Raw genomic sequence first — 144,179 nt, 5'->3', positions numbered from 1 at the left:
AATGTCTGAGTGTTGGAGTGTTTTAAAAACACAAGAAAATGTGCTGTCTGGTTTGCATAATATAAGAAATTTGAAATTATTAATACTTTTACTTTTGATAATTAAGTATATTTTAGCAATTCTGGTTTTGCAACAGTATGACATTTTCCACCACTGTTCAACAATGGAAACTTAGATTATTCTAATTGTTCACTCTATCACATATAATCCAAGGAAAGAAGAGAACAAATTGCAAAAGAGCAAAACATTCCCTGACTGTCACCTATCCATCTCTCTCTCTCTCTCTCCAGTCTCTCCTATCACCCAATCCATCTCTCTCTCTCCAGTCTCTCCTGTCACCCTATCACCCAATCCATCTCTCTCTCTCTCTCTCCAGTCTCTCCTATCACCCAATCCATCTCTCTCTCTCTCTCCAGTCTCTCCTATCACCCAATCCATCTCTCTCTCTCCAGTCTCTCCTGTCACCCTATCCATCTCTATCTCTCTCTCCAGTCTCTCCTGTCACCCTATCCATCTCTCTCTCTCCAGTCTCTCCTATCACCCTATCCATCTCTCTCTCTCTCTCTCTCTCTCTCTCCAGTCTCTCATGTCACCCTATCCATCTCTCTCTCTCTCCAGTCTCTCCTATCACCCAATCCATCTCTCTCTCTCCAGTCTCTCCTGTCACCCTATCCATCTCTCTCTCTCTCTCCAGTCTCTCCGGTCACCATATCAATCTCTCTCTCTCCAGTCTCTCTGGTCACCCTATCCATCTCTCTCTCTGCAGTCTCTCCTGTCACCCTATCCATCTATCTCTCTCCAGTCTCTCCTGTCACCCTATCCATCTCTCTCTCTCCAGTCTCTCCTGTCACCATATCCATCTCCCTCTCTCTCTCTCCAGTCTCTCCTGCATCCCTATCCATCTCTCTCTCTCTCCAGTCTCTCCTGTCACCTTATCCATCTCTCTCTCTCCAGTCTCTCCTGTCACCCTATCCATCTCTCTCTCCAGTCTCTCTGCATCCCTATCCATCTCTCTCTCTCTCCAGTCTCTCCGGTCACCTTATCCATCTCTCTCTCTCCAGTCTCTCCTGTCACACTATCATCTCTCTTTCCAGTCGCTCCTGTCATCCTATCCATCTCTCTCTCTCCAGTTTCTCCTGTCACCCTATCCAACTCTCTCTACAGTCTCTCCTGTCACCCTTTCCATCTATCTCTCTCCAGTCTCTCATGTCAACCTGTCACCCTATCCATCTCTCTGTCCAGTCTCTCCTGTCACCCTTTCCATCTCTCTCTCTTTCCAGTCTCTCCTGTCACCATATCCATCTCACTCTCTCTCCAGTCTCTCCTGTCACCCTACCCATCTATCTCTCCCCAGTCTCTCCTGTTACCCTATCCATCTCTATCTCTCTCCAGTCTCTCCTGTCACCCTATCCATCAATCTCTCCCCAGTCTCTCCTGTCAACCTATCCATCTCTCTCTCTCTCCAGGCGCTCCTGACAACCTATCCATCTCTCTCTCTCTCTCTCTCTCTCTCTCCAGTCTCTCCTGTCACCCTATCCATCTCTATCTCTCCAGTCTCTCTTGTCACCCTATCCATGTCTCTCTCTCCAGTCTCTCCTGTCATCCTATCCATCTCTCTCTCTCCAGTCTCTCCTGTCACCCTATCCAACTCTCTCTCCAGTCTCTCCTGTCACCCTTTCCATCTCTCTCTCTCTCCAGTCTCTCCTGTCACCATATCCATCTCTCTCTCTCTCCAGTCTCTCCTGTCATTATATCCATCTCTCTCTCCAGTCTCTCCTGTCACCCTATCCATCTCTCTCTCCAGTCTCTCCTGTCACCCTATCCATCTCTCTCTCTCCAGTCTCTCCTGTCACCCTATCCATCTCTCTCTCTCTCCAGTATCTCCTGTCACCCTATCCATCTCTCTCTCTACAGTCTCTCCTGTCACCCTCTCCATCTCTCTCTCTCCAGTCTCTCCTGTCACCCTATCCATCTCTCTCTCTCCAGTCTCTACTGGCACCCTATCCATCTCACTCTCTATCCAGTCTCTCCTGTCACCATATCCATCTCTCTCCAGTCTCTCCTGTCACCCTATCATCTCTCGTTCCAGTCGCTCCAGTCACCCTATCCATCTCTCTATCTCTCTCTCTCTCTCCAGTCTCTCCTGTCACCCTATCCATCTCTCTCTCTCCAGTCTCTCCTGTCACCCTACCCATCTCACTCTCTATCCAGTCTCTCCTGTCACCATATCCATCTCTCTCTCCAGTCTCTCCTGTCACCCTATCATCTCTCGTTCCAGTCGCTCCTGTCACCCTATCCATCTCTGTCTCAATTCAATTCAATTCAAGGGGCTTTATTGGCATGGGAAACATGTGTTAACATTGCCAAAGCAAGTAAGGTATATAATATATAAAGTGAAATAAACAATAAAAATTAACAGTAGACATCACACATACAGAAGTTTCAAAACAATAAAGACATTACAAATGTCATATTATATATATATATATATACAGTGTTTTTACAATGTGCAAATGGTAAAGGACACAAGATAAAATAAATAAGCATAGATATGTGTTGTATTTACAATGGTGCGTGTTCTTCACTGGTTGCCCTTTTCTCGTGGCAACAGGTCACAAATCTTGCTGCTCTGATGGCACACTGTGGAATTTCACCCAGTAGATATGGGAGTTTTTCAAAATTGGATTTGTTTTCGAATTCTTTGTGGATCTGTGTAATCTGAGGGAAATATGTCTCTCTAATATGGTCATACATTGGGCAGGAGGTTAGGAAGTGCAGCTCAGTTTCCACCTCATTTTGTGGGCAGTGAGCACATAGCCTGTCTTCTCTTGAGAGCCATGTCTGCCTACGTCGGCCTTTCTCAATAGCAAGGCTATGCTCACTGAGTCTGTACATAGTCAAAGCTTTCCTTAATTTTGGGTCAGTCACAGTGGTCAGGTATTCTGCCGCTGTGTACTCTCTGTGTAGGGCCAAATAGCATTCTAGTTTGCTCTGTTTTTTTGTTAATTCTTTCCAGTGTGTCAAGTAATTATCTTTTTGTTTTCTCATGATTTGGTTGGGTCTAATTGTGCTGCTGTCATGGGGCTCTGTAGGGTGTGTTTGTGAACAGAGCCCCAGGACCAGCTTGCTTAGGGGACTCTTCTCCAGGTTCATCTCTCTGTAGGTGATGGCTTTGTTGTGGAAGGTTTGGGAATCGCTTCCTTTTAGGTGGTTATAGAATTTAACTGCTCTTTTCTGGATTTTGATAATTAGTGGGTATCGGCCTAATTCTGCTCTGCATGCATTATTTGGTGTTCTACGTTGTACACTGAGGATATTTTTGCAGAATTCTGCGTGCAGAGTCTCAATTTGGTGTTTGTCCCATTTTGTGAAGTCTTGGTTGGTGAGCGGACCCCAGACCTCACAACCATAAAGGGCAATGGGCTCTATGACTGATTCAAGTATTTTTAGCCAAATCCTAATTGGTATGTTGAAATTTATGTTCCTTTTGATGGCATAGAATGCCCTTCTTGCCTTGTCTCTCAGATCGTTCACAGCTTTGTGGAAGTTACCTGTGGCGCTGATGTTTAGGCCAAGGTATGTATAGTTTTTTGTGTGCTCTAGGGCAACAGTGTCTAGATGGAATTTGTATTTGTGGTCCTGGTGACTGGACCTTTTTTGGAACACCATTATTTTGGTCTTACTGAGATTTACTGTCAGGGCCCAGGTCTGACAGAATCTGTGCATAAGATCTAGGTGCTGCTGTAGGCCCTCCTTGGTTGGTGACAGAAGCACCAGATCATCAGCAAACAGCAGACATTTGACTTCAGATTCTAGTAGGGTGAGGCCGGGTGCTGCAGACTTTTCTAGTGCCCGCGCCAGTTCGTTGATATATATGTTGAAGAGGGTGGGGCTTAAGCTGCATCCCTGTCTAACCCCACGACCCTGTGTGAAGAAATGTGTGTGTTTTTTGCCAATTTTAACCGCACACTTGTTGTTTGTGTACATGGATTTTATGATGTCGTATGTTTTACCCCCAACACCACTTTCCAACAGTTTGTATAGCAGACCCTCATGCCAAATTGAGTCGAAGGCTTTTTTGAAATCAACAAAGCATGAGAAGACTTTGCCTTTGTTTTGGTTTGTTTGGTTGTCAATTAGGGTGTGCAGGGTGAATACATGGTCTGTTGTACGGTAATTTGGTAAAAAGCCAATTTGACATTTGCTCAGTACATTGTTTTCATTGAGGAAGTGTACGAGTCTGCTGTTAATGATAATGCAGAGGATTTTCCCAAGGTTACTGTTGACGCATATTCCACGGTAGTTATTGGGGTCAAATTTGTCTCCATTTTTGTGGATTGGGGTGATCAGTCCTTGGTTCCAAATATTGGGGAAGATGCCAGAGCTAAGGATGATGTTAAAGAGTTTTAGTATAGCCAATTGGAATTTGTTGTCTGTATATTTGATCATTTCATTGAGGATACCATCAACACCACAGGCCTTTTTGGGTTGGAGGGTTTTTATTTTGTCCTGTAATTCATTCAATGTTATTGGAGAATCCAGTGGGTTCTGGTAGTCTTTAATAGTTGATTCTAAGATCTGTATTTGATCATGTATATGTTTTTGCTCTTTATTCTTTGTTATAGAGCCAAAAAGATTGGAGAAGTGGTTTACCCATACATCTCCATTTTGGATAGATAATTCTTCGTGTTGTTGTTTGTTTAGTGTTTTCCAATTTTCCCAGAAGTGGTTAGAGTCTATGGATTCTTCAATTACATTGAGCTGATTTCTGACATGCTGTTCCTTCTTTTTCCGTAGTGTATTTCTGTATTGTTTTAGTGATTCACCATAGTGAAGGCGTAGACTCAGGTTTTCCGGGTCTCTATGTTTTTGGTTGGACAGGTTTCTCAATTTCTTTCTTAGAATTTTGCATTCTTCATCAAACCATTTGTCGTTGTTAATTTTCTTCGGTTTTCTATTTGAGATTTTTAGATTTGATAGGGAAGCTGAGAGGTCAAATATACTGTTAAGATTTTCTACTGCCAAGTTTACACCTTCACTATTACAGTGGAACATTTTACCCAGGAAATTGTCTAAAAGGGATTGAATTTGTTGTTGCCTAATTGTTTTTTGGTAGGTTTCCAAACTGCATTCCTTCCATCTATAGCATTTCTTAATGTTACTCAGTTCCTTTGGCTTTGATGCCTCATGATTGAGTATTGCTCTGTTTAGGTAGACTGTGATTTTGCTGTGGTCTGATAGGGGTGTCAGTGGGCTGACTGTGAACGCTCTGAGAGACTCTGGGTTGAGGTCAGTGATAAAGTAGTCTACAGTACTACTGCCAAGAGATGAGCTATAGGTGTACCTACCATAGGAGTCCCCTCGAAGCCTACCATTGACTATGTACATACCCAGCGTGCGACAGAGCTGCAGGAGTTGTGACCCGTTTTTGTTGGTTATGTTGTCATAGTTGTGCCTAGGGGGCATACGGGGAGGGATGCTGTCACCTCCAGGCAGGTGTTTGTCCCCCTGTGTGCTGAGGGTGTCAGGTTCTTGTCCGGTTCTGGCATTTAGGTCACCACAGACTAGTACATGTCCCTGGGCCTGGAAATGGTTGATTTCCCCTCCAGGATGGAGAAGCTGTCTTCATTAAAATATGGGGATTCTAGTGGGGGGATATAGGTAGCACACAGGAGGACATTTTTCTCTGTTAGGATAATTTCCTTTTGAATTTCTAGCCAAATGTAGAATGTTCCTGTTTTGATTAATTTAATGGAGTGAGTTAGGTCTGCTCTATACCAAATTAGCATACCCCCCTGTCTCTCTCTCTCTCTCTCTCCAGTCTCTCCTGTCACCCTATCCATCTCTCTCTCTCCAGTCTCTCCTGTCACCCTATCATCTCTCGTTCCAGTCGCTCCTGTCACCCTATCCATCTCTCTCTCTCTCTCTCTCTCTCCAGTCTCTCCTGTCACCCTATCCATCTCTCTCTCTCCAGTCTCTCCTGTCACCCTTTCCATCTCTCTCTCTCTCCAGTCTCTCCTGTCACCATATCCATCTCTCTCTCTCTACAGTCTCTCCTGTCACTATATCCATCTCTCTCTCCAGTCTCTCCTGTCACCCTATCCATCTCTCTCTCTCCAGTGTATCCTGTCACCCTATCCCTCTCTCTCTCTATCCAGTCTCTCCTGTCACCCTATCCCTCTCTCTCTCTATCCAGTCTCTCCTGTCACCCTATCAATCTCTCTCTCTCTCTAGTCTCTCCTGTCACCCTATCCCTCTCTCTCTCTATCCAGTCTCTCCTGTCACCCTATCAATCTCTCTCTCTCTCCAGTCTCTCATGTCACCCTATCCATCTCTCTCTCTCCAGTCTCTCATGTCACCCTATCCATCTCTCTCTCTCTCTCTCTCTCTCTCTCTCTCTCTCTCTCTCTCCAGTCTCTCCTGTCACCCTATCCATCTCTCTCTCTCTCCAGTCTCTCCTATCACCCAATCCATCTCTCTCTCTCCAGTCTCTCCTGTCACCCTATCCATCTATCTCTCTCCAGTCTCTCCTGTCACCCTATCCATCTCTTTCTCTCTCTCTCCAGTCTCTCCTGTCACCCTATCAATCTCTCTCTCTCTCCAGTCTCTCTGGTCACCCTATCCATCTCTCTCTCTGCAATCTCTCCTGTCACCCTATCCATCTATCTCTCTCCAGTCTTTCCTGTCACCCTATCCATCTCTCTCTCTCCAGTCTCTCCTGTCACCCTATCCATCTCTCTATCTCTCTCTCTCCAGTCTCTCCTGCATCCCTATCCATCTCTCTCTCTCCAGTCTCTCCTATCACCTTATCCATCTCTCTCTCTCCAGTCTCTCCTGTCACCCTATCCATCTCTCTCTCCAGTCTCTTTGTCACCCTATCCATCTCTCTCTCTCTCCAGTCTCTCCTGTCACCTATCCATCTCTCTATCTCTCCAGTCTCTCCTGTCACACTATCATCTCTCTTTCCAGTCGCTCCTGTCACCCAATCCATCTCTCTCTCTCTCTCTCTCTTTCTCCAGTCTCTCCTGTCACCCTATCCATCTCTCTCTCCAGTCTCTCTTGTCACCATATCCATGTCTCTCTCTCCAGTCTCTCCTGTCATCCTAGCCATCTCTCTCTCCAGTCTCTCCTGTCACCCTATCCAACTCTCTCTCCAGTCTCTCCTGTCACCATTTCCATCTATCTCTCTCCAGTCTCTCATGTCAACCTGTCACACTATCCATCTCTCTCTCTCCAGTCTCTCTTGTCAACCTATCCATCTCTCTTTCCAGTCTCTCCTGTCACCCTTTCCATCTCTCTCTCTTTCCAGTCTCTACTGTCACCATATCCATCTCACTCTCTCTCCAGTCTCTCCTGTCACACTATCCATCTATCTCTCCCCAGTCTCTCCTGTCACCCTATCCATCTCTCTCTCTCTCCAGTCGCTCCTGTCACCCTATCCATCTCTCTCTCTCTCTCTCTCTCTCCAGTCTCTCCTGTCACCATATCCATCTCTCTCTCCAGTCTCTCTTGTCACCCTATCCATCTCTCTCTCCAGTCTCTCCTGTCATCCTATCCATCTCTCTCTCTCCAGTCTCTCCTGTCACCCTATCCATCTCTCTTTCCAGTCTCTTCTGTCACCCTTTCCATCTCTCTCTCTCCAGTCTCTCCTGTCAGCATATCCATCTCACTCTCTCTCCAGTCTCTCCTGTCACCCTATCCATCTCTCTATCTCTTCAGTCTCTCCTGTCACCCTATCCATCTCTCTCTCTCTCCAGTCTCTCCTGTCACCCTATCCATCTCTCTCTCCAGTCTCTCCTGTCACCCTATCCATCTTTCTCTCTCCAGTCTCTCCTGTCACTCTATCCATCTCTCTCTCTCCAGTCTCTCCTGTCACCCTATCCATCTCTCTATCTCCAGTCTCTCCTGTCACCCTATCCATCTCTCTCTCTATCCAGTCTCTCCTGTCACCATATCCATCTCTCTCTCCAGTCTCTCCTGTCACCCTATCATCTCTTTCCAGTCGCTCCTGTCACCCTATCCATCTCTCTCTCTCTCTCTCCAGTCTCTCCTGTCACCCTATCCATCTCTCTCTCTCCAGTCTCTCCTGTCACCCTATCCATCTCTCTCTATCCAGTCTCTCCTGTCAACCTATCCCTCTCTCTCTCTCCAGTCTCTCCTGTCACCCTATCATCTCTCTCTCTGCAGTCTCTCCTGTCACCCTATCCATCTATCTCTCTCCAGTCTCTCCTGTCACCCTATCCATCTCTCTCTCTCCAGTCTCTCCTATCACCCTATCCATCTCTCTCTCTCTCTCTCCAGTCTCTCCTGCATCCCTATCCATCTCTCTCTCTCTCTCCAGTCTCTCCTATCACCTTATCCATCTCTCTCTCTCCAGTCTCTCCTGTCACCCTATCCATCTCTCTCTCCAGTCTCTCTGTCACCCTATCCATCTCTCTCTCTCCAGTCTCTCCTGTCATCTATCCATCTCTCTATCTCTCCAGTCTCTCCTGTCACACTATCATCTCTCTTTCCAGTCGCTCCTGTCACCCTATCCAACTATCTCTCCAGTCTCTCCTGTCACCCTTTCCATCTATCTCTCTCCAGTCTCTCATGTCAACCTGTCACCCTATCCATCTCTCTCTCTCCAGTCTCTCTTGTCACCCTATCCATCTCTCTTTCCAGTCTCTCCTGTCACCCTTTCCATCTCTCTCTCTTTCCAGTCTCTCCTGTCACCATATCCATCTCACTCTCTCCAGTCTCTCCTGTCACCCTATCCATCTCTCTCTCTCCAGTCTCTCCTGTCACCCTATCCATCTCTCTCTCTCCAGTCTCTCCTGTCACCCTATCCATCTCTCTCTCTCTCCAGTCTCTCCTGTCACCCTATCCAGCTCTCTCTCTACAGTCTCTCCTGTCACCCTCTCCATCTCTCTCTCTCCAGTCTCTCCTGTCACCCTATCCATCTCTCTCTCTCCAGTCTCTCCTGGCACCCTATCCATCTCACTCTCTATCCAGTCTCTCCTGTCACCATATCCATCTCTCTCTCCAGTCTCTCCTGTCACCCTATCATCTCTCGTTCCAGTCGCTCCTGTCACCCTATCCATCTCTCTCTCTCTCTCTCTCTCTCTCTCTCTCTCCAGTCTCTCCTGTCACCCTATCCATCTCTCTCTCTCCAGTCTCTCCTGTCACCCTACCCATCTCACTCTCTATCCAGTCTCTCCTGTCACCATATCCATCTCTCTCTCCAGTCTCTCCTGTCACCCTATCATCTCTCGTTCCAGTCGCTCCTGTCACCCTATCCATCTCTCTCTCTCTCTCTCCAGTCTCTCCTGTCACCCTATCCATCTCTCTCTCTCCAGTCTCTCCTGTCACCCTATCATCTCTCGTTCCAGTCGCTCCTGTCACCCCATCCATCTCTCTCTCTCTCTCTCTCTCCAGTCTCTCCTGTCACCCTATCCATCTCTCTCTCTCCAGTCTCTCCTGTCACCCTTTCCATCTCTCTCTCTCTCCAGTCTCTCCTGTCACCATATCCATCTCTCTCTCTACAGTCTCTCCTGTCACTATATCCATCTCTCTCTCCAGTCTCTCCTGTCACCCTATCAATCTCTCTCTCTCCAGTGTATCCTGTCACCCTATCCCTCTCTCTCTCTATCCAGTCTCTCCTGTCACCCTATCCCTCTCTCTCTCTATCCAATCTCTCCTGTCACCCTATCAATCTCTCTCTCTCTCTAGTCTCTCCTGTCACCCTATCCATCTCTCTCTCTCTCCAGTCTCTCATGTCACCCTATCCATCTCTCTCTCTCCAGTCTCTCATGTCACCCTATCCATCTCTCTCTCTCTCCAGTCTCTCCTATCACCCAATCCATCTCTCTCTCTCCAGTCTCTCCTGTCACCCTATCCATCTATCTCTCTCCAGTCTCTCCTGTCACCCTATCCATCTCTTTCTCTCTCTCTCCAGTCTCTCCTGTCACCCTATCCATCTCTCTCTCTCCAGTCTCTCCTGTCACCCTATCCATCTCTCTCTCTCTCCAGTCTCTCCTGTCACCCTATCCATCTCTCTCTCTACAGTCTCTCCTGTCACCCTCTCCATCTCTCTCTCCAGTCTCTCCTGTCACCCTATCCATCTCTCTCTCTCCAGTCTCTCCTGTCACCCTATCCATCTCACTCTCTATCCAGTCTCTCCTGTCACCATATCCATCTCTCTCTCCAGTCTCTCCTGTCACCCTATCATCTCTCGTTCCAGTCGCTCCTGTCACCCTATCCATCTCTCTCTCTCCTGTCTCTCCTGTCACCCTATCCATCTCTCTCTCTCTCTCTCTCCAGTCTCTCCTGTCACCCTATCCATCTCTCTCTCTCTCTCCAGTCTCTCCTATCACCTTATCCATCTCTCTCTCTCCAGTCTCTCCTGTCACCCTATCCATCTCTCTCTCCAGTCTCTCTGTCACCCTATCCATCTCTCTCTCTCTCCAGTCTCTCCTGTCATCTATCCATCTCTCTATCTCTCCAGTCTCTCCTGTCACACTATCATCTCTCTTTCCAGTCGCTCCTGTCACCCTATCCAACTATCTCTCCAGTCTCTCCTGTCACCCTTTCCATCTATCTCTCTCCAGTCTCTCATGTCAACCTGTCACCCTATCCATCTCTCTCTCTCCAGTCTCTCTTGTCACCCTATCCATCTCTCTTTCCAGTCTCTCCTGTCACCCTTTCCATCTCTCTCTCTTTCCAGTCCCTCCTGTCACCATATCCATCTCACTCTCTCCAGTCTCTCCTGTCACCCTATCCAACTATCTCTCCACAGTCTCTCCTGTCACCCTTTCCATCTCTCTCTCTCTCCAGTCTCTCCTGTCACCATATCCATCTCTCTCTCTCTCCAGTCTCTCCTGTCACTATATACATCTCTCTCTCCAGTCTCTCCTGTCACCCTATCCATCTCTCTCTCTCCAGTCTCTCCTGTCACCCTATCCATCTCTCTCCAGTCTCTCCTGTCACCCTATCCATCTCTCTCTCTCCAGTCTCTCCTGTCACCCTATCCATCTCTCTCTACAGTCTCTCCTGTCACCCTCTCCATCTCTCTCTCTCTCCAGTCTCTCCTGTCACCCTATCCATCTCTCTCTCCAGTCTCTCCTGGCACCCTATCCATCTCACTCTCTATCCAGTCTCTCCTGTCACCATATCCATCTCTCTCTCCAGTCTCTCCTGTCACCCTATCATCTCTCGTTCCAGTCGCTCCTGTCACCCTATCCATCTCTCTCTCTCTCTCTCTCTCTCTCTCCAGTCTCTCCTGTCACCCTATCCATCTCTCTCTCCAGTCTCTCCTGTCACCCTACCCATCTCACTCTCTATCCAGTCTCTCCTGTCACCATATCCATCTCTCTCTCCAGTCTCTCCTGTCACCCTATCATCTCTCGTTCCAGTCGCTCCTGTCACCCTATCCATCTCTCTCTCTCTCTCTCTCTCCAGTCTCTCCTGTCACCCTATCCATCTCTCTCTCTCCAGTCTCTCCTGTCACCCTATCATCTCTCATTCCAGTCGCTCCTGTCACCCTATCCATCTCTCTCTCTCTCTCTCTCTCTCCAGTCTCTCCTGTCACCCTATCCATCTCTCTCTCCAGTCTCTCCTGTCACCCTATCATCTCTCGTTCCAGTCGCTCCTGTCACCCTATCCATCTCTCTCTCTCCAGTCTCTCCTGTCACCCTATCCATCTCTCTCTCTCTCTCTCTCCAGTCTCTCCTGCATCCCTATCCATCTCTCTCTCTCTCTCCAGTCTCTCCGATCACCTTATCCATCTCTCTCTCTCCAGTCTCTCCTGTCACCCTATCCATCTCTCTCTCCAGTCTCTCTGTCACCCTATCCATCTCTCTCTCTCTCCAGTCTCTCCTGTCATCTATCCATCTCTCTATCTCTCCAGTCTCTCCTGTCACACTATCATCTCTCTTTCCAGTCGCTCCTGTCACCCTATCCAACTATCTCTCCAGTCTCTCCTGTCACCCTTTCCATCTATCTCTCTCCAGTCTCTCATGTCAACCTGTCACCCTATCCATCTCTCTCTCTCCAGTCTCTCTTGTCACCCTATCCATCTCTCTTTCCAGTCTCTCCTGTCACCCTTTCCATCTCTCTCTCTTTCCAGTCTCTCCTGTCACCATATCCATCTCACTCTCTCCAGTCTCTCCTGTCACCCTATCCAACTATCTCTCCACAGTCTCTCCTGTCACCCTTTCCATCTCTCTCTCTCTCCAGTCTCTCCTGTCACCATATCCATCTCTCTCTCTCTCCAGTCTCTCCTGTCACTATATCCATCTCTCTCTCCAGTCTCTCCTGTCACCCTATCCATCTCTCTCTCTCCAGTCTCTCCTGTCACCCTATCCATCTCTCTCTCTCCAGTCTCTCCTGTCACCCTATCCATCTCTCTCTCTCTCCAGTCTCTCCTGTCACCCTATCCATCTCTCTCTCTACAGTCTCTCCTGTCACCCTCTCCATCTCTCTCTCTCTCCAGTCTCTCCTGTCACCCTATCCATCTCTCTCTCCAGTCTCTCCTGGCACCCTATCCATCTCACTCTCTATCCAGTCTCTCCTGTCACCATATCCATCTCTCTCTCCAGTCTCTCCTGTCACCCTATCATCTCTCGTTCCAGTCGCTCCTGTCACCCTATCCATCTCTCTCTCTCTCTCTCTCTCTCTCTCTCTCTCCAGTCTCTCCTGTCACCCTATCCATCTCTCTCTCCAGTCTCTCCTGTCACCCTACCCATCTCACTCTCTATCCAGTCTCTCCTGTCACCATATCCATCTCTCTCTCCAGTCTCTCCTGTCACCCTATCATCTCTCGTTCCAGTCGCTCCTGTCACCCTATCCATCTCTCTCTCTCTCTCTCTCTCTCTCCAGTCTCTCCTGTCACCCTATCCATCTCTCTCTCTCCAGTCTCTCCTGTCACCCTATCATCTCTCGTTCCAGTCGCTCCTGTCACCCTATCCATCTCTCTCTCTCTCTCTCTCTCTCCAGTCTCTCCTGTCACCCTATCCATCTCTCTCTCCAGTCTCTCCTGTCACCCTTTCCATCTCTCTCTCTCTCCAGTCTCTCCTGTCACCATATCCATCTCTCTCTCTACAGTCTCTACTGTCACTATATCCATCTCTCTCTCCAGTCTCTCCTGTCACCCTATCAATCTCTCTCTCTCCAGTGTATCCTGTCACCCTATCCCTCTCTCTCTCTATCCAGTCTCTCCTGTCACCCTATCCCTCTCTCTCTCTATCGAATCTCTCCTGTCACCCTATCAATCTCTCTCTCTCTCTAGTCTCTCCTGTCACCCTATCCATCTCTCTCTCTCTCCAGTCTCTCATGTCACCCTATCCATCTCTCTCTCTCCAGTCTCTCATGTCACCCTATCCATCTCTCTCTCTCCAGTCTCTCCTATCACCCAATCCATCTCTCTCTCCAGTCTCTCCTGTCACCCTATCCATCTATCTCTCTCCAGTCTCTCCTGTCACCCTATCCATCTCTTTCTCTCTCTCTCCAGTCTCTCCTGTCACCCTATCCATCTCTCTCTCTCCAGTCTCTCCTGTCACCCTATCCATCTCTCTCTCTCTCCAGTCTCTCCTGTCACCCTATCCATCTCTCTCTCTACAGTCTCTCCTGTCACCCTCTCCATCTCTCTCTCTCTCCAGTCTCTCCTGTCACCCTATCCATCTCTCTCTCTCCAGTCTCTCCTGGCACCCTATCCATCTCACTCTCTATCCAGTCTCTCCTGTCACCATATCCATCTCTCTCTCCAGTCTCTCCTGTCACCCTATCATCTCTCGTTCCAGTCGCTCCTGTCACCCTATCCATCTCTCTCTCTCCAGTCTCTCCTGTCACCCTACCCATCTCACTCTCTATCCAGTCTCTCCTGTCACCATATCCATCTCTCTCTCCAGTCTCTCCTGTCACCCTATCATCTCTCGTTCCAGTCGCTCCTGTCACCCTATCCATCTCTCTCTCTCTCTCTCTCTCTCCAGTCTCTCCTGTCACCCTATCCATCTCTCTCTCTCCAGTCTCTCCTGTCACCCTATCATCTCTCGTTCCAGTTGCTCCTGTCACCCTATCCATCTCTCTCTCTCTCTCTCTCTCTCTCCAGTCTCTCCTGTCACCCTATCCATCTCTCTCTCTCCAGTCTCTCCTGTCACCCTTTCCATCTCTCTCTCTCTCCAGTCTCTCCTGTCACCATATCCATCTCTCTCTACAGTCTCTCCTGTCACTATATCCATCTCTCTCCAGTCTCTCCTGTCACCCTATCAATCTCTCTCTCCAGTGTATCCTGTCACCCTATCCCTCTCTCTCTATCCAGTCTCTCCTGTCACCCTATCCCTCTCTCTCTCTATCCAATCTCTCCTGTCACCCTATCAATCTCTCTCTCTCTCTAGTCTCTCCTGTCACCCTATCCATCTCTCTCTCTCCAGTCTCTCATGTCACCCTATCCATCTCTCTCTCTCCAGTCTCTCATGTCACCCTATCCATCTCTCTCTCTCTCCAGTCTCTCATGTCACCCTATCCATCTCTCTCTCTCTCTCTCTCTCCAGTCTCTCCTGTCACCCTATCCATCTCTCTCTCTCCAGTCTCTCCTATCACCCAATCCATCTCTCTCTCCAGTCTCTCCTGTCACCCTATCCATCTATCTCTCTCCAGTCTCTCCTGTCACCCTATCCATCTCTTTCTCTCTCTCTCCAGTCTCTCCTGTCACCCTATCAATCTCTCTCTCTCCAGTCTCTCTGGTCACCCTATCCATCTCTCTCTCTGCAATCTCTCCTGTCACCCTATCCATCTATCTCTCTCCAGTCTTTCCTGTCACCCTATCCATCTCTCTCTCCAGTCTCTCCTGTCACCCTATCCATCTCTCTCTCTCTCTCCAGTCTCTCCTGCATCCCTATCCATCTCTCTCTCCAGTCTCTCCTATCACCTTATCCATCTCTCTCTCCAGTCTCTCCTGTCACCCTATCCATCTCTCTCCAGTCTCTCTGTCACCCTATCCATCTCTCTCTCTCCAGTCTCTCCTGTCACCTATCCATCTCTCTATCTCTCCAGTCTCTCCTGTCACACTATCATCTCTCTTACCAGTCGCTCCTGTCACCCTATCCATCTCTCTCTCTCTCTCTCTCTCTCTTTCTCCAGTCTCTCCTGTCACCCTATCCATCTCTCTCTCCAGTCTCTCTTGTCACCATATCCATGTCTCTCTCTCCAGTCTCTCCTGTCATCCTAGCCATCTCTCTCTCCAGTCTCTCCTGTCACCCTATCCAACTCTCTCTCCAGTCTCTCCTGTCACCATTTCCATCTATCTCTCTCCAGTCTCTCATGTCAACCTGTCACCCTATCCATCTCTCTCTCCCCAGTCTCTCTTGTCAACCTATCCATCTCTCTTTCCAGTCTCTCCTGTCACCCTTTCCATCTCTCTCTCTCTTTCCAGTCTCTCCTGTCACCATATCCATCTCACTCTCTCCCCAGTCTCTCCTGTCACCCTATCCATCATTCTCTCTCTCCAGTCGCTCCTGTCACCCTATCCATCTCTCTCTCTCTCTCTCTCTCTCTCCAGTCTCTCCTGTCACCCTATCCATCTCTCTCTCCAGTCTCTCTTGTCACCCTATCCATCTCTCTCTCCAGTCTCTCCTGTCATCCTATCCATCTCTCTCTCTCCAGTCTCTCCTGTCACCCTATCCATCTCTCTTTCCAGTCTCTTCTGTCACCCTTTCCATCTCTCTCTCTCCAGTCTCTCCTGTCAGCATATCCATCTCACTCTCTCTCCAGTCTCTCCTGTCACCCTATCCATCTCTCTATCTCTTCAGTCTCTCCTGTCACCCTATCCATCTCTCTCTCTCTCCAGTCTCTCCTGTCACCCTATCCATCGCTCTCTCCAGTCTCTCCTGTCACCCTATCCATCTTTCTCTCTCCAGTCTCTCCTGTCACCCTATCCATCTTTCTCTCTCCAGTCTCTCCTGTCACCCTATCCATCTCTCTCTCTCTCCAGTCTCTCCTGTCACCCTATCCATCTCTCTCTCTCCAGTCTCTCCTGTCACCCTATCCATCTCTCTCTCTCCAGTCTCTCCTGTCACCCTATCCATCTCTCTCTCTATCCAGTCTCTCCTGTCACCATATCCATCTCTCTCTCCAGTCTCTCCTGTCACCCTATCATCTCCCTTTCCAGTCGCTCCTGTCACCCTATCCATCTCTCTCTCTCTCTCTCTCTCTCCAGTCTCTCCTGTCACCCTATCCATCTCTCTCTCTCCAGTCTCTCCTGTCACCCTATCCATCTCTCTCTCTATCCAGTCTCTCCTGTCAACCTATCCCTCTCTCTCTCTCCAGTCTCTCCTGTCACCCTATCATCTCTCTCTCTGCAGTCTCTCCTGTCACCCTATCCATCTATCTCTCTCCAGTCTCTCCTGTCACCCTATCCATCTCTCTCTCCAGTCTCTCCTGTCACCCTATCCATCTCTCTCTCTCTCTCTCTCTCTCCAGTCTCTCCTGTCACCCTATCCATCTCTCTCTCCAGTCTCTCTTGTCACCCTATCCATCTCTCTCTCCAGTCTCTCCTGTCATCCTATCAATCTCTCTCTCTCCAGTCTCTCCTGTCACCCTATCCATCTCTCTTTCCAGTCTCTTCTGTCACCCTTTCCATCTCTCTCTCTCTCCAGTCTCTCCTGTCAGCATATCCATCTCACTCTCTCTCCAGTCTCTCCTGTCACCCTATCCATCTCTCTATCTCTTCAGTCTCTCCTGTCACCCTATCCATCTCTCTCTCTCCAGTCTCTCCTGTCACCCTATCCATCTCTCTCTCCAGTCTCTACTGTCACCCTTTCCATCTTTCTCTCTCCAGTCTCTCCTGTCACCCTATCCATCTTTCTCTCTCCAGTCTCTCCTGTCACCCTATCCATCTCTCTATCTCTTCAGTCTCTCCTGTCACCCTATCCATCTCTCTTTCCAGTCTCTTCTGTCACCCTTTCCATCTCTCTCTCTCTCCAGTCTCTCCTGTCAGCATATCCATCTCACTCTCTCTCCAGTCTCTCCTGTCACCCTATCCATCTCTCTATAGCTTCAGTCTCTCCTGTCACCCTATCCATCTCTCTCTCTCCAGTCTCTCCTGTCACCCTATCCATCTCTCTCTCTCCAGTCTCTCCTGTCACCCTATCCATCTCTCTCTCCAGTCTCTCCTGTCACCCTATCCATCTCTCTCTCCAGTCTCTCTTGTCACCCTATCCATCTCTCTCTCCAGTCTCTCCTATCATCCTATCCATCTCTCTCTCTCCAGTCTCTCCTGTCACCCTATCCATCTCTCTCTCCAGTCTCTCCTGTCACCCTATCCATCTTTCTCTCTCCAGTCTCTCCTGCATCCCTATCCATCTCTCTCTCTCCAGTCTCTCCTATCACCTTATCCATCTCTCTCTCTCCAGTCTCTCCTGTCACCCTATCCATCTCTCTCTCCAGTCTCTCTGTCACCCTATCCATCTCTCTCTCTCTCCAGTCTCTCCTGTCACCTATCCATCTCTCTATCTCTCCAGTCTCTCCTGTCACACTATCATCTCTCTTTCCAGTCGCTCCTGTCACCCTATCCATCTCTCTCTCTCTCTCTCTCTTTCTCCAGTCTCTCCTGTCACCCTATCCATCTCTCTCTCCAGTCTCTCTTGTCACCATATCCATGTCTCTCTCTCCAGTCTCTCCTGTCATCCTAGCCATCTCTCTCTCCAGTCTCTCCTGTCACCCTATCCAACTCTCTCTCCAGTCTCTCCTGTCACCATTTCCATCTATCTCTCTCCAGTCTCTCATGTCAACCTGTCACCCTATCCATCTCTCTCTCCCCAGTCTCTCTTGTCAACCTATCCATCTCTCTTTCCAGTCTCTCCTGTCACCCTTTCCATCTCTCTCTCTTTCCAGTCTCTCCTGTCACCATATCCATCTCACTCTCTCTCCAGTCTCTCCTGTCACACTATCCATCTATCTCTCCCCAGTCTCTCCTGTCACCCTATCCATCTCTCTCTCTCTCCAGTCGCTCCTGTCACCCTATCCATCTCTCTCTCTCTCTCTCTCTCTCCAGTCTCTCCTGTCACCCTATCCATCTCTCTCTCCAGTCTCTCTTGTCACCCTATCCATCTCTCTCTCCAGTCTCTCCTGTCATCCTATCCATCTCTCTCTCTCCAGTCTCTCCTGTCACCCTATCCATCTCTCTTTCCAGTCTTTTCTGTCACCCTTTCCATCTCTCTCTCTCCAGTCTCTCCTGTCAGCATATCCATCTCACTCTCTCTCCAGTCTCTCCTGTCACCCTATCCATCTCTCTATCTCTTCAGTCTCTCCTGTCACCCTATCCATCTCTCTCTCTCTCCAGTCTCTCCTGTCACCCTATCCATCGCTCTCTCCAGTCTCTCCTGTCACCCTATCCATCTTTCTCTCTCTCCAGTCTCTCCTGTCACCCTATCCATTTTTCTCTCTCCAGTCTCTCCTGTCACCCTATCCATCTCTCTCTCTCCAGTCTCTCCTGTCACCCTATCCATCTCTCTCTCTCCAGTCTCTCCTGTCACCCTATCCATCTCTCTCTCCAGTCTCTCCTGTCACCCTATCCATCTCTCTCTCTATCCAGTCTCTCCTGTCACCATATCCATCTCTCTCTCCAGTCTCTCCTGTCACCCTATCATCTCTCTTTCCAGTCGCTCCTGTCACCCTATCCATCTCTCTCTCTCTCTCTCTCTCTCCAGTCTCTCCTGTCACCCTATCCATCTCTCTCTCTCCAGTCTCTCCTGTCACCCTATCCATCTCTCTCTCTATCCAGTCTCTCCTGTCAACCTATCCCTCTCTCTCTCTCCAGTCTCTCCTGTCACCCTATCATCTCTCTCTCTGCAGTCTCTCCTGTCACCCTATCCATCTATCTCTCTCCAGTCTCTCCTGTCACCCTATCCATCTCTCTCTCCAGTCTCTCCTGTCACCCTATCCATCTCTCTCTCTCTCTCTCTCCAGTCTCTCCTGTCACCCTATCCATCTCTCTCTCCAGTCTCTCTTGTCACCCTATCCATCTCTCTCTCCAGTCTCTCCTGTCATCCTATCCATCTCTCTCTCCAGTCTCTCCTGTCACCCTATCCATCTCTCTTTCCAGTCTCTTCTGTCACCCTTTCCATCTCTCTCTCTCCAGTCTCTCCTGTCAGCATATCCATCTCACTCTCTCTCCAGTCTCTCCTGTCACCCTATCCATCTCTCTATCTCTTCAGTCTCTCCTGTCACCCTATCCATCTCTCTCTCTCCAGTCTCTCCTGTCACCCTATCCATCTCTCTCTCCAGTCTCTCCTGTCACCCTTTCCATCTTTCTCTCTCCAGTCTCTCCTGTCACCCTATCCATCTTTCTCTCTCCAGTCTCTCCTGTCACCCTATCCATCTCTCTCTCTCCAGTCTCTCCTGTCACCCTATCCATCTCTCTCTCTCCAGTCTCTCCTGTCACCCTATCCATCTCTCTCTCTCCAGTCTCTCCTGTCACCCTATCCATCTCTCTCTCCAGTCTCTCTTGTCACCCTATCCATCTCTCTCTCCAGTCTCTCCTGTCATCCTATCCATCTCTCTCTCTCCAGTCTCTCCTGTCACCCTATCCATCTCTCTTTCCAGTCTCTTCTGTCACCCTTTCCATCTCTCTCTCTCCAGTCTCTCCTGTCAGCATATCCATCTCACTCTCTCTCCAGTCTCTCCTGTCACCATATCCATCTCTCTATCTCTTCAGTCTCTCCTGTCACCCTATCCATCTCTCTCTCTCCAGTCTCTCCTGTCACCCTATCCATCTCTCTCTCCAGTCTCTCCTGTCACCCTATCCATCTTTCTCTCTCCAGTCTCTCCTGTCACCCTATCCATCTTTCTCTCTCCAGTCTCTCCTGTCACCCTATCCATCTCTCTCTCTCCAGTCTCTCCTGTCACCCTATCCAACTCTCTCTCTCCAGTCTCTCCTGTCACCCTATCCATCTCTCTCTCTCCAGTCTCTCCTGTCACCCTATCCATCTCTCTCTCTATCCAGTCTCTCCTGTCACCATATCCATCTCTCTCTCCAGTCTCTCCTGTCACCCTATCATCTCTCTTTCCAGTCGCTCCTGTCACCCTATCCATCTCTCTCTCTCTCTCTCTCTCCAGTCTCTCCTGTCACCCTGTCCATCTCTCTCTCTCCAGTCTCTCCTGTCACCCTATCCATCTATCTCTCTCCAGTCTCTCCTGTCACAAAATCCATCTCTCTCTCTCTCCAGTCGCTCCTGTCACCCTATCCATATCTCTCTCTCTCACTCTCTCTCTCTCTCTCTCTCTCTCTCTCCAGTCTCTCCTGTCACCCTATCCATCTCTCTCTCCAGTCTCTCTTGTCACCATATCCATCTCGCTCTCTCCAGTCTCTCCTGTCATCCTATCCTTCTCTCTCTCTCCAGTCTCTCCTGTCACCCTATCCATCTCTCTTTCCAGTCTCTCCTGTCACCCTTTCCATCACTCTCTCTCTCCAGTCTCTCCTGTCACCATATCCTTCTCTATCTCTCTCCAGTCTCTCCTGTCACCCTATCCATCTCTCTCTCCAGTCTCCCTTGTCACCATATCCATGTCTCTCTCTCCAGTCTCTCCTGTCATCCTATCCATCTCTCTCTCTCCAGTCTCTCCTGTCACCATATCCTTCTCTATCTCTCTCCAGTCTCTCCTGTCACCCTATCCATCTCTCTCTCCAGTCTCCCTTGTCACCATATCCATGTCTCTCTCTCCAGTCTCTCCTGTCATCCTATCCATCTCTCTCTCTCCAGTCTCTGCTGTCACCCTATCCAACTCTCTCGCCAGTCTCTCCTGTCACCCTTTCCATCTATCTCTCTCCAGTCTCTCCTGTCACCCTGTCACCCTATCCATCTCTCTCTCCCCAGTCTCTCTTGTCACCCTACCCATCTCTCTTTCCAGTCTCTCCTGTCACTATATCCATCTCACTCTCTCTCCAGTCTCTCCTGTCACCCTACCCATCTATCTCTCCCCAGTCTCTCCTGTCACCCTATCCATCTCTCTCTATCTCTCTCTCTCTCCAGTCTCTCCTGTCACCCTATCCATCTCTCTCTCCAGTCTCTCCTGTCACCCTATCCATATCTCTCTCTCCAGTCTCTCCTGTCACCCTATCTCTCTCTCTCTCTCTCTCTCTCTTACTCTCCAGTCTCTCCTGTCACCCTATCCATCTCTCTCTCTCCAGTCTCTCCTGTCACCCTATCCATCTCTCTCTCTCCAGTCTCTCCTGTCACCCTATCCATCTCTCTCTCTATCCAGTCTCTCCTGTCACCATATCCATCTCTCTCTCCAGTCTCTCCTGTCACCCTATCATCTCTCTTTCCAGTCGCTCCTGTCACCCTATCCATCTCTCTCTCTCTCTCCAGTCTCTCCTGTCACCCTGTCCATCTCTCTCTCTCCAGTCTCTCCTGTCACCCTATCCATCTATCTCTCTCCAGTCTCTCCTGTCACAAAATCCATCTCTCTCTCTCCAGTCGCTCCTGTCACCCTATCCATCTCTCTCTCCAGTCTCTCTTGTCACCATATCCATCTCGCTCTCTCCAGTCTCTCCTGTCATCCTATCCTTCTCTCTCTCTCCAGTCTCTCCTGTCACCCTATCCATCTCTCTCTCTCCAGTCTCTCCTGTCACCCTTTCCATCTCTCTCTCTCTCCAGTCTCTCCTGTCACCATATCCTTCTCTATCTCTCTCCAGTCTCTCCTGTCACCCTATCCATCTCTCTCTCCAGTCTCCCTTGTCACCATATCCATGTCTCTCTCTCCAGTCTCTCCTGTCATCCTATCCATCTCTCTCTCTCCAGTCTCTGCTGTCACCCTATCCAACTCTCTCGCCAGTCTCTCCTGTCACCCTTTCCATCTATCTCTCTCCAGTCTCTCCTGTCACCCTGTCACCCTATCCATCTCTCTCTCCCCAGTCTCTCTTGTCACCCTACCCATCTCTCTTTCCAGTCTCTCCTGTCACCCTTTCCATCTCTCTCTCTTTCCAGTCTCTCCTGTCACTATATCCATCTCACTCTCTCTCCAGTCTCTCCTGTCACCCTACCCATCTATCTCTCCCCAGTCTCTCCTGTCACCCTATCCATCTCTCTCTATCTCTCTCTCTCTCTCCAGTCTCTCCTGTCACCCTATCCATCTCTCTCTCCAGTCTCTCCTGTCACCCTATCCATCTCTCTCTCTCCAGTCTCTCCTGTCACCCTATCCATCTCTCTCTCTCTCTCTTTCTCTCTCTCTCTCCAGTCTCTCCTGTCACCCTATCCATCTCTCTCTCTCCAGTCTCTCCTGTCACCCTATCTCTCGCTCTCTCTCTCTCTCTCTCTCTTACTCTCCAGTCTCTCCTGTCACCCTATCCATCTCTCTCTCCAGTCTCTCCTGTCACCCTATCCATCTCTCTCTCTCCAGTCTCTCCTGTCACCCTATCCATCTCTCTCTCTCTCTCTCTCTCCAGTCTCTCCTGTCACCCTATCCATCTCTCTCTCTCTCTCCAGTCTCTCCTGTCACCCTGTCCATCTCTCTCTCTCCAGTCTCTCCTGTCACCCTATCCATCTATCTCTCTCCAGTCTCTCCTGTCACAAAATCTATCTCTCTCTCTCTCCAGTCGCTCCTGTCACCCTATCCATATCTCACTCTCTCACTCTCTCTCTCTCTCTCTCTCCAGTCTCTCCTGTCACCCTATCCATCTCTCTCTCCAGTCTCTCTTGTCACCATATCCATCTCTCCCTCTCCAGTCTCTCCTGTCATCCTATCCTTCTCTCTCTCTCCAGTCTCTCCTGTCACCCTATCCATCTCTCTTTCCAGTCTCTCCTGTCACCCTTTCCATCTCTCTCTCTCCAGTCTCTCCTGTCACCATATCCTTCTCCCTCTCTCTCCAGTCTCTCCTGTCACCCTATCCATCTCTCTCTCCAGTCTCCCTTGTCACCATATCCATGTCTCTCTCTCCAGTCTCTCCTGTCATCCTATCCATCTCTCTCTCTCCAGTCTCTGCTGTCACCCTATCCAACTCTCTCACCAGTCTCTCCTGTCACCCTTTCCATCTATCTCTCTCCAGTCTCTCCTGTCACCCTGTCACCCTATCCATCTCTCTCTCCCCAGTCTCTCTTGTCACCCTACCCATCTCTCTTTCCAGTCTCTCCTGTCACCCTTTCCATCTCTCTCTCTTTCCAGTCTCTCCTGTCACTATATCCATCTCACTCTCTCTCCAGTCTCTCCTGTCACCCTACCCATCTATCTCTCCCCAGTCTCTCCTGTCACCCTATCCATCTCTCTCTATCTCTCTCTCTCTCCCCAGTCTCTCCTGTCACCCTATCCATCTCTCTCTCCAGTCTCTCCTGTCACCCTATCCATCTCTCTCTCTCCAGTCTCTCCTGTCACCCTATCCATCTCTCTCTCTCTCTCTCTCTCTCTCTCTTTCTCTCTCTCTCTCCAGTCTCTCCTGTCACCCTATCCATCTCTCTCTCTCCAGTCTCTCCTGTCACCCTATCTCTCTCTCTCTCTCTCTCTCTCTCTCTCTCTCTACTCTCCAGTCTCTCCTGTCACCCTATCCATCTCTCTCTCTCCAGTCTCTCCTGTCACCCTATCCATCTCTCTCTCTCCAGTCTCTCTCTCCTGTCACCCTATCCATCTCTCTCTCTCTCTCTCTCTCTCCAGTCTCTCCTGTCACCCTATCCATCTCTCTCTCTCCAGTCTCTCTCTCCTGTCACCCTATCTCTCTCTCTCTCTCCAGCTTCTCCTGTCACCCTATCCATCTATCTCTCTCTCCAGTCTCTCCTGTCACCCTATCCATCTCTCTCTCTCTCTCTCCAGTCTCTCATGTCACCCTATCCATATCTCTCTCTCTCCAGTCTCTCCGATCACCCTATCCATCTCTCTCTCCCCCTCTCTCCAGTCTCTCCTGTCACCCTATCCATCTCTCTCTCTCCAGTCTCTCCTGTCACCGTATCCATCTCTCTCTCTCTCTCCAGTGTCTCCTGTCACTCTATCCATCTCTCTCTCTCTCCAGTCTCTCTCCCTCCTCCTGATCGCTGAGAGGTAGCTATCCACTGAATGTTATTACACGCGTGTGGGGTGATCTTACAGCAGAAACAGTGGAAGACACACACAACTCCAGAGCATCCTAACGTACAGTAGTCAACCTCCTAGTTTTGACTATGTTGTCCAAAACATTGTTTCAGTCTCTGTGTGCCCCCCACACACAGAATCAGTCATAGGAAAAACACGGAGGTTGAACACAGATCTAGCGGTAGATAACAGTCGGTTTCAACATACACTACTGTATCTCTCCTCCCCACCATCCATCTATCACTGCCTGGAGACCATGTTATATAAGACGGAAAGTTCCTTGGGATCAACTGACCCCCTTATGACAGCCTTCCCCTCCCTCACTTCTCTCCCCACTACTGCACAGACTCTTACCCCTCGCTACCTCCAGGACATCCGGAAAGTGAAACCACAATAAGAAAGAGTCAATATTATTCAAAGTACACAAAGCAGGAAGATCTTTCAGCAGGCTGAACATGGAGCGAGGAGAGGGGGAGACGGTGTCTAGTGTAGCTCAAGACAGTGTGTGGATGAAGGGGCCGGACGGGCTGAAGCACGAGCTCCACAGTCAATCACATTGTCAGCATCTCCTGTGAAGTAAAGAAGCCTGAAGCAGTGTTGGGCCATTCTCTAGATATGTCATCATCATCCATACTCACATTCTCTGTGATGTTCTTTCTTTATCTACCAATCACTACATGTCAAAATCTGTCCCTGACTATTGTCAGACTACGTCTCTCTCACCCCTTGTCCTCTGCAAGTTTCCGTAAAAAGTGTAGGTATCAACACACTTCTGTTTTCCACCACTAGGGGTCCCTCTTCACATGATGAACACCATCATACATTGTGACACCATAAAACAGTTACACTGAACATGAATGTGTCCTCTTTTTTCCAAAATAGATGTGTAGACACAGAGAGAGACTGAGCGCTAATACCTCAGCTTTGGTCTTCTGCAGAGCATCAGGCCGGCTGTCATGAAGCCATGTGAGCTGTGGGCCTGCAGGTATTACCAGAGGACATTACCAGCAGGCATTACCAGAGGGCATTACCAGAGGACATTATCAGAGGACATTACCAGCAGGCATTACCAGAGGACATTACCAGCAGGCATTACCAGAGGACATTACCAGAGGACATTATCAGAGGACATTACCAGCAGGCATTACCAGAGGGCATTACCAGCAGGCATTACCAGAGGACATTACCAGAGGACATTATCAGAGGACATTACCAGCAGGCATTACCAGAGGACATTACCAGCAGGCATTACCAGAGGACATTACCAGAGGACATTATCAGAGGGCATTACCAGCAGGCATTACCAGAAGACATTACCAGCAGGCATTACCAGAGGACATTACCAGCAGGAATTACCAGAGGACATTAACAGGGGACATTACCAACAGGCATTACCAGAGGACATTAACAGGGGACATTACCAGCAGGTATTACCAGAGGACATTACCAGCAGGCATTACCAGAGGCCATTACCTGCAGGCATTACCAGAGGACATTATCAGAGGACATTACCAGCAGGCATTACCAGAGGGCATTATCAAAGGACATTACCAGCAAGGATTTCCAGCAGGCATTACCAGAGGACATTGACAGGGGACATTACCAGAGGACATTACCAGCAGGCATTACCAGAGGACATTACCAGCAGACATTACCAGAGGACATTATCAGAGGACATTAACAGGGGACATTACCATTAGGCATTATCAGAGGACATTACCAGCAGGCATTACCAGCAGGCATTACCAGCAGGCATTACCAGGGGACATTACCAGAGGATATTACCAGGGCATTTGTTAGTGCTCTCTTTCCCTTTGTCCATGTGTATGTGTGCAGTCACGCACATACATTTCTTATAAGCATATTATACCGTAGTGATCAATGTCCGAAAATTGACATTGAAAATGCATGTCAATGACAGGTCCAATCATGGATGTATTGTAAAAGTTTCCCCACTACCAAGATAACTTACGAATGGAATTGAAACAATGTGCACATGCACAGAATAAGAGCTCTGTCTGACTTACTGTCCCCCTCGTGCTATCTCTTTCTCCCCCTCTCTGTGCCTGTGTCTTGCTAACACGTCCCCAGACATTCATTTTCAGGATTGAGGGTTTTCTGTGGTTTGCAAACAGAACATTAACTTTCAAGTATTTTCTTATGCCGTCTGTCTCTGGTATATATATATATATATATATATATATATATATATATATATATATATGCTGTAAATCCTGGCCTTTGTCCAGGAATCTCCTGCATGCAGCAGCTCATAAGCCTCGTCTAACCAGCCAAGAATGTGAACCAGCCTCCTTCAAAGAGAAGCCTTTCACAAGGTGTGGTTAAAGCAGGTAACTGTGTCTGCAGGTGGTCACATTACAACAGAGGAGGCTGCAACTGAAATCACCTGTCTTGCACAAGAACTAACTGCAAGGGGAGTTGCAAGGGCAAATAGGTACATTCGGATTAGATTAGATATGAGTAGGCCAAGTCTAGGAGGTAGGTATTCTTCTCCTGATGCATGAAAAAAGCTCATGTTTTCATAACCAATACTGTGGGGTAGACATAAATCAAACCCTTAGTAGACTGATTTGGGATCAGTTCTTAGATGAAACGATCACAAGTCGGCTCATCAATGTGAATGTAGAGGGAGATAAAAGACACTTAAGCAACAACCCCAGAACAAACAGATAATTTGTTACATGTGTATCCAGAATCCAGTTGGAGAACTGTGAGGACAGTCAGAGTCAAACACAGACCAGGCGTCCAGAGATGATAGGAGAGGAGTGAGGAGAGAGAGTGAAAACAAGACAGAGGACAAAGAATGGCTTGTCCAGGGCCGTTCTGCCATCGCCCCAGAGGGGAGGCCCGGGTGGCACTTGTTTGAGGGGCTCCCATGATAAATGGCCCACGACTTGATTCTGTCACACTGTCTGCCATGTGGACAATAACATGGGTCATGGCATAGTTTTGACACTGTGGACTGAAGAGAGGGAAAACTTTGTCTCTCAACATGGCCATTCATCAGAACCATTCAGAATTACACAAGATGACCATATCTAAGAGGGCTATTATTTTTAGATAAATAAATAAAAAACTCTTCACAGTTGTCTTTACTGAGATGTTTAATTGTAGGTATTAATCACTCAGGACTGGGCCACTGGGCCGAAGGGCCAATATTAAACTCTTGTGCAAAAAGTGTCAAACAAGCAATGACAGTGATACATGTGAACCAAATGAAAATGAAACATATGACATGTTTTTAACATAACTTAAGATTTTTTGCAGGACTCCTGGCTTGAAAGGCACCAGACTGGCATTGCAACATTGTCTCACCTGCCCTTTCAGTGGTTGGCAACATGGCATTGCATTATTTTGATTCGTGCAGGGTTTTAAGCACTGGAATTACAGGTGACAGTTTGAATGACTCCATCTCCCATATCATCTCTCACTCACACGCAATGCTGTGTTCTCCCTTTCCCCTCAAAACCTATATTCCCCTCCTCTTAAAATAAGCATTTGGGGAAAATATTCTATGCGTACCACCTCCTCCACTCAACCAGCCAGGCTTCAAACTTCTAGAGCGCACTGCGAAAACTTTCCTCTGCAACTGCTGAAAAACCGACTGACACAGGACAGCGCCGAGTGAGAAGAGATAGGGAAAGTAGAACGCGTAGCCCGTTAATAGTTGCCTGGGGTTTGGGAATGGCGGATAGTCGGAATGATCTATGTCCTCCTTCCGAATGGCACATGTGAGCCGAACCCTGTCTCCTACGGGTCTATTTTGTTACATGTTAGGAGGCGAAAGCCAGTAAACAGCGAGAAAGAGACAGGGGGAAGGTTGAAGTATCTACAACAGCCTGTCGACACCACTATCCTCTCATCTCGAGATGGTCTGTCCGCAAGGACTTCGATGGCTCCTACTTACCGCTCTCTTGCACGCTGTCGCACCCCGGGACACCCGCGAGAGACCGAGGCAATGTGACCCACCGAAGTCGGTAAGTTGTGCGGAGTAGTTACAGTTACTTACCTGTTTCAGTAATGTCATGAGGCAATGTCACACATGAAGATATCCTTGAATGGATAGACTCAAGCCTTTTAGCTAAATATTTTGGGTTAATTGCAAATGTATGTGTCTAGTCTACAACTGCCACAGTAGGCTACAACCAATTATACAATTTAAATAAACGCACTTTGCTTACACAGTGTTCCTGAATAAATTGTCGTATGTGCAGCGGGTAGGCCAATATAAAAATAGTGAGATATTGTGTAGTTATTGAGTTTTTGTGTAAAAACCAAATTAACAATAACAACAACAAGTTTTGAGTTTTATTGTCATGGAAATATTGACATGCTATAATAACTACCTACACGTTAAATACAAGAACAATAATTATGTTTATAGCAACTTTATTAGGCTACCGTATTATTATAGTATAATTATCACATGTGTTATTATTAATATTATTATTATGCCATCATATATTGTTAGGCTAATCCATTATTTCAAGGCTTAGTTAATAGGCCTGTAGCCTACAAGTTGAAGAGGGAAAGCCCATTGCCTATAATTGAAACAATTTCCAATCAGCATAATTGCTTCCAATGGCACCTCAAAAATAAGTTATTTTACTTGACATAGCCTATTCTTGAGTTTCCTCACATAAGTCTGGGCCTGGACAATGGAAGCAGTTGCCAAGCGAAATAGGGTTCATGCGCGCCTACCATATGGACTGTTTATATGACAAAAGATAGTGGGGAACACAAACGGGTGACTTGACTTTACATACATTTATTTGGAAAAGTTTCAATTACCTTTCAATCCACACGGATCAAGTTTCAATGAAACACGACCTATTAAAACAGTTATCGGGCATATTTGCAAATTTATGGAATGGGCTTGTTTTCACAAAGGGAGTCAGCCCATTCGAATTCATTTAATTTGAGTGTTATTTTATCTGGCCAGGACCATGTTGCACATGCTCCCGTCTGTATGTCTCTCAGTGTGCATTTCTCATGGTTCTAATTCATTTTCTTCTGATCCTTCTCTTGTGCTGATGATAGAGACAATGCGTGTCGTATGCGTCGATTACATGACTGGTCTGGTCTACACAATAGGCCTACATCATAACTGGAATTACATGACTGCAGTAATAACGTTCATTATAGTTCATTTTAACGGGGCATGATGTGATCTATTAATATAATACAAATGTGTTATAATACATTATTGAAAATATTTATCAGGGTTGACTTGATAGTATTGCTACAACATAGTCCACAAAATAATGAAATTGTTGGTATTTTTAACCTGCAACTTATAATGGCATTGTTGTCAGGGTCCAGGCTTGAACTGTATATGTTGTTCCCCCTTCATGTGATTTGTAATACGTCAGTACAGAGGTATCTGTTTTGTGTTAAAGGTAATTACCCAATAAAATTGAGTTGTTCACATCAGTGCTCCGGAGCGAGCTACAACCAGCGGGCGAGGAGCTCTCCTCAGGTCTGGGCTCGGCCAAGTCAAGTAAAACGGACTTCAACTATCCTTATTCGATCGTAAAGAAGTCTTCCTGTCTCGGTGAAGACGAACAGACGTTTGACGATTTAATGATTAACAAATGATATGTATAAAGTTACCAAAATATATAGCCAAAATATAATAGTCAGAGCTGTAGGCGTCACCCATGCATTTATTTTGTTGTACTTAGGCTATGCTAATGTGAGAATCCTTTCCAAAGAAACGTTTTGAAACGTCTTCATCGCAAATTGCAAGTTTGAGAGGATGTGCAAGCATTTTAGTATAAAACATAGTTCAATGCAATAATTAGGCCTAAAATTATACAAATTACATTTATGACAATAAAAATCCCTTGCAAAAACAATAATATTTCCAAATATTTAATGCCTTTTGACAGGGTTTTGAAATCCTTTAAAAAATGTAATTTAAAATGACAAATGTTAGCATGGCATTGGCATTACAATTGTAATTACAACTGGGGACGTTTTCATTGAATTAGGGTAGAAATAAACATTTCAAGGGGCTTGGCCCCCCCAGATAGCATATGAACATATCATGAAAGTCGTGAAATAAATGTTTAGAATTACAGGAACTGTGTTTTAAAACAGCAACATTTTCTCTCAGCCTCATGGCAAAATATGTAGAATGTCAGGAAATGAGTTCTAAGACAGCAACATTTTCTCTCAGCCTCATGGCAAAATGTGTAGAATGTCAGGAAATGAGTTCTAAGACAGCAACATTTCTCTCAGCCTCATGGCAGAATGTGTAGAATGTCAGGAAATGAGTTCTAAGACAGCAACATTTCTCTCAGCCTCATGGCAGAATGTGTAGAATGTCAGGAAATGAGTTCTAAGACAGCAACATTTTTGGACCATGTTGGTGGACCCAGCGAAACTGCTAAGCGACTGATACAAATAAAACAAATCCTCAATCCCAGCATCATACCAGCATCTCTATGGGTTGACTTGTGTTTTGCAAAGCTATGATCTATGGATGTTTTTGTAAAGAATGCATAAGGACCCTCATCAAATCCCTAGAATGTTAATGAACTGTAAGAAATAGACACATAAACAAAGCTTTTTCCATTTTATCAGACTTTTATAGTGTTCAGTAAACCGGATACAGTAGCCACGTTTGACAAAATGTTCAGCAAAGGCCTATTTGCGTGCATTTTGTTGTTTGTGTAGGCTATCCAATGGCTTTTGCAAAAAAGTACTTCCTCAAGTAAAGGATATCCCAGTTAGGTGGGTTGCAGCAGTTTTATATGGTTCAGTATGTTTATACTGCCGTAGCAACCCTTGAAAAGCTTCCCAGCTTCACAGAGGCATTGGCAGCACAGCTATGCACCTCAACAATACACTGGGGTCTGTTTACAAGGAAAGCTTCACTATAAACTCATTGCCTCAGAACAGCAGACAGACAGAGAGAAGCACAGTGGAAGTTAGCTGACAAGGTTTCATTGAGTCCCTTGCCTTTATCTCCAGCTGACATTTCAACAGATTCTATTGCATTGACATGTATCTCAACCAACTAAAAAGCCTGTTTTGAATCACTAAATCACAAAAGTACTTTTGACTTAACTACTGTCAATGGCCTTTACTCAGAAGGTTAATTTACTCTATTCAAATACTGATTGTCATAAACTCTCTCTCGCATCTCCTCCTCCCCATCCTCCCCCTCAACCCCCCTGCGCCCCCATAGCAAACCGACATGAACTCTTTCCTCTGGACGGTGGAGCGCCCAGCTCCCTATCCCCCCTCCTATCTCTTTGGGACCATCCATGTGCCCTATACCCGTGTGTGGGACTTCATCCCAGATGTCTCCAAACGGGCCTTTCAGACCAGCGCCAACGTGTTCTTCGAGCTGGACCTGACTGACCCCCTGACCATCTCCAAGCTGACCAGCTGCCAGCTGCTGCCCCACGGGGAAAACCTGCAGACCCTGTTGCCCCGGGACCTGTACCGCCGTCTCAAACGCCACCTGGACTATGTCAAGCACATGATGCCCTACTGGATGACGGCAGACCAGCGGGGCCGGGGGCTGTACGCTGACTACCTCTTCAATGCCATTGCAGGGAACTGGGAGAGGAAGAGGCCTGTGTGGGTGATGCTGATGGTTAACTCTCTGACGGAGTCAGACGTGAGGTCGCGGGGGACCCCCGTACTGGACCTGTTCCTGGCCCAGGAGGCCGACCGCATGGGGAAGAGGACAGGAGCGGTGGAGCGGGTGGAGGAGCAGTGTCACCCCCTCAACGGACTTAACTTCTCCCAGGTAAGAGAGGGGGCTGTGGAGGGGGTGGGTTTTGGTATCCGTGTTTCATATCTCCTTGGAAGGGCTGTAGTGGAAGGGTAACATGGAGGTCTAAATAAAGGATGGCCCAGGAATGGTTAGGGGGAGGTCAACTCAAGTCAATTTTTCCAAACTCTGGGAGGTCCAAGCATGTCTTTGATGTGCTAGAACTGGGAGGCTATTCCCCTGCACAAACACACACACACACACACACACACACACACACACACACACACACACACACACACACACACACACACACACACACACACACACAGACACACACGCACACGCACACGCACACGCACACGCACAAACACACACACACACACACACACACACACACACACACACACACACACACACACACACACACACACACACACACACACACACACACACACACACACACACACACACACACACACACACACACACACACACACACAAGCCCGGCATGCCTGGGCCTCCCGAGTGACAGGGTGCGGGGCTCCTGCGCTAATTTGAGAGGCACTGGGCCCACACAGCCTCTCCTCTTTCATCAGCACCTCCTAACTACGCTGTCAAAGACACACACACACACACACACACACACATACATACAGCTGCCCTGCACATGCATGGGAACCTGGAACACAACTGCCCTACAACGGAGCAATGTTGCAAGGCCAAGTCATGAACAGCTTCTCAGTGTAGTAGTATACAGGATGCAGTGATAATATAAGTCTAATTTCTAATGACCACAGCCTGGAGCTAACACTCTATCATTAACTCTTGGTGTAATGCCTGTTACTTCCAATGAGAACATGAGTAAATCACCAATACAATGTATTGGACGACTGCCTGCCTTTCTATTGTTCCAGGGAAGGGACATTTTTACAAGGCAGGTGTCACGTCCTGACCTTAGTTCCTTTGTTATGTTTCTTGTTTAGGTTGGTCAAGGTGTGAGTTGGGGTGGGCATTCTACAGTGGGGCAAAAAAGTATTTAGTCAGCCACCAATTGTGCAAGTTCTCCCACTTAAAAAGATGAGAGAGGCCTGTACTTTTCATCATAGGTACACTTCAACTATGACAGACAAAATGAGAAAAAAAATCCAGAAAATCACATTGTAGGATTTTTAATGAATTTTTTTGCCCCACTGTATTTGTTGTTCTAGTTTTGGTTTTCTATGAGTTTGGCCTGGTATGGTTCTCAATCAGAGGCAGCTGTCAATCGTTGTCTCTGATTGAGATTCATACTTAGGTAGCCTGTTTTTCCCACTTGATTTGTGGGTAGTTGTTTTCTGTTTTGTGTTGTTCCACCTTACAGGACTGTTTCGTTCACTCTCTTTGTTGTTTTGTTATTCAGTGTTCAGTTGATTTATTAAATATTAACATGGACACATACCACACTGCATTTTGGTCCGATCTTGACTACTCTTCCTCCGATGATGAGGAGAACCGTTACAGCAGGTGTATTGATGGATAACATTTGTGTTGTTGGAGGTTATTTTTCTAAAATCATAATGAATAACTTGAATAAACTCAGTTGCATAATGGACTTTTGGACTTTTGTGCAAGCAAATTATCAACCATCTCAAGTTGTATGAAAAGAGTTCAAAACCTGAAATGAAAGAGACGTGGAAACAATTATAGTCAATTATAATTTGCGATGTAATTTGAACACTATGGTTGATTGGATCTCTCTCTATGGTGATAGGATCTCTCTCTATGGTAATTGGATCTCTCTCTATGGTGATTGGATCTCTCTCTATGGTTGATTGGAACAAAGATGAGGTCAGGCTGACAGACTGAAAAAAACGAGAGAGGAAAAGTGAGAGAGAAAGAGAGAGAGAGTGACGGTGAGGGAGGGAGGGAGAGCAGGGAAAGACTTGATGTGCATCATGTCAGTGCGAACCCTAATCTGAAACATGAGCTCTACTTCTTCTGTGGTGGCTTGATCTGACAGCTCCAAACCCTACTGTCCACATATAATTTGTTCCCAATAAACGTAGCTGATTACAATATCCTGTAACTTGCTGCTCCCGCGTCATCAAGAGGGTCTCCGATGGTGATTCTTCATCTGCCATAATTATTTTCATACTGTAGGCACCTGGCCCCTGCACAGCCAGTGACCTGGAACTGTGCGGCTGGACCTGGGGCATGGGCTAGCCCAGCTTTGCATCCCCTCCCTCCCCTCAGCGTGGGGACAGTGTGGTGGTGTCACTGAGTCAACCATCGCCCTGGGTCTCCTGACCTCACAGGAAGTGATCTGTCCAGATGAGAGGTATAACTGATAAACAGTTTCCCTCATGGTGAGAAGTGTACCCTGGCCTCCCGGGTGGCACAGTGGTTAAGGGCGCTGGACTGCAGCGATGAGATAAGATAGTAGCTACTAAACAATTGGATACTACGAAATTGGGGAGAAAAAAAGGAGAAAAAAAAAGTGTACCCTGTGGTAGAGAACTTTATAGGTCCAAAACGTTTGACCCGTTCTGAAATGGACATGGTGCTTTCACATCCGGAACTGATATGCATATGCAGATAGATGACACTCTAGCAGGGGCAGTGCTGTGTGTGTGAGCGAGTGACACGTGGAGGAGGGAGAGATGAGAGACTGCAACCAACAAGCCGACTCGCGCTATAGTAGACTAATAGCTGCCATAGCTAGGTTATTTATCTTCCAATATGATTACGTAGTACCTGTGTTGACAGCATCAAACCGGGAGAGGCTAGTTAAGCTAGGCTAATTGAGTCTGCATGCGCTTTCTCATCCTACACAGTTACAAACAACAACTAATCTCCTAACTTTTGCCCCTCATGGAGGCTCTATGACTGCAGACTATTGCCACTTTGATGACTTATGATTGGCCAACAAGCTACAGTACAGTGTGCCACTCTCATGTAAAGCAAAGAGCAGCAGCATAAATTAGAAAAATAAATCCTCTCTATCTCTGTCTACTGCAGCGGTCAAGTTCTGATCTATACTGAACAAAAATATAAACGCAACATGTAAAGATCCCAGAAATGTCCAATACACACAAAAAGCTTATTTCTCTCAAATGTTGTGCACAAATTTGCTTACATCTCTGTTAGTGAGCATTTTTCCTTTGCCAGGATAATCCAGCCACATGAGAGATGTGGCATATTAAGAAGCTGATTAAACAGCATGATCATTACACATGTACACCCTGTGCTGGGGACAATAAAAATGTGCATTTTGTCACACAACACAGTGCCACAGATGTCTCAAATGTTGAGGGAGCATGCAATTGGCATGTTGACTGCAGGAATGTCCACCAGAACTTTTGCCAGATAATTTGTTAATTTCTCTACCATAAGCCGGCTCCAACGTTGTTTTCGAGAATTTGGCAGTACAACCGCAGACCATGTGTTACCACGCCAGCCCAGGACCTCCATATCCGGCTTCTTCACCTTCGGGATTGTCTGAGACCAGCCTCCCGGACAGCTGTTGAAACTGAGTTTGCACAAAGTATTTCTGCAAAAAACTGTCAGAAACAGTCTTAGGAAAGCTCATCTCTGTGCTTGTCGTCCTCACCAGGGTCTTTCTTGATCTGACTGCCATTCGGCGTCATAACCGACTTCCGTGGGCAAATGTTCACCTTTGATGACCCCTGGCAGCTGGAGAAGTATGCTCTCCTGGATAAATCCCAGTTTCAACAGACAGCATGTATGGCATTGTGCGGGCGAGGGGTTTGCTGATGTCAGCATTGTGAACAGCGTACCCGATGGTGTCGGTGGGGTTATGGTATGGGAAGGCATAATCTACAGGCAACAAACACAATTGCATTTTATCAATGGCACACAGGGAGTGTGGGAGTGTGGCAAAGCCAGGTAGGAGACCTGCGCCAACTTCCTGTGCTTACCAGAGAGAGAGAGAGACCGGGCAGGCACCGTGTTATGCTGTGGAGCGCACGGTGTCCCCGGTGTGGGTGCATAGCCCGGTGCGGTACATTCCAGCTCCTCGTATCGGCTGGGCTCGAGTGGGCATCGAGCCAGGTGCCATGAGGCCGGCTCCACGCATCTGGTCTCCTGTGCGTCTCCTTGGGCCGGCGTACATGGCACCAGCCTTTCGCATGGTGTCCCCGGTTCGCCAGCACAGCCCAGTGCGGCCTATTCCACCTCCTCGCACTGGTCGGGCTACGGGGAGCATTCAACCAGGTAAAGTTGGGCAGGCTCGATGCTCAAGAGATCCTGTGCGGCTGCCCTGTCCGGTCTATCCAGTGCCACCTCCACGCACCAGCACTCCGGTGGCAGCCCACTGCACCAGGCTGTCTCTCTGTATTCTGCCTACAGGGTCTCCCGCCTGTCCAGCGCTGCCAGAGCCTTCCTCCTCTCCAACGCTGCCAGAGTCTCCCGTCTGTCCAGAGCTGCTAGATTCTCCCGCCTGTCCAGAGCTGCTAGAGTCTCCCGTCTGTCCAGAGCTGCCAGAGCCTCCAGTCTGTCCTGAGCTGCTAGAGCCACCAGTCTGTCCTGAGCTGCTAGAGCCGCCAGTCTGTCCTGAGCAGTCAGTCAGCAAGGAGCTGCCAGAGCCGTCAGTCAGCCAGGACCTTCCAGAGCCGCCAGCCAGCCAGGAGCTGCCAGAGCCGCCAGCCAGCCAGGAGCTGCCAGAGCCGCCAGCCAGCCAGGAGCTGCCAGAACCGCCAGCCAGCCAGGAGCTGCCAGAGCCGCCAGCCAGCCAGGAGCTGCCAGAGCCACCAGCCATTCAGGAGCTGCCAGAGCCGCCAGCCAGCCAGGAGCTGCCAGAGCCGCCAGCCAGCCAGGAGCTGCCAGAGCCGCCAGCCAGCCAGGAGCTGCCAGAGCCGTCAGTCAGCCAGGCGATTTCAGAATGGCCCTTCACTCCGGAGCTGCCGGAGTCTCCCGCCTGTCCTGCGCTGCCGGAATCCCCCGTCCATTTGGGACCCATGTCTAGGGTTCTGACCTTTATTTCCTTTGTTTTGTCTTTATTTATTATGGTCAGGGCGTGAGTTGGGGTGGGCAGTCTATGTTTTGTGTTTCTATGTTTGGTTTCTGTTTCGGCCTAGTATGGTTCTCAATCAGAGGCAGGTGTCGTTAGTTGTCTCTGATTGAGAATCATACTTAGGTAGCCTGGGTTTCACTGTTGGTTTGTGGGTGTTTGTTTCCGTGTCTGTGTTTGTCACCACACGGGACTGTTTCGGTTATCGTTCATGTTCACATTTATTGTTTTGTAGTTCTTAGTGTTCAGTTTATGTTTTATAATAAACGATATGGACACATACCACGCCGTGTTTTGGTCCGATCCCTGTTACACCTCCTCTTCAGACGAAGAGGAGGAAATCTACCGTTACAGATTTGAATGCACAGAGATACCGTGACAAGATCCTGAGGCCCATTGTTGTGCCATTCATCCGCCGCATTCACCTCATGTTTCAGCATGATAATGCACGGCCCATGTCGCAAGGATCTGTACACAATTCCTGAAAGCTGAAAATGTCCCAGTCTTCCATGGCCTGCATACTCACCAGAAAATGTTACCTGTTGAGCATGTTTGGGATGCTCTGGATTGATGGGTACGACAGCGTGTTCTAGTTCCTGCCAATATCTAGAAACTTTACACGGCCTTTGAAGAGGAGTGAGACAACATTCCACTGGCCACAATAAACAGCCTGATCAACTCTATGTGAAGGAGATGTGTTGTGCTGCATGAGGCAAATGGTGGTCACACCTGATACTGACTGGTTTTCTAATCCACGCCACAATTTATTTTTTAAATGTATCCCTACAGATGGAGCTCTGGCGCTCTTACAGACCTGATAGAACTTTGGTTTCTGTGTGCAGTAGCAGTGAGGCAGCAGTGAGGCTGTGGAAACAAAGGCTTGGGGAGAGCATGTTTCTCCAGAGCTGTGGAGGGCGATACAGGCAGACAGATGGGTGGGCCAGCCAGCACCAACCACTCTCCAAAGGCACGCTATCCACAGCGAGGGGGAACCTGCAGGAAGCCAGGACTTCTAGAGGGGTGCAAGCTAGTCACCGTCCAGCAGACACTTTCTGAAAAAGTTAACAACAACCACAGGCACCTCTCTCCCACTACCCCGTCTCAGTGCACTACATCTATATCTACATGTAGACCTGAGCCTCTGCTGCCTGCGTCTCTCCGTCTCTGGCCTGGTGTATAAATACACCTATTTATTTACTCTGGTTCACTTTGCAGCCAAAGCACAGCCCTTGTCAGCGGGAGATGACATCACAGCTGTGCCCCCCTTCTCTGTGTTGAGGTCAGAGGTGGCGACTGGGCTGGCGGAGCAATGAGGAGACTCTGAGTTAGGAGCTGAATGTTCAGGGGCCCCAGAACAGAAAAGGCTAAGTTACTGGGCTATTTTCCAGGCAGGTCACCTGTGATATAAGTCAGTATTCGACGTCCATCCATCTCTGAGGACATCAGGAGATGACGTGGAAACCGGCCACTAGGGGCAACAGTGAGTGCTGTCGGTTTTGCTATGGCGTTCTGGATGGGGATGGCGGATGGGTGTAAGCATCTACCTGTGGTTCGAAAGGTTGCATGTTCGAATCCAGCGATAGAAAGTTGTTTTTGATATTTTTGTTTTAAGCCTACCCCAAACCTTAACCCTTACTTTAATTATTCAGAGTTAATGACTAACTTTAAGAATTTGGATTTAATGCCTAACTTAACCTGAAACACTTTGAAATGTAACATTTGAGAAACATGGATGAACGCCTAATTCTGACGTGAGACAGTGAGGGCTTGTTGCGATTTACACTGTGACCTGGAGCGGGAGTCTCCTCAGCAGGGACAGATCTGGTTTCTCCTCAGCAGGAGCTTGGGGTGCCCTGTGGTGCACTGTGACAGAGACGTCTATTTCAATCAGCACTGCCCCCGACACAGCTCAGTAGTCCTTCTCTGCTCTAGCAAAGACTTTAGGTTGAAACTTTCTGCTGTGCTGAAATAGCATACAATATCGGCCTCTCACATATTGTGGTTAGGTTGGTAAAAATACCCCGTGGGCATTGCCTTCCTATGCATACACAGAATTCTGTTTGTCTAATTTAATACGTGTCAAACTGAAGAACATACGCTGAGTCTGAGATGATACGCTGAGTCTGAGATGATACGCTGAGACTGAGATGATACGCTGAGTCTGAGATGATACGCTGAGTCTGAGATGATACGCTGAGTCTGAGATGATACGCTGAGTCTGAGATGATACTCTGAGTCTGAGATGATACGCTGAGTCTGAGATGATACGCTGAGTCTGAGATGATACGGAGTCTGAGATGATACGCTGAGTCTGAGATGATACGCTGAGTCTGAGATGATACGCTGAGTCTGAGATGATACGCTGAGTCTGAGATGATACGCTGAGTCTGAGATGATACGCTGAGTCTGAGATGATACGCTGAGTCTGAGATGATACGCTGAGTCTGAGATTATACGCTGAGTCTGAGATGATACGCTGAGTCTGAGATGATACACTGAGTCTGAGATGATACGCTGAGTCTGAGATGATACGCTGAGTCTGAGATGATACGCTGAGTCTGAGATGATACGCTGAGTCTGAGATGATACGCTGAGACTGAGATGATACGCTGAGTCTGAGATGATACGCTGAGTCTGAGATGATACGCTGAGTCTGAGATGATACGCTGAGTCTGAGATGATACGCTGAGTCTGAGATGATACGCTGAGTCTGAGATGATACGCTGAGTCTGAGATGATACGCTGAGTCTGAGATGATACGCTGAGTCTGAGATGATACGCTGAGATACGCTGAGTCTGAGATGATACGCTGAGTCTGAGATGATACGCTGAGTCTGAGATTATACGCTGAGTCTGAGATGATACGCTGAGTCTGAGATTATACGCCGAGTCTGAGATGATACGCTGAGTCTGAGATGATACTCTGAGTGACCAGAGAAATAAAGATCTCCCTTGTCTCGACAGAGTCACAGAGAGCACTGATGAAGACAAGCTGTGTTCAAAACACACATCTCCCTGGTATCATATCAAATCATGACAGAACACTTTTCAGTGTGTTCATTGGATGGCTCTCGTATAAATAATGCATATTTAAAGGGAGGAATTAGGTAACATATAAGCTGGTCTTTAGTCAAATGTTTACATTCCATGGCTGATGTGTTAGGATGGGTCTGGAGCGCTCCTCTGGCCACAGGGCCTGGAGACAAGTGATGGAAAAAACAGTTGTCTCCTCTGCTCCCTAACCTGGCTCCTTCTGGCTCCATGCTCCCTCCCTCCCTCTCTCTCGCTCCATGTCTTGGGGCTCTCGCTGTCCCACTGCTCAACTGTACACACCTGGATCTGAACACACAGAACAGAAGAGTAGGAGAGTATCGTTCAAAAACCGGGACTCTCCTACTATGTGTCTACTATGGTTGGTACTACGACTCTGCTACTACATTGATTGTTACAATGTTGGAAAGAAACCCCAAAGGAAACACTGGTAGATATTCACTCTTTACGAGTGACGTTAGAGGATGATGTCAAGCCTCGTATGACTCCTAGTAGAAATATGTGGAAAACTGCCGGGCAACACGTATCAGACAGGATATTTCCTGGCTCCGTTGGCGGGCGGAGGGCCAACCACCACTCTAATGACTTAATTGGCTTCTTAATGACTAAATTGCCCTTCTGCTACCCAGAACCACTTAGGCTATTATACACTGGCCAGAACAGTGGCTTACGGTGGAACCCAGTGAGGAAGAGAGGCCAGATGTGGATGTAGAGGGAGTGGTGGGAGTGACGACTGTAGCTACAGGACATCAAAGAGATGGGGTGAATACAGGTCATATACTATTGGTTCAGTTAGACACAAGTTGGTCAGTTTCTTGCCGGTCAAGGATAATACTTGGTATTTCTATTCTATTCCATTCTATGGTTACTCCATACAGCCATATCTCTGTGGTCTTGAGAAACACCATGTCCCTCTCCCACCTCTGAATACCTGGCCAGAGGAGAGGACCTAGTGTAGATAGGTAATGGATTCACCACATTGTCACTGAGGTAGCCACTATAGTGAGACAGTGGGCTAGAGAGAGCGCTATCCCATACCGTTGGGTTCCCAGTGCTGAAACCATCCCTTTCATGTTTCAAACGGAACATGGGTACCTATCTTTGTTTTAATGGTCGCATGTCACGCTATGGATCATTATCCTCCTATGCCTGCTCTTTCTCTCATGATACTGTCTCTCTTTCTCACATACACACACCACAGTGACCCATGCAGTGAAATACACACACACACACACACACACACACACACACACACACACACACACACACACACACACACACACACACACACACACACACACACACACACACACACACACACACACACACACACACACACACACACAGACAATGAGAACATGGGTAACAAACGCCAAGCAGATCAGTCTAGGGGCAACAAAACAATGGAAACAAAACAGTGGATTTGGAGGTGGTCTCACTGTGCCTCTGGGCAGGGGCATGTTTTTTCCTGGCAGGGTACGTTGGATTGGGTTGTCTGAGGTAGCGGCTGATTGATCGCAGACAGGAATGTGACTCAGTGATTTCCTGAGCAACCACAGTTTCCCTGCCTGGAACCCTGTTGTCTGTCAGAGCGTGATAACCATCTTAGATCTGGATCACATACATTACAACCACCTTAACATTGCAGCTCCATGACTTGGTATTGGTGTGTTGTTATCTGTGCACAAATGCTCACAGTCACAGATCACTAGCCTTGAGAAATTAAGTGTTTGTGTGTGTGTGTGTGTGTGTGTGTGTGTGTGTGTGTGTGTGTGTGTGTGTGTGTGTGTGTGTGTGTGTGTGTGTGTGTGTGTGTGTGTGTGTGTGTGTGTGTGTGTGTGTGTGTGCAGGCGCACGTTTGTGCGTGTGTCACCCTCATAGGCAGGCTTGTTAGGGCTCTTGGGTGTGCATTAGTGTAGGCCTCTCACGGAACCCTGCTTTAATGTGACCCATGCATTTCCTCTGCCCTCTGTTCCCTGTCCCCAGTTATACACACCCCAGTGAAGCACTTCACTTCAGTTCTGCTCAGCCCCACCTCACCCCAGTCTCACCCCTGCCCCACCTCAGCCCCACCTCAGCTCCGCTCAGCACCACCTCACCCCACCTCACCCCTTTAACGCTCTCAATGCTCTCAAAGCGTGCTCGACTCCGCACCTCTGTACCAATCATGTGTATTATTAAATAGAAAGTGAAACTCAGTTCTGAGTCTTTAAGGAAGGAGTCCATAACTGTTTGAGGCTGATTGGTTAAGCAGGGATGCTCTTAGACTGGCCATTTTCTTTGTTGAATCAGTCCTGATTGAGGTCACACCCCAGACTATTCCTCTACTGCCACTGACAGAGTCAGAGTGGTGATGACTCAGGTCGTCCATCCACCCCAGCCCACAGACTGATGTGAAACCCGCCAGTTGGAGCTCTTGAAATGGAGCTCCTCTCATAAACTTTTACTGGGGTGCACATAAATCCACTGATTCCCGCTGTTCCTCCGTGCAACCGTGTGGATTGACGCCCGACCCCACCAGTCCCCTTGTTCCTCCCCAGGCCAGCAAGGAGGGAGGGCAGGACGCAGGCTCCACTGACATTAACAAGGCCTCAAACACACAGGCACTGGTACCAACTCAATGAGCTCTGTGGGTAGAAATGACAGCAGAGCAGTTAGTCCAAACCCCATTCATCCATGTTTAAAAGCACTCGGCTCAGTCAAAGTTATTTTTGTTGATGGATAGTTTCATGAGAACACGTTGATCCCTGGGTCCAGCTTGGCTCTGGGCTGACCCAGTGATGGAGTAGTAAGGTCAGGGCTGGAAGGGATAGCTGCAGTGCCCACCAGTATTAACACAATGTTATCAGTAAGGAAGAGATCCTTCACAGTGTTCTGATAGGAAGGTCATGTTTCACTCCACATCCCCGTCTCTGATGGATCGGCAAGGGTGTAACTGGAATACATGACTTCATAGTGTGTCTGGAGGTGGGAGTGTGTGTTGGTTTGCATGTGGAGACCCACAGCATAAGCACAGACTGCACAGAGACGACAAATCATTTTTTTTAAACCTAAAGCATTTAATAGAGACAATTATAGTACAATATTATACAATATATGGTGTTCAGAGGCTTCAGTGTAGGACAGGGGTTGAGGTGTTCAGAGGCTTCAGTGTAGGACAGGGGTTGAGGTGTTCAGAGGCTTCAGTGTAGGACAGGGGTTGAGGTGTTCAGAGGCTTCAGTGCAGGACAGGGGTTGAGGTGTTCAGAGGCTTCAGTGTAGGACAGGGGTTGAGGTGTTCAGAGGCTTCAGTGTAGGACAGGGGTTGAGGTGTTCAGAGGCTTCAGTGTAGGACAGGGGTTGAGGTGTTCAGAGGCTTCAGTGTAGGACAGGGGTTGAGGTGTTCAGAGGCTTCAGTGTAGGACAGGGGTTGAGGTGTTCAGAGGCTTCAGTGTAGGACAGGGGTTGAGGTGTTCAGAGGATTCAGTGTAGGACAGGGTTTGAGGTGTTCAGAGGCTTCAGTGTAGGACAGGGGTTGAGGTGTTCAGAGGCTTCAGTGTAGGACAGGGGTTGAGGTGTTCAGAGGCTTCAGTGTAGGACAGGGGTTGAGGTGTTCAGAGGCTTCAGTGTAGGACAGGGGTTGAGGTGTTCAGAGGCTTCAGTGTAGGACAGGGGTTGAGGTGTTCAGAGGCTTCAGTGTAGGACAGAGTTTGAGGTGTTCAGAGGCTTCAGTGTAGGACAGGGGTTGAGGTGTTCAGAGGCTTCAGTGTAGGACAGGGGTTGAGGTGTTCAGAGGCTTCAGTGTAGGACAGGGGTTGAGGTGTTCAGAGGCTTCAGTGTAGGACAGGGGTTGAGGTGTTCAGAGGCTTCAGTGTAGGACAGGGGTTGAGGTGTTCAGAGGCTTCAGTGTAGGACAGGCTCACCATGAATGGATCGTGTTGGAGAAGAGCTCAACGCTTCCACTGAGGGCAGGACAGGATTTGACTGGGCAGAAAAAAATATATAAAAAAATAAACCACACTACTCTACATCTACTCACATTGCTTGGAGAGGAGAGGGCACATGAGACGTGGCTTCAGTGAGGAGAGTTGACAACGGTAGTGGTCATCACCTCTTAATCAGGGAACAGGAGGGGACTTAACTGTAAATACATATAGTATACACATTCCATTACAGCAGCACCACCATAGGTTTGGTCAACAATTTTCACCATGAAGTTAAGCTCAGACATCTCAGAATTCACAAAGTCAAACACAGACTGTGTATCTCTCCCACTTGACACATCAAAATAGCTCAATAAATTTTCCTGGATAAAGCCCTTATCATCCACATACCTGACAACTGATGACCGCGAGCAGACTGGTGACACAATAGGACCCAGAGTGATGGGGCAATTATTTCCCACTTGGGCCCGGAGTTTTTCCGTATCTGGTAACCTAACCAGGACAACTCCGGACCCTACCCTATGACAGTGAATAATCAGTTTTAAAAAGGTTTTATACTGGCTATGATGGGATCAGTTTTCCTAACCAGGTCCGTTTTTTCAACTCGTGGCCATGGGGAGGATGAAAACCCTGTCAAACGGCAGCAAATGAATTATATTAAGACTAGACTAACAGGGGGGTTTCTTCTACCCAGACACAGAGACAACAACTGATGGACAACAGAACTCACAGTGCTGAGCTTCCTTTATGTATGTTTGTATAGCGCAGGCCTATGCAACTGTAGGCCTAATAAAACATTTACAAACATGTCTGTCTATGACATTACTATTATTACTATTATTATTCTATTATTATTACTATTATACTGACTGATTCATTCCAGGTAATAATTTGGGATTTAAAAAGGTCTAGGCAACCTAGCCAGCCCAAATTTGCATATAACCCAAATTTGATCACATTCACATTTTCTCCTGACAAACAAATGGACTATAAATACGTAACGCTACCAATTTATTTACCCTGACCAGATGGACAGGATGGATAGGCTGCATGCAGATGTTATTATTAGTAGCCTACAGTTGATCATACTGAATAATCGTCTCATTTTCATTCCATATAGCATGTCAGATCTCTAATGTTAAGGTGTGTCTATAATGAAACATTTATGTAAAGAGTTCTTGCTTGTGTCTGTCCAGAGTGATGATGTGTTATCACCTTTGCTAAATAAATACCGGAGGAAAGTGAAAAACCTACTTGAGCTGGCGCGAAAAAATGCACTACGTCAACCTTTCTTTTGAATCTAATTTTGAATGGATGTTGCGTTGGAAGCAATCAAATCATTCTGAATTGATTTCGACATCCCAGAGAAGGCAGTACAAACTTACATATGCTCAAATTACATCTGCAAGCTCCTTGTAGTTGACCTTGTTAGCAGAACTTCCCCACTCGTCCACTACATTGTTGCAAACATTAACTAGCCATTCTGGCGGAGAAAACTGCACTTTGGTAGCTAGCTACTTGCTACTAAAGTTAGCAAGGCAAATTGAAATAAATTGAACTAACTCAACACAAAAAATAAAGTTCTAAAACCAAGAAAACAATATATAATCTACCTCCTCCGTCTCCTGTAGTTTGAAGAAACATATTTGAATTTAATAATATCCTAAAAAGGCTCAACTATCACCATTCACTCTTATCTTTATCCAATATGCCACCAACTCACACCCTCAAACACGTAGATCCCCTGAACGCAGCTCACTTGCCAGCTCCCACTCTCAAACACGTAGATCCCCTGAACGCAGCTCACTTTCCAGCTCCCACTCTCAAACACGTAGATCCCCTGAACGCAGCTCACTTTCCAGCTCCCACTCTCAAACACCTAGATCCCCTGAACGCAGCTCACTCTCCAGATCCCACTCTCAAACACCTAGATCCCCTGAACGCAGCTCACTCTCCAGATCCCATTCACCTGAATTCTAATCACCTGTTCACACACTATGTCACTATCAAACACTATTTAGTTCAGGTCTCTGCACCCCATCACTGTGATGTGTTGTTTGTTTTGAGACACACGTCTTTCTGAGCTCTGGGTTTCCTGTGAGTTACTCCTCCTGTGTATGATAGTTTTTCGCTAACAATGCCTTTTGCCTTTTCCCTGCCTGTACTATAGCCTATCGGATTTCCTGTTATTTACCTATTGCCTGATCTCCCAGACTACGTTACTAGCCTTTTCCCTGCCTGTACTGTTGCTCTTTTGGACCCCCTGTGTATGACCTTCTGCCTGCCCCTGGACCTGCCTCCTCCTGTACTCCTTTGCTATAAACACCAGCGCTTGAAATCAGCTCTCTGTCTCCCCTCGTGTTCATTACATGAATAGCTGTCCGGCTACACCATGGTGCTAGCCTAGAGTGTGTTGTTGAAACTACTGTAGACCTACATTGCAAAATAGTGAGTTTTAATCAGGTATTTGGTGACGTGAATATATTTAGTATGGTTTTATCTAAAAAGGATAACTTTTTAAATGTTTAATTTAAATAAAATCATGTTTAATTCACTGAGTAGGATGGTCCTCCCCTTCTTCCTCTGAGGAGCCTCCACTGGTGTGCGTGTTTGCATGTGTATGTCTGTACCTAATGATGTGTGTGCGTGCATGCATGTTTGGTGCATTTGAAATATGATTAAACACAGTTGAGCGTGGGGTTAGCGTTCTGAAATCCCATGCAAAAACAACAGCTCAGGCCCTCAATGGGGAGGCTTAATAACAAAGAAAAAATGCTGCGACCATGAAAATGTTTCACTTTGTTAAAACCCCAACTGCTAATCTCTGGGCGATAAACGCATTCTACGTCCATGTTCCCTCCACTGCCGGAAGAGTTCAGGAATCGGGTTCACCTTTCAGAGTTTTATTCCCAGGCACTTCTTAGAGCCAGATTTAACTGACTGAGGGAGTAGGATGCTCTCTCCTTAGCCTACTAAACTCAACTCCATGTTTCTGATCATCTCCACCAATGGAGTTGAACAAAGACCAGGCTTTGTGAAATTAATTTCTGACTACATCGATTTGCCTAAGGTCAACATATATAAAAAAGACTATCATGAAACTCTTACATTGCACCTATGTTTGTCCTCTGTAGTTACTTGACTTTCTTTGTTTGCTGAAATCCATACTTTTTCGATAAATGTTAATCAGATGTGCCAATTAAATCTCAACAAAGAAACTGTCTGTGGTTGTATTGAATTAAGTTTTTTATTAAAACATTTGGATTTTAGCAAACAAAGGCACACATCTACAGAGGACAAACATACTGTAGGTTCAAGGTAAGCGACACGTTTTATAATTGACATTTTTTGAAGTATTGACCTTGGGCGAATCGATGTAGTCGGAGCTGAAATCCACAAAGCCTGGTCTCTGCTCGACTTCGTTGGTGGAATTCATCAGAAACATCCTTCTCCATGGAGTTGAGTTTAGTCAGCTACCCTCTTCTCTGCCCCTCAAATGACCTTCATCCCCCAATCCCTCCACCCTCCCTCCCTACCTTCTCTGCTGTCGTACATGATTCCCTGTGACTGGCCTAATGGTGGAGCGTAGGTTAGTGGTTGTGCTCTATTGTTCAGGTCAGTTGTAGAGCTGGGATTTGGGATTATGGAATGTTGGCTCCCCTTCTGCTGACGTGTGACCTCTATAGGCCTTACCTTGAGAGCAAGGAAACAGGGAGAGGAGAGAGAGAATGAAGGGAGGGAGGGAGCGCAAAGGAGAATAGGGGTGAGGGAGAGAGAAAAGTAGATATAGAGAAATATGAGATAGAAACATAATAGGGGAGGGGCATGAGAAAAGAGGTAGATTCAGCAGACCCACGCCACTCAGAGTCAAAGCAAGAGGAAAAAGAAATGAAAATAAATGACTCAATTTGGATGTGGAAAAGAGAGGTAGAGAAATGGCAAAAAACACAGGAAACCTTTTACTTTCTTCACTGGGCAGGTTTTACCAAAACAAAAGAGATGTGCTTTGCTCTGCTGTGAGATTTCTCTCTCTTTTCTCCTCTCTCTCTCCTCTGTCTCTCCACTCAATTTCACCTGTCATTCACTGGTGGAGTTTTTCCCCCCTCTCCCAAGGCAAATGTTCTCTACCTCTCTTTTGTGCTCGCTGGAACAGTTTAAATACAGTACCAGTCAAAAGTTTGGACACACCTACTCATTCCAGGGTTTTTCTTTATTTGTACTATTTTCTACATTGTAGAATAATAATAAAGACATCAGAACTATGAAATAACAAATATGGAATCATGTAGTAACCAAAAAAGTGTGAAACAAATCAAAATATATTTTGTATTTAAGATTCTTCAAAGTAGCCACCTTTTGCCTTGATGACAGCTTTGCGCACTCTTGGCATTCTCTCAACCAGCTACACCTGGAATGTTTTTCCAACAGTCTTGAAGGAGTTGGCTGCTTTTCCTTCACTCTGCGGTCCAACTCATCCCAAACCAACTCAATTGGGTTGAGGGTGGGTGATTGTGGTGGCCAGGTCATCTGATGCAGCACTCCTTCACTCTCTTTCTTGGTCACATAGCCCTTACACAGCCTGGAGGTGTGTTGGGTCATTGTCCTGTTGAAAAACAAATGATAGTGTCCATTGTGCGTGTTTCTTGGCCCAAGCAATTCTCTTCTTCTTATTGGTGTCTTTTAGTAGTGGTTTCTTTGCAGCAATCAACCATGAAGGCCTGATTCACGCAGTCTCCTCTGAAGAGTGGATGTTGAGATGTGTCTGTTATTTGAACTCTGTGAAGCATTTATTTGGGCTGCAACTCTAATGAACTTATCCTCTGCAGCAGAGGTAACTCTGGGTCTTCCTTTCCTGTGTCGGTCCTCATGAGAGACAGTTTCACCATACCACTTGATGGTTTTTGCGACTGCACTCAAAGTTCTTGAAATTTTCCGAATTGACTGACCTTAATTTCTTAAAGTAATGATGGACTGTCGTTTCTCTTTGCTTATTTAAACTGTTCTTGCCATAATATGGACTTGGTCTTTTACAAAATAGGGCTATCTTCTGTATACCACCCCTACCTTGTCACAACACAACTGACTGGCAAGAAAGGAAAAGAAATTGTGCAAATTAACTTTTAACAAGGCACACCTGTTAATTGAAATGCATTCCAGGTGACTACCTCATGAAGCTGGTTGAGAGAATGCCAAGAGTGTGCAAACTCTCATCAAGGCAAAGAGCGGCTACTTTGAAGAATCTCAAATATAAAATATATTTTGATTTGGTTAACACTTTTTTGGTTGCTACATGATTCCATATCTGTTATTTCATAGTTTTGTTTTCTTCACTATTATTCTACAATGTTGAAAACAGTAAAAATAAAGAAAAACCCTGGAATGAGTAGGTGTGTCCAAACTTTTGACTAATACAGTGTTTATAGAAGGCAAATGAGTTGAGACATCACATTTACCAAGTAAATGCTGCAGCCGTAGTTCCTGAGGACAGTGGTTGCTCAGGGATTATATATGTCCTGATATCCCCAAACAGGGAGAGGACGGCAGACAGGAGGAGATAATGTGGGAGAGATTGAGAGAAAAGGAGAGAGCAGGGGGAGAGCAGCAGGGTAGAGAGCTGGAGAGAGATGGGGGGGAGCCGGAGATAGGAGGGTAGAGAAGGAGAGAGCAGGAGAGTGCTGGCCGGAACAGGATAGACCAGAAAAGAGAGTAGAAAAGAGAGAGCAGGGCAGAGAAGAGAAGGAGAGTGTACAAGACAGAGAAGGGAGAAAACATGAAGGAGAGAGAGAAGAGATCAGTAGAGCGAGGGGTTTTATGTATCCCTGCTAAGATACTGTAAACTAAACTGGGTCCATGGCTCTCTCACCTCTCTCTGACAGGCCTGCCTCTCTGAAGCTGCCTCTGTGGTGTGCATCATGTGATGGGTAATTGGCCTGTGGTTCCACCACAGTTGTGCAAACAGATTAGCAGTGAAACGTGTCAGCTTGCAGGGATCTCGCAGGGCTCGGAGGTGAATGTGTGTTCTGTGCTGTCTGAATCACAGATGTGGGTCTGTGTGGGAAAGAGTTTGATGGACTAATGGATTAATGGTGATCGGGTGGAGCAATTGGCTTATACAGTACATGCATTCCCACACACACACACACACACACACACACACACACACACACACACACACACACACACACACACACACACACACACACACACACACACACACACACACACACACACACACACACACACACACACACACACACACACACACACACACACACACGCGCGCACAGTACATGCAAATAGCAGAGACGCTGTATAGATACCCTAGTATAGTGTTGATTGTCCAGTCGTCCTTGTACCATAGCCTAAATTATTATCCTGTGAACAAAGACACTTTTCGAGAGAAAGGAGCTCAGTTTTGTGAGTAGACTCTACACACCATCAGCATTCCGGCAGCAAATCTAAGGCGACAGAGACAGAGAGTGAGGGAGAGAGAGAGGGAGAGAGTGAGGGAGAGAGAGAGACAGAGAGTGAGGGAGAGAGAGAGGGAGAGTAATTAACAAAGCGTCTGAACACGCAGGGCCATTCAGATATGTGAGTTTAGCTTGGCTCAGAAAAGTCCGTGTGTAAGCAGCCGGGGTAATTGGTTTCTGATGCCCCATGTCAGCCATGTGCCAGACCACCTGCCTGGGGTGGGAGGAGGAGGGAGAGGGGAGGAGAGGAGGGGGAGGAAAAGGGTGAGTAACAGCATCTCTCCATTTGCCACCCAAGGTGAATGCCCAACTCAGCTCACCCGAACCCAAGCTATCCATAACCAACCCTCTCACCTTAGCTCTGGCTGTGCCCCCATGGCTCAGGGCTGTAGCAGGCTTTACAGTATGTGGCCTACGTCCCTGATTGGCTCAGGCTTTATTATGATGGTCAGTCAGCCAATTGGGGGGGGTGGAGACCTGTCCTCGTTGTTGGATGCCAGCGGATGTGGCCACAGGCTCTTATGTCACAAAGCAACTTTACAGATCTCTTAATATGAAAAATATGGGGCCTAGACCGAGAATGCCAGAATCGTTTAGAGAGCTCAAGCTCTGTTATTTTACAGAGAAGCATTAGCAAATCCCCTCTTTTGATATATGTACATACTGTTGATTCTCGCAGGTAATACCCTCAAACACAGCTTACTGAATCCTAAAGACAACACATGTGTATATGTCATTGTCAGGCAAAACTCTCTGAGCAAAGTTCATGGATAGGGAGTGAGAGTTGGAATGGAAACACGCCTTTTTTATTGCCTTGAAAAAAGCACAGGAAGAAAGAGAGAGAGGAATGGAAAGCGAGAAAGAGAACTTGAGTGGAGCAGACCCCCACAAAGCCTATTCTCAGCTGTGGTGGCAGCCAACTCAAGCACTTGTGCCGGGGGTGTGAATGGCCTTTTAATGCCTGCTAACAGCCTGGGTGTTTAGCAGGATGGAGATAGGATGGGGGTGACGACAGATAGCGTGTGGACTCCCTGCTCTGCTGACTTCCTGCTTTGTCCCAGGGGCCCGAGACCCTCTTCACCTGCAGCTTCCCCTCTTACACACTGACACATAACTACTACATTCTGCCACCTTTATTACACCCACTGTGTACACTCTCTGTACCTTGATTACACACTATTAACACACTGTGTACAGTCATAGGGTTAGTTTCACCATACAAAAAGCTCCTCAAGTACATAAATCATCACATTGATACTGTATGCTCTTGTTCTCATAAGACTGTCTCTGTTTCAAAGTTCCAATTAATGTTCAGACAGTCATTAATGCCTTTTTAACTGCAGTTAGTGTATGTGGTGCTTGTGAATGTCCTGGAACTGATTCTACTGTACCATAGGGGAGTCAGGGGAGTCAGGGGAGTTAGGGGAGTTAGCGGAGTCAGGGGTGTCGGGGGAGTCGGGGGAGTCGGGGGAGTCAGGTGAGTCAGGGGAGTCAGGGGAGTCAGTGGAGTCAGGGGAGTCGGGGGGGGGAGTCGGGGGAGTCAGGGGAGTCAGGGGAGTTAGCGGAGTCAGGGGAGTCAGGGGAGTCAGGGGAGTCAGGGGAGTCAGGGGAGTCAGGGGAGTCAGGGGAGTCAGGGGAGTCGGGGGAGTCAGGGGAGTCAGTGGAGTTAGGGGAGTCAGTGGAGGTAGGGAAGTCAGTGGAGTTAGGGGTGTCAGGGGAGTCAGGGGAGTCAGTGGAGTTAGGGGAGTCAGTGGAGGTAGGGGTGTTAGGGGAGTTAGGGGAGTCAGAGGAGTCAGGGGAGTCAGGGGAGTCAGTGGAGGTAGGGGAGTCAGGGGAGTTAGGGGTGTCAGTGGAGTCGGGGGAGTCGGGGGAGTCGGGGGAGTCAGGGGAGTCAGGGGAGTTAGGGGAGTCAGTGGAGTTAGGGGAGTCAGTGGAGTTAGGGGAGTCAGTGGAGGTAGGGAAGTCAGTGGTGTTAGGGGTGTCAGGGGAGTCAGGGGAGTCAGTGGAGTTAGGGGAGTCAGTGGAGGTAGGGGAGTCAGAGGAGTCAGGGGAGTCAGGGGAGTCAGTGGAGGTAGGGGAGTCAGTGGAGTTAGGGGTGTCAGGGGAGTCAGGGGAGTTAGGGGAGTCAGAGGAGTCAGGCATGTCAGGGTAGTCAGGGGAGTTAGGGGAGTCAGTGGAGTTAGGGGAGTCAGTGGAGTTAGGGGAGTCAGTGGAGTTAGGGGAGTCAGTGGAGTTAGGGGAGTCAGTGGAGTTAGGGTGCAAAAATGGGGAGGCTCTGACACCTCTGACATTATCATCCGGGACGCGTGGGGACAGATGTAAGAGCTGAGTGACCTGTGCTCTGGTGTGTGTGCGTGCATGCATGCGTCTACTTTTCCTAATGTCTTACCGGGCCAATCCCAACCAGATCCTTACCCTCACAGGCAATCTTACATGAAAGGAGAAGAGTAACCCCACTAAGAACCATTCATTCACTGCCCCAACAACCTGGTAGGCCAACCTTCACACAGCTGACACATGTTAGCTAAAGACCATGACGTCTCTGCGCTTTCCAAACAAACTGTTTAAAGAGGTGTAGAGAACCAAAGGGAAATGGACAGAAAGAGAGAGGTGGGAGGATGAAGTGTAAGAGAATAAACAGCTGAGTGTGTTTTTATTGAGGCTCTCCGCTGTAAGACACGTTGTAGGCTGGTGCCAACATGGAGGAGCTGAGCTGCTGAGCGCCACTCTGTTCAACGGGCTGTTTAAGCTTTAACACTTCTCCTCCTCCTCCCTCGACGTTCCAACCACACTCATCTGGGACACCCTGATTATGTGTTAAAAACTCAGCAGTTTGAAAGGAGGGGAAAAGAGTTAGAAGTAAAAAATTGTGAAGTGTGGTTTCAGTCTGTTAGATATTCAAAGAATTCCATCAGTCCTCACTGTGGTGGTGAGCTTGGGGTTGCTGAGGAAGGGGGTTCTAAAGTAGGGGCACATGGTTTGGGAGATGTTTTTGTCACAGGTTGAACCTTATTCATTGAATGGATACTAGCGTACCTATCGCTCTCTCATCTCTTTTATGGAGTGCGTTCTTGCAAGTGAGGCTTGCTTCTTCTGTATGTTGTCTTGGGTGGGTCAAAACCATTGCTCTTGGATCAGTTTCAGTCATTTAGTTCTCCCTCATCTGGGTTGAAACTCAGTGAATGGCGACAGTCCCAGGATCAGTGTTTGAGGGCCAGTGCCTACTGATTTGGCAGTTGAAATGGAGTCTGATGCTTAGTCTCAGAACTCAATTTTCTCCTCGAAAGGGAAACACAAATAAATTCCTTTCAATCAGCCAAGGGTTACTTTGAGGCTCATTTGGAAGGAATGTTATTGAAACTTAAAGTAACATTATTCAAAAGGCGAAATGTGCTTTCCTAAGCTTGATTTTCTCCCCGCTTTCCTTTGATATACTCTGGGGTAATCCAGGCGGAGTTTTGATGAAGACACATTTTCCAACATTCTACTTTAGAAGTACAGAATAGATTCTCTGTTCAAGTATACTAATGATTTTCTTTTTGACTACGTAAGATACTGAGGTAGGCTACTGGATGTGTCAGCCATGATTTCTGGGCTTGAGTTAGCTTGTCTCAGACAAGTTGTCTGTGTTGGATGAGAGTACAGAGAGAGTCTGAACCGAGGCAGTAGAGTTCTGGTGAGAGGCTGATGATACTTAGAGGAGTATCGCCCAATAGTTAAGATGCCTTTCTCTCTCCATCTCCTCTGGCTCCCTCTCTCTCCCTCTCTTCTATCTTTCTCTCCCTCCCCCCTCCCTCCGTTGGCCTCTATCTTTCTCTGGAAGTGCTCTGGGGAAAAGGTCCTGAGTTCATCTCCTCTGAAAGGGGATCCAAACCGTCTGCTAATGAGAACGCCAAGCTTAACAGGGACTGACAGCTCTTGTGACTGACGACTGTGTGTGCATGTGTGTGTGTGTGTGTGTGTGTGTGTGTGTGTGTGTGTGTGTGTGTGTGTGTGTGTATTTGGGGAGGGTTGGGACGGGTGGGGGTGCTGGGGTTGGGGGGATGGCGTCCAGCCGTGGCAAGTATCTGTGTGCATTTCTTTGGGGAGGCAAAGAGCCGTTGTTCACTTATTTTGACACGCAGTACAATACACACATGTGTATACACATGGGCTGCTAACATCTTCAACTCAGACAGGAATGAATGAGATATAGCAGCTTAATAAGAAGGGTTTGAATAATTCTGGCCAATAGTTTTGTAAGTGGTGCTCCCGAGTCAAAATGGCTGCCCATTTTTTGTGTACTACATCATCCAATTTATGTGATATGATACAAATACAATTTGTGCAATATGTTATGAATTTGTTATGCTTAAGATCCCGGAGTGCACCTTTTATAGCCAACCTCCACCCAATCCTAGTTCCAACATTGCTCCAACCACTGTCATCCCACTCCACCCTGTCTATCTACCCAGAGATCAAAAGCAGATGGGTGAGAGTGGAACGGGGGAGAGAGAAAGTGAGAGGGAGGGAGGGAGGGAGGGAGGTAAAGGCAGAAAGGTCAGGCAGGGAGTGAGGGAACAGTCAGCCAGTCTCAGATGAAAGGAATCCCCCCAATCCTCTCAATGATAAACATGTGTCTCTGTCACCGTCCGTCCTCCAGTCTGATGATGCACGCCTCACAGGCGCTGTGTGTCCGACACACTGACGCTCCACACCAACACCTCTCCCTGTCCACTTGGCCCCAGGAGTCACCACAGCACTAACCAAGGCATCTAACAACTCAACTCATCCCTCGATTTCCCTTCACCGCTAGACACCATGCCTCCTCTCCTCCTCTCCTCCACTATTTACTGCTCTCAGGCATGGTGTCATACTGAGTACCAGACGTTTAGGGATCTCTCTCTGTAGCCCTGTGTGTGTAACAGCAAATTAGGATCTCTGGTTGAAGGGGAGCAAGGGCTTTAAATATGAGGATGGTGGTTTAGAGTGGGGCTCTATGGTAGTCTGTTGACTCATGGCCGTTCCTGGCCCCTCTCCATCGGCAACTGGCAGGCCTAAAATGAAGCAGGAGAAGTGGAGGGGGGAGAGGGGGTAGAGAAAGATGAGGGAGGGAGGGAGGGAGGGAGGGAGGGTTCTCTCTGAAACTTTAGAGGAGAAATCTGGTTAAACATTCTGATGCTTGTTGCTGTTGTTCTGGCAGTTCTGCCTTTACAACAAACATTGTGTGTGTGTGTTGTGTTTTTGGGTATGTGTGTGTTTTATGTACGCAGTTGTGTTGTGTCTTTATGTTATGTTAACTCACATGGTTGTGGTGATGAGGACACTTATTTGTGGGAGGATACAGCAGTGTTGGAGCGCAGATTCCCCCCTCTGCCCCCCTCCCCTCCTGGCCCGGCGTTGTAAAAGGACCCAGCATTTCATGTGAGCACCAGCAAACATGGTTGTTTAACAGCTGTGGTCAACACGGCTGTGTGTACGGGGCATGGCTGTGTGTATGTGGCATGGCTGTGTCAGTAATGCTCTACAGACCGCCGGCGTGGAGCCACGACAACCACCGCCACTCACCCACACTGAGCCTGGCACACACACACAAAGAAACACACACACACACACATGCACACACAGACACATGCACAGTAAAGACAGTCACACACATTCATAGACTCACAGACTCTGGGTTAAGGTTAGGGTTAGGAGTTAGGTTAAAGGGTTAAGATTAGGGTTAGGAGTTAGGTTAAAGGGTTAAGGTTAGGGTTAGGAGTTAGGTTAAATGGTTGAGGTTAGGGTTAGGAGTTAGGTTAAAGGGTTAAGGTTAGGGTTAGGAGTTAGGTTAAAGGGTTAAGGTTAGGGTTAGGAGTTAGGTTAAATGTTTGAGGTTAGGGTTAGGAGTTAGGTTAAAGGGTTAAGGTTAGGGTTAGGAGTTAGGTTAAAGGGTTAAGGTTAGGGTTAGGAGTTAGGTTAAAGTGTCAGGGTTAGGGTTAGGAGTTAGGTTAAAGTGTCAAGGTTAGGGTTAGAGGAAGGGTTAGGTAGCATGCAAATAGTTGCAAAGTAGTTCAAAAGTAGTAAGTAGTTGCTAATTAGCTAAAATGCTAAAGTTGTCTGTAATGAGAATCTCACACACTCAACGTTTGTGTGGCTAGACTTTCGCGTTATTTATGTTTCTTCCTTGTACCTCTTAAATGTAACTAAATGTAATCTAAATAATCCCCAAAAGTAATTATTGATCATGAGAGTGCCACAAACAGTAACTAGTAATGCTGCATACTCCAAGAAAGGATAACATCTCACCTTTCTGGTAAAAATAGTTATGAATTACAAAGGACATTTGAGGACACAAGCTCAAGTACACAGTACAATTATGAAAAATAATATGAAATATTTTATAAAATGTATTTCCTATTCAACAAAACTGTATAAATGAAACTTGAAATAACTTCTATATTTTTCTAAATATAGCATAATACATTTATAAACTTCGAACTATAAGATTTCAACTTCCTTATAACTGTAAAATGCATACTTGTATATTTACTGTTAGAGAAAATGTACATATTTTCTAAAGTTCTCGCTTGATCAAAACGTCTGCCCCCACCATTGTGAACATCTCACAGAGCTCATGCTTGGCTTCCTAGTTAGTAACTCGCCTTTCATCTATATTAATATTGTCCATCTTTGACAAACAAAAAGTGTTTTTTTGTTTAAAATTGCTGAATTATTTTAAATGACTGGCTAAATATCGATCTCTGAATGAGCTACAGCGACGAAACCACTCTTTCCTGCTGCGTTACGATGTAAGTATTCCAGCAGTGGCATGTATACCATGGATGACAAGGGATGTACCAAAAAATGTTAAAAAAATGTACCAAAAAAAAACATACAAAATAATTTCTCTTTCGTCTCTGTGTTTCACACATTTCCTTCAATTCGTAAGAGGCTGAATATATCTCCCTGGAGAAAGTATCAGAGCGAATGAAACAGCGCCCCTCTGTCTCAGTATGTGGATCTATCTGGTGCTGTCTGGTCAGAAAGAGTATGACATTGTTGCCGCCCGTAGCCTTGAATACAAGGGAAGCCAGCGAGCATTTGGACTCCCTTGATTTAAAAAAAATGATAATAATAGCCAATCAGCGTTGAGCTAAACTGAGTGAGCTCAGCTGTGAATGGTCCTGGCGCACCATAAAGTGTCAAGGGAAGACAGTTTGGATTTGACTTCAGGCCAATCACATCACAAGCCAAACATCATTATTGACAGAAGAAAACTTGAATTGTTGCATCTCGTTGTGTCGATGTCATCTACTGGTTAGCTAGCTAGCTAAAATCGTCCCTTTCCTAAATTTGCCACGGATGGAGATTGAGATTTGGACTTGTGGTTTAACTTATTACTTCTCCATACTGGACAATGATTATAATGGCGATTCTGATTCAACCATAAATTCATTCATTGTTGTGCCCCTGGCCTGAGATGATGGAAGTTCAATATGAAGCTATATGTAATATGCTAACGTTAACTAGCTGGCCTGGTGCATCATTGCTCATAAAAGCAAGTTAGGCTAGCAAGCAAGTATTTTATCCAGGTAGCCTAGGACAACTAAAAGCATGTACTGTATGAGTCAAGATGTTTTTCTACTTGCACGAATGCGCATAGAAATCAGTACCATGGACAGCCACATAATATTTAGCTTACATTGATTGGACTAAATCCTTTTTGGTATATTTTAGTTGTTACTGTATTAGACTAAGAAGGTGATTAGATGATGTTGAAATGGTGCTGGAATAGTGGAGGCAGCTCCAGTTTTCTTTGCTACTTGCGGTAACTCTCTTTGGTTCTAAACCAATAGTTGTTTAGTCCGAAAATGTCGGAAACATTACCTTGCTTGACCATGCTGTTGGTCGTGTAATTGTTTGTAACATACCATATGTTTGGTCGACTTCACCAGACTGTTGATGCTCTCCGGTTTTGTAATGAAACAAATGTGTGGTTGAATTTGTTCTGCCACTGTGTCTTCTTATTGTCTCAGCGTGAGGCCTATATATCACGGTGTCAAGGCATACAGTCTGAACTAACAGGTTATAAAGCGAACAACACAATTATCACAACACAGGATGTAATATAGATGTTTTTCTGCATTGGCTTCCCATGTGATTTTACGCTACTGGATTCCAGGCAGTGGCTGTGATGTAGGGATCAGCCAGGACTTGATGGACAGTCGGAAGAGCGAATAAAATGGTTGATGGGATATCCCAGCTTCAAGTGCTGTTAGATGTCACATCCGGCTTCACACAGGCAGAAGACACATACTCCTATGAATGTGAGAATCAGGGCTACCGCTCAATGCAAGCCATATGTTGGTCGGAACCATGCATGTCCCCAAAACAGGGGAATGTACATCTTTAAAGGAATACTTTGGGATTTTGGCAATGAGCAGGGGTGTAGTGACATTATTTAAGGCAAAGGAGCGTTTTGTTTTTACATAACATAATAATGTCCACAATCAATGTTTGTACCGACAGATGTGGCCAGTTGAATAGCCTGTAATGATAGAATATGCATAAAATGCATCTTCCAATTGCAACATCAGCCTATGCCCTCACATACAGTGGCTTGCGAAAGTATTCACCCCCCTTGGCATTTTTCCTATTTTGTTGCCTTACAACCTGGAATTAAACTAGATGTTTTGGGGGTTTGTATCATTTGATTTACACAACATGTCTATTACCACTTTGAAGATGCAAAATATTTTTTGATTGTGAAACAAACAAGAAATAACACAAAAAACTGAACTTGAGCGTGCATAACTATTCACCCCCCCGAAGTCAATACTTTGTAGAGCCACATTTTGCAGCAATTACAGCTGCAAGTCTCTTGGGGTATGTTTCTATAAGCTTGGCACATCTAGCTACTGGGATTTATGCCCATTCTTCAAGGCAAAACTGCTCCAGCTCCTTTAAGTCGGATGGGTTCCACTGGTGTACAAATCATACCACAGATTCTCAATTGGATTGAGGTCTGGGCTTTGATTAGGCCATTCCAAAACATTTAAATGTTTCCCCTTAAACCACTCAAGTGTTGATTTAGCAGTATGCTTAGGGTCATTGTCCTGCTGGAAGGTGAACCTCCGTCCCAGTCTCAAATCTCTGGAAGACTGAAACAGGTTTCCCTCAAGAATTTCCCTCTATTTAGCTCCATCCATCATTCCTTCAATTCTGACCAGTTTCCCAGTCCCTGCCGATGAAAAACATTCCGATTAAAAACTTTCAGAACAGGTGTATATATACTGAGATCATGTGACACTTATATTGCACACAGGTGGACTTTATTTAACTATTAATGTGACTTCTGAAGGTAATTGGTTGCACCAGATCATATTTAGGGGCTTCATATCAAAGAGGGAGAATACATATGTACATACCACTTTTCTGTTTTTTATTTTTTAGATTTTTTTGAAGCAAGTTATTTTTTTCCTTGAGTGGCCCAACCAGAGCCCAGACTAGAACCCAATCGAACATCTCTGGAGAGACCTGAAAATAGCTGTGCAGCGACGCTCCCCATCCAACCTGACAGAGCTTGAGAGGATCTGCAGAGAAGAATGGGAGAAACTCTCCAAATACAGGTGTAGCGTCATACCCAAGAACACTCAAGGTTGTAATTGCTACCAATGGGGCTTCAACAAACTACTTAGTAAAGCGTCTGAATACTTATGTAAATGTGATATGTACGTTTTTTATTTTTAACAAATTTGCAAACATTTCTAAAAACATGTTTTTGCTATGTCATTATGGGGTATTGTGTGTAGATGTATGAGGGGAAAAAACAATTTAATCCATTTCAGAATAAGGCTGTAACGTAACAAAATGTGGAAAAACTGAAGGGGTCTGAATACTTTCCGAATGCACTGTACATCCTGCCTAGTGTTGCGCTCTGTTGAGTTTTGCCTAATTACAATTTTTGGGGGACTATTCAGCTTCAGCTAACCATCCTAACCATCTCATTAGAAATGAGGAGGTGTTTTTTGTGTAATAGTAACTTTATAGGCCTACTATGCTATGGTATTATATTTGCTTCTGTTATGTGAAATGCAAAAGAATCATTCTGTAATGTTGCGAGACACTGATTCAGCTTTGATCTTTACTAAACAAGCACCATTGTGAGAAGTGATCATCTTCTATTTGTAATAATAATAATGTGATGGTTATGACCATTAGGCAATAGATCCTAATGAGATTTTAAGCGATTGGAGGGCCCTTTGTGGTGCTGAAAGGACAGCGCCACTGTGCCAGGATTTCACAGTGATATTAAAGAACTTGTGGTGTTGAAGAATAGCTGAAAGATGGCTCTGGCATTCGGCCAATCCACAAACGAACAGCAATCATTTGCAGTAGGCTATTAGTCTAATAAGCCTATGACTACGTGGTATACCATACCTTCAGAAAGTATTCACACCCCTTGACTTTTTCCACAATGTGTTGTGTTACGCTCGCCTGAATTGAAAATGGATTAAATTGAGATATTGTATCACTGGCCTTCACACAATACCCCATAATGTCAAAGTGGAATTATGTTTTTAAGACATTTTTATAAATTATTTAAAACTGAAAAGCTGAAATGCCTTGAGTCATTAAGTATTCAACATCTTTGTTATGGCCTAAATAAGTTTGGGGTATAAATTAACAAGTCATACACTACATAACCAAAAGTATGTGGACACCTGCTCGTCGCACATCTCTTTCCAAAATCATGGGCATTAATATGGAGTTGGTCCCCCCTTTGTTGCTATAACAGCCTCCACTTTTCTGGGAAGGCTTTACACTAGATGTTGGAACATTGCTGCGGGGACTTGCTTCCATTCAGCCCCAAGTGATCAGGCTTGGCTCGCAGTCGGCATTCCTATTCATCCCAAAGGTGTTCATTGGGGTTGAGGTCAGGGCTCTTTGCAGGCCAGTCAAATTCTTCCACACTGATCTCAACAAACCATTTTTGTCTGGACCTCACTTTGTGCACTGGGCATTGTCATGCTGAAACAGGAAAGGGCCTTCCCCAAATCTGTTGCCACAAAGTTAGAAGCACAGCATTGTCTAGAATGTCATTGTATGCTGTAACTTTAAGATTTCTCTTTACTGGAACTAAGGGGACAAGTCTGAACCATGAAAAACAGCCCCAGACCATTATTCCTCCTCCACCAAACTTTACAGTTGGCACTATGCATTCAGGCAGGTAGCGTGATTCATCACTCCAGAGAATGCGTTTCCACTACTCCAGAGTCCAATGGCGGCCAGGAAAACACCAGCCAATGCTTGGACTTACGCATGGTGATCTTAGGCTTGTGTGCAGCTGTTCGGCCATGGAAACCCATTTCATGAAGCTCCCTTACGAACACTTCTTGTGCTGACTTTGCTTCCAGAGGCAGTTTGGAACTCGGTAGTGAGTGTTGCAACCGAGGACAGAAAATGTTTGCGCACTACGCGCTTCAGCACTTGGAGGTCCCGTACTGTGAGCTTGTGTGGCCTACCACTTCACAGCTGAGCCGCTGTTGCTCCTAGACGTTTCCACTTCACAATAACAACACTTAGAGTTAACCGGGGCAGCTCTAGCAGGGCAGACATTTGATGAACTGACTTGTGGGAAAGGTGGCATCCTGTGACGGTGCCACGTTGAACGTCACTGAACTCAGATTTTTCCTTCATTGATTGTGACAGATTTTGTTTTCCGTGACCATGTGTGCTGGACACTGTATATGGTACAGACAGCTGATTTCTGATTCCACTGTGATACCTCACTCTCTCTTGTGTAATACAGGAGCCTAGCCTAGAGTTTGTTAAGTGCTTTGAAAGAAAATGGGTTCCCGGTATTAAAACAACAACTACCAAATAAAAGTACATGTTAATTAAAAAGGGCTTGGGCCCAGCAGGGAATGTGGTGAGATAGAGACGAAGAGGAGGGTTGGTAAGATGACAAGGCCACCATCAACTCCACAACAGCAGTACATTACACACATCACACACAACCATGTATTCTATACCCTAGATCAGAGGAGGGATCTCTTCCTTTACAACAACACTGAAATAAACAGCTTTAGAAACTGAGCGCGGCCGATGGGAAATTGCTTCCTCTGTGGTGAGACCCTGGCAATGGGGCAAGAGCTCAGGCCCCATGGTCAGCCCAGGCAGACAGTAGGGCTGCAGTCTCAGCTCTCAGGCACAGATCTGAGGAGAGATAGCATCACGGTCAGGACAGGGTCAGAGTGGAGTGAGGTGAGGGTGAGAGGAGGGGGTGTAGGAGGAGGGTATGTGTGTGTATGGAGGGTGTTTGTGCTCTAACGGCACCCTTTCCTCACCAATTGACCCTCTCAGACCCAGAGGTGACACAGCAGCCAGATGCACCATGGGGACCAGACTGAGTCCCTTCTCAGGACCCACAATGCAATAGTAAAGAACAGTAAAGAATAGGATATACTGTGGTAGTACACGCTGATTCACATGATCCTAGCAGCAAGGGGTCATTGCTTCTCTATAGCTAACTGTTTGTTAAACAAGAACAAGAGGTCCACTGTAGCTTCAGTATGGTGAAATAGGAAACCACACTACATATGTGCATCATCAAACCTACTCATATGTAGGCACACTTGAAAGCTTGTGTGTCCCTACTCCATGGGTACAACCCTGTGTGGTGCAGAAACACAATACCAATTTTCCACTGACCGTTGAGTCTCATGACTCAATCCCTAAAGGACACCTCCCTCCCTACCGTGAGTAATTGCCTCGTTTGTTAAAGTATCGGTTTCCTTACACTCCCTCCAGCCTCTCTATAGCTCCCACATTTGGAGGCATCCTGCCTGGAAATGTGTGGACCACCTATCAGAAAAAAAACCTATATGCTGTGATGCTGCCCAGTGCAGGGTCTGTGTCTGGGTGACTGACTCTGACTACCCCGGCCTATGGAGACTTCTCTGTTTTAGGGACAGAAGGAGGAACAGGACTCCCCGTTCGAAGCAGGAAGGGAACGACTCATTGGATGCAATCAGCAGAAACCAGACAGCCCAACTTTACTCATAGGTTTACTATTGTACACACAGAAGGTCTGGGTCCAGAACAGGCAACCCTACCCCAGAATCCCCAGAACACTACCCTACAATTACCACAATTACCACAGTTATGACACTTTGTTTTGTCCACTTAACCGACAATAGGAATGGATGTGGTTGAATTCTGTAGTTCGAAAATACAAGGGAGATACTAGTCCAGCCTCTACTGTTGTCTGTGCATCCATCTTCACTGTATTGTTGTCACGCCCTGGTCTATATTTATTATGTTATCTTCATTTATTGGGTCAGGCCAGGGTGTGACATGGGTTTATTTGTAGTGTGTTTCGTCTTGGGGTTGTGTGGGGTGTATAGATTAGTCTATGGCTGCCTGAGGCGGTTCTCAATCAGAGTCAGGTGATTATCGCTGTCTCTGATTGGAACCATATTTAGGTAGCCTGGGTTTCACTGTGTGTTTGTGGTTCCTGCCTCCGTGTTTGTTGCACCAGTCAGGGCTGTTTCGGTTTTCGACGTTTGTTGTTTTGTATTGTTCATGTTTTCTTCATGATTAAAGATGTATCTAACGAACCACGCTGCATTTTGGTCCGATCCTTGTTCCACCTCTTCGTCAGAGGAGGAGTTGGAAGAAACCCGTTACAGAGTCACCCACCACAAACGGACCAAGCGGCGTGGTAACAGGCAACAGCGGAAACAGGAGCAACAAAGAGAGGAAAGGACATGGGAACAGATTCTGGACTACACTACGTGGGAAGAAATAGACAGGTGGGCGGCCGACCCAGGAGGAGTGCCCGAGCCCGCCTGGGATTCGCTGGAGCAGTGCGAAGAGGGGTATAGAAAAATGGAGTTGTTGAAGCAAGCACGGCGGCGCGATAGGAAGCCCGGGAGTCAGCCTCAAAAAGTTATTGGGGGGGAGCTAACAGGGAGTATGGCTACGTCAGGTAGGAGACCTGCGCAAACTCCCTGTGCTTACCGGGGGGCTAGAGAGACCGGGCAGGCACCGTGTTATGCTGTGGTGCGCACGGTGTCTCCAGTGCGGGTGCATAGCCCGGTGCGTTCTATTCCAGCTCCGCGTATTGGCCGGGCAAGATTGAGCGTCGAGACAAATGCCATGAAGCCGGCTCTACGCATCTGGTCCCAAGTGCGTCTCCTTGGGCCAGCTTACATGGCCCCAGCCTTACGCTCGGTATCCCCGTTTCACCTGCATAACCCAGTGCGGGCTATTCCACCATGCCGCACTGGCAGAGCGACCGGGAGTATTCAACCAGGTAAGGTTGGGCAGGCTCGGTGCTCAAGAGCTCCAGTGCGCCTGCACGGTCCGGTCTACCCAGTACCACCTCCACACCCCAGCCCTCCGGTGGCAGCTCCCCGCACCAGGCTTCCTGTGCGTGTCCTCGGCCCAGTACCACCAGTGCCAGCACCACGCATCAGGCCTACAGTGCGCCTCGCCTCTCCAGCGCTGCCGGAGCCTTCCTCCTCTCCTGTGCTGCTGGAGCCTCCCGCCTGTTTAGCGCTGCCAGAGCCTTCCGCCTCTACAGCGTTGCCGGAGTCTCCTGCCCTTTTAGCGCTGCCAGTCTGCATGGAGCAGCCAGAGCTGTCAGTCTGCATGGAGCAGCCAGAGATGTCAGTCTGCATGGAGCAGCCAGAGCTGTCAGTCTGCATGGAGCAGCCAGAGCTGTCAGTCTGCTTGGAGCAGCCAGAGCTGCCAGTCTGCATGGAGCTGCCAGTCTGCTTGGAACTGCCAGTCTGCAAGGAGCTGCCAGTCTGCAAGGAGCTGCCAGTCTGCAAGGAGCCGCCAGTCTGCAAGGAGCTGCCAGTCTGCAAGGAGCTGTCAGTCTGCAAGGAGCTGCCAGAGCTGTTAGTCTGCATGGAGCAGCCAGAGCTGTCAGTCTGCAAGAAGCCGCCAGAGCTGTCAATCTGCATGGAGCAGCCAGAGCCGCCAGTCAGCATGGAGCAGCCAGAGCTGCCAGTCAGCATGAAGCAGCCAGAGCCGTCAGTCTGCCAGGATCCGCCAGTCAGCCAGACTCTTCCAGATCTGCCAGTCAGCCAGACTCTTCCAGATCTGCCAGTCAGCCAGACTCTTCCAGATCTGCCAGTCAGCCAGACTCTTCCAGATCTGCCAGTCAGCCAGACTCTTCCAGATCTGCCAGTCAACCAGACTCTTCCAGATCTGCCAGTCAACCAGACTCTTCCAGATCCGCTAGTCAACCAGACTCTTCCAGATCCGCCAGTCAGCCAGGATATGCCAGAACTGCCAGCCAGCCAGGATCTGCCGGATTCAACTGCCTGGCTGGGCTTCCTCTCAGTGCTGGGCTTCCTCTCAGTGCTGGGCTTCCTCTCAGTGCTGGGCTTCCTCTCAGTGCTGGGCTTCCTCTCAGTGCTGGGCTTCCTCTGTCCCGAGCTGCCCCTCTGTCCCAGCTGCCCCTCTGTCCCGAGCTGCCCCTCTGTCCCGAGCTGCCCCTCTGTCCCGAGCTGCCCCTCTGTCCCGAGCTGCCCCTCTGTCCAGTGGGGTTCTGGGTGAGGACTACTAGGCCATGGTCTGCGGCGAGGGTGGACAATCCTAGGACGCGAGGAGGGGGGACTAAGACATTCATAGAGTGGGTTCCACGTCCCGAGCCGGAGCCGCCACCATGGACAGACGCCCACCCGGACCCTCCCTATTGTTTTGATGTGCGTCCGGGAGTCCGCACCTTAGGGGGGTTCTGTCACGCCCTGGTCTATATTTATTATGTTATCTTCATTTATTGGGTCAGGCCAGGGTGTGACATGGGTTTATTTGTAGTGTGTTTCGTCTTGGGGTTGTGTGGGGTGTATAGATTAGTCTATGGCTGCCTGAGGCGGTTCTCAATCAGAGTCAGGTGATTATCGTTGTCTCTGATTGGGAACCATATTTAGGTAGCCTGGGTTTCACTGTGTGTTTGTGGGTGATTGTTCCTGTCTCTGTGTTTGTTACACCAGTCAGGGCTGTTTCGGTTTTCGACGTTTGTTGTTTTGTATTGTTCATGTTTTCTTCATCATTAAAGATGTATCTAACGAACCACGCTGCATTTTGGTCCGATCCTTGTTCCACCGCTTCGTCAGAGGAGGAGTTGGAAGAAACCCGTTACAACTGTACTCTTCAATGAATGGTTTCAGAACGGAGAACTCTGTCCTACTACAGAGGAGTTCCAATCTTGCTTACATCGCCTGTCTTTCTCTGCTTTTCCCCTCATTTGTAGACTTGGGGGATGATTAGTGGGCCATTGAAAACCACAATCCTGTGATTTGTTGGTCACCCTGGCCACAGCTCCTCAGCGCTACACCGCGTCTGCCCTTGAGCCCAGCATGCTTTGTGTTTAAGCTGCAACTCTTACACGGGCCGCTACCATGCACCAATTCTCCCTGTCAAGAGCTCCACTCAGCTGTGGTCCAAACCAAATGTTTTTCCAAATAGAAGGGGAGTGCTAAAACTATTACTAATCTCAATCATAGTCATCATCATATTTCTGCAGCGTGAGCAGTTTCTTCCCCGTGGCCGTGATGGCTGGCTTTCAGGCTGTGAGGTTATGGAAGCGGGGAGGGAGTGTTTGGCTGATGCAGGGGCAGCATTGATGGAGAGAGGCAGCAGGGGGAAGTAGGGGTGGTGGGGGCAGTGCTGGTGACAACATTTACCGAACTGTGCTTCTGTTGTGGGGAGCCAGACAGACAACAGAGCTGCTTTAGCTCATGTCTCAAGAAGGGAAGAAAGGGACAGAGCAGAGAGGGACAGAGCAGAAAGGGACAGGGCAGAGAGGAACATAGCAGAAAGGGACAGAGCAGAGAGGGACAGAGCAGAGAGGGACAGAGCAGAAAGGGACAGGGCAGAGAGGAACATAGCAGAAAGGGACAGAGCAGAGAGGGACAGAGCAGTGAGGGACAGATCAGTGAGGGATAGAGCAGAGAGGGACAGAGCAGAGAGGGACAGAGCAGAGAGGGATAGAGCAGAGAGGGACAGAGCAGAGCAGAGAGGGACAGACCAGAGCAGAGCAGAGAGGGACAGAGCAGAGCAGAGAGGGACAGAGCAGAGAGGGACAGAGCAGAGAGGGATAGAGCAGAGAGGGACAGAGCAGAGAGGGACATAGCAGAAAGGGACAGAGCAGAGAGGGACAGAGCAGTGAGGGACAGATCAGTGAGGGATAGAGCAGAGAGGGACAGAGCGGAGAGGGACAGAGCAGAGAGGGACAGAGCAGAGAGGGATAGAGCAGAGAGGGACAGAGCAGAGCAGAGAGGGACAGACCAGAGCAGAGCAGAGAGGGACAGAGCAGAGCAGTGGAGAGCAGGGTACTGTTTACGCCTCTCTGTTATCATCCCTTTTCCAAAGCCTGCATGCACCACCTCACCCAGATGCATGTACTCAGCGAGCCAGACAAAACAACAAACAAACAAAACAGAACATGAGGTTCACACACCCTCTCCCCGCGTCCACACAAAACATGAGAAGGAATAAACCTTCTCGTAAATAAATGAGAGAAATTACATAAACATTCTAAATCTTGGACAACGCTCAAATCAACACAACCCAGAGCCTAACTAAAGAGTCATGAAATAATTATAGGCTTATGAGAGTAGTAAAAGGCCCCAGCTCTGATATGACATCCAGCTCTGTTCTCACCAATGGCCAGCACTGTCTTACCCATTTTACCCCCCAGCAGCCACCATTACCACCAGCAACATACAGTACAGTAACCCTTACTGTTAATCACTATTATTATTCATCTACTACAGTATGCCCATAGGACACTTCCTGTCCTGATAAGTGTTAATGCACCAATCAGACCCATGGAGTTATGACTGTGTTATTATCATGAATGGGAGAGCCATCAGTGGTCGCTGCCCAATATGACTGACTCTACTCCCATTGTTTCCTTTTCAAACAGGCATTAAGGGATCTGGGATACACTTCAAGTGTCTCTCTTATAGTGGATCCTTTTGGAGAGCTTTGTGTTAAGGTTTGGTCTAAGGGGCTAGGGCTCTGTGTATTGTCAGGGTGTGAAGGTTATATATGGTGAGAACTGTATCTAGGCTAGGTGTAACAGAGGGTAGAGGATTAGAAGAGCTGTACCTACAGTACTGTAGGTTTAGGGTTTGGGCATGGGGGACGAGTTGTGGACTAATTAGGACCAGCAGTAAACAGGGAGCCTCTCTCATTGCCAGCCTGTTGGATAACTCATCTCTCTCTCTCAATTCTCATTCTCCCTCTCTCTTTATTCCTGTCATCTCTGTCTGTCTGTCTGTTTCTCTCTCCCTCTGATCGTTCTCCATCGCTCCCTCAGTTTATTTTCACTTTTTCTGTCCATCATGCAGGTTGGGTTGGCTTGGCTCCCTGTCATGGATTGGCCAGTGGTGATGGTGGGGTTATTGGGGGGGAGGTTGTAGAGGTGTTGGCAGAGAATGTTGGGGGGGAAAGGGGTAGTCAGGAAGTGGAAAGAGAAGGCTCAAGTGTAGCCTTGTTAATGTAGATTAAAGAATAAAAGGCTTCAGACTGGCTGTTACTTCATCTGCTTTCAATTCACACTCTCTGCTTCCAAGGTACTTTTGGACAGTCCTCTGGAGAGACCGAGAGAGAAGGGGAGAGAGGGTTGGAGAGACAGAGAGAGGGAGAGGGGATGCCAGGGGCTAACATGACGTATCATCTGACCACTGGGGGGGGGGGGCTGGTACTGTGTGTGTGTATACTCTGTGTGTGTTTTGTGTGTGTGTGTGTGTGTGTGTGTGTGTGTGTGTGTGTGTGTGTGTGTGTGTGTGTGTGTGTGTGTGTGTGTGTGTTAGGTTTGTGCCTAATCATGAATTTAATTTCGAATTTAATTGGATACACCCCACAGGATGTACACTCTTAGAAAAATAGGTGCTACAGTATCTAGAACCAGAAAAGGTTATTTGGCTGTCCCCATAGGAGAACCATTTGAATAACCTATTTTGGTTCCTGGTAGAACCCTTTCCACGGAAGATTCTACATGGAACCCAAAAGAGTTTTACCAGTAACCAAAAAGGGTTCTCCTATGGGGATAGCCGCAGAACCTTTTTGGAACCCTTTTTCTAAGAGTGTAGAATTTGAGTTTGAGTGACAGGAAGTAGAATGTATACAGTGCAATTCAAAGAAATTCCACTCAGTCATAGAACACGAGAATTTCATTGAATCTGACAGGTCACACTTCCAGATACCAAAGAATATATCACATTTCTCTGGAAACAATATTTATATACTCTTTTAACCAGAGTGCTTACGCTCTCAGAAAAAAAGGTCCTATCTAGAATCTAAACAAGTTCTTCGGCTGTCCCTATAGGAGTTCCCTTTGAAGAACACTTTTTGGTTCCAGGTAGAACCCTTTTGGTTCCAGATACTTCCAGATACCAAAGAATATATCACATTTCTCTGGAAACAATATTTATATACTCTTTTAACCAGAGTGCTTACGCTCTCAGAAAAAAAGGTCCTATCTAGAATCTAAACAAGTTCTTCGGCTGTCCCTATAGGAGTTCCCTTTGAAGAACACTTTTTGGTTCCAGGTAGAACCCTTTTGGTTCCAGATAGAACCCTGTAGGGTTCCATGTCGAACCCTTTCCACAGAGGGTTCTACATGGATCCTAAAAGGGATCTACCTTGAACCAAAAAGGGTTCTCATATGGGGACAGCCGAAGAACCCTTTAGGGTTCCATGTCGAACCCTTTCCACAGAGGGTTCTACATGGACCCGAAAAGGGATCTACCTGGAACCAAAAAGGGTTCTCATATGGGGACAGCCGAAGAACCCTTTGGAAGCCTTTTTTCTAAGAGTGTAGAATAGCAAATTATATTTCCACCAACCATTCCATTTGTTTGGCTTCTTTTTGAAGGCTTCAGGGTCAACTTGAGGGTTTGACTAAATGTAAGTGATTCGTGAAATATAGTAACTTGGAATATTCATATATATTTGTTTTCCTTGATCATTCATTTCTTTTCAGTTGGTTCATCAATATTATATATGCATGTATATAGTGACATGTTTAATGTTTTATGTACAATATGTATATTTGTATAGACTACACCTAATATAGAATAGAAGAGGCACTGAATTCCATTATATTTCCTTTAATTCAAATTCTAATTACAATTCTGTATCAATTTCAAGAATTGAACAGGAACTTATGAGACATTCTCAGTTCAACTCTGAATTGGGCACAACCCTTGTGTGTGTGAGAGTGAGAGGACATGGCTGAACAGCAGGGTTCTCTGACAGGCTGTCCAGTGAGGGGTATCCACAAATATCCACAAATCATTTTCACCAAGAAAAAAACATTTGTGTCTTTTGAAGGACATATTGTCAAGTGTCAGTGTGCAGCGGTGAGGACGGAGTCAGGCGCAGGACACAGAACTGAGTAAAACATTTACATTTAAGTCATTTAGCAGACGCTCTTATCCAGAGCGACTTATAAAAGAACGTACTTTACTCAAAAAGCAAAAACCATAAAATTCCACGCAGGGAAACCACACAATGATACAGCAGTCCAATAACACTCAACAAGGAACAAACACGCACAAAACATAATGAGAACCAGGGGGTTAAATAGGGGAAATAATTATAACGCAATGGGAACCAGGTGTGTATAATCAAGACAAAACAAATAGAAAAAGAAACGTAGATCGGTGGCAGCTAGAAAGCCGGTGACGACGACCGCCGAACGCCGCCCGAACAAGGAGAGTCACCAACTTCGGTGGAAGTCGTGACACATATGTAGGATCTTAATTTGGGCCAGTTTGCTACAGCAGAAAAATTATTCTGCAGCAACAGGAAATGTGAATTATTAAGTGGATTATAATTAATGGACATTTTTTTGTAGGGGTTGATACATTTTTCGTTATTGCAAATCAAGTGTGACATTTTTAAGTGGAAATTACAAACTTTAGAAGCCTTTTTAAACCTCAAATACACTACAAGTTTTCATTGGAAAATTCCTGCAGAAACAGGATGATAAAATGAAGATATGGCATCTGAATTGGGGTTCTTCCCAGCGCTCAGTGCGTGTTGTCGGGCCTGCAGTGGAGAGCTGAGCGGGGTTTGTGCCTCTCTTACACACTCTTTCTCAGACAGCTTGTTCTCATTTGGGAGATGATTTCTGATCAGTCTTCAACGGATGTGCTGACAGAAGTTTTTAAAAATATAATAAAATACATTGAAAATGACAGGGCAGCATGACCCCCAGGCACCTTGTGATTCCCCATAACTACCCCCCCCCCTCCACACACACACACATATTATCTTTGTGTATTTTTCACTGCCCTCAAGGTACAGCCTCTCCAGATTGACTGTGCTCCGTAAAATTTGACATTTCTCCCTCTGATTTGCCGTGAAATGGTGTGTTTGTCTGGGATTACGCTGCGTTAGTGTTTGGTGTCTGGAGGAGCCGTGACTGAGGGGAGTAGAGCCTGCCCTCTTCCCTTTGGCTGCTGCTGCTCAGTCAGACAGACACTGCACTGTACACTCAGCACACACACAGACTGCACCATAACACACAAACACACACATACACTCAAATACACACTGACCGCACCATAACACACAAACACACACACACATACACACAAACACACACTGACAACACCATAACACACAAACACACACACATACACACACTGACCGCCCATAACACACAAACACACATACACACATACATACAAATACACACTGAACGCACCATAACACACAAACACACACTGACCGCACCATAACACATAAACACACACACACACACACAAAAATACACACTGACCGCACGATAACATACATGCGTGGCACACACACACACACACACATACACACAAACACACACTGACCGCACCATAACACATAAACACACACACACACAAATACACACTGACCGCACCATAACACACAAACACACACATACACACACATAGACACAAGTAATGTAGAAAGGAGTGGGAACAGAATGCAAGAAGGAGGAAGAGAAGATGAAAGCAAAATAAACAGGGTTCAGACAGACGGTGGTGGGAGGGAGAAGGCAACCAATCAGAGGAAGAAGAAGGAGAGGAGAGGGGAATGAAGAGAGAGGGTGAGTGATGTTGTTGATAACTGTGTGGAGGATCGAGCTCTGTCTGGATGGAGGGGTGAGGAGAGGAGAGGTGGGCTGGTGGAGGGTAATGCTGGGCCAGCTGTGCTCCAGACCTGATCGAAGAGGGGGATGGAGGGATGGGGTGGGCAGGGGAAGAGCACAGAGGCATTCTCTCCTGCTCTCCTGCTAACTATAAACACATGGCTTTTGCTCTCTCTATCCCCCCTATCCCTGTTTCACTCTTACCCCCCTTCACAAATGGACACACATGCACTACACACAGACATTAACTCATACATAATAGCCTTTCAATCATGCTCCTTTTATATGGAAATGCTGCAGTTATTTAAATGCTATACCATGCTATAGTCCTGTACACTACCCAGGCAATATGGAGCAAATTGAGAGAGCCGCTTATCAATCAGTGCAGGCTCCAGAAACGTCAGTCCGAACTGACACGGGCCCAAGATCAGATGTATGAGGCATGAGAACTTCACGTCATACTTCATCTGAGCTGTGTGTGAGAGATGGGCTGTCCCTGGCACTGCCTTCACACACACACAGCTCTGGTGACAGGAACCACTCAGCACAACCTCGGAGGAATTAAGTCTTGCAAAGGGACTGGTCCTACTCCCACACTGCTGCTCATATCCCCTGAATCTGCGTTAGTTTTCTGGCCATGGCACAATTTATCTTCAATCATACACCAGATTATGTGCTACTCTCATGTTTCAGCAGGACCTTAGAACGGGACGTTGCAGAAATACAAATCATTCTTAGGGAATTACACTGTCTAAAGCTATTAAATGAACCAAAGCAGACTGCGAGATAAGAGAAAAGTGGCCCCTTGGTTGGAGCTGTATGTTTTATACATGCAGGAGTCTCCCTGGTCTTTCTGACTAAGGAATGAGTCCACTCATCTGGTTCTGATAGCATCACACATCATAATGGAGGCCGATGAGACCATGGGATTCAATAAGATAATTCCCTGGGAAAAGAGGAGCTATATGCAGAATGTGTTGGTGCTCACAGTACAGGCCTGTCTGTAGGCTGTGGGCTACTGGTTTACACAGGTCAGGTCTTTCTGTGACCTAACAACGGTACTGCTATGTTCCTCTGCTCCTTTCTCTACACCCCCACCCCTTACCTCAACACCCAGCAGTGCTGAAAGACAGTAAGATTGAGCACTATTTCACCCCTTCTTTCTTATTTAATTCCTCCCACTCTGTCTTTCTCTTTTTCTCAAACCATTCCTGGGTATTCACGGTGAAGAGGCAGCTGTTCTCCAGCTCAAATGATACTTTATTGTTTTCAAAATGTTCAGGCGGGAGAGAATGGATGAATGGTGTTGTATTTGGGCTGCTAAATCAAACAGCAGGGATTGTTTGTGGACAAGTGTAAAGAGAGCCGGGTCGATCCCCCCACATGTTCTTATTTACTGGGCTGGGGGCTAGGGAGAGGGGCGTTGGAGCCAAGGCCAGGGTTTGGACTGAGAGAGATGGGGACTGAAGGAGAGCAAAGAGTGGAGGCTAGGAGACAGAAAGATTGAACAAGGGAGAAGGTCAGAAAGGAGGGATAAGAGAAAAGGATGAGAAGATTTGTCCCCCCGCCATGCTGAGATGGTCCTGCAGAGTCCATCACCGGAGCCCCTGGGTTGGGAGAGAGAGGGGAGGGAAGTGAGAAGAGAGGGAGGATGAAGGGGGCGGGAGAGGGGAGGGAAGAGAGAAGAGAGGGAGGAGGAAGGGGGCGGGAGAGGGGAGGGAAGAGAGAAGAGAGGGAGGAGGAAGGGGGCGGGAGAGGGGAGGGAAGAGAGAAGAGAGGGAGGAGGAAGGGGGAGAGAGAGGGGAGGGAAGAGAGAAGAGAGGGAGGAGGAAGGGGGCGGGAGAGGGGAGGAAAGAGAGAAGAGGGAGGCTTTCTGTAGAAGCTGGGAGCACCAGGCTACTGCCACTGGGATTGTCCCCAGGTAATCCCTGGATTTTCTGGGCTGAGAGAGATAGAAGGGTGAGAGAGAGCAGGAGGGATGGAGTGGGAAGAAGAAAGATACAGAGATAGGGAAAGTGAAAACCAGAAAGGATGTCTTCAAGGGACAATAGTTTTATCTGGCTGTGTGTGTGTGTGTGTGTGTGTGTGTGTGTGTGTGTGTGTGTGTGTGTGTGTGTGTGTGTGTGTGTGTGTGTGTGTGTGTGTGTGTGTGTGTGTGTGTGTGTGTGTGTGTGCGCGTGTGTGTGTGTGCTTGCATGTCTAGAGTGGGTATTAACCAGGGTAACGACTGTGTAAGGGACCCGGCTGTTGCTATTGCCAGATGTGATCAGCTGAAGGCATTGCTTACCTTTGAATAAGCGAAAGTTACACAAAAGAGGCGCCAAGGAGTTGTAAAAATATTTCGGCAATTCTTGGAAGTTGGAAATCACATTTGAAAGCATTGTTATGTTTTATAGCACTGACAGGTTACCGGGTTACCTAGAAAAAAGACCATGTATGAGGGATAGCTGATAAAACTGTTGGAGTCTATGGTGAAGCTACTACCAGCAGAGATTGTACAGACAACTTTGAAGTGTTCTTGTGCCTCACGATCTCCATTTCCTACAGTAATGTATTCAAGGTGTGTTTTAGACTGGACGTAAAAGATCAGACGACGTTGCTTTTGAAAGAGCAATAATGACATGGTCAGTATGACATTCAAACAGGCATCAAGCCGACACTATAAAGATATTAGGTGAAAAGAGGAAATGTATAATTTTCAGACTTCTGTGATCAGACAGTAGACGGTGGGAGTTTAGGGGAGTTTAGAGGACTGTGACTTGATGTCTTTTCATAGGCAGCGATGCACAGGTTCTCTCAGGCACGCACAAGCATGAACGCACACACATAGCCTCAGGAAGTAGGGGCGCTGAGGGTGCTGTAGCACCCCCTGATAAATCAGAATGAAAGAAAAATGAATACTTAAGTTATTTCACAAAAGCAGTGGCCTGGGCATTTAATAGTCCTGTATTAGCTGACTGATATAGCCGTCTGTATCGCGGGCCAAAAACAACATCTGCACCCTCACCCCCAAACATCTTCCCGCGGCTATGCGCACACACACACAGACACGCACACACGCTTGCACACTTCAACGAGATCACACACTCACAGAACCTATAGTATCCCCCGTAGCGGAGCCACTCAGCAGAGTGTGTGTATGATGATTCCCAATCCTAGTTAACTCTGGATGTTATTACAGCCACGTTCACCCCCAGGTTCCCAGGCGACTATGAATCCCATTCCCTTTGGGCTAAGCCCCGTGCCTTCCCAGCGGAGCCCAGCCGAGCGTGTCCCTGGGTTAGGGGTCCGGGGTCTGCTGATGAAACACAACCACCGCTAGGAGCTCACAAGGGGAGGCAGGCAGTGGAGAGGAACAATACCTTAAGCTGTTTCTCTATGTATCTTGATCAGTGGTGATTAAATATCTGTGAGCAGACTTCAAATACTTCTCAGATCTCTTGCCTGATGCTGGCAGACCTCTCCATGCTTCTCATGCCGCTCATGCACCTGTGCCTATCCAACATTAGACCCAGTGCCCACCTCCAGTAATGATGCCTCCCTACCCTGACCACTCCTCCAGAGGAAATACCCCCCATCTGCATAACACATGTTTCATTAGAACCTGCCCTTATTTGTTTAACATTCTCTACCTCTCTCTTTCTCTCTTTATTTCACTCTTCATTTATTTTGTTCTGTCGATGTACTTTGAGAGGGTAGAAGGGTGCCCCATTCCTCAGTCTCAGTGGAGAAAAAGAGAGAGAGAGCAAGAGAGTGAGAGAGAGAGAGAGAGAGAGGGAGGGAGGGAGAGAGAGAGAGAGAGAGTAGGAAAAAGAGTGAGTTTTAACACCTATTTTCAAAGAGTGAATGAGAGAGAAAGAGAGAGAAAGAGAGTTGGGGAGGAAAGGGAGTGAGAGGAGTGAGGTAGTTGACATGAGCGAGCTGTCCAACACCTTGTCAACAGCACCTACTCGTTACATGTTATAACAGCATAAAAGTCTCAGAGGGAAAACCAGGAACACTAATGCTAACAAACAGCCAGAATCTAATACACTTCAAGGTCAATTGCTTCTCTGCACACACGTGTTGATAAATGTGGGGGTTTTCTGCTCCTTCTCCTTTTTGGTAAAGAATGTTAACGTTCTCTCGTTTTTTTTCTATCTCTCTTTCTTTCCACAGACCACTAATGAAATGTTGGAATGCTGATGTTCCAAGACTGTCAGCGTGGAGCACTTTCCAGCTTGGATCTTTATGCAATCTTTACTAAAAGATCATTTGAGGTTCTCACGAAGGCGTTGTGATGAGTAACCTGTGTGAAGTGACGTGTGTTGATTAATCACATGCGATAATCACCACCCACTTCTGCAAGGTACTGTGATGTCTGTGATGTCAGGGGTCTAACCTGTGACAACCTGTCCCTTCGGCAGAGAGAGAAATCAAATCTCATTCGATCAGATTGTATTTGTCACATACACATGGTTAGCAGATGTTAATGCGAGGGTAGGGAAATGCTTGTGCTTCTAGTTCCGACAGTGCAGTAATATCTAAGAGTAATCAAACAAATTCACAACAACTACCTTATACACACAAAAGTAAAGGGATGAATATGAATATGTACATATAAATATATGGATGAGCCATGGCCGTGTGGCATAGGCAAGATGCAGTAGATGGTATAGGATACAGTATATTCATATGAGATGAGTAATGTAGGATATGTAGGAATTATTAAAGTGACGTTTTTTAAGTGACGGGTGACACCTTTATTGAATCCATTTATTACATTTATTAAAGTGGCCAGAGATTTGAGTCTGTATGTTGGCAGCAGCTACTCTATGTTAGTGATGTCTGTTTAACAGTCTGATGGCCTTGAGATAGAAGCTGTTTTTCAGTCTCTCTGTCCCAGCTTTGATGCACCTGCACTGACCTCACCTTCTGGATGATAGCGGGGTGAACAGGCAGTGGCTCGGGTGGTTGTTGTCCTTGATGATCTTTCTGGCCTTTCTGTGACATAGAGTGGTGTAGGTGTCCTGGAGGGCAGGTAGTTTGCCCCCGGTGATGCATTGTGCAGATCTCACTACCCTCTGGAGAGCCTTGCGGTTGTGGACGGATCATTTGCCATACCAGGCGGTGATACAGCCCGACAGGATGCTCTCGATTGTGCATCTGTAAAAGTTAGTGAGTGTTTCAGGTGGCAAATTTCATCAGCCTCCTGAGGTTGAAGAGGCACTCTTGCGCCTTCTTCACCACACTGTCTGTGTTGGTGGACTATTTCAGTTTGTCCGTGATGTGTACACCTTCTCCACTACTGTCGTCCCATTGATGTGGATGGGGGAGGGGGGGGGTACTCCCTCTGCTGATTCCTGAAGTTCACAATCATCTCCTTTGTTTTGTTGATGTTGAGTGAGAGGTTATTTGACCTGACACAACATTCTGAGAGCTCACCTCCTCCCTGTAGGCTGTCTCGTCATTGTTGGTTATCAAGCTTACCACTGTAGTGTCGTCTGCAAACTTGATGATTGAGTTGGAAGCGTGCATGGCCACGCAGTTATGGGTGAACAGGGAGTACAGGACAGGGCTGAGAACGCACCCTTGTGGGGCCTCAGTGTTGAGGATCAGCGGGGTGGAGATGTTGTTTCTTACCCTCACCACCTGGGGGCGGCCCGTCAGAAAGTCCAGGACCCAGTTGCACAGGGTGGGGTCGAGACCCAGGGTCTCAAGCTTAATGACTAGTTTAGAGGGCACTATGGTGTTAAATGCTGAGCTGTAGTCAATGAACAGCATTCCTACACAGGTATTCCTCTTATCCTCTTGGGACAGGGAAGTGTGCAGTCTGACGGCGATTGCATCGTCTGTGGACCTATCGGGGCGGTAAGCAAATTGGAGTGGGTCTAGGGTATCAGGTAGGGTGGAGGTGATATGATTCTTGATTAGTCTCTCAAAGCACTTCTTGATGACAAAAGTGAGTGCTACAGGGCGATAGTCATTTAGTTCAGTTACCTTTACTTTCTTGGGAATAGGAACAATGGTGACCCTCTTGAAGCATGTGAGAACAGCAGACTGGGATAGGGATAGATTGAATATGTCCGTAAACACACCATCCAGCTGGTCTGCACCATGCTCTGAGGACACGGCTGGGGATGTCGTCTGGGCCGGCAACCTTGTGAGGATTAACACGTTTAAATGTTTTACTCACGTTGGCTGCAGTGAAGGAGAGCCCACAGGCTTTTTTCATCTGAAGGACAGCCACTCTGTCTGTCAACACTCACACACACACACACACAAACACACACACACACACACACACACACACACAACACACACCAGTGGGGATCGATTCCGTTTAAGACTAGGGAGGACAATTCTTTTTTTTTATGAGCATGGCCTTAATTCTTTTAGAACATATTGGATGACTGTCATTCCTAATCCATTCACCCAGCACAATGTATCATTGATAGGTTTAGGCTCTACATGATACTCTAATTCTTCCTATACCCATCATAAGGTTGCTACAACCTAGCCTGTGAAATAGATTTGACAACATACAAAAGTATGTGGACATCCATTTAAATCAGTGGATTCGGCTATTTCAGCCACACCGTTGCTGACAGGTGTATAAAATTGAGCACACGGCCATGCAATCTCCGTAGATAACCTTTGGCAGTAGAATGGCCCATACTGAAGAGCTCAGTGACGTTCAACGTGGCACCGTCACAGGTTGCCACCTTTCCCACAAGTCAGTTCGTCAAATGTCTGCCCTGCTAGAGCTGGTCAACTGTGCTGTTATTGTGAGGTGGAAACGTCTAGTAGCAACAACGTCTCAGCCACGAAGTGGCAGGCCATACAAGCTCACAGAACGGGACCACCGAGTGTTGAAGCGCATAGCGTGTAAAATCGTCTGTCCTCGGTTGCAACACTCACTACCGAGTTCCAAACTGCCTCTGGAAGTAACGTCAGCACAAGAACTGGTCATCGGGAGCTTCATGAAAATGGTTTCCATGGCCGAGCGGCCGCACACAAGCCTAAGATCACAATGCACAATGCCAAGTGTCGGCTGGAGTGGTGTAAAGCTCACCGCCATTGGACTCTGGAGCAGTGGAAACGCAGTGGAGCAGTGGAAACGCAGTGGAAACGCGTTCTCTGGAGTGATGAATCATACTTCACCATCTGGCAGTCCGATGGACAAATCTTGGTTTGGCGGATGCCAGGAGAACGCTATCTGCCTGAATGCATAATGCCAACTGTAAAGTTTGGTGGAGGAGGAATAATGGTCTGGGGCTGTTTTTCATGTTTCAGGCCCCTTAGTTCTAGTGAAGGGAAATCTTAACACTACAGTATACAATGACATTCTCAATGATTCTGTGCTTCCAACTTTGTGGTAACAGTTTGGGGAAGGCCCTGTTTCAGCATGACAATGCCCCTGTGCACAAAGCGAGGCCCATATAGAAATGGTTTGTCGAGATCAGTGTGGAAGAACTTGACTGGCCTGCACAGAGCCCTGACCTCAAACCCATCTAACCTTTAGGATGAATTGGAATGACAACTGCAAGCCAAGCCTAATTGCCCAACCTCACTAACACTCTTGTGGCTGAGTAGAAGCAAGTCCCCACAGCAATGTTCCAACATATAGTGGAAAGTCTTCCCAGAAGAGTGGAGGATTTTAATGGCAGCAAGGGGGGACCAACTCCATATTAATGCCCATGATTTTGAGATGAGATGTTCAATGAGCAGGTGTCCACATACTTTTGTAATTATAGCTATCATTGTGACACATTCAATTTTATTTAACTAGGCAAGTAATTTAAGAACAAATTCATCTTTACAAAGACGGCCTTGTTTAGGGACAGAACAACAGATTTTTACCTTGTCAGCTTGGGGATTTGATCTAGCAACCTTTCGATTACTGGCCCAACGCTCTAACCACGAGGCTACCTGCCGCCCCAAAATCTTTCATACTGCTTGCACACTCTTGCCTACATCTAGCTGATCTAGAGTGTAATCATTAGTGCAACAGTTGCAAACAATATTTTCTATTGAACAAACTTTCAGAACAAGTTCTCATTTACAACTGCAACCCGGCCAAGATAAAGCAGCAACACAGTGCCTCCTGGGTGGCGCAGTGGTCTAGGGCACCAGAGACTCTGGTTTCGCGCCCAGGCTCTGTCGCAAGCTGGCCGCGACCGGGAGGTCTGTTGGGCGACGTACATTTGGCCTAGCGTCGTCTGGGTTAGGGAGGGTTTGGCTGGTAGGGATATCCTTGTCTCATCGTGCACTAGCGACTCCTGTGGTGGGCCAGGCGCAGTGCAAGGTGTTTCCTCCAACTCATTGGTGTGGTAGGATGCGCACTGTGGCTTGGTTGGGTTGTGTTTCAGAGGACGAATGGCTTTCGACCTTCGTCTCTCCCGAGCCCGAACAGGAGTTGTAGTGATGAGACAACTACTAACAATTGGATTTTTTTTATTTTTCCGTTATTTTACCAGGTAAGTTGACTGAGAACACATTCTCATTTGCAGCAACGACCTGGGGAATAGTTACAGGGGAGAGGAGCCAATTGTAAACTGGGGATTATTAGGTGTCCGTGATGGTTTGAGGGCCAGATTGGGAATTTAGCCAGGACACCGGGGTTAACACCCCTACTCTTACAATAAGTGCCATGGGATCTTTTATGACCTCAGGGAGTCAGGACACCCGTTTAACGTCCCATCCAAAAGACGGCACCCTACACAGGGCAGTGTCCCCAATCACTGCCCTGGGGCATTGGGATATTATTTTAGACCAGAGGAAAGAATGCCTCCTACTGGCCCTCCAACACCACTTCCAGCAGCATCTGGTCTCCCATCCAGGAACTGACCAGGACCAACCCTGCTTAGCATCAGAAACAGGCCAGCAGTGGTATGCAGGGTGGTACCACAAAATTGAAGTGAATAGGGGGTAAAAAAATAAAATAATAAATAAATAAACAACAACACAGAGTTACACGTGGGATAAACAAAAGTACAGTCAATAACACAATAGAAAAATCTATATACAGTGTGTGCAAATGTAGTAAGAAGGTAAGGCAATAAATAGGCCATAGTAGCGAAGTAATTACAAATGAGCAAATTAACACTGGAGTGATAGATGTGCAGATGATGATGTAAAAGTAGAAATACTGGTGTGCAGAAGAGCAAAAAAGTAAATAAAAACAATATGGGGATGAGGTAGGTAGTTGGATGGGCTATTTACAGATGAGCTGTGTACAGCTGCAGTGATCGGTAAGCTGCTCAGATAGCTGATGCTTAAAGTTAGTGAGGGAGACATAAGTTTCCAACTTCAGCGATTTTTGCAATTCATTCCAGTTCAGTCATTGGCAGCAGAGAACTGGAAGGAAAGGTGGCCAAAGTAGGTGTTGGCTTTGGGGATGACCAGTGAGATATGCCTGCTGGTGCGCGTTCTATGGGTGGGTGTTGTTATGGTGACCAGTGAGATGAGATAAGGCAGAGCTTTACCTAGCAAAGACTTATAGATAACATGGAGCCAGTGGGTCTGGCGACGAATATGTAGCGAGGGCCAGCCGATGAGAGCATACAGATCTCAGTGGTGGGTGGTGTATAAGGGGCTTTGTTGACAAAATGGATGGCACTGTGACTGCATCCAGTTTGCTGAGTAGAGTGTTGGAGGCTATTTTGAAAATGACATCGCCGAAGTTGAGTATCGGTAGGATAGTCAGTTTTACAAGGGTATGTTTGGCAGCTTGAGTGAAGGAGGCTTTGTTGCGAAATAGGAAGCCGATTCGAGATAAAATTTTGGATTGGAGATGCTTAATATGAGTCTGGAAGGAGAGTTTACAGTCTAGCCAGACACCTAGGTATTTGTTGTTGTCCTCATATTCTAAGTCAGTACCATCCAGAGTAGTGATGCTAGTCGGGTGGGCGGGCGGGCAGGCGGGCGGGGGCGGGCAGGGATCGGTTGAAGAGCATGCATTTAGTTTCACTAGCGTTTAAGAATAGTTGGAGGCCAAGAGCAGAAGGAGTGTTGTATGGCATTGAAGCTCGTTTAGAGGTTTGTTAACACAGTGTCCAAAGAAGTGCCAGATGTATACAGAATGGTGTCGTCTGTGTAGAGGTGGATCAAGGAATCACAAGCAGCAAGAACAACATCATTGATATATACAGAGAAAAGAGTCAGCCTGAGAATTGAACACTGTGGTACCCCCATAGAGACTGCCAGAGGTCTGGACAAAAGGCCCTCCGATTTGACACACTAAACTCTATCTGAGAAGTAGTTGGTGAACCAGACAAGACAGCCATTTGAGAAACCAAGGCTGTTGAGTCTGCTGATAAGAATATGGTGATTGACAGAGTCGAAAGCCTTGGCCAGGTCGATGAAGACGGCTCCACAGTACTGTCTTCTATAGATGGCGGTCATGATATCGTTTAGTACCTTGTGCGTGGCTGAGGTGCACCCATGATAAGCACAGAAACTGGATTGCACAGCAGAGTAGATACGGTGGGATTCAAAATGGTCAGTGATCTGTTTGTTAACTTGGCTTTCGAAGACTTTAGAAAGGTAGGGTAGGATGGATATAGATCTGTAACAGTTTGGGTCCAGAGTGTCACCCCTTTGAAGAGCGGGATGACCTCAGGAGCTTTCCAATCTTTAGGATCTCAGATGATACGAAAGAGAGGTTGAACAGGCTAGTAATAGGGGTTGCAAAAATGGCGGCGGATAATTTTAGAAAGAGAGTGTCCCGATTGTTTAGCACAGCTGATTTGTACGGGACCAGGTTTTGCAGCTCTTTCAGAACATCTGATATCTGGATTTGGGTGAAGGAGAAGCTGGAGAGGCTTGGGTAAGTAGCTGCGGGCGGGGGGGTGGGGGGGGAGCATGGCCAGCCGTAGAGAAATGCTAATTGAAATTCTCGATTATCGTGGATTTATCAGTGGTGACAACGTCATTGTCAACATAGCTACTAGAACTAACGCTTTAGTAACCCTGCTACAATCATGCAGTACAGTGTACAGTCAGAAAGCCGTTTAGCAGTTATACCGCCGTGCCCCGATGACAAACCAAAAGCTTCCCTTTACTTTGATAAGTTCCAGTGTTGGATTGCCATAGCCAGCTAAATAACAGGAACTGTGTGTTTTAGTAGGCTAAACTAGCTGAAATCGCTAGCTAATGAAGTGAAAGTGAAAGAAAAATATATAAAGTGCATTCGGAAAGGTATTCAGACCCCTTGACTTTTTACACATTTTGTTACATTACAGCCTCATTTTAAAATTAATTAAATCGTTTTTTTCTTCTTCTCATCAATCTACACACAATACCCCATAATGACAAAGCAAAAACAGGTTTTTAGAAATGTTGCTAATTTATAAAAAAAATATTACATTTACATAAGTATTCAGACCCTTTACTCAGTACTTTGTGGAAGCACCTTTGGCAGCGATTACAGCATAGTGTCTACTTGGGTATAATGCTACAAGCTTGGCACACTTGTATTTGGGGAGTTCCTCCCATTCTTCTCTGCAGATCCTCTCAAGCTCTGTCAGGTTGGATGGGGAGCGTTGCTGCACAGCTATTTTCAGGTCTATCCAGAGATGTTGGATCGGGTTCAAGTCCGGGCTCTGTCTGGGCCTCTCAAGGACATTCAGACACTTCTGCATTGGCTTGGCTGTGTGCTTAGGGTCGTTGTCCTGTTGGAAGGTGAACCTTCACTCCAGTCTGAGGACCTGAGTGCTCTGGAGCAGGTTTTCATCTAGGATCCCTCTGTACTTTGCTCCTTTCATCTTTGCCTCGATCCTGACTAGTCTCTGAGTCCCTGCCACTGAAAAACTTCCCCACAGCAATGCTTCATCCATAGGGATGGTGACAGTTTTCCTCCAGGCGTATCGCTTGGCATTCAGGCCAAAGAGTTCAATCTTGGTTTTATCAGACCAGAGAATCTTGATTCTCATGGTCTGAGAGTCTTTCGGTGCTTTTGGAAAACTCCAAGTAGGCTGTGTTGTTTACTGAGGAGTGGCTTCTGTCTGGCCACTACCATAAAGGCCTGATTGGTGGAGTGTTGCAGAGATGGTTGTCCTTCTGGAAGGTTATCCCATCTCCACAAAGGAGCTCTGTCAGAGTGACCATCAGGTTCTTGGTCCCCTACCTGACCAAGGCCCTTCTCCCCTGACTGCTCAGTTTGGCTGGGCGGCCAGCTCTAGGAAGAGTCTTGCTGTTTCCAAACTTCTTCCATTTACGAACGATGGAGGCCATGGTGTTCTTGGGGATTTTCAATGCTGCAAAAATGTTTTGGTAAACTTCTCCAGATCTGTGCCTCAACACAATTCTGTCTCAGACCTCTACGGACAATTCCTTGGACCTCATGGCTTGGTGTTTGCTCTGACATGCACTGTCAACTGTGGGACCTTATAAAGACAGGTGTGTTCCTTTCCAAATCATGTCCAATCAATTGAATTTGCCACAGGTAGACTCCAATCAAGTTGTATAAACATCTCAATGATGATCAATGGTAAAGGTATTTCTGTTTTTTATTTTTAATACATTTGCTGAAATGTAAAAAAAAATAAAAAAAATAATTCACCTTGTCAATTAGGGGTTATTGCGTGTAGATTGCTAACGTTTTTATTTTTTTATTGGCTGTAATGTAACAAAATGTGGAAAAAGTCAAGGGGTCTAAACACTTTATGAAGCTCTCTCTTGCTCTCTCTTGCTTCTCCTTCATTTAAAAATAAATAATTTGTTAAAAACTGTTCAACTATTGTCTTTCTCTCTCTTTGAGTCAACTACTCACCACATTTTATCCACTGCAGTGCTAGCTAGCTGTAGCTTATGCTTTCAGTACTAGATTATTTCTCTGATCCTTTGATTGGGTGGACAACATGTCAGATCATGCTGCAAGAGCTCTGATAGGTTGGAGGTCATCCACTGGATGTTGTCATAATTACTGTATAAGTCTAAGAAAGGGGGTGAGAACCATGAGCCTCCTAGGTTTTGTATTGAAGTCAATGTACACAGAGGAGGACTGAAGCTAGCTGTCCTCTGCCTACACTACACTATGGTTATCACGCCCTGACCTTAGAGAGCCTTTTTATTTCTCTACTTGGTTAGGTCAGGGTGTGATTTGGGAGGGCATTCTAGTTTGTCTGTTTCTTTGTTGGCCGGGTATGGTTCCCAATCAGAGGCTATCGTTGTCTCTGATTGGGAATCATATTTAGGCAGCCTTTTGTGGGTAACTATTTATTTTCTGTGCACCATGGTTGCGTGACGTTTGGTTTCTGTTTACCTGTTTTTTGTGAAGGTTTCACTCCGATGAAAGATGTGGAATTACATGCACGCTGTGCCTTGGCTCATTTATGACAGGGAGTTTGAAGACAGTGAACGTGACAATGGTACAACCCTATAGAGTGCTGTTGAGGCTACTGTAGACAATCATTGCAAAACAGTGTTAAAATAAATTATTTGGTGACATTAATATATTTAGTATTGTTTTATCTAAAAAAAATGTTTTATGTTTAACATTTATTTTTATTTTTAAAGGAGCATCTACACACACACACACACACACACACACACACACACACACACACACACACACACACACACACACACACACACACACACACACACACACACACACACACACACACACACACTCATTCAACACATCACAGCGAAGGCGCTATGGCAACAGCACAGAGATGTGCAGTCTCCGCAGTGTGAGAACAATATTGACTTACCACACCTCACCACTCACAGCCCCCTTTCCAAAACTCCCTCCACCCCCTTCCTCACGCCCTCACCCCTTCCCTCTTCCTCCACCAGGTCCAGAGTGTCTGGTGAAGTTTTCTGTATTTAAGGAAAGTCACACCTACTGGCAGCAGTACAGAGGGGCTGGTGCTCCCTACCTCAGCCCGAACCTCAGCCCTCTTTCTACCCAGGGCCTGCTCTGGCATTGCTCTTGGCAGCAGTACAAAGCCCTGGGCAGGCATAGAGCCGTGTAGGTCAAAGGCTTGGGCAACGCCAACGCACATATGTGCCTGAGCTCGCCAGGCATCACCCTCCAATGTGACCCGGCATGGGGGGAAGGAACTTAAGACAATAAAGCAAGCAGACGTGAGATAGGAATAAATATATGAGGTTTTGTCATTATGGAGCCGGCAGGGGGTCCTGGAGCGGGAATGAAAGCATATTTGCCGTTATGACCACAGGTTTGATCAAGGCCCATTTTGGGATTACCGCTTTGGCAGGAGGACAGCACGCCGCTGCGCTCTCAGCTGAAAATAGACTCTGTGAAATACGTCTAATAAAATAAATAAGATTACTCACCTCTCTCCTTACAGTGTGAGAGGCTGAGTGAGGTCCTGGGGTAGGGTGCGTGCGATTGGGAAAGATGAGAAGAAGTTAGAGAGTGGACTGAGGGAGGGAGGAAGGGAGGAACGAAGAGGGAATGGGAGAGAGAGGCATCCCTGCTGTCAGCTCTCCAGTGTTTTCTCCCCTCGTTAGAACAGAGGCACCCTATTAAGGCACTGCCTGGAAGACTGGTTAGCAAATACAATGACCTCAGACTACACCAACAGGAGAGAGAGAGAGAGAGAGAGAGAGAGAGAGAGAGAGAGAGAGAGAGAGAGAGAGAGAGAGAGAGAGAGAGAGAGAGAGAGAGGATTAGGGTGTGCTGAGCTCATTGTTAAGGTTACTAACATTTTAAGCAACATTCAATAAGGCAATACAATAAGGCATTTATCAGTTCAATAAGTGATTGCAAAAACATAACATAATTGTGTGAATTATTACATATAACTCAGAGTGCGTTGAATTCGGCATAGATCAGTTGCACAGCTGTATGCCTTAAGCCTACACACAAATCATGCGGATGGGCTGTCGACCATCAGTATTTACCATAGCCATCACTTTTCTTTACTGACCCGGCTGGAGGCAATTAGGAATAAAGGGCTGGATGCATGCATACTGTACATACGTACGTAATCAAGGGTGCAAATCAACTGACCGCACCATCATAGGATATGAATGCGTCAGTGGGCGGAATCTGAGATAGCCTGAAACTCAACCCTCTGTACTCTGAGTACACCACTCTCTCCCTCGCACCCTCCACCGAGCGCTCCTGTCAGAACACTTATCCCTGATTGACAGCTGGCTGGGGGCTGCCAGGCCAGTCAGAGGTGGGTGTGGGAGTGAGGGGGCGGGGGCGGGAGCTGGGAGGGTTAACCCCTGGTGTCTGGGACAGCTGCAGTGTCGCTGGGCCCGCTGGCTGCTGCACGCCATAAATTATCTCTGAAGAGGGTTTACTTTTTATTTTAATGGGGGCTGTAAATTTACCTTGTTGAGGCCCTGAGAGAGCTATTTTTAAAGGGGCACTCTCTGTCTTTTCAGCTCTCCCTTCTATTTCCCTGAGAGAGGAGAGGGGTGGAGACACTGGATCTCTGCCATCCGTCTTGTGGTCTTTTTTTACCTGCAGCCAGTTTGCACTTGATGGGCAACATTAGGAAACTAATAGAAATAAGCTTCTGTAAACTATACATCATACAGTAGAGTACAGTGCAGTATGTGTCTGCTTGTATGCTTGTGTTAGTGTGAGTCATAATACAGGGAGACTTCCAGTAGGGCTGTTATGCTCTCATTGTTCCACACGGTAAAGTCCCTAACAGTTCCTCCCTCCTCCCTCTGCAGGTGCTGTTTGCTCTGAACCAGACCCTGCTGCAGCATGAGAGTGTGAGAGCAGGCAGTCTGCAGGGCTCCTTCACCACAGAGGACCTCATCACACACTATAACTGTGGAGACCTCAGCTCCATCATCTTCAACCATGACACTTCACAGGTACGTCCACCAGGGCTAGAAGACCCAGTGTGGCTAAAGCCGTGTTATTCCATTGTAGTCCTGAAGATACAGGCTTTTGGTCACACCTTACCATCAAGCTCTGACCTACTGTGACCACACACTATGGTTTTGGGACGGCAGGTAGCCTAGTGGTTGGAGCGTTGGGCCAGTAACCAGAAGGTTGCTAGATCGAATCCAAAGCTGACAAGGTAAAAATCTGTCATTCTACCCCTGAACAAGGCAGTTAACCCACTGTTCCTAGGCCGTCATTGTAAATATGAATTTGTTCTGAACTGACCAAGGTAAATAAAAAAATACAAAAATGGTTGTCACACACCATGTACTATAAATCCTCTATGGTCATACCAGCTACAGTATGATCATATTTCAACAGTCAAGAATACTGTACATACGTACAGTGGGGCAAAATAGTATTTAGTCAGCCACCAATTGTGCAAGTTCTCCCACTTAAAAATATGAGAGAGGCCTGTAATTTTGATCATAGGTACACTTCAACTATGACAAACAAAATGAGAAAAAAAATTCAAGAAAATCACATTGTAGAATTTTTAATGAATTTATTTGCAAATTATGGTGGAAAATAAGTATTTGGTCAATAACAAAAGTTTATTGCAATACTTTGTTATATACCCTTTATTGGCAATGACAGAGGTCAAACGTTTTCTGTAAGTCTTTACAAGGTTTTCACACACTGTTGCTGGTATTTTGGCTCATTCCTCCATGCAGATCTCCTCTAGAGCAGTGATGTTTTGGGGTTGTTGCTGGGTAACACGGACTTTCAACTCCCTCCAAAGATTTTCTATGGGGTTGAGATCTGGAGACTGGCTATGCCACTCCAGGACCTTGAAATGCTTTTTACGAAGCCACTCCTTCGTTGCCTGGACGGTGTGTTTGGGATCATTGTCATGGTGAAAGACCCAGCCACGTTTCATCTTCAGTGCCCTTGCTGATGGAAGGAGGTTTTCACTCAAAATCTCACGATACATGGCCCCATTCATTCTTTCCTTTACACGGATCAGTCGTCCTGGTCCCTTTGCAGAAAAACAGCCCCAAAGCATGATGTTTCCACCCCCATGCTTCACACATCTCTTTGTCCTCCAAACACGACGAGTTGAGTTTTTACCAAAAAGTTATATTTTGGTTTCATCTGACCATATGACATTCTCCCAATCTTCTTCTGGATCATCCAAATGCTCTCTAGAAAACTTCAGACGGGCCTGGACATGTACTGGCTTAAGCAGGGGGACACGTCTGGCACTGCAGGATTTGAGTCCCTGGCGGCGTAGTGTGTTACTGATGGTAGGCTTTGTTACTTTGGTCCCAGCTCTCTGCAGGTCATTCACTAGGTCCCCCCGTGTGGTTCTGGGATTTTTGCTCACCGTTCTTGTGATCATTTTGACCCCACGGGGTGAGATCTTGCATGGAGCCCCAGATCGAGGGAGATTATCAGTGGTCTTGTATGTTTTCCATTTCCTAATAATTGCTCCCAGAGTTGATTTCTTCAAACCAAGCTGCTTACCTATTGCAGTTTCAGTCTTCCCAGCCTGGTGCAGGTCTACAATTTTGTTTCTGGTGTCCTTTGACAGCTCTTTGGTCTTGGCCATAGTGGAGTTTGGAGTGTGACTGTTTGAGGTTGTGGACAGGTGTCTTTTATACTGATAACAAGTTCAAACAGGTGCCATTAATAAATGTTACGAATGGAGGACAGAGGAGCCTCTTAAAGAAGAAGTTACGGGTCTGTGAGAGCCAGAAATCTTGTTTGTTTGTAGGTGACCAAATACTTATTTTCCACCATAATTTGCAAATAAATTCATTAAAAATCCTACAATGTGATTTTCTGGATTTTTTTTTCTCATTTGGTCTGTCATAGTTCAAGTGTACCATGATGAAAATTACAGGCCTCTCTCATATTTTTAAGTGGGAGAACTTGCACAATTGGTGGCTGACTAAATACTTTTTCCCCCCACTGTATGTATATGTTGTCACATGACTACACACATGATTATCACTGGCCATAATATAAGCACTGTTTAGGAGTCTGAACTAGGGTCAATTCAGCATATTACAATCACTTTACCTTCACAGGTGTATTATTAGGTCCAGACAAATGATGCAATAAGACATTATCTTCTATATCCTTGGCCCCTAAATACCATGCCTCCTACAGTTGTCTGCATCGTCCCTCCACTAAATCAGTCCAGTTAGCCTTGGTTCTTTATATAATAATAACACATAATTAACATTCCATACCACATGCTATAACCATCTTATGGTTGATGGCGGTGCCTGGCCGAGCTGATCTATGGCAGGCCTTATGAACTCTTCCGGAGTAGCAGGTGTTCCCTGATAAATGGATGGTAATCCCCTGCTCCTATGCTCTCCCAGCTCCATCTTCATCTACTTGGGGCCTGATGGGCCGCAGGGGGGAGAGGTAAATGCAGACGGCCTCCTCAGTCCTAGCCTCAGCCTATCCACCAGAGAGTGTAGCGCAACTAGGAGGTTCAAAGGGAGCAGGCTTGAGGAGGCCTCGGCCAGGGCTGCGACCAGAAGTGAGGAAGGGAGGAAATATTTCCCTGTCATTTCTCATTTCCTGAGCAGCCAGTATAGAGTGCAGCTAATGGGCCTTCCTGTGATAGGTTATCTGCATGTGGTTACCCCCCCCCTTAACCCCCTCCCTTTGACCATTAAACGCTCAAGCGGTTCTCATTCATCAGAGAACCGCTGGGGCCTCCCCCCTCACTCTCTTTACTTTACTTTTCTCTGATTCTCCTTCTCTAGCCCAGTCACTCCCATAGGACTCACCAGTGCTAACCAGAGCAGAGAGAGAGAGGGCAAGAAAGAGGCAGGAGAAAAGAAGAGAGAGGGAGGATTTGAGGGAAAGGGTATTTTGAGGGAGGATTTGAAGGAGAAAAGTTTTGTATTTTTTTCATTGGGGTGTGGTTACAGGCACAATATTTACACTTAAATAATTTAATATTCCATATATTTTCAATTCATTATTTACCTGTGGACTGCCACTCAGAAGAAGAAACATTTAATAAATAATAGATAATTACAGTAAGTGTTAAACTGCAAAGTCTTTACTTACTTCAGTATAAACAGGAAGAAAAAGCTAAATAAAAAGTTGGCCTCCACCCCCGACCCCCCATCCTATTCCCCCAACCTGTCTCCACCCCCAACCCCCCATCCCATTCCCCCAACCTGTCTCCACCCCCGACCCCCCATCCCATTCCCTCAACCTGTCTCCACCCCCGACCCCCCATCCCATTCCCCCAACCTGTCTCCACCCCCGACCCCCATCCCATTCCCCCAACCTGTCTCCACCCCGACCCCAATCCTATTCCCCCAACCTGTCTCCACCCCCGACCCCCGACCCCCCATCCCATTCCCCCAACCTGTCTCCACCCCAACCCCCATCCCATTCCTCCAACCTGTCTCCACCCCCGACCCCCCATCCCTCATCCCATTCCCCCAACCTGTCTCCACCCCCGACCCCCATCCCATTCCCCCAACCTGTCTCCACCCCCGACCCCAATCCTATTCCCCCAACCTGTCTCCACCCCCGACCCCCCATCCCATTCCCCCAACCTGTCTCCACCCCAACCCCCATCCCATTCCTCCAACCTGTCTCCACCCCCGACCCCCCATCCCATTCCCCCAACCTGTCTCCACCCCCAACCCCCATCCCATTCCCCCAACCTGTCTCCACCCCCAACCCCCATCCCATTCCCCCAACCTGTCTCCACCCCGACCCCCCATCCCATTCCCCCAACCTGTCTCCACCCCCGACCCCCCATCCCATTCCCCCAACCTGTCTTCACCCCCGACCCCCATCCCATTCCCTCAACCTGTCTCCACCCCCGACCCCAATCCCATTCCCTCAACCTGTCTCCACCCCCGACCCCCATCCCATTCCCCCAACCTGTCTCCACCCCCGACCCCCCATCCCATTCACTCAACCTGTCTCCACCCCCGACCCCCATCCCATTCCCTCAACCTGTCTCCACCCCCAACCCCCATCCCATTCCCCCAACCTGTCTCCACCCCAACCCCCATCCCATTCCCCCAACCTGTCTCCACCTCCAACTCCCCATCCCATTCCCCCAACCTGCCTCCACCCCCAACCCCCATCCCATTCCCCCAACCTCTCTCCACCCCCAACCCCCATCCCATTCCCCCAACCTGTCTCCACCCCCAACCCACCATCCCATTCCCCAACCTGTCTCCACCCCCGACCCCCATCCCATTCCCTCAACCTGTCTCCACCCCCGACCCCCCATCCCATTCCCCCAACCTGTCTCCACCCCGACCCTCATCCCATTCCCCCAACCTGTCTCCACCCCGACCCCCATCCCATTCCCCCAACCTGTCTCCACCCCCGACCCCAATCCTATTCCCCCAACCTGTCTCCACCCCCGACCCCCATCCCATTCCCCCAACCTGTCTCCACCCCAACCCCCATCCCATTCCTCCAACCTGTCTCCACCCCCGACCCCCATCCCATTCCCCCAACCTGTCTCCACCCCCAACCCCCATCCCATTCCCCCAACCTGTCTCCACCCCCAACCCCCATCCCATTCCCCCAACCTGTCTCCACCCCGACCCCCATCCCATTCCCCCAACCTGTCTCCACCCCCGACCCCCATCCCATTCCCCAACCTGTCTTCACCCCGACCCCCATCCCATTCCCTCAACCTGTCTCCACCCCCGACCCCAATCCCATTCCCTCAACCTATCTCCACCCCTGACCCCAATCCCATTCCCCCAACCTGTCTCCACCCCCGACCCCCATCCCATTCACTCAACCTGTCTCCACCCCCGACCCCCATCCCATTCCCTCAACCTGTCTCCACCCCCAACCCCCCATCCCATTCCCCCAACCTGTCTCCACCCCAACCCCCATCCCATTCCCCCAACCTGTCTCCACCTCCAACTCCCCATCCCATTCCCCCAACCTGTCTCCACCCCCAACCCCCATCCCATTCCCCCAACCTCTCTCCACCCCCAACCCCCATCCCATTCCCCCAACCTGTCTCCACCCCCAACCCCCCATCAGAATCCCCAAACCTGTCTCAACTACCAAGCCCCAATCCCATGCCCCTGCCCTGTCTCCACCCCCAACCCCCCATCCCATTCCCCAAACCTGTCTCACCTGCCAACCCCTCAACCTATTCCCCTAACCTGTCTTCACCCCCAACCCCCATCCCATTCCCCTAACCTGTCTCCACCCTCAACCCCCATCCCTTCCCCTAACCTGTCTCCAACCCCCATCCCATTCCCCTAACTTTCTCTACCCCAAACCCCCTATTCCATTCCCCCAACCTGTCTACACCCCCAAACCCCTCATCCCGTTCCCCTTACCTGTCTCCAACCTCAAAATCAAATAAAATCAAATGTATTTATATAGCCCTTCGTACATTTACTGATATCTCAAAGTGCTGGACAGAAACCCAGCCTAAAACCCCAAACAGCAAGCAATGCAGGTGTAGAAACACGGTGGCTTGGAAAAACTCCCTAGGAAAGCCCAAACCTAGGAAGAAACCTAGAGAGGAACCAGGCTATGAGGGGTGGCCAGTCATCCTCTGGCTGTGCCGGGTGGCAATTATAACAGAACATGGCCAAGATGTTCAAATGTTCATAAATGACCAGCATGGTCAAATAATAATAATCACAGTAGTTGTCGAGGGTGCAGCAAGTCAGCACCTCAGGAGTAAATGTCAGTTGGCTTTTTATAGCCGATCATTAAGAGTATCTCTACCACTCATGCTGTCTCTAGAGAGTTGAAAACAGCATGTCTGGGTCAGGTAGCACGTCCGGTGAACAGGTCAGGATTCCATAGCCGCAGGCAGAACAGTTGAAACTGGAGCAGCAGCACGGCCAGGTGGACTGGGGACAGCAAGGAGTGCTCATGCCAGGTAGTCCTGAGGCATGGTCCTAGGGCTCAGGTCCTCCACGAGAGAGAAAGAAAGAGAGAAAGAGAGAATTAGAGAGAGCATACTTAAATTCACACAGGACACCGGATAAGACAGGAGAAGTACTCCAGATATAACAAACTGACCCTAGCCCCCCGACACATAAACTACTGCAGCATAAATACTGGAGGCTGAGACAGGAGGGGTCAGGAGACACAGTGTCCCCATTCGAAGATACCCCCGGACAGGGCCAAACAGGAAGGATATAACCCCACCCACTTTGCCAAAGCACAGCCCCCACACCACTAGAGGGATATCTTTAACCACCAACTTACCATCCTGAGACAAGGCCGAGTATAGCCCACAAAGTCTGGGCTCAATAAGAGCGCGAAATTCAAAATACAAAAATCGTAATATTAAACATTCACAAACATACAAGTGTCTTACATCCTTTAAAAGCATAACCTCTTGTTAATCCAATCGCAGATTTCAAAAAGACTTTAGGTCAAAAGCATACCATGCGATTATCTGAGGACAGCGCCCCACACACAAAAGCATTAAACATTTTCCAAACCAGCAGAGGCGTCACAAAAGTCAGAAATAGCGATAAAATAAATCACTTACCTTTGAAGACCTTCCTCTGTTTGCAATCCCAAGGGTCCCAGCTACACAACAAATGGTAATTTTGTTCGATAAAGTCCTTCTTTATATCCCTACAAAGTCTGTTTAGTTGGCACGTTTGATTCAGTAATCCACCCATTCCACTCGTGCAACGTGCATACAAAGGAATCCCAAAAGTTACCAATAAACTTTGTCCAAACCAGTCAAACAACGTTTCTAATCAATCCTCAGGTATCCTAATATGTAAATAAACGATCAAATTTAAGACGGAATGTAGTATGTTCAATACCGGAGATAAATAACGAGGTGCGTGCCACAAGATTACGTTCAAAATGAGAGCCACCTTGAAAAACTACAATTACTAAGTCATTTTTCAAAAAATAAGCCTGAAACCCTTTCTGAATTTCTGAAGAATTTCTGAAGTTGATATCTAGTGGAAGCCATAGGAACTGCAATCTGGGAGGTATTCCTTTGAATCTCCCATTAACAAGCATTTAAATGAATAATTCATAATGGATTCTCCTTGGGTTTTTGGCTGCCATATCAGTTCTGTTATACTCACAGCCATTATTTTAACAGTTTTAGAAACTTCAGAGTGTTTTCTAATCTATCTAATTATATGCATATCCTAGCTTCTGGGCCTGAGTAACAGGCAGTTTACTTTGGGCACGTCATTCATCCGAATTTCCGAATACTGCCCCCTATCCCTAAAAAGTTAAAGAGTAACTGTATCCACTGGTGAATTGGGGGATCCTAGCTTCTGGGCCTGAGTAACAGGCAGTTTACTTTGGGCACGTCATTCATCCGAATTTCCGAATACTGCCCCATATCCCTAAAAAATTCAAGAGTAACTGTATCCACTGGTGAATTGGGGGAGAGTGAGGTGATTGCCATCTAAGAGAACATATTTTTTGCATCAGTGCTGCCTGAATCAAAAATCGAAATCAAATCAAATTGTATTCGTCACATGCGCTAAATACAACAGGTATAAACCTTACAGTGAAATGCTTACTTACAAGCCCTTAATTAACCAAAAATGTCATAAAAAACGTTTTAAGAAAGTATTTACTAAATAAACTGAAGTAAACAGTAAATAAATACAAATAAAAATGAAAAAAAGAAGAAAAAACAAAAATAACAAAGAATTAAAGAGCAACATAAAATAACAGTAGCAAGGTTATGTATATATATATATATATATATATATATAGGGTACTGGTCAGAGTCAATGTGCGGGTAGTCGAGGTAATTGAGGTAATATGTACATGTAGGTAGAGGTTAAGTGACTATGCATAGATAATAAATAAATTGGAAACATCATGCTTTGGGACCAGGACGACTGATCCGTGTAAAGGAAAGAATGAATAGGGCCATGTATCGTGAGATTTTGAGTGAAAACCTCCTTCCATCAGCAAGGGCATTGAAGATGAAACGTGGCTGGGTCTTTCACCATGACAGTGATCCCAAACACACCGCCCGGGCAATGAAGGAGTGGCTTTGTAAGAAACATTTCAAGGTCCCGGAGTGGCCTAGCCAGTCTCCAGATCTCAACCCCATAGAAAATCTTTGGAGTTGAAAGTCCGTATTGCCCAGCAACAGCCCCAAAACATCACTGCTCTAGAGGAGATCTGCATGGAGGAATGGTCCAAAATACCAGCAACAGTGTGTGAAAACCTTGTGAAGACTTACAGAAAACTTTTGACCTCTGTCATTGCCAACAAAGGGTATATAACAAAGTATTGAGATAAACTTTTGTTATTGACCAAATACTTATTTTCCACCATCATTTGCAAATAAATTCATTAAAAATCCTACAATGTGATTTTCTGGATTTGTATTTCTCATTTTGTCTGTCATATTTGAAGTGTACCTATGATGAAGATTACAGGCCTCTCTCATCTTTTTAAGTGGGAGAACTTGCACAATTGGTGGCTGACTAAATACTTTTTTTGCCCCACTGATTTAGGGGACACAATGAACACTTAGGAGTTGAGGCCAATTTCATCGTAAAATGTTTCCTTGGTGTTAAATACAGTCTGTGAACAAACCTAAAGTGTATAAATTGATGGTTCAGATTATGGGATGCCAAGGTCATATTTTTCCATATTCTGTTACAGTTAAAGGGTTGTTCAGATCCAATTAGATTTGTGGACCATCAGTTTTTAATGGCTAGAGACTATTGATGCTAACAGCGCAGCTCATCACTCACACATACCTATGTAATTAGATGCTTTTCATGCAGCTGTCCAGTCCTTTTCATCACATTTAGTGCTGCAGCTCAATCAGCAGCCAGGTCACCCGTGATACAAGTCAGTATTCAACATCCATCTTATTTTACAATGAAGGCTTACCCCTCCCCTAACCCTGAACAACGCTGGGCCAATTGTGCGCCGCCCTATGGAACTCCCGATCACAGCTGGTTGTGATACAGCCCAGTATCAAACCAGGTTCTATAGTGACGCCTCTATCACTGAGATGCAGTGCCTTAGACCGCTGCGCCACTTGGGAGCCTTGAAATGTTTGAGGACGACGGGAGATTATGTGGAAAACTGGCCACTAGGGGCAGCAGTGAGCGCTGTTACCTTCAAGTAGGTTTGGGTTTTGCTAGGGTGTTGTTGACGGGGATGCAGATGGGAGTAAGCATCTGCCTCTGAAGGTTCCAAAGGTTGAAATTTTGAATCCAGCATTTTAAGCCTATCCCAAACCTTAACCCTTACCTTAACTATTCAGAGTTAATGCATAACCTTAACTTTTCTGAGTTAATGCCTAAACTTAACCCTAAACTTAAAAATACAGAGTTAATGCCTAAACTTTTTAAATCCTTAAACAGTTTGAAATGTGACGTTTGCAACAACTTCGAAATTTGACAAACATGGATGAATGTCTAATTCTGACTTGAGACTGAGAGAGCTAGTTGCAATCAGACACAGGCTGTGATCAGCAGCTACAGGTGTCCACACCGTACAGTACAGTTCAGGGCCCTCGAGGCAATCAGTCTTCAAAGCCCCAAGAGACAACACAAACACACACACACACACACACACACACACACACACACACACACACACACACACACACACACACACACACACACACACACACACCCACCCCTGTACCCTCTGAACTCTTTTCCTGATAACCCCTTCCTGTCTTTCTCCATCTCTCTCTTCTTTTCCCCTCTCCCCTCGCTCCCTCCATCTCCACTGGGGAGAGTAGCCCTGGTCAGGAAGTGGAGAGGAACTTGTTCCTAACAAACACTTTGACCCCAGAGCTGTAGGAAACTGAACAGGATACTCCCTGAGAGCAGTATAGTGTGGCTCAGGTGCAGTCTGCAGCCATGCCCTGGTGTGTATGTGTGTGTGCAGCTGTATAATAGAGCAGAGCAGGATCCTCAGCCTACCGCTGTAAAGGTGGCCCTTGAGGCCCCCCTCTAAACGCCAGACTCCCTCCCACTCCATTCCGATTCCCCCAGGACCTCTAATCATCCCTGCAGATTAACGGCCTGCCTAGCCCTCTGAGCCGGCCAAGAGCTGACTACAGCCAGGACGCTGTCGGCTGTAAATCAATCAAACCGCAATTAAACACACATTCTCACACATTCTCACACATTCTCACACACACACACACACACACACACACACACACACACACACACACACACACACACACACACACACACACACACACACACACACACACACACACACATAGTTACACACACGTAGGCATGCAAACACACATATACACACATTTTCCATCAGGCTGTCATGCTACACACACTGGCAGAAATGTCAGGAACACTTTCTCCTGCCAGGTTGCACACTCACACGGGCACACGTGTGCCAGGACATCACTAACACCCTCCTTCTCTCACTCTGTCCTTCTCTCTTTCCCTGTTCTCTCACTCTGTCCCTCTCGCTTTCCTTTTGTATCCCCTTCCCCTCCCTCTCCCGCTCTCTCTTCACCCTTCCTCTCTCTCTCTCTCTCTCTCTCTCTCTCTCTCTCTCTCTCTCTCTCTTTCTCTCACTCTCTATCGCGCTCTCTCAGCTCCCTCACTTCATCAACAGTTCCCTACCGGCCCATGAGAGGACCACGGCGCTGCAGATTGACAGCTACTTCCGTCAGGAGCTCATCTACAAACGCAACGAGCGAATGGCACGCCGCATCTCCGCCCTCATCCAGCGAAACCCCTCCCAGACCTTCTTCTTTGCTTTTGGTGCAGGTGAGTGGGGAGGTTTGGGAGGTCATGAGTCCAGGAAACCCTGATCTATGGTCACCTCTACAGATTAAGGGGAGGATTTAGGGATGGTAATCTGAACCTAGATCTGTGCCTATGGGCACTTCAATGGGACCCCATCTCTGGTGCTTACAGAAACTCTGTGTGTCTGTTTTTCAGCAGCACTGAAGCTTAGTGATGGGACAGAGTGAGCTGGAAGTGGCGGCAGGGTGGATGGGGGGACAGTAGTAAATGGTAGATGACCTTTCTTTATGGCCCAGTCAGAGGTGGGTTTTGTCAGCCAGAGCAGAGGAGACAGATGAAGTCAGGAGGCCATGTTCACAGTGCTCCCCTGCACCTCAGCCCTCCTTCAGCTGCCTCCAGCCACCAGTAAAGACTAATGGAGCGTAGAGCTGAGGAGAGGAACTTACAGTGATACACACCCCACATCTCAGTGGATGCAAGGAATGCTCACGGTTACAGTTGCGAGCGTGCATGTTTGTGTGTGTGTGTGTGTGTGTGTGTGTGTGTGTGCGCGTGTGCGTGTGTGTGTTTGCGCGTGTGCGTGAGTGCGTGTGTGTGTTTGTGTGTGTGTGTGTGCGTGATAGCACATGAGAAAGAGATATCAGTTTTGTGTCTAGTGAGTGTTTGTACCAATGTTAATGTGTGTTTATGGTGAACAATTGGTGAACAATTTTATCTAATTCACATGTTTGAAAGCAAAACTGGAGAAAGAGCAGGACAATAATAGTCTTCAATGGTTCCCAGATCTCTGGCATGAAGAAACATATGTAAAATACACTCACACACGCACACACACCCACACAAACGCAAAAGTACGTGCATGCACACACACACACACAGCTATAGTGCCAATTACCAGCAGTTCCTCCCAAATCCAGAAATTAAGGAACCATGAGCTGTTTGTTTCAATTAGCATTCCATGCTGATGCTGCTAATGTTTCCTGAATGGTGCATTGTGTCCTGTAGGAGAGGGGAGTGTGTGTGTGTGTGTGTGTGTGTGTGTGTGTGTGTGTGTGTGTGTGTGTGTGTGTGTGTGTGTGTGTGTGTGTGTGTGTGTGTGTGTGTGTGTGTGTGTGTGTGTGTGTGTGTGTGTGTGTGCGTGCATGTGTGCGTGTGTGCCTGTTTGTGTGTGTGTGTTTGTGTGTGCATGGGCATACTCTGTATGTGTATTAGGAGTAACTAGTTAATTTTCATCTAATTAATCCATGACCAGCATTCCAGTGAACCGGCAGAGGAAATAAGGCTTGATGAATCTGAAGATACATTCTTCCTTTATTAAAACGTGTTTTCATTGGGAACACAGAAACCCATGTGAACCACAGATAACAAGTGAACCAAAACCAGTCCTCCCAGCCAGAGCTAAGGAATGAGAGAGAGAGAGCAGTTTGGAGGAGTAGGGGGTTTAGTGGGGGAATAGGGGGTTTAATGGAGGAGTAGAGGGTTTAGTGGGGGAGTAGGGGGTTTAGTGGAGGAGTAGGGGGGTTAGTGGAGGAGTAGGGGTTCAGTGGGGGAGTAGGGGGTTTGGTGGAGGAATTGGGGGTTTAGTGGGGGAGTAGGGGTTTAGTGGAGGAGTAGGGGTTTAGTGGGGGAGTAGGGGGTTTAGTGGAGGAGTAGGAGTTTAGTGGGGGAGGGGGGTTTAGTGGAGGAGTAAGGGGGTTAGTGGAGGAGTAGGGGTTTGGTGGGGGAGTAGGGGGTTTAGTGGAGGAGTAGGGGTTTAGTGGGGGAGTAGGGGGTTTAGTGGAGGAGTAGGGGGTTTAGTGGGGGAGTAGGGGGTTTAGTGGGGGAGTAGGGGGTTTAGTGGAGGAGTAGGGGTTCTGTGTGTGGGGAGTAGGGGGTTTAGTGGAGGAGTAGGGGGGTTTAGTGGGGGAGTAGGGGGTTTAGTGGAGGAGTAGGGGTTCAGTAGGGGAGTAGGGGGTTTAGTGGAGGAGTAGGGGGTCAGTGGGGGAGTATGGGGGTTTAGAGGGGGAGTAGGGGGTTTAGTGGAGGAGTAGGGGGTTCAGTGGGGGAGTAGGGGGTTTAGTGGGGGAGTAGGGGGGTTTAGAGGGGGAGTAGGGGTTTAGTGTAGGGGGTTTAGTGGGGGAGTAGGGGGTTTAGTGGAGGAGTAGGGGTTCAGTGTGGGAGTAGGGGGTTTAGTGGGGGAGTAGGGGGTTTAGTGGAAGAGTAGGGGTTCAGTGGGGGATTAGGGGGTTTAGTGGAGGAGTAGGGGGTTCAGTGGGGGAGTAGGGGGTTTAGAGGGGGAGTAGGGGGTTCAGTGGAGGAGTAGGGGGTTCAGTGGGGGAGTAGGGGGTTTAGTGGGGGAGTAGGGGGTTCAGTGGGGGAGTTGGGGGTTTAGAGGGGAGTATGGCGTTTAGTGGAGGGGGTAGGGAGTTAGTGGGGGAATATGGAGTTTAGTGGGGGTAGGGAGTTTAGTGGGGGAATAGGGAGTTTAGTGGAGGAGTAGGGGGGTCAGTGGGGGAGTAGGGGGTTTAGAGAGGGAGTAGGGGTTAGTGGGAGAGTAGGGAGTTTTAGTGGGGGAGTAGTGAGTTTAGTGGGGGAGTAGGGAGTTTAGTGGGGGAGTAGGGGGGTTAATGGGGGAGTAGGGGGTTCAGTGGGGGCGTAGGGGGGTTTAGTGGGGGAGTAGGGGGTTTAGTGAGGAGGAGTAGGGGGGTTTAGTGCGGGAGTAGGGAGTTTAGTGGGGGAGTAGGGAGTTTAGTGGGGGAGTAGGGGGTTAGTGGGGGAGTAGGGGGTTAAGTGGGGGAGTATGGGGTTTAGAGGGGGAGTAGGGGGGTTTAGTGGGGGGTAGGGGGTTTAGTGGGGGAGTAGGGGGTTTAGTGGGGGAGTAGGGGGTTTAGTGGAGGAGTAGGGGTTTAGTGCGGGAGTACGGGGTTAAGTGGGGAAGTAGGGGTTCAGTGGGGAATTAGGGAGTTGAGTGGAGGAGTAGGGGGTTCAGTGGGGGAGTAGGGAGTTTAGTGGGGGAGTAGGGAGTTTAGTGGGGGAGTAGGGGGGTTAGTGGGGGAGTAGGGGGTTAAGTGGGGGAGTATGGGGTTTAGAGGGGGAGTAGGGGGTTTAGTGGGGGGGTAGGGGGTTTAGTGGGGGAGTAGGGGGTTTAGTGGGGGAGTAGGGGGTTTAGTGGAGGAGTAGGGGGTTTAGTGCGGGAGTACGGGGTTAAGTGGGGAAGTAGGGGTTCAGTGTGGGAGTAGGGGGTTTAGTGGGGGAGTAGGGGGTTTAGTGGAAGAGTAGGGGTTCAGTGGGGGAGTAGGGGGTTTAGTGGGGGAGTAGGGGGTTTAGATGGGGAGTAGGGGGTTCAGTGGAGGAGTAGGGGGGTTCAGTGGGGGAGTAGGGGGTTTAGAGGGGAGTATGGGTTAGTGGGAGAGTAGGGAGTTTTAGTGGGGGAGTAGGGAGTTTAGTGGGGGACTAGGGAGTTTAGTGGGGGAGTAGGGAGTTTAGTGGAGAAGTAGGGGGTCAGTGGGGGAGTAGGGGGTTTAGTGTAGGAGTAGGGGGTTCAGTGGGGGAGAGGGGGTTTAGGGGTTTTAGAGGGGGTCGGGGGTTCAGTGGAGGAGTAGGGGTTAGTGGGAGAGTAGGTAGTTTTAGTGGGGGAATAGGGAGTTTAGTGGGGGAGTAGGGGGGTTAGTGGGGGAGTAGGGAGTTTAGTGGGGGAGTAGGGGTTTAGTGGGGGAGTAGGGGGTTAAGTGGGGGAGTAGGAGGTTTAGAGGGGGAGTAGGGGGGTTTAGTGGGGGAATAGGGAGTTTAGTGGAGGAGTAGGGGGGTCAGTTGGGGAGTAGGGGGTTTAGAGGGGGAGTAGGGGTTAGTGGGAGAGTAGGGGGTTTAGTGGAGGAGTAGGGGGGTTTAGTGCGGGAGTACGGGGTTAAGTGGGGAAGTAGGGGTTCAGTGTGGGAGTAGGGGGGTTTAGTGGGGGAGTAGGGGGTTTAGTGGAAGAGTAGGGGTTCAGTGGGGGAGTAGGGGGTTTAGTGGGGGAGTAGGGGGGTTTAGATGGGGAGTAGGGGGTTCAGTGGAGGAGTAGGGGGTTCAGTGGGGGAGTAGGGGGTTTAGAGGGGGAGTAGGGGTTAGTGGGAGAGTAGGGAGTTTTAGTGGGGGAGTAGGGAGTTTAGTGGGGGACTAGGGAGTTTAGTGGGGGAGTAGGGAGTTTAGTGGAGAAGTAGGGGGTCAGTGGGGGAGTAGGGGGTTTAGTGTAGGAGTAGGGGGTTCAGTGGGGGAGTAGGGGTTTTTAGAGGGGGTCGGGGTTCAGTGGAGGAGTAGGGGTTAGTGGGAGAGTAGGTAGTTTTAGTGGGGGAATAGGGAGTTTAGTGGGGGAGTAGGGGGGTTAGTGGGGGAGTAGGGGAGTTTAGTGGGGGAGTAGGGGGGTTTAGTGGGGGAGTAGGGGGGTTAAGTGGGGGAGTAGGAGGTTTAGAGGGGGAGTAGGGGGTTTAGTGGGGGAATAGGGAGTTTAGTGGAGGAGTAGGGAGTTTAGTGGGGGACTAGGGAGTTTAGTGGGGGAGTAGGGAGTTTAGTGGAGAAGTAGGGGGTCAGTGGGGGAGTAGGGGGTTTAGTGTAGGAGTAGGGGGTTCAGTGGGGGAGTAGGGGTTTTAGAGGGGGTGGGGGTTCAGTGGAGGAGTAGGGGTTAGTGGGAGAGTAGGTAGTTTTAGTGGGGGAATAGGGAGTTTAGTGGGGAGTAGGGGGTTAGTGGGGGAGTAGGGAGTTTAGTGGGGGAGTAGGGGGGTTTAGTGGGGGAGTAGGGGGTTAAGTGGGGGAGTAGGAGGTTTAGAGGGGGAGTAGGGGGTTTAGTGGGGGAATAGGGAGTTTAGTGGAGGAGTAGGGGGGTCAGTTGGGGAGTAGGGGGTTTAGAGGGGGAGTAGGGGTTAGTGGGAGAGTAGGGAGTTTAGTGGGGGAGTAGGGAGTTTAGTGGGGGAGTAGGGGGGTTAGTGGGGGAGTAGGGGGTTCAGTGGGGGAGTAGGGGGTTTAGAAGGGGAGTAGGGAGTTTAGAGGGGGAGTAGGGGTTAGTGGGAGAGTAGGTAGTTTTAGTGGGGGAGTAGGGAGTTTAGTGGGGGAGTAGGGGGGTTAGTGGGGGAGTAAGGGGTTAAGTGGGGTAGTAGGGGTTCAGTGGGGGAGTAGGGGGTTTAGAGGGGGAGTCGGGGGTTCAGTGGAGGAGTAGTGGGTTCAGTGGGGGAGTAGGGGGTTTAGTGAGGGAGTAGGGGGTTTAGAGGGGGAGTAGGGAGTTTAGTGGGGGAGTAGGGGGGTTAGTGGAGGAGTAGGGGGTTCAGTGGGGGAGTAGTGGGTTCAGTGGGGGAGTTTGGGGTTTTAGAGGGGGAGTAGGGGGGTTAGAGGGGAAGTAGGGGGTTCAATGGAGGAGTAGGGGGTTCAGTGGGGGAGTAAGGAGTTTAGTGGTGGAGTAGGGGGGTTAGTGGGGGAGTAGGGGCTTCAGTGGGGGAGTAGGGGGTTTAGAAGGGGAGTAGGGGGTTTCGTGCGGGAGTAGGGGTTTTAGTCGGGGAGTAGGGGGTTCAGTGGGGGAGTAGGGGGTTTAGTGGAGGAGTTGGGGGTAGGGGGGTCAGTGGGGAGTAGGGGCTTAGAGGGGAGTAGGGGTTAGTGGGAGCGTAGGGAGTTTTAGTGGGGGAGTAGGGATTTTACTGGGGGACTAGGGAGTTTAATGGGGGAGTAGGGAGTTTAGTGGAGGAGTAGGGGGTTCAGTGGGGGAGTAGGGGGTTTAGTGGGGGAGTAGGGGGTTTAGTGGAGGAGTAGGGGTTCAGTGGGGGAGTAGGGGTTTAGAGGGGGAGTCGGGGGAGTAGGGGGTTCAGTGGGGGAGTAGGGGGTTTAGTGAGGGAGTAGGGGGTTTAGAGGGGGAGTCGGGGTTTAGTGGAAGGGGTAGGGAGTTTAGTGTGGGAATAGGGAGTTTAGTGGAGGAGTCGGGGGGTCAGTGGGGGAGTAGGGGGTTTAGAGCGGGAGTAGGGGTTAGTGGGAGAGTAGGGAGTTTTAGTGGGGGAGTAGGGAGTTTAGTGGGGGAGTAGGGAGTTCAGTGGGGGAGTAGGGGGTTTAGAAGCGGAGTAGGGGGTTTCGTGGGGGAGTAGGGGTTTTAGTTGGGGAGTAGGGGGTTTAGTGGGGGAGTAGGGGGTTTAGTGGAGGAGTAGGGGGTCAGTGGGGGAGTAGGGGATTTAGAGGGGGAGTAGGGGTTAGTGGGAGAGTAGGGTGTTTTAGTGGGGGAGTAGGGGGGTTAGTGGAAGAGTAGGTGGTTCAGTGGAGGAGTAGAGGGTTCAGTGGGGGAGTAGGGGGGTTCAGTGGGGGAGTAGGGGGATTAGAGGGGGAGTAGGGGGTTCAGTGGAGGAGTAGGGGGTTCAGTGGGGGAGTAGGGGGGTTTAGTGGAGGAGTAGGGGTTCAGTGGGGGAGTAGGGGGTTTAGTGGAGGAGTTGGGGGTTCAGTGGGGGAGTAGGTGGTTTAGAGGAGGAGTAGGGGTTCAGTGTGGGAGTAGGGGGTTTAGTGGAGGAGTAGGGCGTTTAGTGGAGGAGTAGGGCGTTTAGTGGAGGAGTATGGGTTCAGTGGGGGAGTAGGGGGTTTAGTGGAGGATTTGGGGGTAGGGAGGTCAGTGGGGGAGTAGGGGCTTAAAGGGGGAGTAGGGGTTAGTGGGAGAGTAGGGAGTTTTAGTGAGGGAGTAGGGATTTTAGTGGGGGACTAGTGAGTTTAATGGGGGAGTAGGGAGTTTAGTGGAGGAGTAGGGGGGTCAGTGGGGGAGTAGGGGGTTTAGTGGGGGAGTAGGGGGTTTAGTGGAGGAGTAGGGGGTTCAGTGGGGGAGTAGGGGGTTTATAGGGGGAGTCGGGGTTCAGTGGAGGAGTAGGGGGTTCAGTGGGGGAGTAGGGGGTTTAGTGAGGGAGTAGGGGTTTAGTGGAGGGAGTCGGGGTTCAGTGGAGGAGTAGGGGGGTCAGTGGGGGAGTAGGGGGTTAGTGGAGGAGTAGGGGGTTCAGTGGGGGAGTAGGGGGTTTAGAGGGGGAGTCGGGGGTTCAGTGGGGGAGTAGGGGGTTTAGTGAGGGAGTAGGGGTTTAGTGGAGGGTGTAGGGAGTTTAGTGTGGGAATAGGGAGTTTAGTGGAGGAGTAGGGGGGTCAGTGGGGGAGTAGGGGGTTTAGAGGGGGAGTAGGGGTTAGTGGGAGAGTACGGAGTTTTAGTGGGGGAGTAGGGAGTTTAGTGGGGGAGTAGGGAGTTTAGTGGGGGAGTAGGGGGGTTAGTGGGGGAGTAGGGGGTTCAGTGGGGGAGTAGGGGGTTTAGAAGGGGAGTAGGGAGTTTAGAGGGGGAGTAGGGGTTAGTGGGAGAGTAGGTAGTTTAAGTGGGGAGGAGTAGGGAGTTTAGTGGGGGAGTAGGGGGGTTAGTGGGGGAGTAAGGGGTTAAGTGGGGTAGTAGGGGTTCAGTGGGGGAGTAGGGGTTTAGAGGGGGAGTCGGGGGGTTCAGTGGAGGAGTAGTGGGTTCAGTGGGGGAGTAGGGGGGTTTAGTGAGGGAGTAGGGGGTTTAGAGGGGGAGTAGGGAGTTTAGTGGGGGAGTAGGGGGGTTAGTGGAGGAGTAGGGGGTTCAGTGGGGGAGTAGTGGGTTCAGTGGGGAGTTTGGGGTTTTAGAGGGGAGTAGGGGGGTTAGAGGGGAAGTAGGGGGTTCAATGGAGGAGTAGGGGGTTCAGTGGGGGAGTAAGGAGTTTAGTGGTGGAGTAGGGGGGTTAGTGGGGGAGTATGGGCTTCAGTGGGGGAGTACGGGGTTTAGAAGGGGAGGGGGGTTTCGTGCGGGAGTAGGGGTTTTAGTCGGGGAGTAGGGGGTTCAGTGGGGGAGTAGGGGGTTTAGTGGAGGAGTTGGGGTTAGGGGGGTCAGTGGGGGAGTAGGGGCTTAGAGGGGGAGTAGGGGTTAGTGGGAGAGTAGGGAGTTTTAGTGGGGGAGTAGGGATTTTACTGGGGGACTAGGGAGTTTAATGGGGGAGTAGGGAGTTTAGTGGAGGAGTAGGGGGGTCAGTGGGGGAGTAGGGGGTTTAGTGGGGGAGTAGGGGGTTTAGTGGAGGAGTAGGGGGTTCAGTGGGGGAGTAGGGGTTTAGAGGGGGAGTCGGGGGTTCAGTGGAGGAGTAGGGGGTTCATTGGGGGAGTAGGGGGTTTAGTGAGGGAGTAGGGGGTTTAGAGGGGGAGTCGGGGTTTAGTGGAAGGGGTAGGGAGTTTAGTGTGGGAATAGGGAGTTTAGTGGAGGAGTCGGGGGGTCAGTGGGGGAGTAGGGGGTTTAGAGCGGGAGTAGGGGTTAGTGGGAGAGTAGGGAGTTTTAGTGGGGGAGTAGGGAGTTTAGTGGGGGAGTAGGGAGTTCAGTGGGGGAGTAGGGGGTTTAGAAGCGGAGTAGGGGGTTTCGTGGGGGAGTAGGGGTTTTAGTTGGGGAGTAGGGGGTTTAGTGGGGGAGTAGGGGGTTTAGTGGAGGAGTAGGGGGTCAGTGGGGGAGTAGGGGATTTAGAGGGGGAGTAGGGGTTAGTGGGAGAGTAGGGTGTTTTAGTGGGGGAGTAGGGGGGTTAGTGGAAGAGTAGGTGGTTCAGTGGAGGAGTAGAGGGTTCAGTGGGGGAGTAGGGGGTTCAGTGGGGGAGTAGTGGGATTAGAGGGGGAGTAGGGGGTTCAGTGGAGGAGTAGGGGGTTCAGTGGGGGAGTAGGGGGTTTAGTGGAGGAGTAGGGGTTCAGTGGGGGAGTAGGGGGTTTAGTGGAGGAGTTGGGGGTTCAGTGGGGGAGTAGGTGGTTTAGAGGAGGAGTAGGGGTTCAGTGTGGGAGTAGGGGGTTTAGTGGAGGAGTAGGGCGTTTAGTGGAGGAGTAGGGCGTTTAGTGGAGGAGTATGGGTTCAGTGGGGGAGTAGGGGGTTTAGTGGAGGATTTGGGGGTAGGGAGGTCAGTGGGGGAGTAGGGGCTTAGAGGGGGAGTAGGGGTTAGTGGGAGAGTAGGGAGTTTTAGTGAGGGAGTAGGGATTTTAGTGGGGGACTAGTGAGTTTAATGGGGGAGTAGGGAGTTTAGTGGAGGAGTAGGGGGGTCAGTGGGGGAGTAGGGGGTTTAGTGGGGGAGTAGGGGGGTTTAGTGGAGGAGTAGGGGGTTCAGTGGGGGAGTAGGGGGTTTATAGGGGGAGTCGGGGTTCAGTGGAGGAGTAGGGGGGTTCAGTGGGGGAGTAGGGGGGTTTAGTGAGGGAGTAGGGGTTTAGTGGAGGGAGTCGGGGTTCAGTGGAGGAGTAGGGGGGTCAGTGGGGGAGTAGGGGGTTAGTGGAGGAGTAGGGGGTTCAGTGGGGGAGTAGGGGGTTTTTAGAGGGGGAGTCGGGGGTTCAGTGGGGGAGTAGGGGGTTTAGTGAGGGAGTAGGGGTTTAGTGGAGGGTGTAGGGAGTTTAGTGTGGGAATAGGGAGTTTAGTGGAGGAGTCGGGGGGTCAGTGGGGGAGTAGGGGGTTTAGAGGGGGAGTAGGGGTTAGTGGGAGAGTACGGAGTTTTAGTGGGGGAGTAGGGAGTTTAGTGGGGGAGTAGGGAGTTTAGTGGGGGAGTAGGGGTTAGTGGGGGAGTAGGGGGTTCAGTGGGGGAGTAGGGGGTTTAGAAGGGGAGTAGGGAGTTTAGTGGGGAAGTAGGGAGTTTAGTAGAGGAGTAGGGGGTTCAGGGAGGGAGTAGGGGTTTAGAGGGTGAGTAGGGGGTTTAGAGGGGGAGTAGGGGCTTTAGTTGGGGAGTAGGGGGTTTAGTTGGGGAGTAGGGGGTTTAGTGGGGGAGTATGGGCTTTTGTGGGGGAGTATGGGGTTTAGAAAGGGAGTAGGGGGTTTAGTGGGGGAGTAGGAGGTTTAGTTGGGGAGTAGGCGGTTTAGTGGGGGAGTAGGGGGTTCAGTGGAGGAGTAGGGGGTTCAGTGGGGGAGTAGGTGGTTTAGTGGGGGAGTATGGGGTTTAGAGGGGGAGTAGGGGGTTTAGTGGAGGGGGTAGGGATTTTAGTGGGGGAATAGGGAGTTTAGTGGAGGAGTATGGGGGTCAGTGGGGGAGTAGGGGTTTAGAGGGTGAGTAGGGTTTAGTGGGAGAGTAGGTTGTTTTAGTGGGGAGTAGGGAGTTTAGTGGGGGAGTAGGGAGTTTAGTGGGGGAGTAGGGGGGTTAGTGGGGGAGTCGGGGGTTCAGTGGGGGAGTAGGGGGTTTAGAGGGGGAGTAGGGAGTTTAGTGGGGAAGTACGGAGTTTAGTGGAGGAGTAGGGGGTTCAGTGGGGGAATAGGGGTTTAGAGGGGGAGTAGGGGTTTAGTGGGGGAGTAGGGAGTTTATTGGGGGAGTAGGGAGTTTAGTGGGCGAGTAGGGGGGTTAGTGGGGGAGTATGGGGTTAAGTGGGGGAGTAGGGGTTTAGAGGGGGAGTAGGGGGGTTAGTGGGGGAGTAGGGTTTTTGTTGGGGAGTAGGGGGTTTAGTGGGGGAGTACGGGGTTTAGTGGGGGAGTAGGAGGTTTAGTGGGGGAGTAGGGGGTTTAGTGGAGGAGTAGGGCGTTCAGTGGAGGAGTTGGAGGAGTTGGGGACTCGGAGGTATAGACTCTGATGTAGGGCTGGTATAGGGTGGACTAGGATGTATAGACTCTGAGGTATTAATGGTGTAGGGTGGACTAGGAGGTAAAGACTCTGATGTAGTATTGGTGTAGGGTGGACTGGGAGGTATAGACTCTGATGTAGGGCTGGTATAGGGTGGACTAGGATGTATAGACTCTGAGGTATTAATGGTGTAGGGTGGACTAGGAGGTAAAGACTCTGATGTAGGGCTAGTATAGGGTGGACTGGGAGGTATAGACTCTGATGTAGTATTGGTGTAGGGTGGACTGGGAGGTATAGGGTTGGTGTAGACGGTTTGGTGTATGGTGAATGGCCTGTGATGACCTCTCCTGGGTGCCTGAGAGGTGAACAGGAGACTGCCAAGTCACCTGTGAGTGGGCCATCTGTCTGTCTGTTCATCTGCGTTCCTTCAGCTGAAAGGCCGGTATGTATGTGTGTGTGTGTGCGTGTGTGTGTGTGTGTGTGTGTGTGTGTGTGTGTGTGTGTGTGTGTGTGTGTGTGTGTGTGTGTGTGTGTGTGTGTGTGTGTGTGTGTGTGTGTGTGTGTGTGTGTGTGTGTGCGTGCGTGCGTGCGTGCGTGCGTGCGTGCGTGCGTGCGTGTGTGTGTGTGTGTATGTGTGTGTGTGTGTGTGTGTGTGCGTGCGTGCGTGCGTGCGTGCGTGCGTGCGTGTGTGTGTGTGTGAGGGCTGACAGGTAGTGTGAGCTGATGGGAAACGGCTGCAGCGTGGCCATAACCGGGTGATAACCCGGGGAGTACATACACGTGAGCACCAGGCCGTGGAGACCTACGTTTCCTCTAGGTTTCTGCCTGAAGCAGCCCTCAGAGAAGCTGATATCAAAACATCCCACAGTCACCTTCTGACATCAACTTCTGCTACCACTTTACTTATGAAGTGTTCTAATGCCTGATAAACATGCGTAGCACATTATAGATGCATTCATAGAGCATAGTACTGGGGAGGCCTATGGGAACTCAGACCGGGACTCTCTCTCTACCACCATCTGTCTGTCTATGTTTCATCTCTGTCTGTTTGTCTTCCTCTGTCGCTGTCTGTCTGTCTTGGTCCATCCATCCAGGGTCTTCTCTGGCACCCTCTCCATCTTCCCAGCTGCAGTCACATCAGAGTAGAGAAGAGCTGGAGGAGAACTAGTGTTTATAAGAGCTCCTTCCTTCCATATGGCCGATAACTATTAATGGCCCCCGCTACATTTACCTTGGATGCCGTTCTTCAGGAACCATGTCCAAACTACAGAAAGAAAACAAGAACAGGAGGAAAAGAGCGGACGTTCAGGTTAAGGCCTTCTAGAGTTACCTGTGTTGTTCCATGCTTTTTCCGGGGGTAATTAAACTATACAATGTGTGTATAATGTGGTTTGGGCAGGCCATTCATCTTGCCACAGCATCCGCCCCCCACACCCTCTCCCTCATGCCAAAATCTCCCCACAGTCCCAACGCTCTAGCAGCCCCATGGTACACGGTGTGTGTCTGACTCTGGGTAATGACATATAGCGTCTCAAGGGCATTATTCATTTTCATACACAGCTTATTTATGAAAAGAGTGGGGATCATTGAGTCATAACATAACAAGCAGAAAATAAATACTCTCTGACTCTCTCTGGTGCCCCCTGTTGGGGGGAACGTTTCTGGCATGAGAGTGGTGTTATAGTGAAGTGGGCATTGCTGCTCCACTTTATGCAATTCACTGTACACGCTGCTCTGCTGGGTACCAAGTAATCACACTATTAGTCAAAGGAAAGAATCACTGAGGCTATGGTACATCAACAGTATGTTAGGACAGACTGTATTTTCGTACAGTCTGAACCTCCCCCTCTCTCTATATATCCAGTGCTTTGTTCGGTACTGTATGATCCAGCGTGTTACTGTTACTGCTATGTATTGTTACTGTTACTGTTTCTGTTACTGTAGTGTTACTGTTACTGTTAATGTAGTGTTACTGTAGTGTTACTGTTACTGCAGTGTTACTGTTACTGTTAATGTAGTGTTACTGTAGTGTTACTGTTTCTGTTACTGTAGTGTTACTGTTAATGTAGTGTTACTGTAGTGTTACTGTTACTGCAGTGTTACTGTTACTGTTAATGTAGTGTTACTGTAGTGTTACTGTTTCTGTTACTGTAGTGTTACTGTTACTGTTAATGTAGTGTTACTGTAGTGTTACTGTTTCTGTTACTGTAGTGTTACTGTTACTGTTAATGTAGTGTTACTGTAGTGTTACTGTTACTGTTACTGCAGTGTTACTGTTACTGTTATGTTACTGTTACCTTTACTGTATCGTTACTGTTACTTTAGTGTTACTGTAGTGTTAGTGTTACGGTTACTGTTATGTTACTGTTACTGTACTGTTACTGTGGTGTGACTTTTAATTTTACTGTTGCTGCTGCTTTTGCTGTTGCTGTTTCTGTAGTGTTACTGTTACTGTTACTGTATTTTTACTCTTACTGTACGGTTACTGTCACTTTTGCTGTTGTGTTGCTGTTACTATTGTATTGTTACTGTTATTGTTAATCTAGTGTTACTTTTACTGTTACTGTAGTGTTACTGTTACTGTAGTGTTGTTCTTACTGTACTGTTACTATTACTGTCACTGTAGTGTTACTATTACTGGTACTGGAGTGTTACTGTTACTGTCACTGTAGTGTTACAATTACTGTAACTGTAGTGTTACTGTTACTGTTACTGTAGTGGTACTGTAGTGTTACTGTTACGGTTACTGTTACTATTACTGTTACTGTACTATTACTGTAGTGTTACTGTTACTGTAGTGGTACTGTAGTGTTACTGTTACGGTTACTGTTACTGTTAATATTACTGTTACTGTCACTGTAGTGCTACTATTACTGTTACAGTAGTGGTACTGTGGTGTTACTGTTACTGTTACTGCAGTATTACTGTTATGGTTACTGTGGTGTTACTGTTACTGTTATGGTTACTGCGGTATTAGTGAAACTGTTACTGTTACTGTAGTGTTACTGGTACTGTTAATGTAGTGTTACTGGTACTGTTAATGTAGTGCTACTGTTACTGTAGTGTTACTGGTACTGTTAATGTAGTGTTACTGTTACTGTTAATGGAGTGTTACTGTTACTGTACTGTTACTATTACTGTGGTGTTACTGTTAATATTACTGTGGTGTTACTGTTACAGTAGTGTTACTGTTACTGTGGTGTGACTTGTACTTTTACTGTTTTTATGTTGTGTTACTGTTACTGTGACTGTTACTGTTGCTGTAGTGTTACTGTTACTTTTACTGTACTGTTGCTGTTGCTGTTACTGTTGCTGTAGTGTTACTGTTACTGTGGTTTTACTGTTACTGTTTCTGTAGTGTCACTGTTAATGCAGTGTTACTGTTAATTTTACTGTACTGTTACTGTTACTGTTACTGTTACTGTTACTTTTACTGTAATGTTACTGTTACTGTTACTGTTACCTTTACTGTACTGTTACTGTTACTGTTACTGTTACTGTTGTTGTTGCTGTATTGTTACTGTTACTGGAATGTTTCTGTTTCTCTACTCTTACTCTAGTGTTATGTACTCTAAGGACTGTTTCAGTATGGCATACTATACTGGTGATCTGGCCAAGAGAATGTTGTTCACTTTTCCATGTACAGACTGACACAGCACCAGGTGATAGAGGTTCTGAGCATACTCACACACTCACACACACACTCACACAAACACACACACACACACACACACACACACACACACACACACACACACACACACACACACACACACACACACACACAACCTTGTGGGGACACACAATTCAGTCCCATTCAAAATCCTATTTTCCCTAACCCTCAACCTAACCCCTACCCCAACCATAATCTTAACCCTAATCCTATCCTTAACCCAGAAACCTAACCATAATCTTAACCCTGAACCTAACCCTAGCTCCTAACCCTAAAACTAACCCTAGCTCCTAACCCTAACCCTAAACGTAAAACTAACCCTAGCTCCTAACCCTTAACTTAACCCTAGCTCCTAACCCTAAACCTAAAACTATCCATAGCTCCTAACCCTAACCCTAAACCTAACCCTAGCTCCTAACCCTAAACCTAAAACTAACCCTAGCTCCTAACCCTAACCCTAAACGTAAAACTAACTCTAGCTCCTAACCCTTAACTTAACCCTAGCTCCTAACCCTAACCCTAAACCTAACCCTAGCTCCTAACCCTAAACCTAAAACTAACCCTAGCTTCTAACCCTTAACTTAACCCTAGCTCCTAACCCTAACCCTAAACGTAAAACTAACCCTAGCTCCTAACCCTTAACTTAACCCTAGCTCCTAACCCTAAACCTAAAACTAACCATAGCTCCTAACCCTAACCCTAAACCTAACTCTAGTTCCTAACCCTAAACCTAAACCTAACCCTAGCTCCTAACCCTAAACCTAACCCTAGCTCCTAAACCTAACCCTAGCTCCTAACCCTAACACTAACACTCATTCTAACCTTAACCCTAAACCCCCCAAAAAAAGAGCATTTGATCTTGTGGGGACCAACAAAATGTCTGCAGTTGGTCAAGTGTTTTGTTTGTTTACTTTATTTTGCAGGGATTTCTGGTCCACTAAGGTCTAGTTAAACACACACACACACACACACACACACACACACACACACACACACACACACACACACACACACACACACACACACACACACACACACACACACACACACACACACACACACACACACACACACACACACACACACACACACACACCTTCTCTATATAACACAGCAATATGCACGTACATGTAGGAGGAGGAACTGGTGTGACAGTGTTTTGGAGTCAGAGAGCAGTGTTTCAGCAGGTTTCCATTTGTTAGTTCCTTGATGCTGCCTTCATTCCCTTATTGAAAACATCCCATGGAATGTCCTACAGCAGCCATAGCCCAGCCACCACTTCACTGGAGAGATAGTGTGTGTGTGTGTGTGTGTGTGTGTGTGTGTGTGTGTGTGTGTGTGTGTGTGTGTGTGTGTGTGTGTGTGCGTGTGAGAGAGAGAGAGAGAGAGGGGGGATGGAGGCGAGTGAGTTTTATGGCCGAGAGAGTTGTTAATTAATGTATACAGTAATACAATACATACTAATATTTGTATTTTAGACAAGTTGCTTTTGTCTGTTATACAAGTTTGTGACTTTGTGTGTGCACTGTGCATGTGTGTGTGTCTATGTACGTGTGTGTAATAGGTTATTGTTCAGTTTTGGACAGATGTGTTTTGCAGTTGCATGTGAAGTGGTGGGTTAAAGCCATAGTTGTATTCTTGCACTCTAGATGTTGCCTGCTTTGTCACAATGCCTCCCCCTCTCTCTTTCATCTCCCCTCTCTCTCTTCTTCCATCTGTCTCTGTCTGCTTTCCTGTCTGCCTCCATCCCCCTTTATCACACTGACTCTATCTCTCTCCTCCATAACTCCATCTGCTCTGTCTCACTCTGTCTTTCCTTGTCTTCCCTCCTCCCAGTAGGAACGTTTTATGGAGCGAGAGAGGAGGAGACACCAGGGAAAGACGACTAGTGGTCTCCCCCGGATAGTTTAGTATTGTATTTGTACAGGTGTGGCATGGTATGTGTTACTGTATCGGTGTGCATCATTTAACAGTGGTGCCTCTGTCTTAGTGCCCACCCTGTTGGTGTGTCCCTCTCTGCCTCCCCCTGCGTGAGACTGACGATGCACAGGCCCCGTCTCCCGTCGCTGAGCTGGGACTGTGGCGGGGAGACAGCCTTTTTTGACTCTCATACATCTTTAACTCACACGTACACACACACACACACACACACACACACACACACACACACACACACACACACACACACACACACACACACACACACACACACACACACACACACACAGACACACACACACAAACACACAGACACACACAGACACACACACACGCACACACTCATATACACAGACACACAGAGACAGACACACATACACACACTCACACACAGTAGACAGGCAGATACACACACACAGGTGCTCATATAAGATCTGTCTGATATTAGATTCACTACAAGTCAGAGCTGAAGAGGTGCAATATTAAAACATAATGTTTTCATCAGTCATCTCCCCATTAGCAGAAGACCCAGTGTGGAGCCCCATCACTTTTCTGTCTCCTCTCCTTACAGTCTCTATACAGTGCAAGGCAGATTCATGACAACCTGTCACAAACGTAGTATTGACATTCTTACATATTTTTTCAGTCCTGAGTCCTGACCCATAGCTTTCTACATACAGTATGTATGACACAATCCCCTGTTATCATTATAACTACTAATAATGAATCTGGTATAAGGTTAGAGGTTGGGCCCATAGTGCCAGTCCCTCTTTCTGTCAGGCCTGTATCCTCTCTCAGTCCCTCTCTCTGTCAGGCCTGTATCCTCTATCAGTCCCTCTCTCTGTCAGGCCTGTAGCCTCTCTCAGTCCCTCTCTCTGTCAGGCCTGTATCCTCTCTCAGTCCCTCTCTCTGTCAGGCCTGTATCCTCTCTCAGTCCCTCTTTCTGTCAGGCCTGTAGCCTCTCTCAGTCCCTCTCTCTGTCAGGCCTGTATCCTCTCTCAGTCCCTCTCTCTGTCAGGCCTGTAGCCTCTCTCAGTCCCTCTCTCTGTCAGGCCTGTATCCTCTCTCAGTCCCTCTCTCTGTCAGGCCTGTATCCTCTCTCAATCCCTCTCTCTGTCAGGCCTGTATCCTCTCTCAGTCCCTCTCTCTGTCAGGCCTGTAGCCTCTCTCAGTCCCTCTCTCTGTTAGGCCTGTATCCTCTCTCAGTCCCTCTCTCTGTAAGGCCCGTAGCCTCTGTCCCTCTCTCTGGCAGTCCTGTAGCCTCTCTCAGCCCCTCTCTCTGTCAGGCCTGTATCCTCTCTCAGTCCCTCTCTCTGGCAGGCCTGTATCCTCTCTCAGTCCCTCTCTCTGTCAGGCCTGTAGCCTCTCTCAGCCCCTCTGGCAGGCCTGTGTCCTCTCTCAGCCCCTCTCTCTGTCAGGCCCCTAATCTCTGTCCTTCTCTCTGTCAGGCCTGTAGCCTCTCTCAGCCCCTCTCTCTGTCCCTCTCAGGCCCTGGAGTGTTAGCTTAGCATTAGCCTGTGTGCTGGTGTTGATCCCAGGCAGCTCTAATTAGATCTGTAGGGATCATTAGTCTGCTTGTAGATGACATGCTTCATTAGCCTCTGGAACAACATATTACAGCTCATTCAGCACTAATGGCTGCTACGCCACATTGCACTGACACTTGTACACTCACTCCATCTCCATAACTCTCCTCTAGCTAATACAAACACACACATTCTCTTTGTCACACACACCGGCACACATTGCATGTATTGCACGGACATACAAATGCACGCAGACACACAATGTCGATTACACTTGCAATTTTTTACACAATTTGTCTAAAGTCTGTCATTAATTACTATGTATCAGCTGATCTGAGACCTACAAATGTATCTGACATGTAGCAGAGGGACTTGTTGTAATAGAGAGGGGGTGGGGGGGTGAAGGGTGGAGGAGAGGAAATGACATGATGAAAGTTGGAGCAGGAATGAGATGAGAGCGATAAAGAGAGCTTTGAGTCGGGGTCTATGAGGGTGCCATGGCTTCCATCACATTCATGCACTGCATAGCTACCGTCAGCATGTGTGTGTGTATGTCTGTCTGTGTGTCTGTGTGTAAGAAAGGAGCCTTTCTCCAGACGCCTGCCAGCTGCCCTCCCCCTCCGTCCTGTCCTAGCAGAGAAGGAGTTAAGACCTCAGCTGTCAGCAACAAAAACAAACTGAGGGGGCAATTTTCACTAAATGTTTTAACCCCACCACAGGCCCAGCCCAGCAAATCCCTGTCTCCCCCTCCTCCCGATCTTTTCTCTTGCCTTACCTCCCTCTTTCATCTCTCTTCTTCCGCAGTCTCTCTCGCCCCTTCCCTCCTCCCTCCCTCTCTGTGTCTCTGTCTGCCAGGGGAGGTTCACACACAGCAGTGTGGCAGCAGTGACTGGAGCCTGTGGGGTCTGGCAGACAGAATGAGAGCATACAGACAGTCTAAATATGTAATGCCAGCAGGAATCACTTTAAATGTTCCTACAGAAAATCACTGGCCCCTACAGTGGTCCTGACATAGTCCATGTGGTGCAGAACCAAGGATGCCATGGTCAGGCTGTGTGTCTCTGAGTATGCAATGTAAAAGAGGTTGACCTACAGGGGGTAAATAAGTATAAATGTTTTTTCGGACTTGCTACATTAGGGGACCTGATACGTCCGTTTGCAATCATTGGTCATCACACCCCACCGGTAATGGCATTCCTTTGGTCTCACCACTCCACGGGGGGTAGTCAAGATGTGATGTGTGTTGTCTTAAATAAACAGTTGTAGAAGGGTGCTATTAGCCAAGGAATCATTCCATGTTATACATATAAAAATGTCCAATGGTGTCTTGATGCATTAGGGGACCAGAACTGGGACACGACCGTTCCCGGTCATCGGTCATCACACCCCACCGGTGGAAGCACTTATTGGGCTGCATGCATAGGAAATGAAATCATTATGAAAGGGAGGAGGGGAGGAGAAAGGGATGAGGAGGGGTAAGGAGGGGAAACACGCCTGATTCCCATGAATCCCACTACTAAAACAGAGCCTGAGAGCTTCAGGGTGGAATTTCCTGATTCCTTCCTTTAGATTTACAAGCGAGAGCTGCTCTGTTCAACACCACGGTTCAGCTGGTTCAGATGCACTACGGATAGAATGTCTCTCCCCCGGTTTGTTGACTGGAAGGCTGGGAGGTGATTTATAGATGAGCTGGTACTGTAGAAGTATACATGTACACCTAGGGTTACAGTGCAGGGATGCTAGAGTTATTAAAAGCTTTGTTACATGAATCATTCTCACATTGTGGAAGGGGCTGATAGTGCTCTGGCAGTGAGTCAGACAGGGACTTCTCTGAGCATTTATACAGAGGCAGGTACACACTCATACGCATGCACGTGCCCACACACAAGATTACATGCATACACACGCATACCCACCGATACACACACACACTGGCACGTTGTGAACACATACATCAGATAGCACTCATATTTCCAATTAGGGTAGAGGAATGCATCCTTATTTTCCTTGGCCAACTTATTTTCTTGGAGTCCAGATTTGTGTGGTTTGTTTCCATTTCATCACCACCCCTTTGTCTCTCTCCTCATCCCTCTCTTCTCTTGTCCTCTCCCTTTTTCCCCCGGTCTGTTGTTCCACAGCCCGTGAAGCAACAGCTTGTGTTTGTTTGCAGCATAGTAACAGTGAACAGCATGCGTTCTGTGTGTTCTGTGTGTGGAGGTCTACGCCGTCGTCCCCCTCCTCCACCTCAGGTGTCCACCAGCCAGCCTGCCTGCCTGCCTGCCAGCCTGCCTGCCTGCCTGCCTGCCCATTGCTCTGAGAGCATGGATCCCTCTCTCCTTCTTACGCTGGCACAGCCTCCCTCTCCCACTGGCCTGTCCCTATCCACATCACTCTCTACAGTAGAGGGATTATCCCTATGTGTCCACTCACCATTCAGCGTCGCTTGACTATATTGACAGGGTGCAGGGATGGGTATAGGGAGGAGTGGAGCAAGGCGAGGACGGGCTGAGGGAGGAATGGGGTGCTGACTCGGCTGGAGTCAAGCCCACAAAGCCCTCAGCCTGGGTGGCAACCAGATACACGCTACTATAGAGGGGAGAGGGATGTTGAGAGAAAGAGGCTGAATATGTGGCTATTGAATGTGTGTGTTTGTGTGTGTTGCAGGTGTGTTTGAATGTTTGTTTGTGCGTGTGGGTTTTTACATATGAAATCTGGAACCCTGTTTTGAGCATTTTACATTTGATTCCACAAAATACGTTTTTCTGTAAATAACTGTTTCAGGGTATGATTTGAGAGATGCACATTCTACATAACGTTAACAAGCTAGCTACTTTACAACGCGACTCGCGCTGCCGCGTCACAATACCTGGTACTCTTGTCCTGGATTCTGGAACCGTTACTCACACAGGTCCAGGATTCGTTTCAGCCTGGGATCGTTTGCGTTTCACACATGCTTTATAGCGTGGATCAGGGTACCTACAGCTCCAGGATCATACAAGTGATACGTGAAAGCACCCTGACAAATCAAGAAAGAGAGAAAAATGCAAGATATCAGAAATGTATTTTCTAGCTCCTCTAATGGTCTCTAGAGTCAGAAACATTCCCTCTGAGAGATACAGACCAGACAGGGAGGAGGGTACACTTGGCCCCCTGTAGCAGGTGTGTGTTGCTGGCTACAGTCCTTAACTCTGTGGATGTCTGGTGGCCAGGAAGAGAGATGACCACACACACACACACACACACACACACATACCCCGGACCAGACTAAATGACTTCCTCTGCCTGTGGTAACCGTACGCCTCAATAAGAACTCTGTTCAGACTGTTTATGTATGACATCAAACAGAGACTAAATAAACAAGACACATCAGACAGATTGACCTCACAGGAGGAATACACAGGGCTTTTTTCACTGAGCACTAAAGGGCTTCATAGCTGAAATGAATCAAATATCTGCTTTACACAGACACGGGGGTCATTGAAGCTGTCTGCTTCCATTCTGGGAGCAGCCTTCAGCTGTGGAGGGGACAGGAGAGGACAGGAGAGAGGAGGAGAGGAGTAGAAAGGCAGAGTGGAGGGGGGTAGGAGTAGTGGTGGCCAGTCTTCGTTTTAGCCATGATGCTCCTGTACTGCCCGCGCCTGACTGATGGTAGTGGGGAGAACAGGCTGTGGCTCGGGTGGCTGAGGTCCCTGATGATCTTCTTGGTCTTCCTGCGACCCCCCCCTCCCCCACCTCCCACCTCCCTCCTCTCTCCTCTCTCTCCTCTGGAGGGGCCTGTTGTGGGGGAGGGAGAGTGCTGTAATCTGGCCGTCTGATCTGGCCGACACTCTGCGGTAGCCTCTCCTCTCTCATCATGCCAATCCCAACGCAGCCTTTGAACTCTGCCGCCAAGAAAGTCTAGTACCGCTTTTTTCTCCCTCAGGAATGATCAGAAAAATCATAATAATAAAATAGAGGGTCTGAAAAAAGCTGGCGAGCTTGGGAGCTTGAAGATTGTCAGCGTGCTGTTAATAAGCTGGAGGAGCGTGCGGAGGGGGTGATGTCAGAGAGCATTAGGCCTTATTGCTGGGTTGAGTGACACCTGGGATTATCATCTGTAGAGAGGAATAAAACAGCTTTCATCAGAGTGGGGCTGGGGCATGTCTGTTTGATGTCAGAGTGAAGGAATCACACACACACACAGGGGGTTTGGGGAAGGAGGCCAGGAGCAGAGTGCACTACAATATGGGGTCATTAGGAACAAGTGTAGTGAATGATCAAGGGCCAGTATGTGTTAGGAACTAAGGATGGTCTCACTGCCACCATAACAGGCTCACTGCCACCCTGTCTCTCCAGACCTCTGATTCAGACTAGAGACTATCATGTCTCTTCAGACCTCTGATTCAGACTAGAGACTATCATGTCTCTCCAGACCTCTGATTCAGACTAGAGACTATCATGTCTCTTCAGACCTCTGATTCAGACTAGAGACTATCATGTCTCTTCAGACCTCTGATTCAGACTAGAGACTATCATGTCTCTTCAGACCTCTGATTCAGACTAGAGACTATCATGTCTCTCCAGACCTCTGATTCAGACTAGAGACTATCATGTCTCTCCAGACCTCTGATTCAGACTAGAGACTATCATGTCTCTCCAGACCTCTGATTCAGACTAGAGACTATCATGTCTCTCCAGACCTCTGATTCAGACTAGAGACTATCATGTCTCTTCAGACCTCTGATTCAGACTAGAGACTATCATGTCTCTCCAGACCTCTGATTCAGACTAGAGACTATCATGTCTCTTCAGACCTCTGATTCAGACTAGAGACTATCATGTCTCTCCAGACCTCTGATTCAGACTAGAGACTATCATGTCTCTTCAGACCTCTGATTCAGACTAGAGACTATCATGTCTCTTCAGACTTCTGATTCAGACTAGAGACTATCATGTCTCTTCAGACCTCTGATTCAGACTAGAGACTATCATGTCTCTTCAGACCTCTGATTCAGACTAGAGACTATCATGTCTCTTCAGACCTCTGATTCAGACTAGAGACTATCATGTCTCTCCAGACCTCTGATTCAGACTAGAGACTATCATGTCTCTTCAGACCTCTGATTCAGACTAGAGACTATCATGTAACAATCTGTCATCATTACTAAAGAGAAGAGATTGGGAAAAACTCTGGGCCCTATCTGAGATGTGAACTGATCTGTTGTGTTTCCTGTTAGGTCACTTCCTGGGGAACCACAGTGTGTTGGACATCCTGAGACAGGAGGGCTACGAGGTGGTGCACACACCATCACACTACCAGGAACCAATCCCAGAGTGAGTACAGAGACACACCCCGCCCACGCAGCAGGGCTACAACCCAAATACATACACACACAGACTACAGTATTGTTTACGCACTAACACAAACACACACATTGATACATGTGTGTATGGCCAATGAGCACTAATTCATATGAGCCCTCTCACAAACACAGTCACAAGTTACCCCATAACTTTACAATCCCAAGTCAACTAGAGCAGAAACACATGACATGTACTAATTGACCCCCACAGATGTGCTAAATGTAGAAACATGTTTTAGTACATGTAGTACACCATTACAACCAGAGCTCAGCTAAGTAGGAATCCTTTGATTCCCCCAACCCTCACTCCCTCACCCCGCCAGCTGTGAGAGGTGGGCCAGCCCGCTCCTTGCTACCCCTTGGCATGGCTACCTCATAGAAAGGCCTCAACCATTTGCCTCCTGGAGAGGGGTGCTGCATCTCCTCACGCAAACCAGCCCCCAGTCTCCTGTGAACTCTCCCACCCCGAACAGGCAGGCAGCAGGAGGACTTGGGGGGGGGGGGGTTGATCCAAGGGCCGGGCAGGTTGGGCCCATTAAAATAGCAGCGCTAATGGTTACAAGACTCACATGAACTAGGGTGAAAATGGAAAAATTAGAAACAATAAGGGAAATCGCATAAAACAGAGCTACATTAAAACCTCCCATCCAGCCACTGCTTTTACAAACTCACTTCCCCACTGTAAATTCCAGCTGTAACCAACCCGTTCCTTCCTGGCTCATACACAGAGCAGGCCCCAGCCGAGCTGAAGGCCACAGCAGTTCTGTTTCAAAAACTGACAAGTGGACTGACTGTGGTCGAAACATAAAAACACAAAACCCCTCAAAGCATGTTGTGCTCTCTGATATGAGGTGACACAACAACACAATACATCAGGAAGCTTGTCGGGTGTTTATCAAGTGTAAACCTCTAAACTGAGCCTCTGAACCCAGAGGCACCACGTGTTCTCTGCTCAATAGAGATATTATGACAGATGGAAAAAGTGACTCAGTGTAGAGTGGCTATAGCAGCCAGCCACTGTAGTCAGTGTAACACTGGCAAACACAGAACTGAGCACTGTGTTGTCTGGACTTGGCGTCTCATTATGATGTCAAACCTCCAGGCTGTTAACTGATGGGAAAGCAATATGACCCTTCATATACATAGTAGGAAGACGTTTCCCCTAGATGTTGAGGTATATGGGGTTTGGGGTTTTCTGATCCTATATCTGTGCCTACAGGCAACTACCGGTAACCAGATAGGGAAAGACAGATAAGGAATGAACTCCTTGTGGATTAGTGTAGGGCCGTGTTTCAATACTTTTGAAATCTATTCTAACTTCCTCCTTTCCTGCTCGCACAGGATTGTGTTGATCAAAGCAATGTAATAGAACCCTTACTTTCACCTATCCGACCGTTACATTAGAGACTACTTCAATGAAACAAATATGGTAAGGAGGAATTTCTAAGGTATTGAGTTGTCAGGGTAGTTGGGGCAGATGTCGCTCAGACAGGCCTCCACATGGGTTACAGCTTCCTCCCTTGTGGCTCGTTTAGACACTTAGTCAACGTTTTACAAGCACAGAGGGCATTGTGTCCCTGTTTGAAGTTCAAAACCCTTTGGACCATATAGATAGACTAGAGAGCACCGTGATGGTCAGGTCACCTTAAACCACACACCATAACACATTCACACACAGCGTACAAGGAGAACCTCCCTAAAGTATCTGACATAATATGCTTAAACTACACACCAAAGATGTTTTTTCACATATCTCTTCATTGATATATCGTTCGTGGAAGCATGCTTTCTTCTCTGAATTCCATGGAAAAATACTTGCAGCTGAGTTTTGCGCACCAATTTCGGCGCAGGACACCGGGCGGACACCTGGTAAATGTGGTCTCTTATGGTCAATCTTCCAATGATATGCCTACAAATACGTCACAATGCTGCAGACACCTTGGGGAAACGACAGAAAGGGCAGACTCATTCCTCTCGCATTCACAGCCATATAAGGAGACAATGGAAAACGGAGCCTCAAAAATCCTGCTCATTTCCTGGATGCCTTCTCATCTTGGTTTTGCCTGTAGCTCACGTTCTAGGGCACGCACAGAGAATATCTTTGCAGTTCTGGACACGTCAGAGTGTTTTCTTTCCAAAGCTACCAATTATATGCATAGTCGAGCATCTTTTTGTGACAAAATATTGCGCTTAAAACGGGCACGTCTTTTTATCCAAAAATGATATAGCGCCCCTAGAGTTTCAAGAGGTTAAACCACACACCATAACACATTCACACACAGCGTACAAGGAGAACCTCCCTAAAGTATCTGACATAATATGCTTAAACCACACACCATAACACATTCACACACAGCGTACAAGGAGAACCTCCCTAAAGTATCTGACATAATATGCTTAAACCACACACCATAACACATTCACACACAGCATACAAGGAGAACCTCCCTAAAGTATCTGACATAATATGCTTAAACCACACACCATAACACATTCACACACAGCATACAAGGAGAACCTCCCTAAAGTATCTGACATAATATGCTTAAACCACACACCATAACACATTCACACACAGCATACAAGGAGAACCTCCCTAAAGTATCTGACATAATATGCTTAAACCACACACCATAACACATTCACACACAGCGTACAAGGAGAACCTCCCTAAAGTATCTGACATAATATGCTTAAACTGCTCACCAACATTGTTCTGTTATCTTTCATCTATTCTAGTGATAAGGGAACATACAGCCAGGTCTATACCATAGTGCTATGATATTTAATAAGCATATAGTGTTCTGTTCCACAGAGAACCAACAGAGAACCCCAGCGATGGGGGCTCCGATGCGGGTAAAACCTCTCCCTATGACTGGATGACCAGCCCCTCAGACCTGGATGGTAGCCTGGATGGTTTGGAGGAGCTGGAGGATGAGGAGCTACCCCACATGCTGCTGCCAGACAGCCTGAGCCAGCTAGAGGAGTTTGGGAGACATAAGCGCCCCCGGAAGGCCCACCGCAGCCATGGCCGCCCACGCCTCTTCAGTGACCTGTGGGTCCGCATCGGTGACGGGTGAGAGAAGAAGAGAACAAATACACACACTGTTTCTAGGTCTTTATTGAACCCATTCAATGACAACAGAAAATAGCATAAAATGAAGGGTAGCAGACAGTGAAACTGGACACTCACACAGCAAGAGACCTTAACAAGCTCTACCACAGTGTTCCTGTTAACCTGACTGATGTTGTTCTCCTACCCTCCAGCACCACAACTCCTCTGCCTAATGTGAGGATAACCAATGGCTATGTGACAGTGGAGCCTCTACTCACCCACCAGGAGCAGAGGAGGAGGACAGGCCTCTACCCTCCAGTGGAACCCCCCAGCCAGTCCTCACCCTCAGCGCTGCCCACTCCCAGCTCAGCCCAGTACACCATCGGCACCACCCACGCCCTCACCTGCCTACTAACGTTACTCGCCTCACACCTGCTGTTCACCTCCTGACCACATGGTGGAGCTCTCTCCACAGACAAAAACTCATACTGTCTCTATACCTGAGCACCGTTATGTGCCAAGAACCCTAGAACATACAAATATCTACATATAAAGATTCTGCAAATGGGAACAGGAGGTAGAAATGAACTGCTATGGGCTTGGAACATACACAGAACATAGAACATGTAGACATGGATATGAGGGTAGAGGGCAACAGACAGACACACCAAGGACTTCTGAGACAGAGCTGTCCGTCTTCAGGCTTCTGTGAAGGGAACATGGTCAGTCTGTGAAAAGTTATTTAAACTCACAATGTGTGGAATAACTTTCACCCATGACAAATAGATAAACGGTCTCTATCAGAGAACTAATGGAAGATGCTGTATATACGACATCCATATTATGAAGTTGTCAGTAGGGGCCAAGTCTTAAAATCACAAGAAAGCAATATGATAAATAATAATAATAAATGTTATTATTATGAATAATATTGATATTAATGATGAGAATAGACATACTAATCACTATAATAACAGCTATAACTCTGTAATAAGGTCTGATATCTTAAAGACATAGGATGTGGAGCACACATTGGGCGTTTTTGTAAATTGTGCATTTTGTTCATAAAGAAATATTGTATATTTATTATTTCTCAAAGAGTATATTTTCATGCATTTGATGATTCCCGGAACAATAAACTTTTGGAAATTCCCTCAAGTTTCTTGGAGTTCCTACTTCTCTAGGCCTGCATGTCAATACTAATGCCAGTTAGTATTCCATTCCAAGCACGGTGCGCTAATGTAAAGGTGAGTTTAGACCTACAGAAAACTTAGAGGGGAATTCTCCAAGAATTGAATTCACTGCCCTCTACAGGATCCAATTGGAATGCAGGGAGTGTCATCAAGTTACACGGCATGGTTCCACTTTCACCACCAGGTGGCAACAGCGGCTTTAACAAAAAACAACAATCAGAAAATGTTCAAACTCCAATATGAAGCCAATTAAGACTCCATGGTCATGGACACTTCTGCTACTCCCACCACTTTCAGCAACGCTCTTGTTAGCTTTTATGTAGTCACAGTATATATATTATGTAGAATTTATGTAGTCACAGTATATATATATTATGTAGAATTTATGTAGTCACAGTATATATATATTTTGTAGAATTTCCAACAGTGTCGGCTTTAGCACAATATGTTATTTTTCTGCAGCAGGCTAGTCTACAACAGGTGGCAATGGTGACAGTGAGTTGACCATTCAAAGAACTCACACAAAGCTAAGTGCTTAGTTTACACACACACACACACACACATATACATATATATATCAACTCGGATTGAAACTAGGATTGTCGTATTTTCACTGGTGTCATATTATTTTATCTAATCAAATTCAGTGTAGATCTCACCATAGGGCTATATCATTTGATTTAAAAATCGAAACACAATTTCAGTGGTTAAATTAATTTGGTTATTGTTGGCAGCCTGGTTAAAAAACTAGTCTACTTTTTTTCAGTTGAGATAACGACTCATTGACTTGTAACCAGTTGACTATATTTTTTTATTTTGATCCAAAGAGTATTAAAACATGTTTTACAGTGTAGTCCTATTCCACACTGCATCTACCAGAGTAGGCTACCGCTCTGTAGATGTATTTTTACCTTTGGTATTTGATTTGTTAAAGTCTGTTTGTTTTTTGTGCAGAATAAAACAAAATATCGTTTTTTCTTTGTTTCTTTGTTCAAACGGTCAATTCAATGCGACAGGTTTCTGACTAATATTGCCTAATGTGAGCAATAATCATACAGTATTGGCCTATGCAAGAAAAAGAGAGGTTAGTTCATTTTCTGAATTGTGGGAGCACCGTTTCACCTACAAAACACACAGGGTGATTAAAACGTTATTTTTTCAATGGGACAATATAATATTATGCATGGCCTCAACCCTTATCTAGGCAAACGCCTATCTATTTATATGAAACATGTTATTTATTTATTCATTAATTCATTATAATTTTCATTTAGTTATTGTCACACATTCAGTCATTCCCGAAGTCCACGTTGACCCACATGACTCGTGCATTTTGTTGCTGGATGTTCCTCGAGTCCTGCTGTTTTGAATTAACCTAACAGAGCCTTGCACTGGAGCCATCTGTTATAGGACGGAAACCAACAATACTAGACCTCTGTCGTCCTGTATATACTGGAAACATGGGAAAAGTCAGAGAAATAACAGACATTATTGTTGAACGTGTTGAATGTGTTTATCAATATTGAATGTGTTTATCATGATGAATTATTGAGGCATATAGTTAAATATTGGAGCACAGATAGGCTTCATATCTATTCCAAAATATGCATTCTTAATCGATATCATAATAGTTTTTAAAAAAATCTAACGCACAGAGCATTGGTTGACTGCAACATGTTCCACCATATAGTAAACACAAACCAGATGTAATGAGCTCAATAATTATGGCTCTTATGATCCATCTATTCTATTCTGTATGAGTCTATGATAATATGTAACATTCCATTTGAGATTGAAATCCATTTAAGTTTGAAAATATTTTTATTGACAGACACCTGTTCAAATTGGCAGCAAACATACACTTTTGTCAAATGAAAGATAAGGAAGTAGCACAATCAGCTGCTATGAATTGATGCAACATTGATGCAACATGAAAGATACAAAACACAATCACAACTCACTCAATAAAGTACAATTCCCAATACCTTATAATACAAATCAAGTATAACAGTGTGAATGCTTCTCGTGAAAGACACTCCTTCACAAGTAGTATCCTAACTCCCACAGCCATCATACCAAGTTGTTCTGATGGTGGTTGCTTGCTAACTAAATCCCCTTCACCTAATTGAGATGCTCCAATGACACTCTAACCCCATTAATATTCATTAGATAATAAATTATGATAACTGTCTAAACTTTGTTCCAATTTCAACTTCCTCTATTCCTTCCTTCAGACAAAGTTTCTGGCATGATGGAGAGAGGGGAACAAGTTTTAAAAAATAAACAGCTATTTCGCCCCTTAAGCCAAGACAGGACAATGTTTGCCTTTGCTAAAATACCATTTTCCCTGTGCTTTGGGGTGTTGTTTGACAGAGTGGGGGTCCTGACAGAGTTCACACAGGACTGACCCTCACACTGCCCAGGAGGGAGATCAGTCTGCATATAAATAAAAGATTACAGCTGAAAATCAATTTCTGGGCAAACTCATTACAAATTCTTCTTCTCCTTTAAATGGTTCCCCTTCTTTTTGAAATCTCCCCCTCTATCTCCCGGCGCTCCCCTTTCTCCCCTCCCCTGTTGCTCTCCCCCAGCGGTAATTACCAGCACAAGTCCTTTTTTTGCCCTTTGATTTGCACCGTTTCACAAATGAAGGTTAAGTTTGTTTAACCGCGGTGGATTTGCCAGTCATGTTAAAGCATATAATGTGGCAGATCCTTGCTTTCTCCACACACCTTGCTTTCTCCACACACCTCCACCCCTGGCCCCACTCCCCCTCTCCACACACCTCCACCCCTGGCCCCACTCCCCCTCTCCACACACCTCCACCCCTGGCCCCACTCCCCCTCTCCACACACCTCCACCCCTGGCCCCACTCCCCCTCTCCACACACCTCCACCCCTGGCCCCACTCCCCCTCTCCACCCCTGGCCCCACTCCCCCTCTCCACACCCATGGCCCCACTCCCCCTCTCCACACACCTCCAACCCATGGCCCCACTCCCCCTCTCCACACACCTCCAACCCTGGCCCCACTCCCCCTCTCCACACACCTCCACCCCTGGCCCCACACCCCTGGCCCCACCCCCTCTCCACACACCTCCACCCCTGGCCCCACTCCCCCTCTCCACACACCTCCACCCCTGGCCCCACCCCCTCTCCACACACCTCCACCCCTGGCCCCACTCCCCCTCTCCTCCACCTCCCCCTGGCCCCACTCCCCCTCTCCACACCCATGGCCCCACTCCCCCTCTCCACACACCTCCAACCCATGGCCCCACTCCCCCTCTCCACACACCTCCACCCCTGGCCCCACACCCCCCTCTCCACACACCTCCACCCCTGGCCCCACTCCCCCTCTCCACACACCTCCACCCCTGGCCCCACTCCCCCTCTCCACACACCTACCACCCTTGCCCCACACCCCCTCTCCACACACCTCCATCCCTGGCCCCACTCCCCCTCTCCACACACCTCCACCCCTGGCCCCACTCCCCCTCTCCACACACCTCCACCCCTGGCCCCACTCCCCCTCTCCACACACACCTCCACACCCCCTGGCCCCACTCCCCCTCTCCACACACCTCCACCCCTGGCCCCACTCCCCCTCTCCACACACCTCCACCCCTGGCCCCACACCCCCTCTCCCCCTCTGGCCCCCACACACCTCCACCCCTGGCCCCACTCCCCCTTTCCACACACCTCCACCCCTGGCCCCACTCCCCCTCTCCACGCGCTTCCTGGAAGGTTGGGGTTGGAGGGAGTGGGGGTTCCAAGGTTAAGGCTCGCCGGGGCCCAGGGCCGAGGTGGGCTGCAATGGATCATGCACCAGACTGACTTGACTTGACTGGAGGGGGATGAGGAAGTTGTTAAAAATCACCTCTGGTAAAAGGATTACAAATCAAACAAAAAAGCTTAGTGGTGTGTTTGCCTTGTGAGGGCCTTTAGGTGCTTGGTGGTGTGTTTGCCTTGTGAGGGCCTTTAGGTGCTTGGTGGTGTGTTTGCCTTGTGAGGGCCTTTAGGTGCTTGGTGGTGTGTTTGCCTTGTGAGGGCCTTTAGGTGCCTGGTGGTGTGTTTGTCTTGTGAGGGCCTTTAGGTGCCTGGTGGTTTGTTTGTCTTGTGAGGGCCTTTAGGTGCTTGGTGGTGTGTTTGTCTTGTGAGGGCCTTTAGGTGCTTGGTGGTGTGTTTGCCTTGTGAAGGCCTTTAGGTGCTTGGTGGTGTGTTTGTCTTGTGAGGGCCTTTAGGTGCTTGGTGGTGTGTTTGCCTTGTGAGGGCCTTTAGGTGCCTGGTGGTGTGTTTGTCTTGTGAGGGCCTTTAGGTGCTTGGTGGTGTGTTTGTCTTGTGAGGGCCTTTAGGTGCTTGGTGGTGTGTTTGTCTTGTGAGGACCTTTAGGTGCTTGGTGGTGTGTTTGCCTTGTGAGGGCCTTTAGGTGCCTGGTGGTGTGTTTGTCTTGTGAGGGCCTTTAGGTGCTTGGTGGTGTGTTTGTCTTGTGAGGGCCTTTAGGTGCTTGGTGGTGTGTTTGTCTTGTGAGGACCTTTAGGTGCTTGGTGGTGTGTTTGTCTTGTGAGGGCCTTTAGGTGCCTGGTGGTGTGTTTGTCTTGTGAGGGCCTTTAGGTGCTTGCAGGAACCAATTGAAAGCAGCATGATGGAGGAGAGAGATAAGAAAGCAATTGTTATCCAGTCCAAGGTCTTCCATCAAGGACCTTCGAGATCAACACCATGTTGCTTCTATTAAGGTTATAGTTGGTGACACAAAAGACAGACACACAGATTATTGAATGTTGACATTTCAAATGGTTTCCTTTGTATGAACCTATACATAATAGAAATCACAGAAGCCAAGGCATCAGGAGCTGCTAAGAGCATATCAAATGTATGGGTTTTGATTCTAGAACTATTGCACAATCAAAACACAACATATGCAATTGATACCTATTGCCATTAACAATAACCTTTTACACAAAGGTGTTAAACCAATAGTGACTGATACATATACGGAATGCTTCATCCGTTTAGTATGATGAAATGTATAGAGTAAGGTATTGTAAGAAAATATACCATTTCTATCAACTTAACTAACCACTGGATAGTGTATGTTCCACCAAACCAAATGGCTGGCCTTCTCTGTCAAGACATCAGCAATAAAGATTTGGAAAATAAAGTGGACATGCCCTCGGATAGATAGCTGCCCTCTAAAAGATATTCCCTCTGATAAAGCATGCTGAGGCACACTGCAGATGGGGAAACAGGACTCCTAGTATACTATAGGACATGACCTGAAACTACTAATCTTGTCTCTGCAAGGCTTAATCCATGCTGTAGCATTACAACTGAGTTCAATGGGTTTATAGTCAGGTGCAAGCAAGGCCCTAAGACCAACCCAACGAGAAAAGGGACAAATTAAATACAGGATATTATATACTACATTGTTCCTATTGTTTTGACTGTTTCCATACGTTTATGTTATGGATCCATTTGGCAACTCAAAGCATTATCGAAGTGGCTGTTTGCCCTACAACATGGCCGTGATTCCATTGAGATGACCGTTTTGCGACATGTGAGTGTATGTTTGAGGAGGTGAGAGCGAGGGAGAGAAGGACAGTGTGTGTACAAGGTAGAGGGAGAGGAGGAGGTGAGAGCGAGGGAGAGAAGGACAGTGTGTGTACAAGGTAGAGGGAGAGGAGGAGGTGAGAGGGAGAGAAGGAGGTACAAGGTGAGAGGCAAGGGAGGGAGAGAAGGACAGTGTGTGTGAGAGCGAGGGAGAGAAGGACAGTGTGTGTACAAGGTAGAGGGAGAGGAGGAGGTGAGAGCGAGGGAGAGAAGGACAGTGTGTGTACAAGGTAGAGGGAGAGGAGGAGGTGAGAGCGAGGGAGAGAAGGACAGTGTGTGTACAAGGTAGAGGGAGAGGAGGAGGTGAGAGCGAGGGAGAGAAGGACAGTGTGTGCGAGGGAGAGAAGGACAAGGTAGAGGGAGAGGAGGAGGTGAGAGCGAGGGAGAGAAGGACAGTGTGTGTACAAGGTAGAGGGAGAGGAGGAGGTGAGAGCGAGGGAGAGAAGGACAGTGTGTGTACAAGGTAGAGGGAGAGGAGGAGGTGAGAGCGAGGGAGAGAAGGACAGTGTGTGTACAAGGTAGAGGAGGAGGAGGTGGAGAGGAGGAGAGAAGGACAGTGTGTGTACAAGGTAGAGGGAGAGGAAGGAGAGCGAGGGAGAGTGTGTGTACAAGGTAGAGGGAGAGGAGGAGGTGAGAGCGAGGGAGAGAAGGACAGTGTGTGTACAAGGTAGAGGGAGAGGAGGAGGTGAGAGTGTTGTGTTTCACAGGTTTTTGCGACGATGCACTGATTTATTATTCAGCACAAGGGGCACTTCACCAGCCGAATGGCTTCTCTTTGATATCAACAGCAGCTTGAGGGGGAGAGTGCACTCACAAACAGGCGCAGGCAAATTTATTCTTTAAAAAAAATAGTTGTGTACTTCTCTGGCTGCGGTGGCCGCACATGCGGGGAGCCAATCGCTTTGATGCTCCAACAGTGACACCCAACACGGTAATGAAATATGGTAATTACACACACATGAAAGCCATGTTACACAGACCAGGGGGAAAAGGGATACAACAAATATGACTTTATCCAAAGATACCCTCTGTGATGAATTCTCCTTTTCATAAACATATATTTTATTCTATTGGGGAAGCACAATGCAGTATGAGCCATCATTTGACCCCGCGAAGGCTCAGGGTAAGAGGTCCACTGATTAAGAACCTCATTGTTCACCCTCAACAATAACAACACAGATAAACAGAACAGGGGGGTTGTCCACAGTGCTCTTCACTGTGCTGCTGCTGTTTCCTTTCTGTGTCCCAATCAGTAGTAAACTGTCCATAGGAGAAATGATTGGCAGGTCCTGTTGTGTTGGTCAAGGCACTCAAGGCAGTCAGTCTCCCAGCAGGGATGCACATGATACTGGACATTGGGATCTTCATGTTATACCTTTTTGAGCCCAACTCTGTCTGCTCCATTGATTGACAGATACATCTTCCACTTGTACATTCCACACATGCCTCTCAATAGAACTACATGATGCACTTAGCTTATATTGAGCCATGTGGCCAAAGAGCATGGGAGGTAGGGGTGGAGAGGTGAAGGGTGGATAGAGAGTGAAAGAGCATGGGTGGTAGGGGTGGAGAGGTGAAGGGTGGATAGAGAGTGAAAGAGCATGGGTGGTAGGGGTGGAGAGGTGAAGGGTGGATAGAGAGTGAAAGAGCATGGGTGGTAGGGGTGGAGCATGGGTGGTAGGGGTGGATAGGGTGGAGAGTGAAAGAGCATGGGTGGTAGGGGTGGAGAGGTGAAGGGTGGATAGAGTGTGAAAGAGCATGGGTGGTAGGGGTGGAGAGGTGAAGGGTGGATAGAGAGTGAAAGAGCATGGGTGGTAGGGGTGGAGAGGTGAAGGGTGGATAGAGAGTGAAAGAGCATGGGTGGTAGGGTGGAGAGGTGAAGGGTGGATAGAGAGTGAAAGAGCATGGGTGGTAGGGGTGGAGAGGTGAAGGGTGGATAGAGAGTGAAAGAGCATGGGTGGTAGGGGTGGAGAGGTGAAGGGTGGATAGAGTGTGAAAGAGCATGGGTGGTAGGGGTGGAGAGGTGAAGGGTGGATAGAGAGTGAAAGAGCATGGGTGGTAGGGGTGGAGAGGTGAAGGGTGGATAGAGAGTGGAAAGAGCATGGGAGGTAGGGGTGGAGAGGTGAAGGGTGGATAGAGAGTGAAAGAGCATGGGAGGTAGGGGTGGAGAGGTGAAGGGTGGATAGAGAGTGAAAGAGCATGGGAGGTAGGGGTGGAGAGGTGAAGGGTGGATAGAGAGTGAAAGAGCATGGGAGGTAGGGGTGGAGAGGTGAAGGGTGGATAGAGAGTGAAAGAGCATGCAAGAAAATGGGTGGAGGGGACTGTCTGTTTGACCATCAGTGTTTGCCAGAGCCAACCATTTCTCTCTTTCTCACACGCACAAACACACACACACACACACACACACACACACACACACACACACACACACACACACACACACACACACACACACACACACACACACACACACACACACACACACCTTAGCCTTCCTAGCTTGGTCCCTCCAGGGACAGAACTGGAGGTCAGGGAGAAGGTGGAGGTCAAATGAGCCTGGACCAGTCCTGCTTAAACACTGCTAATATGACACAGTGCGTGTGGGGGGGGGGGGCTATGACCATCTAACTGGGACTAAATGCCCCATGAACAAACATACACAGATGCACTGTGCCGATGCGCAAAATCACACACACACATTCACACGTAAGCATGCAAATACACACCTTAAGGTCAGAGCACGGGGTGAGAATGTTAAATGCTCATCCTAAGGACATCAAATATTTTCCTATCTGTCACTGGTATTGGCAAAGAGCCTCTCTGAAATGTATAAGGGAAAAGGAGAACTGAACCATATCGTTATTAGAATCTGAGAAAAGTTAGAGAAAGGCCTTATATCTTGCTTAATTGTGTTGAGATGAGGATAAACTCTGGGCACCAGTGACCATGGTACAGACATGGCATACAGATGGGGCCAGCTAGCAGTGTCCTCTCTCTCAGAGTGCAGTGATAGGAGTTTTATTCCAGTCCTGCGCCTCTTATCACCCCTCTCCAGGTGTATCCAGGTAACTCCAAGGCCACCAGGCTCTTAAAACAGGACAGTCAAGGTAACAGGTAATTGCAAAGGCGTCTCGTAAAATGGTCTGTTTGCCCAGAGCTGAAGGAACACAACCTCCTGTTTCATATGTCAACCTGGACTCACAGGAAACACACAGGACAAGAAGACACTGCCAACACTGCTCCTCCATTGTCCTACTGTATATCCCGGCTCTCTCCACTATCTCTTTATCAATCAACTTGCTTCTTTGTCTTCATCTACATGTTTCTCCCCCTTTCACCCTCTCTCTTTTTTTCTCTGTCTGTCCTTTCATCTTGATCTCAGTTGTTCTGCCCTCTCATTCTACTCAGCCTGTCTCACTCTCTCTCTATCTCTCTCTCTGTCACTCCACTCACCCTTCCCCCTTACCTCATTTTCATTCGTCTTTATGATTAACCTGGTTCTCTGTCATCCTCCCACCTCCCAAACATCAGTCTTTTAATGTTTGATTCCAGGTGATAAGAGCAGTTTGAGAGATGAGCCTATAAGAGAGCAGGAGTTCAAATGAGTTCATGTGGTCAAAGGGCAGAGGCTGGGGAGGGACCGCAGACACACATACACGCTGCACAACAAACTGCCTTCTGGGAGGTCTGGCTGTCCTTGCCTGGCCTGGCCTGGAGTCTCTGGACCAGGCCCAGCTCGGCACTCAAGGTGACAGAGGACTGAGAGGAAACTAGCCAAGAGCCAAAGCACTCCACCAGAACCACTGCATGGCTGGCCACACATCCACATACAGTAGGCCTGCACAGGGAGAGAACACACAGGACTATCTACATCTATCTACACTGTCTATCTACACAGCAGTAACTATAGTATTTACCAACAGTATCCATGTACAGAATCTATAGATCTACCCCACATGCACTTACACCCTGTAATACACACACTCACTAGGCCGCACAGCTCACTGTTTACTGCTGGACACTGTCACACTCCATTTCCTCACCTTCAACAATCACTTGTTTGTTTCCATCTGTAAACAAACATCACAAGAAAAATAGACACCGATAACTTAACTCTCTCTCGCTCCCTCCCTCTCCTCTCCCTCTCCCTTCCCTCTCCCTTTCCCTCTCCCTCTCCCTCTCCCTCTCCCTATCCCTCTCCCTCTCCCTCTCCTCTCCCTCTCCCTTTCCCTTTCCCTCTCCCTTTCCCTTTCCCTCACCCTCTCCCTCTCCCTCTCTCCTCCTCCTCTCTCCTCTCCTCTCCCTCTCCCTCTCCCTTTCCCTTTCCCTTTCCCTTTCCCTTTCCCTTTCCCTCTCCCTCTCCTCTCCCTCTCCTCTCCCTCTCCCTTCCCTCTCCCTCTCCTTTCCTTTCCCTCTCCCTCTCCCTCTCCTTCTCCCTCTCCCTCTCCCTTCCCTCTCCCTCTCCCTCTCCCTCTCCCTTCCCTTTCCCTCTCCTTTCCCTCTCCTTTCCCTCTCCCTCTCCCTCTCCCTTCCCTCTCCTCTCCACTCCCTCTCCCTCTCCCTTCCCTCTCCCTCTCCCTCTCCTCTCTCCTCTCCCTCTCCCTCTCCCTCTCCCTCTCCCTCTCCCTCTCCCTCCCCCTCTCCCTCCCTCTCCCTTCCCTCTCCCTCTCCCTTCCCTTTCCTCTCCCTTTCCCTCTCCTCTCCCTCTCCCTTCCCTCTCCCTCTCCCTTTCCTTTCCCTCTCCCTCTCCCTCTCCTTCTCCTCTCCCTCTCCCTTCCCTCTCCCTCTCCCTCTCCCTCTCCCTCTCCCTCTCCCTCTCCCTCCCCTTCCCTTTCCCTCTCCTTTCCCTCTCCTTTCCCTCTCCCTCTCCCTCTCCCTTCCCTCTCCCTCTCCACTCCCTCTCCCTCTCCCTTCCCTCTCCCTCTCCTCTCCCTCTCCCTCTCCCTCTCCCTCTCCCTCTCCCTCTCCCTCTCCCTTCCCTTCCCTCTCCCTCTCCCTCTCCCTCTCCCTTCCCTCTCCCTCTCCCTCCCTTTCCCTCTCCCTTTCCCTCTCCCTCTCCTTTCCCTCCCTCCCTCTCCCTCTCCCTCTCCCCTCCCTCTCCCTCTCCCTCTCCCTCTCCCTCTCCCTCTCCTCTCCCTCTCCTTCTCCTTCCCTCTCCCTCTCCCTCTCCCTCTCCCTCTCCCTCCCTTCCCTTTCTCCCTCTCCTCTCCCTCTCCCTCTCCCTCTCCCTCTCCCTCTCCCTCTCCCTCTCCCTCTCCCTCTCCCTCTCCCTCTCCCTCTCCCTTCCCTTCCCTTTCCCTTTCCCTTTCCCTCTCCCTCTCCCTCTCCCTCTCCCTCTCCCTCTCCTTTCCCTCTCCCTCTCCTTTCCCTCTCCTCTCCTCTCCTCTCCCTCTCTCGATTTCCCTCTCTCATAGGGTTTCATCTGATTTGATCCCTCTGTGCTCGACATTATCAATTCATTGTGTGCTGCTTGTGGCTAGCGTGTCTGATTGAAGTGATGGGCTGATTCCTCCTGCTTCCTCCCAGATGGAGGGTGCTATAGCAAATAGCCCAATGGGTCTGTTTAGATAACACTGACCTCTCCCAGCCGGGCCGCCTGCACGGTAAGTGAGCGGTTTTATGGGATTCTGCCGTTCCTAAGTGGAAGGGAAAAAAAGAAAAAGGGCCAAATTGATCAATTCAGAGATGGACAGAAAGAAAAAAAGATGTGGCCAATGGTTGTGAGCGTATTGTAGGCTGTCTCCCACCTGCCTCTCCATGTACAGGAGTGTTAGTCATCACCAGGCTGAATTGCAGGAGGACACAAGGGGCTGTCTGCCTGTCTCGGCTGATCTGCATCCCATTGGGTTACCCGGGAAACATACAGTAGGCTGAGGGGGGCCACTTGCGCCCTTCCATGGAAATGGATATTCACATCTTTGTTCCATATCATGATAGTATTTCTAAAATGATTCCTGTTTAATTGTGTGCTCCTCTCAGCAGCCAAGGCTCCTGTGATTTCATCAGCCAACCATCGCGCAGGTCAGAATTGTAACGGTTTTCTTGTGGTGAAGGAGAGGCGGACCAAAACGCAGCGTTGTTATATTGATTCATGTTTAATAAAAAAAAGATAAACACGAACACTACAAAACAATAAACGTGGAAAACCAAAAACAGCCCAATCTGTTGCAAACAGAGACAGGAACAATCACCCACAGACACACAGTGAAACCCAGGCTACCTAAGTATGATTCTCAATCAGAGACAACTAATGACACCTGCCTCTGATTGAGAACCATACTAGGCCGAAACATAGAAATACCCAAATCATAGAAAAACAAACATAGACTGCCCACACCAACTCACACCCTGACCATACTAAATAATGACAAAACAAAGGAAATAAAGGTCAGAATGTGACAGTACCCCCCCCCAAAGGTGCGGACTCCGGCCGCAAAACCTTAACCTATAGGGGAGGGTCTGGGTGGGCATCTGTCCGTGGTGGCGGCTCTGGCGCAGGACGCGGACCCCACTTCACCATCGTCTTAGTCCGCCTTCTTGTCCGCTTCCGTGGCCTTCTAACCACGGTGACCCTACTAAATGACCCCACTGGACTGAGGGGCAGCTCGGGACAGAGGGGCGGATGCTCTGGACAGAGGGGCAGAAGCTCTGGACAGAGGGGCGGAAGATCTGGACAGAGGGGCGGAAGCTCTGGACAGAGGGGCGGAAGCTCTGGACAGAGGGACGGCACTGGCGGCTCCTTGCAGACTGGCGACACTAGCGGCGCTGGTCAGACTGGCGGCACTGATGGCGCTGGGCAGACGGGTAGCTCAGATGGCGCTGGGCAGACGGGTAGCTCAGATGGCGCTGGGCAGACGGGTAGCTCAGATGGCGCTGGGCAGACGGGTAGCTCAGGCGGCGCTGGGCAGGAAGGCTCTGGCAGCGCTGACTGAGTAGCTCTGGCGCCTCTGGAATGAGGGGCTCTAGCGCCTCTGGACTGAGGGGCGGGAGCTCTGGCAGCGCCGAACAGGCAGGAGACTCCGGCAGCGCTGGAGAGGAGGAAGGCTCTAGCAGCGCTGGACAGGCGGAAGACTCCGGCAGTGCTGGAGAGGAGGAAGGCTCCGGCAGCGCTGGACAGGCGGGAGCACCTGTAGGGATGAGACGGAGAGACAGCCTGGTGCGGGGGGCTGCCATCGGAGGGCTGGTGCGTGGAGGTGGTACCGGATAGACCGGACCGTGCAGGCGCACTGGAGCTCTTGCGCACCGAGCCTGCCCAACCTTACCCGGTTGAATGCTCCCGGTCGCCCTACCAGTGCGGCGAGGTGGAATAGCCTGCACTGGGCTATGCAGGCGAACCGGGGACACCGTGCGCAAGGCTGGTGCCATGTAAGCCGGCCCAAGGAGACGCACTGGGGACCAGATGCGTAGAGCCGGCTTCATGGCACTTGGCTCGATGCTCACTCTAGCCCGGCCGATACGCGGAGTTGGAATGTACCACACCAGGCTATGCACCCGCACTGGGGACACCGTGCGCTCCACCGCATAACACGGTGCCTCTCGCCCCCCGGTAAGCACAGGAAGTTGGCGCAGGTCTCCTACCTGGCTTCGCCACACATCCTATGTGCCTCCCCCCAAGAAATTTTTGGGGCTGACTCTCGGACTTCCTACCGTGCCGCCGTGCTTGTCTCTCCAACTCCATTCTCCTATACCCCTCTTCTCACTGCTCCAGCGAATCCCAGGCGCGCTCCGGCACTCTTCCTGGGTCGACCGCCCACCTGTCTATTTCCAACCAAGTAGTATAGTCCATACTCTTGCCATCCAAAACGTCCTCCCATGTCCATTCCTCTTTTCGCTGCTCCTGCTGCCGCTGCCTGTCACCACGCCGCTTGGTCCTGTTGTGGTGGGTGATTCTGTAATGGTTTTCTTGTGGTGAAGGAGAGGCTGACCAAAACGCAGCGTTGTTATATTGATTCATGTTTAATAAAAAAAAGATAAACACAAACACTACAAAACAATAAACGTGGAAAACCAAAAACAGCCCTATCTGGTGCAAACACAGAGACAGGAACAATCACCCACAAACACACAGTGAAACCCAGGCTACCTAAGTATGATTCTCAATCAGAGACAACTAATGACACCTGCCTCTGATTGAGAACCATACAGTGCCTTGCGAAAATATTCGGCCCCCTTGAACTTTGCAACCTTTTGCCACATTTCAGGCTTCAAACATAAAGATATAAAACTGTATTTTTTTGTGAAGAATCAACAACAACTGGGACACAATCATGAAGTGGAACGACATTTATTGGATATTTCAAACTTTTTAACAAATCAAAAACTGAAAAATTGGGCGTGCAAAATTATTCAGCCCCTTAAGTTAATACTTTGTAGCGCCACCTTTTGCTGCGATTACAGCTGTAAGTCGCTTGGGGTATGTCTCTATCAGTTTTGCACATCGAGAGACTGAAATTTTTTCCCATTCCTCCTTGCAAAACAGCTCGAGCTCAGTGAGGTTGGATGGAGAGCATTTGTGAACAGCAGTTTTCAGTTCTTTCCACAGATTCTCGATTGGATTCAGGTCTGGACTTTGACTTGGCCATTCTAACACCTGGATATGTTTATTTTTGAACCATTCCATTGTAGATTTTGCTTTATGTTTTGGATCATTGTCTTGTTGGAAGACAAATCTCCGTCCCAGTCTCAGGTCTTTTGCAGACTCCATCAGGTTTTCTTCCAGAATGGTCCTGTATTTGGCTCCATCCATCTTCCCATCAATTTTAACCATCTTCCCTGTCCCTGCTGAAGAAAAGCAGGCCCAAACCATAATGCTGCCACCACCATGTTTGACAGTGTGGATGGTGTGTTCACGGTGATGAGCTGTGTTGCTTTTACGCCAAACATAACGTTTTGCATTGTTGCCAAAAAGTTCAATTTTGGTTTCATCTGACCAGAGCACCTTCTTCCACATGTTTGGTGTGTCTCCCAGGTGGCTTGTGGCAAACTTTAAACGACACTTTTTATGGATATCTTTAAGAAATGGCTTTCTTCTTGACACTCTTCCATAAAGGCCAGATTTGTGCAATATACGACAGATTGTTGTCCTATGGACAGAGTCTCCCACCTCAGCTGTAGATCTCTGCAGTTCATCCAGAGTGATCATGGGCCTCTTGGCTGCATCTCTGATCAGTCTTCTCCTTGTATGAGCTGAAAGTTTAGAGGGACGGCCAGGTCTTGGTAGATTTGCAGTGGTCTGATACTCCTTCCATTTCAATATTATCGCTTGCACAGTGCTCCTTGGGATGTTTAAAGCTTGGGAAATCTTTTTGTATCCAAATCCGGCTTTAAACTTCTTCAGAACAGTATCTCAGACCTGCCTGGTGTGTTCCTTGTTCTTCATGATGCTCTCTGCGCTTTTAACGGACCTCTGAGACTATCACAGTGCAGGTGCATTTATACGGAGACTTGATTACACACAGGTGGATTGTATTTATCATCATTAGTCATTTAGGTCAACATTGGATCATTCAGAGATCCTCACTGAACTTCTGGAGAGAGTTTGCTGCACTGAAAGTAAAGGGGCTGAATAATTTTGCACGCCCAATTTTTCAGTTTTTGATTTGTTAAAAAAGTTTGAAATATCCAATAAATGTCGTTCCACTTCATGATTGTGTCCCACTTGTTGTTGATTCTTCACAAAAAAATGCAGTTTTATATCTTTATGTTTGAAGCCTGTAATGTGGCAAAAGGTCGCAAAGTTCAAGGGGGCCGAATACTTACGCAAGGCACTGTACTAGGCCGAGACATAGAAATACCCAAATCATAGAAAAACAAACATAGACTGCCCACCCTAACTCACGCCCTGACCAAACTAAATAATGACAAAACAAAGGAAATAAAGGTCAGAAAGTGACAAGGATTTAAAGACTAACGTTGATAAAAGAAAAGGAAGAGATGAATAAATCTCTGCATAAAAGATGCACTGATGAATTGACATGGAGAGAGACAGAATAAATATGAGATGTTATATATCCTGTTGCTTCCTACTAGCCTGTTTAAACTGCCCCCCCCCCCCCCCCCTCTCTCCAGCTGTAACACTGTGATGCTTTCAGAGGGCCCCTGTGTGTTCCAAGCTAAATGGCCTGATCTCTGAGACCCACATATTAAGGCATCATCAGCCTGTGTGTGTTTCCCCATCTCTGTGGCCTTGTGCTTAAGTGCCCACTTTATGGGCCACATCAGAACACACACCCTGTTATAATGTGCATTTAAAAAGAATGGTCTTTGGCGTTATGCAACTCCTTGCAAACAGAGAGGCCTGTTTAAAAGTTATGGGGGACGATATTATGGCTCATCTTTGAAAACTGGGGGGTTGTAAAACATCATTGTAACTCCCTCATGTGACAAGATGTTTTACAATCGCACCATTAAAAGCCATCGAGTGTGAGGGCCAAGTTGGGCTGGGTGAGCCACTACAGGCCCTCTCTCCCTGGTTGTGGGGCTGGAGAGAGGAAGCATGCCTTATAGTGAGGAGTGGACCTAAAGATAAAGATAATGTTGTTCTTTAATTAAAACAGCACATCTATCCCCATTGATGCCAACGGGGGGAGGAGAGGAAACAGTCATACAGACATAAATAGACAGCATGTAATAAACTGCTTAGTAGTGCCAAATACTGTACACAAGGCAGTGTACAAGTGAGTGAGTGAGTGAGTGAGTGAGTGAGTGAGTGAGTGAGTGAGTGAGTGAGTGAGTGAGTGAGTGAGTGAGTGAGTGAGTGAGTGAGTGAGTGAGTGAGTGAGTGAGTGAGTGAGTGAGAGAGAGAGAGAGAGAGAGAGAGAGAGAGAGAAACAGTGTAATGAGTATTCAGAGCATTGTCAACCAAAGAGACTTTCAATAGTTAAAGTTGAGCTCTGTGGCCACTGCAGTTTTCTTTGTCGTCATATTAGTCATATTATGTCTAAATGAACCATCATAGACGGATTATTAAAAAGGATTCATGTTTAGCAGACTGAACACAGCATGCAATATAGATGATGAGGGGTTTGGTACTAATGCATGGCAGTGTGACTTCAGTTTAGCATATTCAAGAAGCTGAATTGCCTAATTTTCAACTAGTTGGAGTAGATGTGGATCAGACCAGCTACTGCTTTGTTTTAATTGTTGAGCTGTGTGTTGAGCTGTATGCTGTGGTTTCATCAGTCTGCCCTCAAGCATCTGTATTTTGACAGATACTTGGCGGGACGTCTCCGGTCAGGTTAAAGAACCCAAAAGCAAACATGCGGTCTTGGCGTTGCATGTTCTAGACTAAAAAACTTAACTAAAATCTATAGGAAATCAGTCCTGACTGTTGCAGAACAACACAACGTCTGATAATAGTGTTACAGGACTGTATTTCTGAAGATAATTACTCTGCACTACGTTCGGCAGTCACTAGGAGGAGTTATGAAGATTGATATCATTGGTTGAGCCCATGCGTGGTCCACAATTACAACCACCCAGCTTTGCAACCACCTAGGCCTACCTACCACGGTAAAATTATCATTGTCGACGTCTCAGAAATTAAAAGGATACATCAGACCACGATCTGACAAGGGGGTTTGATGAAAATAGTTAAGGTGAGTAAATTAATTTGTAAATTAATCATGCAAAATGTACCGACCAACTGCACTGATAATATTATTATAATGTTACTATTATTGTCTTTTTCCATTATATTTCACCACCTCTCAAACCCACCTAACCTCTCAAACTGACGCCAGATGCTTTAAAGCAACACATTGTGCTGCACCTACACAGTGTATGTACGCGATTAATGTTTTACTTTTTTAAATAGCAGAAAACAAGGCTTGTTTGAGTTTGACCTTTAGACCAAAGGCCAACAAACAAAGCGATAAAATCCATGACAAAATAAATCTCATAATATACTGTATCAGAGATGTTTTGGAATGGGGAGGTTTTGGATAGAGACGGAATGGTATTTAACATTCAAGATTTCCATTTGGCCCTCTGAAAAGACTGAACACCAATTATCCTGCTGGTCACCTCTCAGGCTCTACATTTTGATAGAATGTAAATGTTGGAGGTCTATGGGGCTCGGTGTGGGTAATCCAGTGATTTGAGATGAATACAGTGGCTACTCTCAGACCCTTCACAGTTATTAGGACTAATAGAAAAACATAAAATAAAGAATCTGCTCTAATGCTCCGAATAGGCAGCTCCTCCAAAGCCCTCTCTGACAGTTTGGCTAGTAATTTGCATTCCTTTGTGCGAAAACTTGTAATCCCCTCCTCAGCATGCCAAGAAACACACAACAGATTTATTGTCCCAGTCAACAAATCGTTTAGGTCTTCTCAAACCTATTACTGGCTAATGCACCAGTGGCTTCCAAACACCGGGCTGAGCTCTACAGAGCCCAGCAACCCCACAGCTTTGTTGGACCCCTG

At 47.8% G+C, this 144,179-nt stretch overlaps 1 protein-coding gene across 1 annotated transcript; it reads left to right on the top strand.

Moving 5' to 3' along the window:
- The first annotated feature begins 27,579 nt into the window (after nt 1-27,579).
- Nucleotides 27,580-126,103, top strand: trabd2b (TraB domain containing 2B). The gene is made up of 7 exons (XM_064933203.1): nt 27,580-28,028; nt 31,247-31,816; nt 88,010-88,156; nt 98,758-98,932; nt 121,776-121,872; nt 124,717-124,977; nt 125,169-126,103. Exons 1-7 carry the CDS (start codon nt 27,921-27,923, stop codon nt 125,404-125,406), a joined length of 1,596 nt encoding a protein of 531 aa, XP_064789275.1. The 5' UTR covers nt 27,580-27,920; the 3' UTR covers nt 125,407-126,103.
- The last annotated feature ends 18,076 nt before the right edge of the window (nt 126,104-144,179 follow it).

This window comes from Oncorhynchus masou, chromosome 24 (genome assembly GCF_036934945.1).
Source record: "Oncorhynchus masou masou isolate Uvic2021 chromosome 24, UVic_Omas_1.1, whole genome shotgun sequence".
NCBI lineage: Eukaryota > Metazoa > Chordata > Actinopteri > Salmoniformes > Salmonidae > Oncorhynchus > Oncorhynchus masou.
Note: the sequence above shows the minus strand (reverse complement) of the source record. Positions and strands in the feature narration are given on the sequence as shown.

Excerpts from the sequence above, each read along its gene's own strand:
- trabd2b (XM_064933203.1), top strand. The coding sequence starts at position 27,921 with ATGGTCTGTCCGCAAGGACTTCGATGGCTCCTACTTACCGCTCTCTTG. Across the intron at positions 88,157-98,757 it reads TCAACCATGACACTTCACAG|CTCCCTCACTTCATCAACAG; the intron begins GTACGTCCACCA and ends GCGCTCTCTCAG. Across the intron at positions 124,978-125,168 it reads TGGGTCCGCATCGGTGACGG|CACCACAACTCCTCTGCCTA; the intron begins GTGAGAGAAGAA and ends CCTACCCTCCAG.